Consider the following 112,226-nt stretch of genomic DNA (forward strand, 5'->3'; position numbering starts at 1 on the left):
TTAGGGTTAGATGCTGTACGTTAGGGTTAGGGTTAGATGCTGTACATTAGGGTTAGGGTTAGGGTTAGATGCTGTACTTTAGGGTTAGGGTTAGATGCTGTACTTTAGGGTTAAGGTTAGATGCTGTACGTTAGGGTTAGGGTTAGATGCTGTACGTTAGGGTTAGGGTTAGGGTTAGGGTTAGGGTTAGGGTTAGGGTTAGATGCTATACTTTAGGGTTAGGGTTAGGGTTAGGGTTAGGGTTAGGGTTAGGGTTAGGGTTAGATGCTATACTTTAGGGTTAGTGTTAGATGCTGTACGTTAGGGTTAGGGTTAGATGCTGTACGTTAGGGTTAGGGTTAGGGTTAGATGCTATACTTTAGGGTTAGTGTTAGATGCTGTACGTTAGGGTTAGGGTTAGATGCTGTACGTTAGGGTTAGGGTTAGATGCTGTACTTTAGGGTTAAGGTTAGATGCTGTACGTTCGGGTTAGGGTTAGGGTTAGGGTTAGATGCTGTACATTAGGGTTAGGGTTAGGGTTAGATGCTGTACTTTAGGGTTAGGGTTAGCGTTAGGGTTAGGGTTAGATGCTGTACTTTAGGGTTAGGGTTAGATGCTGTATGTTAGGGTTAGGGTTAGATGCTGTACTTTAGGGTTAGGATTAGATGCTGTACATTAGGGTTAGGGTTAGATGCTGTACGTTAGGGTTAGGGTTAGATGCTGTACTTTAGGGTTAGATGCTGTACTTTAGGGTTAGGGTGAGATGCTGTACGTTAGGGCTAGGGTTAGGGTTAGGGTTAGATGCTGTACTTTAGGGTTAGGGTTAGATGCTGTACGTTAGGGTTAGGGTTTGGGTTAGGGTTAGGGTTAGGGTTAGGGTTAGATGCTGTACATTAGGGTTAGGGTTAGATGCTGTACTTTAGGGTTAGGGTTAGCGTTAGGGTTAGGGTTAGATGCTGTACATTAGGGTTAGGGTTAGATGCTGTACATTAGGGTTAGGGTTAGGGTTAGATGCTGTACATTAGGGTTAGGGTTAGATGCTGTACGTTAGGGTTAGGGTTAGGGTTAGGGTTAGATGCTGTACATTAGGGTTAGGGCTAGATGCTGTATGTTAGGGTTAGGGTTAGATGCTGTACGTTCGGGTTAGGGTTAGATGCTGTACGTTAGGGTTAGGGTTAGGGTTAGGGTTAGGGTTAGGGTTAGGGTTAGGGTTAGATGCTGTACATTAGGGTTAGGGTTAGGGTTAGATGCTGTACTTTAGGGTTAGGGTTAGATGCTGTACGTTAGGGTTAGGGTTAGGGTTAGGGTTAGTGTTAGATGCTGTACATTAGGGTTAGTGTTAGATGCTGTACGTTAGGGTTAGATGCTGTACGTTAGGGTTAGATGCTGTACGTTAGGGTTAGGGTTAGGGTTAGGGTTAGTGTTAGATGCTGTACATTAGGGTTAGGATTAGATGCTGTACGTTAGGGTTAGGGTTAGGGTTAGATGCTGTACGTTCGGGTTAGGGTTAGGGTTAGATGCTGTACATTAGGGTTAGGGTTAGATGCTGTACGTTAGGGTTAGGGTTAGGGTTAGATGCTGTACGTTAGGGTTAGGGGTGGATGCTGTACGTTAGGGTTAGGGTTAGGGTTAGATGCTGTACGTTAGGGTTAGGGTTAGATGCTATACGTTAGGGATAGGGTTAGATGCTGTACGTTAGGGTTAGGGTTAGATGCTGTACGTTAGGGTTAGGGTTAGGGTTAGATGCTGTACGTTAGGGTTAGGGTTAGATGCTGTACGTTAGGGTTAGGGTTAGGGTTAGATGCTGTACGTTAGGGTTAGGGTTAGGGTTAGATGCTGTACGTTAGGGTTAGGGGTGGATGCTGTACGTTAGGGTTAGGGTTAGGGTTAGGGTTAGGGTTAGGACTAGGGTTAGGGTTAGATGCTATACGTTAGGGATAGGGTTAGATGCTGTACGTTAGGGTTAGGGTTAGATGCTGTACGTTAGGGTTAGGGTTAGATGCTGTACATTAGGGTTAGGGTTAGATGCTGTACGTTAGGGTTAGGGTTAGGGTTAGATGCTGTACATTAGGGTTAGGGGTGGATGCTGTACGTTAGGGTTAGGGTTAGGGTTAGGGTTAGGACTAGGGTTAGGGTTAGATGCTGTACTTTAGGGTTAGGGTTAGGGTTAGATGCTGTACGTTAGGGTTAACTTTAGGGTTAGGGTTAGATGCTGTACGTTAGGGTTAACTTTAGGGTTAGGGTTGGATGCTGTACGTTAGGGTTCGGGTTCGATGCTCACATTTAAAACTCACATTGTTCCTGAGTTGATTTCATCATCTGAGCCAGGAACACTGGACTTGTTTAAAAAACATTTCGATGATTTTCTGGGAGGCAAGATTAAAATTCCAGAAGGTTATCTGGGTCGCGGTCCATCTTCGGCCAAAACCAATCTTGTGACCTTGTCTGCCAGTTTAGAAACGATGGGCCAATCAGCCTCTTTCTGTGCTGCAAACTTTCTCTGAGACTTCCTGCATCTCCAAGATTCTCCTCTGAAGCATTCTGTCCCTCAAACTCTAACTGTGAATCTCTTACTGTTCTCACTCCCCGCCTTCCCACCCGCCCCCCCACCCCCACCCCCATATCTACAATCAACAGCTTTTTAAAAGCCAAGCTTGTTACTTCATCACTGCAGCTCAATTCACCTCGTTCTGTACCCCAATTCACCAACCCCCCACATCACCCAAACCCCAAACCCCACACCCCCCACCCCATCCATAACTCCCCTACCCACCCAACAACTAATCCAATCCCAACCCAACATCCCCAACCACTGGAAATAGTTTCCATCTATTTATCCTATCAATTCCCCTTAATATCTGAAAGCTTAATATGTAGTCACTATTGGGTTAGCCAGTTTGCACACAACACAATCCTGCAATCAGCTATGAAATAAACGTCTGGATAATCTGTTTTAGTAATGTTAAGGGATAAAAATTGGCCAGGACACGTGGGGTAACTCCCCCATTCTTCTGCAAAAAGTACAATGGGATCTTTTACACCCACCTGAGGGCACTTAGGGCCTCGGTTTATTGTCTCATCTGACAGTGTGGCACTCCCTCAGTACTGGGAGCATTGGCCTGGAGTTTTGCTCTGGTTTCTGGAGTGGGGCTCCTGACCCAGAGACGTGAACGCTTGTCAGGCGATTCCAGTTCAATGGCTGTCTTGACTTACTTCACTAACGATAGATAATCTGGACCTTTTCTTTCAATTTTTAACTCACTCACACACTCTGCACTGTAGTGCAAGTTAGTCTCAGCTACTGTGCCAAAACCTTACTCAATTCTACATAAAACTTACATTCTTCAAAAACTTCCCTCCAGTGTTACCTTCACTCATTCCATTGCTTATTCACAAGTCTAAGCTGCTTACACAGAGCTGAGCAGTTGATTTTTTGAAACTCTCTCTGCCTTTTCCCTGGAACAATGTATCCACTAACTTTACGACAGTGACTAACTTACATTCGCAGGTGATTCAGATGACTGAACTCTTTCATTGTTGCATTGCAACACTGTTTAGGATTTATTATTCATACCTTTGTTCCACTCATGATGTTGAATCATACATGTGTTCACATCATTCTCACTCACTGAGGTCACTCAAGGAACTGTCCCCAGCATTGCCAGTGGTCTCGTGAGGTCGATGAGTAGGATTATTAGTCGTTGCAAAATTACATAGCTCCCCTGGCAGGTGTCCAAACTGTACAAGGGTGACAGCCGTGAGTCAATGAGTGGCACCAGTGCCTGAGGCTGTAGGGTGTGGGTTCAAGACCCATTCCAGACACTTGATCACAAAATCCAGGCGGAAACTTCCAGTGCAGTACTGAGGGAGCGCTACACTATCAGACATGCGGTCTGCCCTTTCAGGTGGATATAGAGATCCCATGGCCACTATTTCAAAGAAGAGCAGAGGAGTTCTCCTGGTGTCTTGACCAAAACTTATCCTGAACCAACATCACTAAAATCAGATAAGCTGGTCATTATAACACTGCAGGTTGTGAGAACTTGCTTACACACGTTGGCACCCATGTTCCGCACATTACAGACATGACCACACTTCAAAGTATTTAATTGACTGTAGTGCTTTGGAATGTCCTGAGGTTGTGAAAGATGCTATAAAAATGCAAGTCCTTATTTTTAGATAATGAGTGGGTACCAGCTTGGTGGAGGGGTTTTGGGCCGGGGGAGTCATTAAAAAAGGGAATTCATATCAAGGTCCACACTTGTCCTTATAATATCCACACATGTACTTTCCAGTAGGGGGTCACTAGATCACAATCTAGGTCAGAGGCTGGGAATTCTGCAGTGAGTAACTCACCTCCTGACTCCACAAAGCCTGTCCACCATCTACAAGGCACAAGTCAGGAGTGTGATGGAATACTCTCCACTTGCCTGGATGGGTGCAGCTCCAACAACACTCAAGAAGCTCGACACCATCCAAGACAAAGCAGCCCACTTGATTGACACCCCATCTACAAACATTCACTCCCTTCACCACCGAAGCACAGTGGCAGTAGTGTGTACCATATACAAGATGCACTGCAGCAACTCACCATGTTTCCTTCAGCAGCACCTTCCAAACCCGCAACCTCTACCAACTAGAAGGACAAGGACAGCAGATGCATGGGAACACCACCACCTGCAAGTTCCCCTCCAAACCACACACCATCCTGACTTGGAACTATATCGCCGTTCCTTCACTGTCGCTGGGTCAAAATCCTGGAACTCTCTCTCTCTGCACTGTGGGTGTACCTACACCACATGGACTGCCGCGATTCAAGAAGGCAGCTCACCACCACCTTCTCAAGGGCAATTAGGGATAGGAATTAAATGCTGCTCCACATCCCAAGAATGAATTGTTATATTTTAAAAAATATATATCAGAAGTGAGAACTTGGGCTGATTTTGTTTCATCTTGCCCTAGTTCAGCAGTGCAGAGGGTAACTGTACCTCACTACCTGGACCAGGCAGAATCATCTAACTCAAGTACAGCCCAGGGACTGAAGCCAAGAACTCTCTGGTCAGTAACACACTGGGTAGACTATTTACTCACTGTGTCATTGGCACAGCTGCTAGTTTGTTGGCTGGAAACCAGAATGTTTCCACTCAAGGCAGTTGTTGGAAAGAGTAATATTATTGGAAGGTACAAGCCAGTAGATTGGGTTGCAAGTCAGTGAATGCAGACACAGTCATAGTTAATGACATAATAAGGATCGCTGGTTCAGAAACCCCTGATACCCTTCACGTGCGACTCATACCTCAGTGGGTTCATGCCCCACTTCAGTTTATCATTGAGCATGTTCAAGACAGAAAAATCAATGGACATCTGGATAATAACGACATCAAGGGATATAGGGATAGCACAGAAAGTGGCGTTGAGGTAGATGATCTAATTGAATGACAGAGCAGGCTGGACAGCTTGTTCCTATGTCAACGGTGCTGACCCTCATGAGACATTAAGCTGAGGTGCTGTCTGCACTCAGTTGGATGTAAAATGTCCCACAACTTCAAAAAGCAGGTCACAATGTGTCCCACAACCAGCACCAATAACAAATGGTCTGATCATTTACCTCATTGTTTGTGGGATCTTCCTGTGCACACATTGCTACATTAAAACAGTAACCATACTTTGAAATACTTCACCGGCTGTAAAGCATTTAGGCATGAAAGGTGTAGAAATGCAAGTTCTTTCTGCAAGGTTCATGTGCCTCAGCTACATTGCAGACTCTTGTTAGAACCACCACCTTTTTGGGGAATTTTGATGTGAATTAAACACAGCCTCACTGCCACAACAACAAAAAACAACTTTAAATTTAAAATGAGCAAGTTTGTTTTAAACATTTTATTTCATTCTGAAATATTGAATGATTTGTGCTAACATAGCTAAGGGTTGAACAGAAAGTGCTTTGTCAAAACAAACATTGAACATTCACGGTGCATCTCAAAGAAATACAAATCTGATTTGCGCAAAAAAACAGAAAACACCAAACGTGACGATACAAACCAATAATTTAAAATCCGGGAACACAAACTTCACACAAAACCCATGCTGATTTGAAATTACAATAATCTATATGAAAATATAATACAATCCAAACTGCATAAAGATTCGTTACATTATGATAGGCAGTGCGTTATCTGAAAATAAATTATAGACTAGCAGCGAAATATTGTGTAATTAAACAACCTATTGAGATACAGTATCGCAGAGATAGTCAGTGCTGCAACTGCACAATATCCTGGTAACGTGACTTATAGAAAGCTCTCATCCCCACCCAAAAGTACCAATGTTGCTGGGTGCAGATCCGCAGGTGTTGACTGCCCTCCAACAGCCAGTCCAGGAGGCTTTCATGCCCCAGGATAGCAAGTTGGGAGAAAAAGAGTCAATCACAGCCAAATCCCATTCTGCCTTCAACATAGGGAGCGAGAACCCCAACTGACCCAGCACACAAAGGAACTTAATCCTGGACATTCCCACCCATGGATCCAGAACCCTCAGAGTGCAGCTCATAGGTGCCACAAAGAATACCCCAACATGCCTTGGGTTCTATTCAGAGTCTTCACTTAGATGGCAAAGCAGAGGCAATGAACAGCATCTGTCATCAAGCCAACACAATGGCTTTTCAACACAGACAAAATCACCAAAGCATTTATACCCAGGCAACATATGCAGGATATAGAAAACCCGAGAGTACAGATACTTTTAATAAGTCTGAAATGTACTTGTATCCCATTGGAAATCTGAATAGTGAGGTCTTGATTATGTCATGCAGGCCCCCATCAGCCAAGCATAAGGCATATTAAATTCACCACATGGACATTAACAAATTGCCAGCTCTTGGCTGGAAAGACATTTGCATATTAACAGACAGTGCTTGGAAAGGACAAAGGACCATTCCCTGACACATTCAACCCACAATGGACTTTTGATCACCAGACGTGGAAAGTAGGGGAACTCGCATTCCAGGTTGACTGTTAAAATGGCCAAATACACAAACAGACATGGTCAAACCAGCTAGTCATATGACTAACCTGCTGAGCAACATGAATTTTTTTAATTTGTACAAACAGTTTGGGCAGAAAGCAGAATGCTCCTGGACTGAGAAGATCTCTCCTCTCTGCTCCCATCTCTTTCTCACAAGCCTCTGAATCCACTGAAGACACATGAATCCCAAGAGAGAAAAGTCTCCTACGGCAAACATAGTTTAAGAATACTGTGCCCCAACGAAAAGCAAGATCTACCTACAATCAAGGACTCTACAGTGAGCTTGAAGAACCATAACACAAAAAACCTCCTCCAATATCACCTCAAACTTTTCCACTTTATTTCTTGTTTCCTTTCTGTCTCTATCTGCATATATCGTGTATGCATGCTAGCGAGGATGCATCGTGTATCTGTAGACGTTAACCGAATTAGAGTTTAAGTTTTAATAAAATTTCACTTTCCTTCTTTAAACCTGAGAAAGCCTGTTTGTGCTGGTTTCTTTGCCTTATAATTGGAAAGCAGTGAAAAAGGATTCACAAGGGTGAGCTGAAAACAGTGTGTTTTAAAATTAAACCCTGTTACAGTAAGACCAGGTGAAGACTGAAAGGGAACCCCAGACTCTTTTCTCACCTGGCTGTAACAATTGGAAAACTTGAAACTCCCAAAAGGTGAACAGAAATGTGAAATTTCAAATGGAAAAATCATGATCAGACTTTGGTTTAAAACATGTATGAAGCTTGACTTTTGCTTTAAAAATGGCAATTACTTGTGTGTACAGTAGAAAAAAAAGTGAGCAGCAGGGATGCGAGACTGTTGATGCCCAATTAGGCAGGATGGTTGTGTAGGTGTACCCTCTGACCAAGTGAGGACTGACCAGGCCAGTGTACAATGATACTGAACCATAGGATAAGGCAACAAACGTTTTCCCAAATCATAGTCCACTGTCAGATTAATTCAAGAAATGTTTGGATTGTTCACCATCTCCTTCCTCATCCTCCCCTGCCTTGAAACCAAAGAATGCAGTCACGCAAATTAGACAAAGTCCTGGTAACTTGGGATTTTTACTGGTCCCAATGGTCACATTCATCTCAGGCAGAGATCAGAGGGAACCGGACATTCACTGTGAACACTCTTCCACTGACCCAACTCATACCACCATTGAGCATCGGCTAGCTGAGGTTTCACTTTGCACCTTCCATAAACAACTTATCCAAAACTCTTCTACCTGCATCCTAACTTGCACCGAGCTCCAGTCACCCATCACCGCTGTGTTCGCTGACCTACATTGGCTCCCAGTCCAGTAAATTCTCATCCTTATTTTTGAATCTCTCCATGGCCTTGCCCTTCCCTATCTCTAATCTCCAGCCCTACTACACTCTCAGGTCTCTGCGCTTCTACTGACGGCCGTGCCTTCAGCTGCCTGGGCCCGAAGCTCTGGAATTCCCTCTCTAAACCTCTCCCTTCTCCTCCTCGAAGACACTCCTTAAAATCTACTTTGACCAAGCTTTGTCACCTGTCCAAGTATCTCCTTATGTGACTCGGTGTCAAATTTTGTTTGATAACGCTCCCAAGTTGTTGGTTGATTTTGTCTGCCTTGTGTCAGAATGGTTTATTTTGCCCATGTTGATGTCTCCTCACCCTGGTCCTTTTCTCTAACCACCAAGGTAGGTAGGATACAGGTGGAGAAAAACCTGGGCAAACCAGACTATAGTAGGCCAAGACCTGGGTAGCGAAGTGATCATTTCATCTAAGGTATACTGGCTGACCTGAAGGATGCAGGGTTTCATTACATCTCCTGTACTGCACACGGTTTAACACCTCGGGATGAGGTCAGGTTTCTATTCTAGTGGCTGTATTACCCCAGATTATAAACTGGTTAACGCTGGTGTGTCCAAACAGATGAGTCTGTGGCTCCCAGGTAGCTCACTTGAGCCCTATTTGCCTTTTATTTCTCACTTGGTTCCTGCTGAATGTTGAGTGACGAGAGCAGTGGATAAATCTTAAATCAGGACACTCTGCTTGAGCTGGCAACAGCTGGAGATATGAAGGGGAAGATTTTGGTTTAAACATCCCTAAGGTGGAACCAGGGCTACAGCCAGCTCCCAAAGCAGCTCTTAAAATAACAGACAGTCAAGCAACTTCAGACACATTAAGCATACAGATTGGAATATTAAAACTCCAGATTTAACAAATTGCTGCAATGACTATTATTTGTAGGCCTCTGCTAGTTGAAGAATAAAACTAAGAGGCACTGAGGAAAAATAGCACAAGTTTTCACAGCAGGAACCTTGTAGGCACATACAGTGCACATTCCCAGCTCCTTGGCTTCACTTAAAAATAAGCTCTCCCCTTGTCCCCATTATCTTGACCTGTATCATCAAAATAAATGGGAGAAAGATCAGGAATCTGAGTCCCAGGAATGTTTTGACTGTCGCTCTGAACTTTTGGTAGAATGTTGGATTTAAAACCATTTTGCAAGTTTGCCTGAGTTTGCAAACTTTATTTGGAAGTCCTCTGCATCTGTTCAAATTTGCGTCTAAGCTGTTGCTGTTTTTTCTGAAGTTTCTCCCTCTCTGCATTCAGTTTCTGTTGCTCTGCCTTCAGCCTGTTAACATACTCTGTTGCTTTTCTCAAGATAACCACTTTTGAGGCCTTGTCATTCTTGGAAAGTTCTGGCACCTCGTCTCGAAGAGCCAACAGACAATGTTTCAACTCATTCCTCCTCTGTCTCTCCAGAACATTGTGTGTCCTTCGCCTCTCCTCATCCTCCGTGTCTGAAGGCCTGGGGCTCAAGGTCGAGGACTTGTTGGGGGAAGAGTACTTGGTCTCATGGAGATACCTGTCCATTCTGGCTCGTTTTGGTGCTGGCGGTTCTCTAGAGAGCAGAGGTGAGGGCGCGGCATAGTTGTGCTGTTGCTGGATTTCCAGACTGCACCGTTTGATGCTGGCCAGAGTCTGCGAGCGGGTTCCGGTCCTTGGAGATTTCCCCTGGGCAATGCTCCCCACTGCCAGCCTTTGCTTCTCAATGGTTACAACATCAATCTCTTCTTCTGAAAACACAAGGTAGCTTTAGTATTCGTGCTTTCAGCAGAACAAGCAAGATCTTATTCAATACAGTAAAGGCAGGAACATTAAGGAGGCCATTCAGCCCCTCGAGCTATTCAATTACATCATAGCTGACCTCCATTTAACCACCTTGCTGCCATATTCCTCAGTACCATAACCCAACAATCAATGGATTTGGATCGAGCTCTGCGAAGGGAAAGCTCCTCTCATGTTTTGAGATAATTTGCTGTTTGGGGTTGGCAGGGGAATATTTAACCTTTGAACTGGGGCGGCACAGTGGTTAGCACCGCAGCCTCACAGCTCCGGGGACCAGAGTTCAGTTCTGGGTACTGCCTGTGCGGAGTTTGCAAGTTCTCCCTGTGACCGCATGGGTTTTCGCCGAGTGCTCCGGTTTCCTCCCACAGCCAAAGACTTGCAGGTTGATAGGTAAATTGGCCATTATAAATTGCCCCTAGTATAGGTAGTTGATAGGGAATATGGGATTACCGTAGGGTTAGTATAAATGGGTGGCTGTTGGTCGGCACAGACTCGGTGGGCCGAAGGGCCTGTTTCAGTGCTGTAACAATTCTGCGATTCTGCTCATATCTTGCCTTTGCTAATGGAAATGTATTTTTTCTACTGGGGGTTGTGGAGGGGGAGGGGGGGTGGTGGGGAAGAGAGGGGATGGTCTATTCAAAGGTGCAATGCTGTGGAGGGTTACAAGATCCATGGAAACAAGGCAGTCCCAAATCTCTAAAGAGTAGGCACTCCCAACAGAGGCAGAGCTGCTCTGCTGCCGCTGACTTTCCTCTTCCATTGCACGTAACCCCTCCGAGGGGATTGATTCACCCACCCACACACCTCCCCCAAGGAGATCAGGCACACCTCCTTTCTCTCCCTCCGCCTCTCCCACCCACCCCACAGGGACTGATTCTGGCTGGAGTACAATTCCACAGGTTTCTACAGCATCCCGTTACCCACTGAGCCAATGACTCTCCTGCATTGGGAGAAAAAGGGTTTGACTCTTCGATTACATGCCCTTCATTTCACCAACAGGCACTCCTCATGGACTGGCATGAAGCTCTGTGCTGTGACTGCACCCTCAGGATAATTGGCACTTAAGGTCAAAAGTGAACCATGGACCACACCAGTCAAAAAGCCAGGCAAGACAATTGCTGTCTAGGCCCATACATGAAAACATCTATTTGAATGAGAAACTTAATATACGGGGAGTCTTTCCACAAATCCAGTTGGAAGCCAAGCTCAGAGTGTGGATTGGAGAAGCAAGACTACAATGCTGGAGTCCTACCCACTTCCCCAGGGAGCACAGCATTCACAATCGCTGAAGGATAGTTACAGGTGAGGGAATGATGAAAGAATCTGACTGTGGCCACCACCTCAAATCACTGGATAGCAAATCAGGAAAAGGATCCCCCTCCCCAATCACCTCCCCATCCCCATGACATGGGGATCAGCTGCAGACCTCAATACTGCCTGGACTGAGAACAGCCCCCACACTGAGCAAAGGAGCAAGCTTGGGATCTTCCTGTTCACTCTCCATTTGTACCTTGTGGGAAAATGCAAGTCTTTAGTCTCAGATAGGGTCCGTGGGTAGCAGGAGAAGGACTGCAGCCCTTTCAATCAGGAATTTACATAGAATTACATAAACTATACAATACAGAAACAGTCCATTTGGCCCAACTAGTCTGTACCTGAATCACTGCAGTGCGAAGAAACACTGCCTGTTGACAAAGAACTTTCATCGTCTGAATTTGGATCTTCATTCTCTTGCTGTGGTGCCTCGGAGAAGGGGCTGGTGCTCTCCAAAGCAGAGCCACTGAGGTCCTGGAAGAACTGTGATTCAATCTCAGACATGAGGGGGCTGGACACAGGGACTGCATCCAACTTCTCACCAACTTTGTCCAGCTCTGCTGTTGCCAGTAGGTTATTCCACATACAGTCCTGCTCCATCTTCAGGGAGGCTTCCAAGTCCCAAATGAAACCTGGGTCAATGAATTCCTCATCTTCCAGCAGGAACTCTGACATTAATTCCAACTGGTCTGACTTGGAAGGAATTAAAGTGGAAAGGGACTCACAGAGATTGGCCTTGGGGAGCGGTGATTGTGGTGGAGTTGGCAACATTTCAACCGTCTTCAGAAACTCCTCACAGGTCTGATAAAAATCTTCATCTTCTAGGAGTGATGAGAAGATGTCAAATTCATAGTTGATATTCCCACTTTGAGGCATTGTAAGAAAAGGCTGCAAATTAAACACAACAAAGCATTAACCCAAATTCGAATTAGGATTTGGAAAAATATTTAGAACATAGCATAACACACAGATAAAGTCTACACTGAATGATGGGGGGGGGGGCGGGGAGGGGTGGGTGGAGAAAGGAAGGGGGGTAAGCCTAATGGGGCAGGGTGATGGGGGGGGGGGGGGGGAAAGCATTGTTGACTCCAATGCGATGACCCAGACTGTTTATTTATTTTATTTATTTATTTTAGAGATACAGCACTGAAGCAGGCCCTTCGGCCCACCGAGTCTGTGCCGACCATCAACCACCCATTTATACTAATCCTACACTAATTCCATATTCCTACCCCATCCCCACCTTCCCTCAATTCCCCTACCGCCTACCTATACTAGGGGCAATTTACAATGGCCAATTTACCTATCGACCTGCGAGTCTTTGGCTGTGGGAGGAAACCGGAGCACCCGGCGGAAACCCATGCGGTCACAGGGAGAACCTGTTATGTTTCGATGATCAGCAGTGATGGAACCTTAGCCCCTCCTGGTCCATGTGCCTCAGTACCACACTGGATTGTGCATTTACAAACAGAGCTGTGATCTAAGGCACGCCTGTCTCACCATCTGTGATGTGTTTCATTCAACACAAAACCTGGAGTTGGCAACAGTTCCATGCTCTGCAGATTATTGAACTGTACAAGGGTGGACAACAGCCAATCCAGGCTTGGAAGGGTACGAAAGGACAGAACACCTGAGGAAGATGTGAACAGTCACGAGATGCCAAGCAGGAGCATCTACACTTAGTGTTAAAGAGAGAACAAGAGTTGGTCTTTGAGAGATCCCTGATCTGGTCCTCCAAGCACTGAACACAGTTGGACAGCAGACTGGAGATTGACAGCTTATCTCAGTATATTAAAACCCAATGGTAATCAGGAATAAAGTACACCACACTCAGACCCTGACTCAACTGTGTAGCCATGTTCCTATACTATCACCATCCCCTCGCGCCCCCACCCACCACCTCCACATGTCCTCTATTCCCCTCCAGAATGAGATGAAATTTCCATTGAAAAGCTGAAAGTGGCAAAGTCCCCGTTGCCAAAAGTACAGATAGTTTCAGCAATAGGAAGTCATTCATTCCTTCGAGTCTGTTCCAACGGCTGCTTTATTCACAATATCAGCAATTATCATCTACAGCTGCTCACAACTTCTGCTCGCCTTCCTTTACTCAGTGAGCTACCGGGTTACCGCCTTAACCCGGGACATCTGATCTCAAACTCCAGCAAACGGCCACCGTTAGTCAGAACTCCCTCAGGATCCTCCTGGAGCCCCAACACTTCCCAAACTCCAGGAATCTCATCGCAAAACCATTCCAACAGTTCAAACCTCGCAACGCCATCTCCAATTCTCAACCATTCCTACAATCAACTTCACCAGGAAAGCATTCCCGGGATGCGGTGGAATTACTGCAGCATATCGGCTGGACACAATATAATCCACCAGGGTAGGGTCTTCACTAGATACTCATTAACCTCACCATGAAGAGTCAAGCCCACTTTCTATCAGCCCAGTTGCCTTTGTTGCTCATCTAAATACTCGACAGCTTTTGGAAACACCCCCAGGATTTTTAACAGAGGTTATGTTCCATCACTTTCACCACTTTCGCTGCTATTAACCCATCCTGCAAACTTTCCAGACTAATTTAAGCCTCTTTCCACTTCGCGTCACCATTATATTAATAATTAAGTGGTTTACAAAATCCATCTATTTTAGTAAAACATTTGTCAATTTAACCAACTTGCATTCCAAACCCTCACAAGCAGTGAGTACAGGCTGACCACACTGATATCAAACAGAATCACAAACACTGCTGACATTTTAATTGCTTGTGTTTTATTGAACTGAAATGAGAGAAGGCGGATTGTAACAGGGAGGGAGCGGGTGGCGGAGACACTCTGAGCTGCTGCTTTCCCAGACTTCGCTGTTTTACATTTCAAACACTGGTTTCCTTTCCATCTGCTCCATGATCAAGGGATGGACAGAGAAGAGGGAGGGAGGGGGGAAGGAGGTGTGTAGAGGGAGGGGGAGACAGACAGACAGACAGAGGGACACACACACACACAAAGACCCATTCCTCATCAACAAAGCTGTTTAATATAAAATGCAGAGATTGTGCCGTTGTAATCCTCTCTCTCTCTGCCTACAACACTCATTCCCACAAATCCAAGACAGATGGAGGTAAACAAGGGATAAATCAGAATCCACAAACATATCCGGATAGATAGACAGAAGTGATGTCCGGGATTTTCGACTCGGCCGTAAATTACTTGTATTTCTAAAAAAGGAAGGACCAGGTTCCGCTGTAAAATGTTAAATTCTGAACACTCGAGGGAGCCCCTCCTAATTCCTCTTATTTACAGTATTTGTAGCGCTCAGGCAATGACAGTTTTTAAAAAATAAGCCGGTCAACTTAACCCTTTGAATTCCAACTATGCCTCAAAAATATAGTTTAAAAATCTCAAAGATGGCAAATCTGAGATAGATACAATGTTAAACTAAAGTTAGAAAACGGATTAATGTTCCAGAAACTGTTCAGAATTTCAGTTAAGCAATAGCTGACTTCGCCAGTTTTCATTGAAAACAATATCAAGAAACATAAAATCAATTGTTCAACTTAAACAACCTCAGGCAGGGTGAGAGGAGGCTTTGAAAACTGAAAAGGAAACACTGCTAACTCACAAACCAGCCTTCAAATAGAATAAATAAAGACATTTATAGTCATTCAAATAGGGAAGCCGTTCAGCCCATCGCTCTGGGCCAGTGCTAGCTCTCCTAATTGGGCCAGTCTACTCTGAACCCATTTCCCTGCCCTTTATTATTATTTTTTTTATAAACTCTTCGCCCGTTCCCTTTTTAATTATGTTACAATCTCTGTTTCAACAGCCGCTAGCGGGAAAACATTCCAGTAACTCCATTTGTGCAGCATATTTCTTCCAACTTCCCTCTTCCAGTAATAATCATCAATCTTTGCCTCCTTGTCACTGATTCTCCAACAGACTTTCAACATTATTTTAGATATATTGCAAACCCTCATTACTTTCCCTTCAACCTTCCCTCTTTCAGTGATTAAAAAGTTCCACTTTCTGAGCTTTTCCCTATTGGTCCCATTCTAGTGAATCTCCTTAGCCTTTTCCTAAACCAGGAGCCCAGATCTATACACACACCGAGTTCTGAGATTCAACAAATGCTGTACAATTTCTCCTGCTTTTAAATTCAGTGACTGTGCATTTCACCCAAACCCTCATTCTGTACCTGCTCCCTGCTCTGCCATCACTGTCTACTTCAAATCCCCTTGATCCATTTCACATTCCTCTCCATTGAACCAGATCAGACCTGGACTCACCCGTACCATCCCTCTTCAATGTTTATACCATCCCAGCAAACTTCAATATTCAAAGCATGTCAAAATCTTCAAAATATTTACAGGATATAATTTATTCCAGTTAAGATGTTCAGATGTAACTAAAACCAGAAAGTAGAGGAGTGGGTTTTCCCTGTAAATCTGTAAGGATTGCATCATTTCCTAATCACACTCTTCCCCCTCCCAACATCAATTCCCATTCGGAAAGTCAGACAAGGTGAAATTTCCAGATTCCACAGGATTCAATCCCGCAATCCTGCAACTGTCAGGAAAACCTTCAGGGATTCAAGTGTAGCATCGGGGAGGGCGGGGGCTCATAACACACACACACAGACCCCCCCAAAAACACAGACTGTCTCCCCCAAACACACACAGACCCCCCCAAAAACACACACAGACCCCCCCAAAAACACAGACTGTCTCCCCCAAACACACACAGACCCCCCCAAAAACACAGACAGACCCCCCCAAAAACACAGACAGACCCCCCCAAAAACACAGACAGACCCCCCCCCCAAAAACACAGACAGACCCCCCCCCCAAAAACACAGACTGACCCCCCCCCCAAAAACACAGACTGACCCCCCCCCCAAAAACACAGACTGTCTCCCCCAAACACAGACCCCCCCAAACACAGACCCCCCCCCCAAAAACACACACAGACCCCCCCCAAAAACACAGATTGTCTCCCCCAAACACAGACCCCCCCCCAAAAACACAGATTGTCTCCCCCAAACACAGACCCCCCCCAAAAACACAGATTGTCTCCCCCAAACACAGAACCCCCCCAAAAACACACACAGACCCCCCCCAAAAACACAGATTGTCTCCCCCAAACACAGACCCCGCCCCCGCCCGCCGCCAAAAAACACACTCCACTCCACTCCACTCCACTCCCCTCCCCTCCCCTCCCCGGGTATTATCAGAAGTCGGAGCGGCCTCCCCCCCTCTCTCTCTCTCTCTCTCTCTCTTACCGGTCGCTCTCTCTACTCCGAGGCGGCTCCGGCTTCTCTGTCCTCTCTCCCGGCCCCGCGCCTCCTATTTATACCGCTCCTCCTCTCCCGCCAAAACCCAGCTCAAACCCCGCCCCCGGAGCCAGGACCGCCCCAGCCGGGAAAGGAGGGGAGGTGATCGGGGGGGGGGGCTCGGGGACAGGGGAGGAGGGGGAGGGTCCGGGACATGGAGTGGGGGGGGGCGATCGGGGGGGGGGCTCCGGGACAGGGGAGGAGGGGGAGGGTCCGGGACATGGAGTGGGGGGGGGCGATCGGGGGGGGGGCTCCGGGACAGGGGAGGGAGATCCGGGACGGGAAGGTCCGGGACATGGGGAGGGGAGGGGAGGGGGGGGGGGGTGTCCAGGACAGGGGAGGGGTTCCGGGACATGGGGGGTCCGGGACATGGGGAGGGGTTCCGGGACATGGGGGGTCCGGGACATTGGGAGGGGGTCCGGGACATTGGGAGGGGGATAGAGCGGAGGGGGGGGGGGGGCGGTCCGGGACATGGGGAGGGGGTCGGGGACATGGGGGGTCCGGGACATGGGGGGTCCGGGACATGGGGAGGGGGTCGGGGACATGGGGAGGGGGTCCGGGACATGGGGGGGGGGCGGTCCGGGACATGGGGAGGGGGTCCGGGACATTGGGAGGGGGATAGAGCGGAGGGGGGGGGGGGCGGTCCGGGACATGGGGAGGGGGTCGGGGACATGGGGGGTCCGGGACATGGGGGGTCCGGGACATGGGGAGGGGGTCGGGGACATGGGGAGGGGGTCCGGGACATGGGGGGGGGGCGGTCCGGGACATGGGGAGGGGGTCCGGGACATGGGGGGTCCGGGACATGGGGAGGGGGTCGGGGACATGGGGGGTCCGGGACATGGGGGGGGGGCGGTCCGGGACATGGGGAGGGGGTCCGGGACATGGGGGGTCCGGGACATGGGGAGGGGGTCGGGGACATGGGGGGTCCGGGACATGGGAAGGGGGTCGGGGACATGGGGAGGGGGTCCGGGACATGGGGGGGGGGCGGTCCGGGACATGGGGGGGGGCGGTCCGGGACATGGGGAGGGGGTCCGGGATAAGTGGGACCGGGACCAGCCCCGGTTCACGGCTTCGCTCGGTAGTTTTTAAGGGTGGAATCACTGAAATTGAACCGGGTCGCTTGTTACTATTTAATTTCTTGAATATATTTTATAAATGTCAATTACCCCACAGTCAGCTGTAACATATTAACACAACAATAAGGGTAGCTTAATGTAACTGATTGTAAATTGTTCATGTAACTGACCCTGTTATAATTTGTTTCTATAATCTCAATGCAACAAAGTTATTGATTTAAACTTTTATCAATGGAAATTAGTCTCGGAACTGTAACTTATTAATGAAACAAACGATCAGGAAACAAAACAGAAGATCCGTTATAAAACAGAATTGTCAAAGGACTGTCAAAAATAAAATAAATGAACAGCTATTAAAGAAAGTTTAAGCTATCTTCACAGGAATATGCACAGCATCTGAAATAACATTGGGGGACTTGGCGAGTAAGCCCAGATAAGGTACAACTGAAATATGGCGACATCAAGAGCAGGAACTGCAACTAAATATTCCCGGTTAGAACATAATGAGAAAAGTTAGGGAAGAAGCGGGTTCTGATGAAAGGCCATGGACCTGAAATGTTGACTCTGTCCCTCTGTCCACAGGTGCTACCAGACCTGCTGAGAATTTGCAGCGCAATGCTATCGCTGTACCAATTAGAGATAATATAATGGCAGCAGGTAAAAGGGAGACAGTTAACAAACTGTTGGAATCGATATGGATTGTAATAAAAGGTCAATCACACTAATAGGGGTCTATCAGCAAGCACTTTCTAGGGGAAAGGAGGCAGAGGAAAATATGTAAACAAATATGTGAAATGATAAAGGACATAGAATAATCATATGGAAGATTTTAAACCGGCAAGAGAGATAGTGAAAGGGCTATAGGGAATAGAAGTTATACATTGTGCAGGACCCTTTTCTGAACCAGTTTGGAAAGAGCACAAGAGAGAGAGAGTACTGTAATGCGAAATGAACCAAAACAGAGAAGTAAGTGTACGGGACATTAGGCAATAGCAATCAGAACATAATAAGCTTTAAGATAAAGGTTGAGAAGGACATAAGTAAGACAAAGGCCAAAGTAATAAATTGGAAAACATCTGATTTTAAGGGGGTGAGATTGGAATTATGGAAAATCATGGAAAAATTACTATCAAAGAAATAGGACAGGTGTGTGAAATATTTAAAATGCTGATCAATGGAGTCCAGGAGAATATATATCCTACTAAAAAGCAAGAACACACTAACCAGTAATGACACATCATGGATGAATAAAGAAATGAGCAAAATTGAAACTAAAGAGAATGGCAGACATGAAATACACAGACAATAAAGAAGGATGACAAAAACGAATACAGAAAGATTAGCAAAGAAGTCAAGGAAAAACAATGAGAGAGGCAAAAATAAACTACAAAATTAAATTATCAAGGACTATTAAGAAATGTAAAGTATTCTACAGACACATAAATAACAGAAAAAAAGCAGGATAGGGGCAGGGCCACTAAAGGACACACAATCAGCTCACAGGTAATGACAGAAAAATTACATCACTATTTTGCCTCAGTATTAATGGTATTAGACTAACATGGTGCACATGACATTCGAAGAAGAAATCAAAAATATAAAGACAACTACAATAGAGAGGGGGGAAATAATTGATAAAATAATCAAACTTAGAAAAGATAAACTCCTGGTCTGAATGAAATGCATCAGTGCATATTAAAAGAAGTTAGGGAAGAGATATGATTCCTATATATAAAAAGGGAGATGGGATACGTCCAGGGAACTATAGACCAGTTAACTAATGTCAATGGTAGGAATGATAATGAAATCCTTAAAGATGAAATAGAAAAACATCTAGAAACTGAAAATATGTTAGAGTAGTCAGCATGGATTCCAAAAGGGAAGGTCAAGCTTGGCCAAGTTTATTGAATTCTTTGAAGAAGTAACAGAAAGGGTAGGTAAGGGTAATGCTATAGATGTAATATATTTGGATTTCCAAAAGACCTTCGATAAGGTACAAAGAACAAAGAACAAAGAAAATTACAGCACAGGAACAGCCCTTCGGCCCTCCAAGCCTGCGCCGATCCAGATCCTCTATCTAAACATGTCGCCTATTTTCTAAGGGTCTGTATCTCTTTGCTTCCTGCCCATTCATGTATCTGTCTAGATACATCTTAAAAGACGCTATCGTGCCCGCGTCTACCACCTCCGCTGGCAACGCATTCCAGGCACCCACCACCCTCTGCGTAAAGAACTTTCCACGCATATCCCCCCTAAACTTTTCCCCTCTCACTTTGAACTCGTGACCCCTAGTAATTGAATCCCCCACTCTGGGAAAAAGCTTCTTGCTATCCACCCTGTCTATACCTCTCATGATTTTGTACACCTCAATCAGGTCCCCCCTCAACCTCCGTCTTTCTAATGAAAATAATCCTAATCTGCTCAACCTCTCTTCATAGCTAGCGCCCTCCATACCAGGCAACATCCTGGTGAACCTCCTCTGCACCCTCTCCAAAGCATCTACATCCTTTTGGTAATGTGGCGACCAGAACTGCACGCAGTATTCCAAATGTGGCCGAACCAAAGTCTTATACAACTGTAACATGACCTGCCAACCCTTGTACTCAATACCCCGTCCGATGAAGGAAAGCATGCCGTATGCCTTCTTGACCACTCTATTGACCTGCGTTGCCACCTTCAGGGAAAAATGGACCTGAACACCCAAATCTGTCTGTACATCAATTTTCCCCAGGACTTTTCCATTTACTGTATAATTCACTCTTGAATTGGATCTTCCAAAATGCATCACCTCGCATTTGCCCTGATTGAACTTTTCTCCGGGTGCTCCGGTTTCCTCCCACAAGCCAAAAGACTTGCAGGTTGGTAGGTAAATTGGCCATTATAAATTGTCACTAGTATAGGTAGGTGGTAGGGAAATATGGGATTAGTGTAGGATTAGTATAAATGGGTGGTTGATGGTCGGCACAGACTCGGTGGGCCGAAGGGCCTGTTTCAGTGCTGTATCTCTAATCTAATCTAATCTAACTTCATCTGCCATTTCTCTGCCCAACTCTCCAATCTATTTAAATTCTGCTGTATTCTCTGACAGTCCCCTTCACTATCTGCTACTCCACCAATCTTAGTGTCATCTGCAAACTTGCTAATCAGACCACCTATACTTTCCTCCAAATCATTAATGTATATCACAAACAACAGTGGTCCCAGCACGGATCCCTGTGGAACACCACTGGTCACACGTCTCCATTTTGAGAAACTCCCTTCCACTGCTACTCTCTGTCTCCTGTTGCCCAGCCAGTTCTTTATCCATCTAGCTAGTACACCCTGGACCCCATGCGACTTCACTTTCTCCATCAGCCTACCATGGGGAACCTTATCAAAAGCCTTACTGAAGTCCATGTATATCTACAGCCCTTCCCTCATCAATCAACTTTGTCACTTCCTCAAAGAATTCTATTAGGTTGGTAAGACATGACCTTCCCTGCACAAAACCATGTTGCCTATCACTGATAAGCCCATTTTCTTCCAAATGGGAATAGATCCTATCCCTCAGTATCTTCTCCAGCAGCTTCCCTACCACTGACGTCAGGCTCACCGGTCTATAATTACCTGGATTTTCCCTGCTACCCTTCTTAAACAAGGGGACAACATTAGCAATTCTCCAGTCCTCCGGGACCTCAGCCGTGTTTAAGGATGCTGCAAAGATATCTGTTAAGGCCCCAGCTATTTCCTCTCTCGCTTCCCTCAGTAACCTGGGATAGATCCCATCCGGACCTGGGGACTTGTCCACCTTAATGCCTTTTAGAATACCCAACACTTCCTCCCTCCTTATGCCGACTTGACCTAGAGTAATCAAACATCTGTCCCTAACCTCAACTGCATAGTAGAACTCATGACTAAGGTCAGAACATGTAAAGTCGGGGGACAGTAGCAGAATGGATAGCAAGCTGGCTACAAAACAGAAAACAAACCGAAAGGATTAGAGGTAGTTACTCAGATTGGCAAATGGTGGGAAATGGTGTTCCACAGGGATTGGTGGTAGGACCACTAATGTTAACCATTCACATAAACAATTTGGACATGAGAATTGGAAGTACAATTTCAAAATTTATGGACAACACCATATTGGGGATGTAGTTAATATAGAGGAGGACTGTGATAAAATATAGGAAGACATTAATAAACCTGCAGAATGGGCATGGAGAGTGGAGCAAGATGGAGAGTGACGTAGTTGATTCTGAGACAAGGGTCCTGAATCTTAATAAAGGAAACTACGAAGGTATGAGGCATGAGTTGGCAATGACGGATTGGGAAACGTTACTTAAAGGGATGACGGTGGATAGGCAATGCAAACATTCAAAGAGTGCAAGGATGAACTGCGACAATTGTTTATTCCTGTCTGGCACAAAAGTAAAACGGGAAAGGTAGCCAAACCATGGCTCACAAGGGAAATTAGAGATAGCATTAGATCCAAGGAAGAGGCATACAAATTTGCCAGGAAAAACAACAGACCTGAGGATTGGGAGCAGTTTAGAATTCAGCAAAGGAGGACCAAGGGATTGATTAAGAAGGGGAAGATAGAGTACGAGAGCAAGCTTGTGGGGAACAGAAAAACTGACTGTGAAAGTTTCTATAGGTATGTGAAGAGAAAAAGATTGGTGAAGACAAATGTAGGTCCCTTACAGTCAGAAACAGGGGAATTTATTATGGGGAACAAAGAAATGGCTGACCAACTAAATGCATACTATGGTTCTGTCTTCTCAAAGGAGGACACAAATATCATACCAGAAATGTTGGGGAACACAGGGCTTAGTGAGAGAGAAGAACTGAAAGAAATCAGTATTAGTAGAGAAATGGTGTTGGGGAAATTGATGGGATTGAAGGCCGATAAATCCCCAGGGCCTGATGATATGCATCCCAGAGTACTTAAGGAAGTAGCCCGAGAAATAGTGGATGCATTGATGGTCATCTTCCAAGATTCTATAGACTCTGGAACAGTTCCTACAGATTGGAGGGTAGCTAATGTAACCCCACTATTTAAAAAGGGAGGTAGAGAGAAAACAGGGAATTATAGACCAGTCAGCCTGACGTCGGTAGTGGGGAAAATTCTAGAGTCCATTATCAAAGATTTTATAGCAGAGCACTTAGAGAACAGTGGTAGAATCAGGCAGAGTCAGCATGGATTTACGAAAGGGAAATCATGCTTGAGAAATCTACTAGAATTCTTCGATGATGTAACTAGTAGAGTTGATGAGGGGGAGCCAGTGGATGTGATTTATTTGGACTTTCAGAAGGCTTTCAACAAAGTCCCACATAAGAGATTAGCGTGTAAAATTAAAGCACATGGGATTGGGGGTAGTGTATTGCGATGGATAGAAAATTGATTGGCAGACAGGAAACAAAGAGTAGGAATAAATGAGTCTTTTTCTGAATGGCAGGCAGTGACTAGTGGGGTACCACAGGGATCGGTGCTAGGACCCCAGCTATTCACAATATATATTAATGATTTAGATGAGGGAACTAAATGTCATATCTCCAAATTAGCAGATGACACAAAACTGGATGGGAGGGTGAGTTGTGAAGAGGATGCAGAGAGGCTTCAGGGTGATTTGGACAAGTTGAGTGAGTGGGCAAATGCATGGCAGATGCAGTATAATGTGGATAAATGTGAGGTTATCCACTTTGGTAGCAAAAACAGGAAGGCAGATTATTATATGAACGGCTATAAACTGAGAGAGGGGAATATGCAGCGAGACCTGGGTGTTCTCGTACACCAGTCGCTGAAGGTAAGCATGCAGGTGCAACAGGCGGTATTTTTTATTTATTTAGAGATACAGCACTGAAACAGGCCCTTCGGCCCACCAAGTCTGTGCCGACCAAGAACCACTCATTTATACTAACCCTCCAGTAATCTCATATTTCCCTACCACCTACCTACACTAGGGGCAATTTACAATGGCCAATTTACCTAACACCTGCAAGTCTTTGGCAGTGGGAGGAAACTGGAGCACCCGGCGAAAACCCACGCGGTCACAGGGAGAACTTGCAAACTCCGCACAGGCAGTACCCAGAATTGAACCCGGGTCCCTGGAGCTATGAGGCTGCAGTGCTAACCACTGCGCCACTGTGCCACCCCCTAAAAAAAGCAAATGGTATGTTGGCCTTCATAGTGAGAGGATTCGAGTACAGGAGCAGGGATGTCTTGCTGCAATTATACAGGGCCTTGGTGAGGCTACACCTGGAATATTGTGTGCAGTTTTGGTCTCCTTATCTGAGGAAGGATGTTCTTGCTATAGAGGGAGTGCAGCGAATGTTTACCAGACTGATTCCTGGGCTGGTAGGACTGACGTATGAGGAGAGATTGAGTCGGTTAGGATTATATTCGCTGGAGTTCAGAAGAGTGAGGGGGGATCTCATAGAAACCTATAAAATTCTAGGTCTTGGGTCTAAAGGGATCAAGGGATATGGGGGGAAAGCAGGAACAGGTTACTGAGTTGGATGATCAGCCATGATCATAATGAATGGCGGAGCAGGCTTGAAGGGCCAAATGGCCTACTCCTGCTCCTATTTTCTACGTTTCTATGTGATTGCCAACTGGACTTCAATATAGATGAGTGAAGTGGTATGTTTTGGTTGGAAAAATAAGGAGGCCACATACTCCTTGGAAAATAAGTTTTAAATGGGGTAGAGGAACAGTGATCTGGGAGTACAAATACATAAATCACTAAAAGTAGCAATGCAGGTTAATAAGGTCATTAAAAGCCAACAAAACACAAAAACAAAGGGGTTCATTTCTAGAGGGATGGAATTGAAAAGCAAAGAAATGATGTTAAACTTGTATTGAACCTTTGTTAGACCACACCTGGAGCTCTGTGAACTGTTCTGACCTCCATATCACAAAAAGGATATAGAAGCACTGGAAAAAGTGCAAAATATTTTTACTAGCATGATACTAGAACTGAGAGATTATACCTAACCGGAAAGATTGATTAGGCTAGAAAATAGAAGGCTGAGAGGTAATCTGATATAGGTCTTTAAATTTATGAAAGTCTTTGATAGGGTAGACATAGAAAAGATATTTCCACTTTTGGGGAGATCAAAATAGGGGCCATAAATATAAGGTCAATAATAAATCCAATAGGGAATCCAGGAGAAACTTCTTTACCCAGAGAGTGGTGAGAATGTGGAACTTGCATTGATACATTTAAGGGGAATCTTGATAAACACATGAGGGAGAGAGGAATAGAAGGTTATGCTGATAGGCTGAGATGAAGAGGGATGGGAGGAGGCTCATGTGGAGAATAAACACCAGCATTGACCAGTTGGGCCGAATGGCCTGTTTCTGTGCTGTAAATACTATGTAACATATTATTGTGACTTATTAATGTACTTTATAATGAAAGTTATTAATATAACTTTAACTTATTAAGACAAGTTATTACTGCAACTTATTTTAACTAGTTAATGTAACTAATTTATAATGTTTTAATGTATTTGTAACTACTTGCTAACAAATTAATGTAAGTGTAAATGATTATTAATTAGTATTGTAACTACAACTGGTTATTGTTAATTCCAACCTATTAAAACAAAAAAAAGACTTGCATTTATATAGCACCTTTCACAACCACCAAATGTCTCAAAGTATTTTACAGCTACTGAACTACGTTTTGAAGTGTAGTCACTGTTGTAATGTAGGGACCGCAGCAGCCAGTTTGCACACAGCAAGATCCCACAAACAGCAATGTGATAACTCGCAGATAATCTGCTTTTTGTGATGTTGATTGAGGGATAAACATTGGTCAGGACACCAGGGAGAACTCCCCTGCTCTATTTTGAAATATTGCCAAGGGATCTTTTACATCCACCCAAACAAACAGATGGGGCCTCAGTTTAACATCTCATCAAAAAACAGCACCTTTAACTCCCTCAGTATTGACCCTCCGACAGTGCATTGCTCCCTCAGTACTGACCCTCAAACAGTGCATTGCTCCCTCAGTACTGATCCTCCGACAGTGCATTGCTCCCTCAGTACTGATCCTCCGACAGTGCAGTGCTCCCTCAGTACTGACCCTCCGACAGTGCGGCACTCCCTCAGTACTGACCCTCCGACAGTGCATTGCTCCCTCAGTACTGACCCTCCAACAGTGCATTGCTCCCTCAGTACTGATCCTCCGACAGTGCATTGCTCCCTCAGTACTGATCCTCCGACAGTGCAGTGCTCCCTCAGTACTGACCCTCCGACAGTGCGGCACTCCCTCAGTACTGATCCTCCGACAGTGCAGCACTCCCTCAGTACTGACCCTCCAACAGTGCATTGCTCCCTCAGTACTGATCCTCCGACAGTGCAGTGCTCCCTCAGTACTGACCCTCCGACAGTGCGGTGCTCCCTCAGTACTGACCCTCCGACAGTGCGGCACTCCCTCAGTACTGACCCTCCAACAGTGCATTGCTCCCTCAGTACTGATCCTCCGACAGTGCAGTGCTCCCTCAGTACTGACCCTCCGACAGTGCGGTGCTCCCTCAGTACTGACCCTCCGACAGTGCGGCACTCCCTCAGTACTGATCCTCCGACAGTGCAGCACTCCCTCAGTACTGACCCTCCGACAGTGCAGCACTCCCTCAGTACTGACCCTCCGACAGTGCAGCACTCCCTCAGTACTGATCCTCCGACAGTGCAGCACTCCCTCAGTACTGACCCTCCGACAGTGCAGCACTCCCTCAGTACTGACCCTCCGACAGTGCAGCACTCCCTCAGTACTGACACTCCGACAGTGCAGTGCTCCTTTAGTACTGGAGTGTCAGCCTTGAATTTTGTGCTCAAGCCCTAGCATGGAATGTGAACCTGGAACCATGTGACTCAGAGTCAAGAGTGCTCCCAACCCTGAGACCAACCCCCATATTTGACCGTGAGATGAGATTCCAACTACATGTTTACACCATCACGAAGACTGCCTATTTCCACCTCCAATCTCAACTCCACCCCTGCCTCAGCTCACCTGCTGCTGAACCCTAGTCCATGCCTTCGTTCCCTCTAGACTTGACTATTCCAATGTCCTCCTGACTGGTTTCCCACATTCTACCCTCTGTAAACTTGAGGTCATCCAAAACTCTGCTGCTCATGTCCTAACTCACACCAAGTCCCATTCACCTATCACCCTGTGCTCACTGACCTACACTGGCTCCCAGTGAGCAATGCCTCACTTTTAAAATTCTCATCCTTGTTTCAAATCTTTCCATGGCCTCACCCCTCCCTATCTCTGTAATCTCCTCCAGCCCCACAAACCCCCGAGATATCTGTGCCTATTTAATTCCTGCCTTTTGAGCATCCTCCATTTGAATTGATCCACCATTGGTGCCCCTGCGTTCAGATGTGTAGGTCCCAAGCTCTGGTATTACCTCTCTGCCTTGCTACACATCTTTCCTCCTTCAAGACACTCCTTCAACCTATCTCTTTGACCAAGCTTTTGGTCATCTGACCTAATATCTCCTTCTGTGGCTCAGTGTTAATTTTTTTATGTAATGCCTCTGTGAACTGCCTTTCAATGTTTTATTACATTAAAGCTGCTATATAACTACCAACTGCTGTAGTATTCAAAAATCTTCTACCGGCATGTAAACAGTAAGCAAGTAGTAAGAGTTGGGGTGGGTCCAATTAGGGACAAAGAGGGTGATAGATGCTTAGATGCACAGGACTGTGCTGGAATACTTAATGAGTACTTTGTATCAGTGTTTACTAAGGAAGAGGATGCTGACAAAATAGCGGTTAGAAGCGGAGATGTTAGAGGTAATGGATAGGGTGAAAATTGATAGGGAGGATGTACTGGAAAGGCTGGCTATGCTTATGGTGGATAAGTCACCTGGTCTGGATGGCTTGCATCCAGTGGAGATGGCAGAAGGGCCTGCCATAATCTTCCAATCTTCCATAGTTACGGGGGAGGTGCCAGAGGATTGAAGAGTGGCAAATGTGACTCCCTTATTCAAGAAATGGTGTAAGGGAATTCCTAGTAATTACAGGCCAGTCAGTTTAACATCAATGGTGGGTAAAGTTTTAGAAATAATCAGGCAAAGAGTAACTGGCACTTGGAGAGTTTGAGTTAATTAGGGAGAACCAGCAAGGATTTTGAAAGGCAGATTGTGCTTGACTAAGCCAAGTTGCACTGCAGCAACACACCAAGCCTCCTTAGACAGCACCTTCCAAACCCATGACCTCTACCAACTAGAAGGACAAGGGCAGCAGATGCATGGGAACACCATCAGCTGCAAGTTCCCCTCCAAGTCACACACCATCCTGACTTGGAACTATATCGCCATTCCTTCAATGTTGCTGGGTCAAAATCCTGGAACTCCCTTCCTAACAGCACTGTGGGTGTACCTACCCCACATGGACTGCAGCGGTTCAAGAAGTCAGCTCACCAGCACCTTCTCAAGGGCAATTAGGGATGGGCAATAAATGCTGGCCTGGCCAGTGATGCCCACATCCCATGAATGAATAAAATAAAAATTGATTTTAGCTACAAGGTTAGGTTGGAGAAATTGGGTTTGTTCTCCTTGGAGCAAAGGAGACTGAGGGGAGAATTGATAGTGGTGTACATGATTATGGCAGGTTTGGATAGCATAGATGAAGAAAAGCTGTTCCCATTAGCTGATGGTACAAGGACTAGTGGACACAGGTTTAAGGTTTTGGGCAAGAGATGCAGGGAGGAAATGAGGAAAAGTTTTTTTACACAGCGAGTGGTAATGATCTGGAACTCGCTGTCTACGAGGCTGGTGGAAGCGGAGACGATGAATGATTTCAAAAGGAAATTGGATGGGTACTTGAGGGAAATTAATTTACAGGGCTGCAGGGATAGAAAGGTGGAATGGGACTGATTGGATTGCTCTACAGAGAGATGGTATGGACTTGATGGGTCGAATGGCCTCCTTCTGTGCCTCTATGAAACTTATTTTGCTTTATTTGTAAATTAACTTCCTTAGTTTTCACTCCAATTTTCTATCCATTTTCTCTGAAGCTACTCTGTCCTATAAAAGGCCAGCTTTTCAATGAAATTAGTTTGACAATATGGGGAGATTCCTGTATTTTACTTCACAAAATGTTAGATAGATTGTGTGAAACCAATTTCAAGTGGTCAGAGCTATCTTGTCACTTGGGGAATCCCACAGCCTCTGATCAGAGCTATCAGTGTATTCAACAAGGACTATTTGTTCTGAATGCATAGTCTTTGTTTATGTCAATGTCTGCATTTAGACATTTATCATCAAAAGCTTACTTGGTGGCTTTGTTGAAAAAAACAAGTATCTATAGAATGAAGGACTTTCTGTTGTTTAAATCACAGCTGCTACTGCTCATCACTGGTTCTGGAAAGTTTTTATCATCGTGGGTGAACTGGAACTTCACATCAACATTACGTAGCGAATGGCAGTTTCACCCAAAAATCTTGACAAAGTGTGTGAGAAATGTGTTGTGAAAAGAGATTTTAAACTCCGTATGGATTGAATCTATTTTTGTTGTTTTTAAGTGTAGTTCTGGTTCAGTATTTTGCTGCCTCTGTGTATTCTTTCATTTGTTAATCTGACCATTCCTAGCTTTTAGCCTGTGTGGTACTTTCCATTTTTCAGAAGCGTCAAAAGAATATAATGGGCATTACACGTGATCTGTCCCACCAATGGGGGGGGGCATGTTAACTCATGCACAGTGTGTTGGAAGGACACAGGAAAGGTAGTTTGGAGGTGAGCTTGTACCCAACAAGAATCCAGTTTTATAAAAGCAAAATGCTGCGGATGCTGGAAATCTGAAACAAAAACAAGAAATGCTGGATTCACTCAGCAGGTCTGGCAGCATCTGTGGAAAGAGAAGCAGAGTTAACGTTTCGGGTCAGTGACCCTTCTTCGGAAGGGTTTTGTTCACTCAGCTTCCCTTGCTCTCATTCAGTAACACTGAGGCATACACTGCATATTATTGGCAGAACCCACATCTTACCCCTCTTTGAAGGCATATCATCTCCAAATGGCAACAACACATTACCATTTTCTTCTAGGATCTTCCCAAGATGAAGCTGATGGCAGCTGAACACAAGGACCTGTCAGGAGTTATGGTCACACCTTCCATTGACCCACAGATCCAAAAATTCCTGGGGAGGAAATACTGGGTGAAGCATTGCTCACAGGTTAGGACAAACAGGAGGAGGTGGCATTGGAGGATTTATAACCCCAACCTGTGGCATTGCTGTGCTGTATGAGCAGGGGTTTGGCATCCAACTGTACCAGCCTACAAGAAGGATATGATTGAAGTGCAAACTGTCATTATGACATCTGTTGAGACTGTGTGGAACACACTGCACAGGTAGTTGGAGTATGTGAATGAAGCACATCTCCTCTCAGCAGCAATGTGTAGGATTCCTACAACTGTCAGACACTCTGGGTGGGGTGGGACCCTCACAGGAAGCCTCTTGGACAGAAGGTAAATTTACAGAAAGGAAAAACAAGCACAGTTAAAACCTATGTCGGCTCTTTGAAAGAATTATCCAACTAATCCCACTCTCCTGTTCTTTCCCCATAGCCCTGCAAACTGTCTCTCCTTCAATTATTTATCCAATTCCCTTTTGAGTGTTATAATTGAATTTGCTTCCACCACCCATATTCAAAGAATCACAGAATTGTTACAGCGCAGGAGGAGGCCATTCAGCCCATCATGCCTGCACCGGCTCTCTGAAAGAGCAGTTCCATTCCCCCACCTTCTCCCTGTAACCCTGCACATTCTTCCTTTTCATATAACTGTCTAATTCCCTTTTGAATGCTTCAATTGAACCTGCCTCCACCACACTCTCAGGCAGCGCATTCCAGACCTTAACCACTCGCTGTGTGAAAAAGTTTTTCCTCATGTCACTTTTGCTTCTCTTACCAAATACTTTAAGTCTGTGCCCTCTCGTTCTCGATCCTCTCACAAGTGGGAACAGTTTCTCTCTATCTACTCTGTCCAGACCCGTCACGATTTTGAATACCTCTATCAAATCACCTCTCAGCCTTTTCTCCAAGGAAAACAGTCCTAACTTCTCCAATCTACCTTCATAACTGAACTTTCTCATCCCCGGAACCATTCTCGTGAATCTTTTCTGTACTCTCTCTAATGCCCTCATGTCTTTCCTCAAGTGCGGTGCCCAGATTTGGATGCAATACTCCAGCTGAGGCCAAACTAGTGTCTTATATAAATTCAACATAACTTCCTTGCTCTTGTACTCTATGTCCCTATTAATAAAACCCAGGATACTGTTTGCTTTATTAACCACTCTCTCAACCTGTCCTGCCACATTCAATGACTTATGTACATATACACCCAGGTCCCTCTGCTCCTGCACCCCAGTTAGAATTGTACCCTTTATTTTATATTGTCTCTCCATGTTCTTCCTACCAAAATGAATCACTTCACATTTCTCTGCATTGAACTTCATCTGCCGCCTATCCACCCATTCCACTAACTTGTCTATGTCCTTTAGAAGTTCTACACTATCCTCCTGACAGTTCACTATGCTTCCAAGTTTCATATCATCTGAAACTGTGCCCTGTACACCAAGGTCTAGGTCATTAATATATATCAGGAAAAGCAAGGGTCCCAACACTGATCCCTGGGAAACTCCACTACTGTTTTCTTCGCCGAAAGCACAGAACCACAACATAGCAAAAATATAGTAATGTTGCTCTGCAGTTGCATCGATAATGGCAGTGCACAGTTGTGTCATAGGGGCTGCTGGCTTGAGTTGAGTTATACTGGTGTAGTGAGGAAGGAGCCTTTACCCTGCTTCAACTATCAGAACAATCAATGTGGAATGTTGAGATGTGTGTGCAGAAATGGTCCGATCCTCTGCAGTGACATTACCAGCTTGGGTAAACTGAAAAAAAAAATTGCCTGCCTGCCCAAAAAACATTAAAAACATTGTGGTGTGGCCGCTGCACTCTCTCCACTCAGTCACAAGAGCTGTGGCCTGTGGTAAGATCACCACATTCAGTGTCTGTACTTCATAACATATTTTGTTTATATCACATCACATTCTTTTAATTCTGACATTAAAACAAATATTAATCACAAATAAAAATATTAAAAGACACATGTATCGACAGTATTTCACATTTATTGATAGAATGATGGATATAAATGACATACAGCAGTGCTTTTGTACACGGAGTATGTCCTGTCTTTGAAGGGTTTTTTTTGGAGTGTGCTTATAGAGTCAGAGTGTGATAGAGTTATACAACACAGAAACAGGTCCTTCGGCCCGTCGTGTCTGTGCCGGCAATCAAGCACCTACCTATTCTAATCCCATTTTCCAGCACTTTGCCTGTAGCCTTGTATGCTATGGCGTTTCAAGTGCTCATCTAAATACTTAAATGTTGTGAGGGTTCCTGCCTCTACCACCTCTTCAGGCAGTGAGTTCCAGATTCCAACCACCCTCTGGGTGAAAAAATGTTTCCTCAAATTCCCTCTAAACCTCCTGCCCCTTACCTTAAATCTATGTCCTCTGGTTATTGACCCTTCTGCTAAGGGAAAAAGTTTCTTCCTATCTAACCTATCTATGCCCCTCATAATCTTGTACACTTCAATCATGTACCCCCTCAGCCTTCTCTGCCCTCAGGAAAACAACCCCAGCCTTTTCAGTCTCTCTTCATAGCTGAAGTGCTCCAGCCCAGACAACATCCTGGTGAATCTCCTCTGCACCCTCTCCAGTGCAATCACATCCTTCCTATAGTGTGGTGCCCAGAACTGTACACAGTACTTCAGCTGTGGCCTAACCAGCGTTTTATACAGCTCCATCATAACCTCCCTGCTCTTATATTCTATGTCTCGGCTAATAAAGGCAAGTATCCCATATGCCTTCCTAACCACCTTATCTACCTGTGCTGCTGCCTTCAGTGATCTATGGACAAGTACACCAAGGTCCCTCTGACCTTCTGTACTTCCTAGGGTCCTACCATCCATTGTATATTCCCTTGCCTTGTTAGTCCTCCCAAAATGCATCACCTCCCACTTCTCAGGATTAAATTCCATTTGCCACTGCTCCGCCCATTTTACCAGCCCATCTATATCGTCCTGTAATCTGAGGCTTTCCTCTTCACTATTTACGACACCACCAATTTTCGTGTCACTTTGTGAACTTACTGATCATACCTCCTATATTCAAAGTCTAAATTATTAATGTACACTACAAACAGCAAGGGTCCCAGCACTGATTCCTGTGGTACACCACTGGTCACAGGCTTCCACTGGCAAAAACAACCCTCGACCATCACCCTCTGCCTCCTGCCACTAAGCCAATTTTGGATCCAGTTTGCCAAATTGCCCTGGATCCCGTGGGCTCTTCTTAACCAATCTCCCATGCAGGAACTTATCAAAAGCCTTACTGAAGTCCATGTAGACTACATCAACTGCTTTACCCTCATCTACACATCTAGTCACCTCCTCGAAAAATTCAATCAAGTTAGTTGGACATGATCTCCCCCTGACAAAGCCATGCTGACTATCCCTGATTATTCCCGGCCTCTCCAAGTGGCGATTAATCCTGTCCCTCAGAATTTTTTCCAATAGTTTCCCAACCACTGATGTTAGACTCACTGGCCTGTAATTACCTGGTTTATCCCTGCTACCCTTCTTGAATAATGGCACCACATTCGCTGTCCTCCAGTCCTCTGGTACCTCTCCTGTGGCCAGAGAGGATCTGAAAATTTGTGTTCGAGCCCCTGCTATCTCCTCCCTTGCCTCACATAACAGCCTGGGATACATCTCATCTGGGCCTGGGGATTTATCCACTTTTAAGCCCGCTAAAACATCTAATACTTCCTCCCTTTCAATGCTAATATGTTCAAGTATATCACAATCCCCCTCCCTGATCTCTACATCTACATCGTCCTTCTCCATAGTGAACACAGATTAAAAGTAATCATTTTAAACTCACCTATGTCCTCCGGCTCAACACACAGATTGTCACTTTGGTCCCTAATGGGCCCTACTCTTTCCCTGGTTATCCTTTTGCCCTAAATATACTTTAAAAACGCCTTAGGATTTTCCTTTATATTGACCACCAATGTTTTTTCATGTCCCCTCTTCGCTCTCCTAATTACTTTTTTTAAGTACCCCCCCCCCTACACTTTCTATACTCCTCTAGTGCCTCCGCTGTTTTCAGCGCTCCGAATCTGCCATAAACCTCCTTTTTTTTCCTGATCCAATACTCTAGATCCCTTGACATCCAGGGTTCCCTGGACTTGATGGTCCTACCTTTCACCTTAACGGGTACATGTTGGCTCTGAACCCTCACTATTTCCTCTTTGAATGACTCCCACTGGTCTGATGTAGACTTTCCTACAAGTAGCTGCTCCCAGTCCACTTTGGCCAGATCCTGCTTTATCATATTGAAATCAGCCTTCCCCCAATTCAGTACCTTTATTTCTGGCGCGTCTTTGTCCTTTTCCATAACTACCTTAAATCTTAGAGTTATGGTCACTATCCCCGAAATGCTCTCCCACTGATACTTCTACCACTTGTCCAGCTTCATTCCCCAGGATTAGGTCTAGTACTGCCCCTTCTCTTGTAGGACTTTCTACGTACTGGTTCAAAAACCTCTCCTGTATGCATTTTAAGAATTCCTCCCCCTTTAGGCCTTTTGCACTAAGACGATCCCAGTTGATATTAAGTAAATTGAAATCCCCTACTATTATTACCCTACTATTTTTACACCTCTCTGAGATTTGCCTCCATATCTGTTCATCTATCTCTTCCTGACCTTTTGGAGGCCTGTAGTACACTCCCAGCAAAGTGATTGCCTACCTTTTGTTTTTAAGTTCTACCCAAATGGCCTCATTTGAGGAACCTTCTAAGATATCATCCCTCCTTACTGCAGTAATTGACTCCTTGATCAACAGTGCAATACCACCTCCTCTTTTATCCCCTCCTCTCTCACGCCTGAAGATTCTATACCCTGGAATATTGAGCTGCCAGTCCTGCCCCTCCCTCAACCATGTCTTTGTGATAGCAATAATATCATAATCCCATGTGCTAATCAACACCCTCAATTCATCTGCCTTACTAGTAAGACTCCGTGCATTAAAATAGATGCAATCCGGCATTGCATTTTTCACTTGTGCCTTAACAAGTCTATATTTGCTCTGCCTTCCAGACTGACTCAGTTTCTCTTCTATATTTGACTGTGCCTCACCCACAACTGTACCTCCACTCTGTATCCCATCCCCCTGCCAAATTAGTTTAAACCCCCCCACCCCACCCCCCACCCCCCCTCAACAGCACTCGCAAACCTCCCAGCAAGGATGTTGGTCCCATTCCAGTTCAGGTGCAACCTGTCCAACTTGTACAGGTCCCACCTTTTCCAGAAACAGACCCAATGATCCAGGAACCTAAAGCCCTCCCTCCTGCACCATCTCCTCAGCCACACATTCATCTGCTCTATCCTCCTATGCCTATACTCACTAACACGTGGTACTGGGAGTAATCCAGAGGTCACAACCTTTGAGGTCCTGCTTTTTAATCTGCTACCTAGCTCCCTAAATTCTTGTTGCATGACCTCATCCCTCTTTCTACCCATGTCATTGGTACCAATGTGTATCACGACCTCTGGCTGCTCCCCCTCCCCCTTCAGAAAGTCCTGCAGCCGCTCCCAGACATCCTTGACCCTAGCACCAGGGAGGCAACATACCATCCTGGAGTCTCGTTTGTGGCCACAGAAACGCCTATCTGCATCCCTTACGATAGAATCCCCTATCACTAACTCTTCCACCCCTTTTCCTCCCCTGCTGTGCAGCAGAGCCCTCCGTGGTGCCACAGACTTGGCTGTTCCTGCTTTCCCCTGGGAGGTCATCCCCAACAGTATCCAAAGCAGTATATCTGTTTGAGAGGCGGATGGCCACAGGGGACTCCTGCACTACCTGCCTGCGCCTACTACTTCACCTGGTGGTCATCCATCCCTTTTCTGCCTGTGCAGCCATTACCTGCGGTGTGATCACCTCACTAAACGTGCTATCCACGACATCCTCAGCATCACGGACGCTCCACAGTGAATCCACCCACAGCTCCAGCTCCGTAATGCGGGTAGCCAGTAGCTGCAGATGGATACACTTCCTGCACACATGGTCGTCAAGGACACTGGAAGTGTCCCTGATTTCCCACATAGCACAGGAGGAGCAGATCACGGGGCTGAGCTCTCCTGTCATGACTTACTCTTAGATTAATTAGTTACTCCCTTAATTAAAAAATACTAATTACACTAGGGGCCCTGTTCTACCCACTACAATCTAAAATCCTTAATAAGTTGCACTGAAGTAAAAAAAAACACTTTAGTAGTACTCAACTTATCACCAGAGGTTTTTTTTCAACAAAAAAAACTTTCCCCTTATTTTTTAAGCTATTTAAATGCACTAACAGCTGCTACTCACCCAACCAATCACCTTGCAGATTTCCCATGATGTCACTGTTTTTTTTCCCGAGTCTCAGCGTGTGCCGAGAGAGAGAGTTTGCAAGGGTGGAGACTGTCAGTCTGGGGGGCTTGGAACACTTCATTATTTTGAACATTGTGCCCAATTTCTGTGTGGGGGTGATATTCAGTCCTGACTTATTAAGGAAAGACTTGCATTTATAAAGCGCCTTTCACGACCACTAGAGGTCCTAACTGGCTTTACAGCCAATGAACTACTTACGAAATGTAATCACTGTTGTAAAGAACCAACCTCAGACATGTGCTAATAGCACACAGTTTTCCTGGATCTTATATATTTGTATAATTATTCACAGTGTTACGACCAGGTGAGAAAGGTGTCTAGGGGTCTTTTACTGTCTTCATCTGGTCTTATTGTAACAGGATTTAATTTTAAACACACTGTGTTTTGAGCTCCCCCTTGGTGAATCCTTGTTTACAGTTTTCCAATTATAAGGCAAAGAAATGAGCACACCAGGTTTTCTTTAGGTTTAAAGAAGAAAAGTGAAATTCATTAAACCTTAAACTTAAACTCTAATACGATTAACGCCTGCGGATATACAACGCGCCCACGCTAGCATGCACACGCGATACACCCCTGCAAATATGGACAGAAAAGAGCAGACGAGAAATAAAATGGAGAGGTTTGAGGCAGTCTCTAAAAGGGAGTTTCTTGTTATTGTTTCTGTGTTTCCAGCTCGCCGTAGAGTCCTTAATTGTAGACAGCTCTTACTTTTCATTGGGGCCCAGTATTCTTCTTAAACCTTGTTCACTGTAGGAGACTTTTCTCTCTGGGGTTCCTATGTCTTCAATGGTTTCCGAAGTTGGTGAGAGCAAGATGAGAGCAGACAGGAGAGAGGTGTTCTCAGTCCAGGAGAAAACAACCTTCAGATTTCAAAATCCGTGTTGGAAGTTCAAATTCAAAAAACTCCAAGTCAGTCATGTGACTAAAACTGGTCTGACCACTTCTTCTGCGTATTGGGGAAGCAACGACTGGGTCCCCTTGTTCCAACACTGTTACTATGCAAATGTCTTTCCAGTCAGGGGCTTGCAATTTGGAGTTTTAATGTTCATGTGACAAAATAATGTGTGCCTCAGTCTTGGCAGGTGGGGGTTTGCCTGACAACAGCATCACTCAGTTCTGATGAACGGTCACTGACCTGAAATGTTAACTCTGTTTTTCTCTCTCCACAGGTGCTGCCACACCTGCTGAGTATTTCCAGCATTTTCTGTTTTTATCACTCTGTGAAGCCTTTTCCCAATGTAAACGAGCCAAATGCAAGACTGGAAAATTGTGCAGGTTCAATTTAAAGGGATCTGACAGCATGAGCAGGAGGGAATTTCTTTTGAAAAGTTACAGAAGGTGTGCTAATGGAGGAGACCATAAGTGTTCACCACAGGATTAAACTTTAGGAGAGAGTAGCAAAATAAGATAGAAATTTCAGATAAGCCAGTCACTGACAGGCTGCAGATTGAAGGAAGATAAGATACCGAGGACCACGGGGCTTTAAAGAAATGGACAAGGAAAGCAGTCACATCCTCATCTTTGGGGAAGTGTTAGAAACAGGAGCAGCACAGAGGATCAGAGTGTAGCATCAATCTATACAACAGGCAAAGAAAGACTTGCATTTATATAGCGTCTTTCATGACCTCAGGATGTCCCAATGTGCTTTACAGTCTATAAAGTATTTTTGTGCACAGCAAGCTCCCACAAACAGCAATGTGACAATGACCAGATAATCATTTGGTGATGTGGATTGAGTGATAAATATTGACCAGGCCATTGGGGGACTCCTCTAACTCTTCTTTAAGACAGTGCCATGGGATCTGAAACATCCACCTGAGAGGAACATAGGAGGAGTAGGCCATTCAGCCCATCAAGCCTTCCCCTGCCATTCAATATGATCATAGCTGATCATCCACTTCGATGCCTTTTTCCCCACACTATCCTCATATCTCTTTATATCATTGGTATTTAGAAATCGGTCAATCTCTACTTTAAACATACTCAATGACTGAGCTTCCACAGCTCTCTGGGGTAGAGAATTCCAAAGATTCACAACCCTCTGAGTAAAGACATTTCTCATCTCTGTCCTAAGTGGTTTCCCCCTTATTTTGAAATTGTGTCCCCTGGCTCTAGTCTCCCCAACCAGGGGAAACATCTTACCTGCATCTACCCTGTCTATCCCTTTAAGTATTTTGTAAGTTTCAATGAGATCACCTTTCATTCTTCAAAACTCTGGAGAATACAGGCCCAGTTTCCCCAACCTCTCTTCATAGGACAGTCCCACCATCCCGGGAACAAGTCTGGTGAACCTTCGTTGCACTCCCTCTATGGTAATAATATCCTAAAGTAAGGGGACCAAAACTGCACACAGTACTCCAGATGTGGTCTAACAAAGGTTCTATACAATTGAAGCAAGACATCACTACTTCTGTACTCAAATCCTCTTGTGATAAAGGCTAACATACCATTAGCCTTCTTAATTGCTTGCTGCACCTGCATGTTAGCTTTCAGTGACTTATTGACAAGGACTCCCAGGTCCCTTTGTACATTTACACTTTCTAATCTCTTACCATTTAAGAAATACTCTGCACATCTATTCCTCCTACCTTCATCTGCCACGTTCGTGTCCACTCACTAAGTCTTTCCAAATCCCCTTGAAGCCGCTTTGCATCTTCCTCACAACACACATTCTCACCTAGTTTTGTGTCATCTGCGAACTTGGAAATATTACATTTGGTCCCCACATCCAAATCATTGATATATATTGTGAACAGCTGGGGCCCAAGCACCGATCCCTGCGGTACCCCACTAGTCACAGCCTGCCAACGCGAGAATGACCCATTTATTTCTACTCTCTGTTTTCTGCCTGTTGACCAATCTTTGCTTAATCCATGCCAGTATATTACCTCCTATCCCTTGTGCTTTAATTTTGCTAACCTACCTCCTGTGGGGGACTTCATCAAAAGTCTTTTGAAAATCCAAGTATACTACATCCACAGACTCCCCTTTATCAATTCTGTTCGTAACATCCTCAAAAAACTCTAACAGGTGTGTCAAACATGACTTCCCATTCATAAATCCATGTTGACTATGTCCAATCAGATCATTATTATCCAAGTGTCCATTTATCATATCCTTTAAAATTGATTCTAGCATTTTCACTACTACCAGGCTGTAAGGCTACCAGGTCTGTAATTCCCTGTTTTCTCTCTCCCTCCCTTCTTAATTATTGGGGTGACATTTGCGACCTTCCAATCTGCAGGAACCAATCCAGAATCTATAGAATTTTGGAAGATGATCACCAATGCATCCACTATCTCCATAGCTACCTCTTTCAACACTCTGGGATGTAGAATATCAGGTCCTGCAGACTTATCAACCTTCAGCCCCATTAAGAGGCTCTGGGTTTAAACATCTCCTGCAAAAGTCAGCAGCTACAACAGCACAGTACTCCCTCAGCATATTGAGAGCATCAGCCTGGATTTCATGCTCAAGTCACAGGACTTGAACCCACAACCTTCTGACTCAAGGGTGAGAGTGCGACCCACCAAACCACAACTGACAGATAGAAACTATTTGGAAGATTAAGTGTGTTTGGGAGGAATGGGTTTAATCAGCTGCTTACTCTCCATTTCTTTTTCATGTTCTTGTCTCTCTCAGCCTTACTCCTGTTTATGAAATGGCGAGAAGGATTACACCTACATTACAAGTGTACACTGCAGAGCTCAATTTAAAGTAATTCATAGTTTATACATTGTAAAGGTATTATTCACATACACAAACATGACTCAGTATTGGAAATCCTGCCTTTTGATATTGATTTTAAAAAATGTCTCAATTTGGTGAGACTTTGTGAGCAGGATTCAGCATTGCAGATAGGAGCACAGGAACAGCAAGAGGCCCCTCGAGCTGTTCCACCATTCAATTAAATCATGGCTGGTCTATAACAACTCTGTTTACATGCCTTTGCATCATACTTCCCAACAAAATCTGTAGATCCCAGTCTTGAAATTTCCAATTGACTCCCAGCATCAACAGCTTTTTGGGGGAGAGAGTTCCAGATTTCCACTCCCACTTTGTGTGAAGTGCTTGATGACATCACCCCTGAACAGCCTAACTAATTTTAAGGTTATGCCCCCTTATTCTGGACCCCCCCCCACCCACCCACCAGAGGAAATAGATAGTGAGCACAGACCATAAAATAATTTCCTCAAATTCACAAAGTCAATGTGCAGATCACCCCATTTTACAAGAATTTGGGGGTTTTGTACATCAGACTGGGGTTAGGCGGTACCCACAGCAGCAGAGTGACTTAGAATGGGGAACGATGTTCTTTAATTCTTGCTGAAACCATCCCAGCTCTCCCCAAATCATTGTCCTTTCCCCAAAGCAAACCATTCTCCCTCTCATACCAACCCCCACCTCCCCAAACCATCCTCCCTCCCCAAACCTTCCCCCTCTCATACCATCTCACACCTCCCCAAACCATCCAACTCAATCTATGACATTGTTCTCTAATCTGAAGTATGTACCCCAACCTATTGCTAGCCCCCCAATCCAGGGGACCATACTCAATCCCTGAGATGGTATCTGACCCCAGGGACTGTACCATCACCCACCACCACCCCCCGCCCCAAAGAATCAGTATATTCAGGGTAGAAAATGGAGAATATTTATGTGCAGCCTATTGCCACCCCCAATGCCCCCCCCCCCCCCCCTCCTCCTAGTGTTCTGAAATCAGGCAGATGGGGGCAGAGACAATAACCGAATTCTGCAATGTTCCTGTTACAGGAAACGGTTAACAATGGGTCTGTACAAACTGTACCCAAGCAGCACAGCCTGTGGCAGGTTAGAAACTGCCTTTGGGCAGTGGGAAATCAGCTTCCTGGAATTCCCTGTCCAAATACGGCTCCGCCTGACTCGCCCCTCCCATTCCTCACATTCTTAAAGTGAAAAGGAGACTTGTACAGAGAGCATGTGAGAGAGAGAGAGAGAGGCAGGGAGAGAAGAAAGAGTCAGAGAAAGAGAGAGAGGAGAGGGAAAAGACAGACACAGAGAGAAAAGGTTAAAGGAGAAAGTGAGAAACAGAGAGAAAGAGAAGAAACAGAAGGGAAAGAGAGACAAAGAGAGATAAAAAGAAAAGGGAGAAATGGAGAGTGAATCAGAGAGACAGTTAAGGAGACGGGGAAGGAGAAACTGAATGAGAGAGAGAGAGACAGAGGAGTGGAATTGTAACTCTTCCCAGGAATGGAACGGATTCGTTCACACTCTGTTCCTATCACCGGTGTTGGTGGTGGACATGAAACCTTGTGTGTAAACCCTACCCGGGCCCTGGGTGGGGAAACGGCTGGGTTCATGGTCAGGGTGAAGCTGATCGACAGCTGGTGGGAGCAAGGAGATTCCTCTGTGTTAACAGCACATGAGTTCCCCCAGGCCCCACATTGAAGGCTGTGACCTCCCATGTCCCAGATACCCCCTGCCAAGTGATCCTCCTGAAAACCCTCCTCTCACTTTCCTGCACCGAGACACCCCTGGCAGTCACTCAGCTCCCTCCCAATGGGTAAAATACTCCGAGCCTGAAACTCAGGCAACAAACACTGGCTGTGCCAGCAATACCCATCCCATAAATGAATAAAAGTAGTGGCCGGAGAATAGGGATAACACTCGCCCACTCCCTCTCTCATCCCCACCAACTCCCCCTCCCCCCAAAACCCACAGGGTTAAAATCAATGCTAGAGTCAGCAAGAGAGAGACAGGGACAGAGAGAGACAGATGAAGAGTGAAATGGAGAGGGAGATAGTGAGAAGAGTGCAATGGAGAGACAGAGCACAATATAAAGATGTAAAGAGACAGAGTGGACAGATGTTAGCTGACTCTAGTCTTGCCCTGAGATATGGGTTGGAGAGATTGATGGGAGGAGACAGGTTTTCTGAGAAGTGCAGCCTGTCTGACAGAGAATTCATTGTTTCTAGTGTCGTTTACATTTCAACATTTCCTGATAAAAGCCAACCGTCGTTTAGGGCTGAACTGCCAATCTTCATTTGTTTGCATGATGACAAAGTTCTTTATCTTGAGGTTTATTTTTAGGGAAGGGCTTTTTTTTTTAACCAGTAATGCTCCATCCTGGCTCCTCCTTTCATAGCTGATAATGGCAGCAGATCTGCTGGTCATTACCCCGTCACTCGCTCCCCGTCACTCACTCCTCCGTCACTCGCTCCCCGTCACTCACTCCTCCGTCACTCGCTCCCCGTCACTCGCTCCTCCGTCACTCGCTCCCCGTCCCTCGCTCCTCCGTCACTCGCTCCCCGTCCCTCGCTCCTCCGTCCCTCGCTCCTCCGTCACTCGCTCCCCGTCACCTCCATCCCCGTCCCTCGCTCCTCAAGATAAAGAACTTTGTCATCATGCAAACAAATGGCGATTGGCAGTTCAGCCCTAAACGACGGTTGGCTTTTATCAGTGCAATCCCAAACTAATTTTGTGCAATTCATCATGGGGATGTGGGCATTGCTGGCTAGGCCAGCATTTATTGCCCATCCCTAATTACCCTTGAGAAGGTGGTGGTGAGCTTCCTTCTTGAACTGCTGCAGTCCATGTGGGGTAGGTATACCCACAGTGCTGTTAGGAAGGGAGTTCCATGATTTTGACCCAGCGACAGTGAAGGAACGGCGATATAGTTTCAAGTCAGGATAGCCTGTGCCTTCTAGGAACATAGGAGCAGGAGTAGGCCATTCAGCCCATCGAGCCTGCCCCACAATCCAATCCAATCATGGCTGATCATCCACTTCAATGCCTTTTTCCCACACTATCCACATATAGCTTTATATCATTGGTATTTAGAAATCTGTCAATCGCTGCTGTAAACATACTCAATGAATGAGCTTCCACAGCCCTCTGGGGTAGAGAATTCCAAAGATTCACAACCCTCTCAGTAAAGAAATTTCTCCTCATCTCTGGCCTCAGTGGCTTCCCCCTTATTTTGATATTTTGTCCCCTGCTTCGAGACTCCCCAACCAGGGGAAACATCTTGGAGGGGAACTTGCAGGTAGTGGTGTTCCCATGTGTCAACTGCCCTTATTCTTCTAGGTGGTAGAGTTTGCGGGTTTGGAAGGTGCTGTCAAAGGAGCCTTGGCAAGTTGCTGCAGTGCATCTTGTAGATCAGGGTTGTCCAACTTTTTCGGGCAGAAGGCCGCATTACGATTTGTGCTCTGCCCAGGGGGCTGGTAAGCAAATTTCAAAAGATAAAGGCATTAAAAATTTATCTTACTAATTTGTCATGCTAGGCTCCCACCTGCCAAGAATGAGGCACATTAATTTTGTCATAAACTGTTACTGGAGTGAAGAAATGACTTGTTAAAACAGATCAGCCATTGCTGGAAAAGACATTTGCATATTGGAAGGACAAAGGACCATTCCCTGACACATTCAACCCACAATGGACTTTTGATCACCAGACGTTGAAGGTGGGGGAGCTCGCATTCCAGGTTGACTGCTAAGATGGCCAAATACACAAACGGACATGGTCAAACCAGCTAGTCACATGACTAACCTGCTGGGCAACCGGAGTTTTTTGAGTTTGTACAAACAGTTTGGAGAGAAAGTCTGTTTGCTCCTGGACTGAGAAGATCTCTCCTGTCTGCTCCCATCTCTTTCTGAATCCACTGAAGACACATGAACAAGAGAGAAAAGTTTCCTACAGCGAACAAGGTTTAGGAAGAATACTGGGCCCCAAAAAAAAGCAAAATCTACCTACAATCAAGAACTCTACAGTGAGCTCGAAGAACCATAACAAAAACTCTTCAAACATTGCCTTAAACTTTTCCACTTTATTTTTCTTCGGCTCTTTTCTGTCTCTATTTGCATGTGTATATCGCATATGCATGCTAGCGTGGGCGTGTCGTGTATCCATAGGCTTTAACCGAATTAGAGTTTAAGTTCAAGTTTAATAAATTTCAACTTTTCTTCTTTAAACCTAAGAAAACCTGTTTGTGCTGGTTTCTTTGCCTTATAATTGGAAAGTGGTGAACAAGGATTCACCAAGGGGGAGCTCAAAACACAATGTGTTAAACAACAACAAATGTGCATTTTTGAAGAAGCTTTACATGAGAAGACTAATTTATTGACTTATGTGGCTGGTCCAGTTCAAGTTCTGGTCAATGGCGACTCCCCAGGATGTTGATAGTGGGGGATTCAGCAATGGCAATGCCATTGAATGTCAAGGGGAGATGGTTAGATTCTCTCTTGTTGGAGATGGGCATTGCCTGGCAATTGTGTGGCGCGAATGTTACTTGCCACTTATCAGCCCAAGCCCGGATATTGTCCAAGTCTTGCTGCATATAGACATGGGCTGCTTCAGTATCTGAGGAGTCGTGAATGGTGCTGAACTTTGTGCAATCATCAGCGAACATCCCCACTTCTGACCTTAATAGAAGGATGGTCATTGATGAAGCAGCTGAAGATGGTTGAGCCTAGGACACTACCCTGAGGAACTCCTGCAGTGATGTCCTGGAGCTCAGATGATTGACCTCCAACAACCACAACCATCTGCCTTTGTGCTAGGTATGACTCCAGCCAGCGGAGGGTTGTCCCCCTGATTCCCATTGACCTCAGTTTTGCGAGGGCTCCTTGATGCCATACTTAGTCAAATGCTGCCTTGATGTCTCACCTCACCTCTGGAGTTCAGCTCATGTTTGGACCAAGACTGTAATGAGATCAGGAGCTGAATGGCCCTGGCGGAACCCAAACCGAATGTCAATGAGCAGGTTATTGCTGAGCAAGTGCCGCTTGATAGCACCGTCGACGACCCCTTCCTCTGCTGCTGATCGAGGGTAGACTGATGGAGCGGTAATTGGCCGGGTTGGATTATCCTGTTTTTCATGGACAGGACATTCCTGGGCAAATTTCCACATTGCAGGGTAGATGCTGTACTGGAACAGCTTGGCTAAGGGTGCGGCCAGTTCTGGAGCTCAGGTCTTCAGTACTATTGCCGGAATGTTGTCAGGGCCCATAGACTTTGCAGTATCCAATGCCTTCAGTCATTTCTTGATGTCACACGGAGTGAATCAGATTGGCTGAAGTCTGGCATCTGTGGTGCTGGGGACTTCAGGAGGAGGCCGAGATGGATCATCAACTCAGCACTTCTAGCTGAAGATTGTTGTAAATGCTTCAGCCTTATCTTTCGCACTGATGTGCTGTGCTCCCCCATCATTGAGGATGGGGATATTTGTAGAGCCACCTCCTCCAGTTAGTTGCTTAATTGTCCACCACCATTCACGACTGGATGTGGCAGGACTGCAGAACTTAGATCTGATCTGCTGGTGAAGTGATCGCTTAGCTCTGTCTATCGCATGCTGCTTATGCAGTTTGACATGCAAGTAGTCCTGGGTTGTAGCTGCACCAGGTTGACACCTCATTTTGAGGTATGCCTGGTGCTTCTCCTGGCATGCCCTCCTGCACTCTTCATTGAACCAGGGTTGGTCTGCTGGCTTGATGGTAATGGTAGAGTGGGGGATATGCTGGGCCATGAGGTTACAGATTGTGGTTGAGTACAATTCTACTGCTGCTGATGGCCCACAGTGCCTCATGGATGCCCAGTTTTGCATTGCTAGATCTGTTCTAAATCTATCCCATTTAGCACGGTGATAGTGCCACACAACACGATGGATAGTATCCTCAATGTGAAGTCGAGTAATGCCATATTCCCACTTTCTCTTCATAGCCCTGTTTCAATCCCAAACTAATCCCACTGCCCTGTTTTCCTCACTGTGCAAGAGGGTGTGATAGTTCACAGGAATTGGAACATTTTAGCAAGAGTGAAAGGACACCTAGGAATGGTTTATCAGGAGCAGAGTCAGGGCAGCTCTCTGAGCTTTGTACAGGGACAGTGAGAGTCAGAACAACTTCACTTCAACATAAACACAATTCCCTTGTCAACAGATCTTCCAACAACCCAACCATGGCACCAACCCCTTCCCCCAATCCTCATCACTGCCACAGGGAAATGCATGGAGTGTCCAGCACAGCTGCTGGAGTGAGATGGAGGGACAGACACAGGAAATGACAGATTCAGACTCCACATTGAGTGCCAATTCCCCCTCAGCTGGAGCCTGTCGAACTCTCTCAGGTGCTGTGGCTGGGAGAGAAAAATGAGGTTCAGGATCCTTACAGCTGTTCATAAGCCAACTGCTCCATTACTCATTTATTATTCTTTACGGATCTTGGACCCTTTCTCTGGACCTTGCTGTGCTATTCCCACCTATGGACCAAGCCCAGGCCTCCTTGTCCTCATCCACTTTGATGCTCCCTGGCACCAGGGGACAGAATGGATCAGGGCTGGAAAGAGACATATGGAGGCAAGGCCAACTGTAAACACCAAACAACAGCTCACAAAACACTTATCCCCAAAGTGTTAAGTGTAACAGTGAGAGAGGAGACGGGTGGACAATAGACTTGTTGACCAGTGGAAGGAGGGAATCGTGTCTATCTGCTGCCCTCACATGGTCAGACATGGTAATTCAGCCACATTCACTTTGCCAACCAACAATAATGTCAATAACAAAGCACTTTACAGTTCAACAATTTCACATCATAACCTCGGCCTTTTTTCAGACAGCAGCTGTTGGTGATGATTCTGCTGTTGCCATTTACACCTCCTCTAGACCCATCTTTTGTTTCTTCACTTGTCCCACTGCCATCTCCTTTTGCCTATCAACATCATCCCTTTGTCATTTAATATCTCCTGCCTCACACCCGATCACAGACCTTCCCTTTGTTCTTTCCTCCCTGGTTTCAACTCCAATTCCTCTCGGTTCTGACAAAAGGTCACTGACCTGAAATGTTGTTCTCTTCGCAGATGCTGCCAGATCTGCTATTTTCAGTATTCTCTGATTTAATTTAAGATTTCCAGCATCCAGTATTTTACACTTTAAGAGGAGCACGAGCAGGCCATTTGGCCCCTTGTGCTTGCTCTGGCGCTCAATATGATTATGACTGATCTTCTGCCTCAACTCCACTTTCCCGCACGCTCACCAAATCCCTCGATTCTGAAAAGCCAAAAATCTGTCTGTCTCAGCCTTAAATATACTCAATGATGGAGCATTCACAAGCCTGAGTGAAAACGTTTCCACTCATCTCAGTCCTAAATGATTGACCCTCTTATCCTGAGATTGTGACCCCATGTTTTAGATTCCCCGGCCAGGGGAAACAACCTCTCAACGTCTACCCTGTCAAGCCCCTTCAGGATCTTGTATGTTTCAATGAGATCACCTCTTATGCTTCTAAAATCCAAAGAGTATCGGCCCAATTTACTCAGATTCTCATCATAGGACAAACCCCCCCATCTCAGGAACCAATCTGGTGAACCTTCGCTGTACTGCCTCCAATGCAAATATATCCTTCCTTCGATATGGAGACCAGAACTGTGCACAGTATTCCAAGTGTTGTCTCACCAAAGCCGGGCGGCACAGTGGCGCAGTGGTTAGCACCGCAGCCTCACAGCTCCAGCGACCCGGGTTCAATTCTGGGTACTGCCTGTGTGGAGTTTGCAAGTTCTCCCTGTGTCTGCGTGGGTTTCCTCCGGGTGCTCCGGTTTCCTCCCACATGCCAAAAGACTTGCAGGTTGATAGGTAAATTGGCCATTATAAATTGCCCCTAGTATAGGTAGGTGGTAGGGAAATATAGGGACAGGTGGGGATGTGCTAGGAATATGGAATTAGTGTAGGATTAGTATAAATGGGTGGTTGATGGTCGGCACAGACTCGGTGGGCCGAACGGCCTGTTTCAGTGCTGTATCTCTAACAAACTAACAATTGTAGCAAGACTTCTTTACTCTTGTACTCCAGCCCCCTTGCAATACCTACACCCCAAAGACCGCAGAGGTTCAAGAAGGCCACCGCCTTCTCAAGGGCAAATAGGAATGGACAATAAATGCTGGCCTGGCCAGCGATGCCCACATCCCATGAACAAATAAAAAAAATGGCCAACATGCCATTTGTCTTCCTAACTGCATGCTGTACCTGCACGCTAACTTTCTGTGTACACCCAAGTTTATCCGACATTTATCAGTTTCACGTCTTTTAAAATATATTCTGCTTTTCTATTCTTATGACCAAAGTGAATAACCTCTCACTTCCCCACATTATACTCCATCTGCCACCTTGTTGCCCACTCAATTAACCTGTCTATATATCTCTTTGCAGCCTCTGTGTCCTCCTCACAGCTTACATTCCGATCTAGCTTTGTATCATTAGCAAACATAGATACATTCCTTTTGGTCACTTCATCCAAGTCATTAATATAGACTGTAAATAGCTGAGGCCCCAGTACTAATCCTTGTGGCACTCCACTAGTCAGAGCCTGACAACTTGAAAAAGCCCCCTTTATCCCTACTTTCTGCTTCCTGTCCATTAACCAATCCTCTATCCACGCTAATATATTACCCCCAACTCCATGAGTCCCTATCTTGCCAATTAATCTTTTGTGTCAGACCTGGTCTGGCCTACATGTAACTCCAGACCCACAGCAATGTGGTCGACTCTTAATTGCCCTCTGAAATGGCCTAGCAATTAGGGATGGGCAATAAATGCTGGCAGGGGGATGGGAACCAGAGCTACGGATCAGTGGATGGGGTAGCTGTTGAACAGGCAGATACCGAGTGCAGAGAGTCTGTGAGGAAGGTTAGACAGTTGACAGGGCAAAGTTGCAGCCAGTATGATGGGTTGAAGTGTGTCTATTTTAACGTAAGAAGTGTCAGGAATAAGGGTGATGAACTTAGAGCATGGATCAGTACTTGGAGCTACGATGTTGTGGCCATTACGGAGACGTGGATATCACAGGGGCAGGAATGGATGTCGGATGTTCCGGGGTTTAGATGTTTCAAAAGGAATAGGGAGGGAGGTAAAAGAGGTGGGGGAGTGGCATTGTTAATCAGGGATAGTATCACAGCTGCAGAAAGGGAGGTCGTCGAGGAGGGTTTGTCGACTGAGTCATTATGGGTGGAAGTCAGAAACAGGAAAGGAGCAGTCACTTTGTTGGGAGTTTTCTATAGACCCCCCAATAGCAACAGAGACATGGAGGAACAGATCGGGAGGCAGATTTTGGAAAGGTGCAGAAGTAACAGGGTTGTTGTCATGGGTGACTTCAACTTCCCTAATATTGATTGGAACCTCCTTAGTGCAAATAGTTTGGATGGAGCCGTTTTTGTCAGGTGTGTCCAGGAAGGTTTCCTGACTCAGTATGGAGATAGGCCGACTAGAGGGGAGACTTTGTTGGACTTGGTGCTTGGCAACGGACCAGGCCAGGTGGCAGATCTCTCAGTGGGAGAGCATTTCGGTGATAATGATCACAACTCCCTGACCTTTACTATAGTCATGGAGAGGGACAAGAGCAGACGGGATGGGAAAATATTTAATTGGGGGAGGGGGAATTACAATGCTATTAGGCAGGAACTGGGGAGCATAAATTGGGAACAGATGTTCTCAGGGAAATGCACAACAGAAATGTGGAGGTCGTTTAGGGAGCACTTGCTGCGACTGCTGGATAGGTTTGTTCCGATGAGGCAGGGAAGGGATGGTAGGGTGAAGGAACCTTGGATGACAAGAGATGTGGAACAGCTAGTCAAGAGGAAGAAGGAAGCTTACTTAAGGTAGAGGAAGCAAGGATCAGACAGGGCTCTAGAGGGTTACAAGGTAGCCAGGAAGGAACTGAAGAATGGACTTAGGAGAGCTAGAAGGGGACATGAAAAAGTCTTGGCGGGTAGGATTAGGGAAAATCCCAAGGCGTTCTACACTTATGTGAGGAACAAGAGGATGGCCAGAGTGAGGGTAGGGCCGATCAGGGATAGTGGAGGGAAATTGTGCCTGGAGTTGGAGGAGGTAGGGGAGGTCCTAAATGAATACTTTGCTTCAGTATTCACTAGTGAGAGGGACCTGGACGTTTGTGAGGACAGCGTGGAACAGGCTGATATGCTCGAACAGGTAGAGGTTAAGAGGGAGGATGTGTTGGAAATTTTGAATGATATGAGGACAGATAAGTCCCCGGGGCCAGACGGGATATACCCAAGGATATTACGGGAAGCGAGGGAAGAGATTGCTGCGCCTTTGGTGATGATCTTTGCATCTTCACTGTCCACTGGAGTAGTACCGGATGATTGGAGGGTGGCAAATGTTGTTCCCTTGTTCAAGAAAGGGAATAGGGATAACCCTGGGAATTATAGACCAGTCAGTCTTACGTCGGTAGTGGGCAAAGTATTGGAGAGGATTCTGAGAGACAGGATTTATGATCATTTGGAAAAGCATGGTTTGATTAGAGACAGTCAGCATGGCTTTGTGAGGGGCAGGTCATGCCTCACAAGCCTTATTGAATTCTTTGAAGATGTGACAAAACACATTGATGAAGGAAGAGCAGTGGATGTGGTGTATATGGATTTTAGCAAGGCGTTTGATAAGGTTCCCATGGTAGGCTCATTCAGAAAGTAAGGAGGCATGGGATACAGGGAAAGTTGGCTGTCTGGATACAAAATTGGCTGGCCCATAGAAGTCAGAGGGTGGTAGTAGATGGAAAGTATTCAGCATGGAGCTCGGTGACCAGTGGTGTTCCACAAGGATCTGTTCTGGGACCTCTGCTCTTTGTGATTTTTATGAATGACTTGGATGAGGAAGTGGAAGGCTGGGTTAGCAAGTTTGCCGATGACACAAAGGTTGCTGGAGTTGTGGATAGTGTGAAAGGCTGTTGTAGGTTGCAACGGGACATTGACAGGATGCAGAGCTGGGCTGAGAAGTGGCAGATGGAGTTCAACCTGGAAAAGTGTGAAGTGATCCATTTTGGAAGGTCGAATTTGAATGCGGAATACAGGCTTAAAGACAGGATTCTTGGTAGTGTGGAGGAACAGAGGGATCTTGGGGTCCATGTCCATAGATCGCTCAAAGTTGCCACCCAAGTTGATAGGGTTGTTAAGAAGGCGTATGGTGTGTTGGCTTTCATTAACAGGGGGATTGAGTTTAAGAGCCGCGAGGTTATGCTGCAGCTCTATAAGGCCCTGGTACGACCACACTTGGAATATTGTGTTCAGTTCTGGTCGCCTCATTATAGGAAGGATGTGGAAGCTTTAGAGAGGGTGCAGAGGAGATTTACCAGGATGCTGCCTGGACTGGAGGGCATGTCCTACGAAGAAAGATTGAGGGAGCTAGGGCTTTTCTCACTGGAGCGAAGAAGGATGAGAGGTGACTTGATAGAGGGGTACAAGATGATGAGAGGCATAGATAGAGTGGATAGTCAGAGACTTTTTCCCAGGGTGGAAAGGGCTATCACCAGGGGGCATAATTTTAAGGTGATTGGAGGAAGGTTTCGGGGAGATGTCAGAGGTAGGTTCTTTACACAGAGAGTGGTGGGTGCGTGGAATGCACTGCCAGTGATGGTAGTAGAAGCAGACACATTAGGGACATTTAAGCGACTCTTGGATAGGTACATGGATGATAGTAGAATGAAAGGTAGGTAATTAGTTTGATCTTAGAGTAGGTTAAAGGTTTGGCACAACATCGTGGGCCGAAGGGCCTGTACTGTGCTGTACTGTTCTATGTTCTAAACCTTATCAAATGTCTTTTGGAAATCCAGGTATACTACATCTACTGGTTCCCCTTTATCTACCCGACTAGTTACATCCTCAAAAACTTTAATTTGTCAAACATGACTTCCCTTGTATCCCAATAATGTTGATTTTAAAAAAAATGTCATTTCACAGAAACCACATCAAAATCAATACTGGAGCAGGCTGTTTGCCAGCTAATTGGGTGGGGGTATGTGGGGCACAGCAGTCATTGAACACCAGCCGCGTCGTTGCTGCAAGGGTGGCCATTGCCGCCTGGGGGGGCGGGGGCTGTGTGGGCAATGGAGTGCCTGTGAAGGAGGGCTCCCCCTCCTGCTGAACCTGCTCGGAGGTTGCCAGGGTTTACCTGGTACTCTCACTACATGGTGGCAGCCCCTCCTGACGTGAACAAAACACCCGCAGAGGCGGCGAGTGGCCTATAATTGGCCACTTGAGTGGCTCAATTGGCCGCCCAGTGGGTAACTGAGCTACCAACTTTCCTGCCGCTGGCAATATGGCATGGCAGCGGGAAATCGTTGGGCTCCCCACTCCCAATGCCTCCCCCTGCCATTTTGCCAGACTTCCTGCCTCCTAGCCCATTGCCAAGGAGCTGGGAAAATTCAGCCCTCAGTATCACTTGAAATAATTGTCCACATTCACCTTTCCAATCCCATAATCCTGTATCCCTAACACTTAATTTAAGGCTTTCATGCATAACTTCTGTCAAAAGCCTTCTGGATATCTTGGTGTAACAAAGAGTTTATCATAGTCAATGGCTGCGAGTGCCTCACAAATATCCTCCCTTGTCTCCCTCAGTGCTGAGCCAGAATTACCTCTGGCTCCAAACTCCTTTAACCTGTCACATTTTTATACCAAAGTTACTAATATGGCCTCGCTATCTCTGTTACTCATCTCTTCTGTGAAAACTTGGGAGAACTAATCATTCAGAATATTATCTTATTCTTGGTTTTAAATGGATCAATAATTTCAAAACAAACAATACTTAAAAATAGATCTGATTTTTATTTTGGTTTAATTTTCCCCAAACAGACAAAAAATGATTTTTCTCCCATTTATTTTTACTTTCCCGCTGAGATCTAGGAACAGGATGTTGGCCACAGTGGCTGCTTCACGCTGGTACCAGTGACTGTTTCTCCACAACCCCTCAGTTACCAGGACTTTCCTCACAGCAGTCAGTGGACCCTATTATCCACCCCTCCATACTCTGCCTGCCCTCTCCACACTCTGCTTGTCCCTGCCCCACCACACCTCAACCACCCCCACTGCCTCTCCCTGCCCTCTCCACATACTGGCCCTTCCTACGCTCTGTCCCCTCCATGCCCAGCACCCTCCCCCACCCCAACACCTCATCCCAGCTCTGCTCCCTCAGGTTCTGCCCTTACCCCTCTCACCACACACCACCACTCCGTCACCCATCAGGTTCCTGCATCACAAATTGCTCATTTAACTCCTCATACAACCTGCTTTTCTACACAGAGAACACCTAAGGTCACAGACATGCAAATGGAAAAGTTTAGCAGAGAAACTGAAGAAATAAAAGTATAACCCTAATCATGGTGTCTAATCCCAGAAATCTGATCTCATTCCCAGAGTGAAGCCAACCCCATTATCCACTCTCATCACCTCATTATCACATCCAGAGTAATCCCGATTTTGATCATCTGCATACTCCTAATCCTAACAGTCCTAGATTAATCCTGACCTCAAGAACTGCTCCCACAGCAATCCTGATCCTGTTAGCAGCTTCCAATCTGGCTCAAACCCACACTCTACTTATGGCTGAACTCTTGAAACAGAACAATCTCCACGGACGATGTTTGTGACTGGACTTTGGATAATCACCCAGAAATATTTCTTTAGTTAAATAAATGAAATGTAGAGTAGCAAAGGCCTGAATACAAATATTTCTTTTAAAAAACACTGTTAAATAATACATTGCCAATTTTTAACTATTTGAGTTTTCAGTCCAGGAAATAATGAAGTCTTTTTTTAAATGTTACTTTTTTGGTTCAAATTCAGAGACTGGTGTCAGAAACACTTTCTATTGCACGTACCAGTGTCCCCAAACTTTCCCAGGCCAGGTACAGCACGGGGTTAGATACAGAGTAAAGCTCCCTCTACACTGTCCCCATCAAACACTCCCAGGACAGGTACAGAACGGGGTTACAGAGTAAAGCTCCCTCTACACTGTCCCCATCAAACACTCCCAGGACAGGTACAGCACGGGGTTAGATACAGAGTAAAGCTCCCTCTACACTGTCCCCATCAAACACTCCCAGGACAGGTACAGAACGGGGTTAGATACAGAGTAAAGCTCCCTCTACACTGTCCCCATCAAACACTCCCAGGACAGGTACAGAACGGGGTTACAGAGTAAAGCTCCCTCTACACTGTCCCCCATCAAACACTCCCAGGACAGGTACAGAACGGGGTTACAGAGTAAAGCTCCCTCTACACTGTCCCCCATCAAACACTCCCAGGACAGGTACAGAACGGGGTTAGATACAGAGTAAAGCTCCCTCTACACTGTCCCCATCAAACACTCCCAGGACAGGTACAGTACAGGGTTAGATACAGAGTAAAACTCCCTCTACTCCTTTAATATGAAGTTTCCCATTTCACACGCCAGTCACCCTCTGCCCTGCCTAGTATTAATTGTGCTTTGTGGCAACTCAGACTTGCATCCTATAATCTGTGCTGGATTGCAACCATGGGTTCCCAGAGTGAAAGTTCAAGGTTGAGCTTACCATACTCACTTTTTAAAAAAACAGGAGTTTAGGTGCAAACTCAGTGAGAGCAGGGCAGCTTGGGACTCCCTGGGAGTGTGTCTGGTTTGAACCACGAACTGTTCCCAATGAAAAAGCAATCTTTAAATGAATGACTGAGAGGACCAGAATTCCATTGCAAATGGGAAATTCAGGCAGAGAATGCCTGAAAAAACACATTCCTTTGAGGCTCTCTGTCTTCCTTTCTCTCTCTCTGTTTCTCTCCCTTTCACCCTCACTCCCTCCCTCCGTTTTTTTTGATGCACCACTGCGAGGCTGAACAATTAACCTGCTCCAGCGATGGTCCAGAGTTAGAATGGGAGAGCTGCAGTACCTGTCTGCCAGGAGAGACCACTGCACACAGGGTTTCCCCTCTCACCACCTACCTCAAATCTTCACCTCTCAAATTTATTTTCAGTGATAACATTTGGAAATGATAAATCTTCAGTCAGTCCAGGGGCTGTTAGCTCCCTGGTAGAATGGACTTGGTTTTAAATTCCACTCCCACTGTGTCCCCGTGCAGAACTATATCTGACCAAACCCATCACAGCCCCCGTCCCCCCCACCTTTCCCCACTTTTCTACTGGAGGGAGTGACTCAGATGAGGCTTCACTGGGCACAATAATCAGGTCTGGATCTAGGCAGCAAGTGCAGCAGGTAATGCAGCTGTGGGAGGCATCACAGCCAACCAGAAAATGAACTGCCCCAACTTTCTCACACTGCAGAATTTTGAGCTGTAATAAATTAGGGGTGGGATTGGGACAGTGGCCATCTCCCAATGCCCACCCTGCAATCCAGGCATGCTGTAGCTTGTTGTGCCTGTAGTCTACAGAATGTTATAGTCTGCGCTGTTCTAAAGTAACTAACTCAGTACAGGCCAGGCATTGAACATGGGACTTTCCTAATGGGATGGGGAGCAGATGGGTATAAGAGCGGGCAGGTCCTGACAAGTTGCACAGATGGAGCAGTGGGTCTGTTTCTCTCTCTACAGTGACCAAGGCTGGAACTAACTGTGTCTGAGAACAATCAGCCAATAACCAGTTCCATCTGCTTAACTGTGGCAGGAGCAGGGACAGCTCAGAGAGCAGAGGCAGGAGTGAAGAGAGCTGCCTGTGCTAAATCAACACTTCCTTCAAACAATGAATTGTATTGTTTAAGTGAAGATTAAGAGAGGTTAAGAGTGGGCAGGTGTAGGTCAGGAAACAAAAGGATTTACGGAGTGGGATTATCAGGATTCACCTTTAGATCACAAACATAAATAAACCTGCTCACCACATTTTATAAATTATATTCCCTTAGAAACATCCAAGTTCAGAATCAGGTATATGTCAGGCATTATTTCAGTGTAAACGGACTAATCTGAATGGTCTCAATGAAACTTGGCCCAGTTTATCCAACACTTGGCACAAGTAATCCTTCTTATACCGAGATGTCCACGGTGAGTCAGTGCAGTCCACCCCATCAATCACCAGCTGACTGTCCCGTGCACTACACAGCTTTTCCCAGCTCGATCTTCTTCTGTATGGCACGTGCAGAATGATAGATCAATGAGTCAATCAGGCTTGCCACTGCAAGAGAGACAGTGCGTTACAGGAAAGATAATCCTGTGTACATGAAAATAAACAGTGTTCGAAGGAACATGCATACAGTCTGTGTACTCATACACCTGTACGTGTGCGTGTATGTAACAGATTTTAAAAATTTATTCACAGGATATGTGCATCACTGGCAAGGCCAGCATTTATTACCTTTCCCTAACTGCCTCTGAATGGTGGTGATGGTCAGCCACCTTCTTGAACACAACTGAGTGGCTTGCTAGGCCATTTCAAAGGGCAGTTAAGAGTCAACCACATTGCTGTGGGTCTGGAGTCACATGTCGGCCAGACCAGGTAAGGACAGCAGATTTCTTTCCCTAAAGGACATTAGTGAACCAGATGGGTTTTTGATGAGAATCCAGTAGTCACCATTGGTGATATTAGCTTTTTATTCCAGATTTATTTAATTACTTGAATTTAACTTTCCCAGGTGCTGTGGTGAGATTTGAACACATGTTTTATGATCATTAGTCCAAGCCACTGGATTACTAGTACAGTAACATAATCACTATACTACTCTACCTGTAACAGTGTGTGAATGTGAATGTATATAAGTGAGTGAGGCTGTTGTGAGTGAATGTATGTATATGAGTATGTATGTGTGAAAGTATCTGTGATAGTGTGTGTATGTGAACATGTGTCAACGTGTGTGCTGTGTAACAGAGGGAGAGAGAGTATAGCTCAGACAAACACACTGTACACTCAGGCACAGAGAGATGTGTTTCCTTCTTCTTGGCGCTCCTGATGACAACGTCTGGCGCTACAGATATACTCTGGTAAATTACACAAGTGACTATTCTTTAAGTGTGAGCCTCGACAGTGCTAATAGGCTATTTTACTGTGTCACAGCCAAGTCCAATATTCACACGAGTCTTTCCCCTGGGGAGTTCCAACAGCAGGGACATTGGCCCAGGGCACTGAGGCCAACTTTAGCAGCTCTAATGTTAGCACAGCAGAGGCAATGAACCCAGAGACCTGGAAGGAGCTGCTCTGAATTGTTCAAAGTCACACTGGGCAGCTGACAAACCAGGGGACAGTCTGGGGCACATTAAGCTCACCGGATGTTGGGTGATTGTCACTAAAACTCACTGAAGAATTTGTGCAAAGGTTTAGAGGAGGTTTTCAGGATTGTTGGTGTTGCCTCAAATCTGAAGTGAGGGGAATTAATATGCATCATTTACAATGCCGCCTATCACCAAAAAACATCTCCACGTAATTCATGCACAATTAATTACTTTTGGAGTGCAGTTGACTTGTTACATAACTGTGACAGTAAATCTGTACCAGCATGTTGCACAGGGCTGACCTAATGCAGCAACCGCTCAAAACTGCACCGCACTAATGCAGCAACCCCCCAGAACTGCACCGCACTAATGCAGCAACCCCCCAGAACTGCACCGCACTAATGCAGCAACCGCTCAAAACTGCACCGCACTAATGCAGCAACCCCCCAGAACTGCACTCATGCAGCAACCCCCCAGAACTGCACCACACTAATGCAGCAACCGCTCAAAACTGCACCGCACTAATGCAGCAACCCCCCAGAACTGCACTCATGCAGCAACCCCCCCAGAACTGCACCACACTAATGCAGCAACCGCTCAAAACTGCACCGCACTAATGCAGCAACCCCCCAGAACTGCACCACACTAATGCAGCAACCCCCCAGAACTGCACCACACTAATGCAGCAACCGCTCAAAACTGCACCATACTAATGCAGCAACCCCCCAGAACTGCACCACACTAATGCAGCAACCCCCCAGAACTGCACCGCACTAATGCAGCAACCCCCCAAAACTGCACTCATGCAGCAATCCCCCCAGAACTGCACTCATGCAGCAACCCCCCAGAACTGCACTCATGCAGCAACCCCCCAGAACTGCACTCATGCAGCAACCCCCCAGAACTGCACTCATGCAGCAACCCCCCCAGAACTGCACCACACTAATGCAGCAACTGCTCAGAACTGCACCGCTATAATGCAGGGCTGCTGTGGAGCATATCATACCCCACTGTGAGATACACTCACAAGAACCTGAACACATGCTGTGTGATCCCAGACTGCTGCTCCACTAGCTGCCCAATTACGTAAGGATGAACACACACAGGATACACAGTAAATCCAGCAAACTCTCCCACTGTCATTACCTGTAAATACTCCTCCAATAATAGCGCAGACACCAGTGAGGAAGTGTGTGAACGATCTGTAACACAGCAATCACAAGCTGGGTGAGTGCGGCGCACAGAATGGTCAGCATTACTTAATTACATCCCTTGGGGACTTTAGTGCTGAACAAATCCAGTTCAGTATCAAACATTTCCAGTTCACATACCTAATCAAACTTCTCCAATATTCACTGCATATATTAAATGTACATTGGATATACAAGTGGTACAGGCTGAAACACTATACAATAAACATCAGGTGGGTTTGACATACCTGTGTTTTTCTGTAAATTTTACCATCATTGGAGACAACTCGTAAAGCACAAAGACCCCGGGGAGACCCTGGTCTCCAATCAGCCCGTTTGCAACCTTCTCATGTCGCGTGACCGAAAACTGGTTTGTCCTCACCACCTGGAACCAAAGAGCAGTGAGTGAGTCAGTGACGGTTCAGCACATCCTGGCCAGCCAGTGGCTCTCCACAGGATGCCTAACAGGACCGTAAACTGTCAGGGGTACAGTTAGTGATGTAGTTCTGTTATTGAAACAAAAGTACAAAGCCCACCAGGGCAGTTTGTGAGTTTGAATTCAGTTTTTAAAAATCGGGAGATAAAAAGCTGGTCTCAGTAAAAGCGACCATGAAGCTATCAGATTGTCATTAGAACCCAATGGCTGCCTAACGTCCTTACCCTGTCTGGACCTATATGTGTCTCCAATCCTTCAGCAATGTGGTTGATTCTTAACTAACAATTATAATCTGGTTCTGTTACAGTTGTACCAAACCTGGGCAATGCTGATCATGATAGTCATGCCCACATCCTGAGAATGAATTAAAAAGAGTCTAAACCCAGGTGCAGCTGGGCACAGGCACACAGCACGAACCTGTCTATAATTCAGCTCTGAAGTTATTGTCAGCCGTGGCTCAGTGGTACCACTCTCATCTCTCAGTCTGATGGTCACAGGTTCACATCCCATTCCAGACGCCTGCAATTTAGGCCGACAATCCCACTGCAGTGCTGAGGGAGTGCTGCACTATTGGAGGGTCAGTACCGAGGGAGTGCTGCACAATTGGAGGGTCAGTACTGAGAGAGCGTCACACTATCAGACGGTCAGTGCTGAGGGAGCGCCGCACTGTTGGTGGGTCAGTACTGAGGGAGTGCTGCACAATTGGAGGGTCAGTACTGAGAGAGCGTCACACTATCAGACGGTCAGTGCTGAGGGAGTGCCACACTGTTGGAGGGTCAGTACTGAGGGAGTGCTGCACTGTTGGTGGGTCAGTACTGAGGGAGTGCTGCACAATTGGAGGGTCAGTACTGAGAGAGCGTCACACTATCAGACGGTCATTGCTGAGGGAGCGCCACACTGTTGGAGGGTCAGTACTGAGGGAGTGCTGCACTATTGGAGGGTCAGTACTGAGGGAGTGCTGCACTATTGGAGGGTCAGTACTGAGGGAGCGTCACACTATCAGACGGTCAGTGCTGAGGGAGCGCCGCACTGTTGGAGGGTCAGTACTGAGAGAGCGTCACACTATCAGACGGTCAGTGCTGAGGGAGCGCCGCACTGTTGGAGGGTCAGTACTGAGGGAGTGCTGCACTATTGGAGGGTCAGTACTGAGGGAGTGCTGCACTGTTGGAGGGGTAGTATCGAGAGAGCGCCGCACTATCAGACGGTCAGTGCTGAGGGAGCGCCGCACTGTCAGAGGGTTAGTACCGAGGGAGTGCTGCACTGTTGGAGGGTCAGTACTGAGGGAGTGCTGCACTATTGGAGGAGTAGTATCGAGAGAGCGCCGCATTATCAGACGGTCAGTGCTGAGGGAGCGCTGCACTGTTGGAGGGTCAGTACTGAGGGAGTGCTGCACTATTGGAGGGTCAGTACTGAGGGAGCGCTGCACTGTTGGAGGGTCAGTACTGAGGGAGTGCTGCACTATTGGAGGAGTAGTATCGATACTGCAATTGGCACCATCTTTTAGATAAGATGTTAAACTGAGGCCTTGTCTGATATAAGATACAGAATGAGAGAATCTACCAGAGCTTACCTCACCGTCCAACTTCACATAAATTGTTGGGACTATTTTCACAAAGTACTGGAACATCATGGAAGCTGAAAGAGATGAAACAAAATTACTATGTTGCCCTACGATTGATAACTCGGTCTCTTTATTCCTGCGGTGGACCAAAAACATTCAATAACTCTCATATTTTGCTGTGGATTGTTTCATAAAAATTCATTTTGAAGTTTTTGGAAAATCCACCAATCCAGAAATACTGGCGTGAAGCTTCACTGATTCAGTCAAAAAGGAAACACTGGAGCTCTCGTCTGAGGATTCCTGGTTCACAACAAGCTGCTCATTGCCACAGAAATTAATACGAATTTAGGGCAGATCTCAATATTCTTGCTGTGGAGATTTCTCGGTGATAAAACGGACAGTCCTTTTCCTGAACCCTCTTCTAACATCACAGTGACCGACTCAGAGAGTTCAGAAAAGAGTGAAAATCCCCAATATCTTGGTTCAGAAATTCAGATGTTAATCTTGCCACTTCTAGATACATGATAACAAATAAAAATTCTCACAACAATAACTTGTATTAACATATCACCTTAATGTAAAAAAGGTTCCAAAAGCACTTCGCAAACATTCTGGTGGACGACGGGTCTGTCACTGTATAACACTGGGGTACAGTACTGGTGGGGACAGGTCTGTCACTGGACAACACTGGGGTACAGTACTGGCGGGTAAAGGTCTGTCTGTGAATAACACTGAGGTACAATACTGGTGGGGACAGGTCTGTCACTGTATAACACTGGGGTACAGTACTGGCGGGGACAGGTCTGTCAGTGTATAACACTGGGGTACAGTACTGGCGGGGACAGGTCTGTCTGTGAACAACACTGAGGTACAGTACTGGTGGGGACAGATCTGTCACTGTATAACACTGGGGTACAGTACTGGTGGGGACAGGTCTGTCTGTGAACAACACTGAGGTACAGTACTGGTGGGGACAGATCTGTCACTGTATAACACTGGGTCACAGTACTGGTGGGGACAGGTCTGTCTGTGAACAACACTGAGGTACAGTACTGGTGGGGACAGATCTGTCACTGTATAACACTGGGGTACAGTACTGGTGGGGACAGGTCTGTCTGTGAACAACACTGAGGTACAGTACTGGTGGGGACAGATCTGTCACTGTATAACACTGGGTCACAGTACTGGTGGGGACAGGTCTATCACTGTATAACACTGGGGTACAGTACTGGCGGGGACAGGTCTGTCTGTGAATAACACTGAGGTACAGTACTGGTGGGGACAGGTCTGTCACTGTATAACACTGGGGTACAGTACTGCTGGGGACAGGTCTGTCACTATAACACTGGGGTACAGTACTGCTGGGGACAGGTCTGTCAGTGAACAACACTGAGGTACAGTACTGGTGGGGACAGATCTGTCACTGTATAACACTGGGGTACAGTACTGTTGGGGACAGGTCAGTCACTGTATAACACTGGGGTACAGTACTGGTGGGGTACAGTACTGGTGCCCTTGCCACGTGCTAGCGAAGAGAGGAATAGGGAGAGAGAGGAGTTGAACACGTGGCTGCAGGGATGGTGTAGGTGGGAGGGTTTTGGTTTCCTGGATAATTGGGGCTCTTTCTGGGGTAGGTGGGACCTCTACAAACAGGATGGTCTTCACCTGAACCAGAGGGGTACCAATATCCTGGGGGGGAGATTTGTTAGTGCTCTTCGGGGGGGTTTAAACTAAATCAGCAGGGGATTGGGAACCTAAATTGTAGTTCCAGTGTACAGGCTGTTGAGAGTAGTGAGGTAGGGGATAAGGTTACAGGGACGCAAGAGGGCACTGGCAAGCAAGAACTTGGTTTAAAGTGTGTCTACTTCAACGCCAGGAGCATCCGGAATAAAGTGGGTGAGCTTGCAGCATGGGTTGGTACCTGGGATCCTGATGTTGTGGCCATTTCGGAGACATGGGTAGAGCAGGGACAGGAATGGATGTTGCAGGTTCCGGGATTTAGATGTTTCAGTAAGAACAGAGAAGAGGGTAAAAGAGGGGGGGGTGTGGCATTGTTAATCAAGGAAAGTATTACAGCGGCAGAAAAGACGTTTGAGGACTCGTCTACTGAGGTAGTATGGGCTGAGGTTAGAAACAGGAGAGGAGAGGTCACCCTGTTGGGAGTTTTCTATAGACCTCCGAATAGTTCCAGAGATGTAGAGGAAAGGATAGCGAAGATGATTCTCGACAGGAGCGAGAGTAACAGGGTAGTGGTTATGGGGGACTTTAACTTTCCAAATATTGACTGGAAATACTATAGTTCGAGTACTTTAGATGGGTCTGTTTTTGTCCAGTGTGTGCAGGAGGGTTTTCTGACACAGTATGTTGACAGGCCAACCAGGGGCGATGCCACATTGGTTTTGGTACTGGGTAATGAACCCGGCCAGGTGTTAGATTTAGATGTAGGTGAGCACTTTGGCGATAGTGATCACAATTCGGTTAGGTTTACCTTAGCGATGGGCAGGGACAGGTATATACCGCAGGGCAAGAATTATAGCTGGGGGAAAGGAAATTATGACGCGATTAGGCAAGATTTAGGATGTGTAGGATGGGGAAGGAAACTGCAGGGGATGGGCACAAACGAAATGTGGAGCTTATTCAAGGAGCAGCTAATGCGTGTCCTTGATAAGTAGGTACCTGTGAGGCAGGGAGGAAGTTGTCGAGCGAGGGAGCCGTGGTTTACTAAAGAAGTTGAAGCGCTTGTCAAGAGGAAGGCGGCGGCTTATATTAGGATGAGACGTGAAGGCTCAGTTAGGGCGCTTGAGAGTTACAAGCTAGCCAGGAAGGATCTAAAGGGAGGGCTAAGAAGAGCAAGGAGAGGACACGAGAAGTCATTGGCGGATTGGATCAAAGAAAACCCTAAGGCTTTCTATAGGTATATCAGGAATAAAAGAATGACTAGAGTTAGAACAGGGCCAATCAAGGATAGTAGTGGGAAGTTGTGTGTGGAATCAGAGGAGATAGGGGAAGCGTTAATGAATATTTTTCGTCAGTATTTACAGTAGAGAAAGAAAATGTTGTCGAGGAGATTACTGAGATACAGCCTACTGGCTAGATGGGATTGAGATTCACAAGGAGGAGGTGTTAGCAATTTTGGAAAGTGTGAAAATAGATAAGTCCCCTGGGCCAGATGGGATTTATCCTAGGATTCTCTGGGAAGCTAGGGAGGAGATTGCAGAGCCGTTGTTGTTGATCTTTATGTCGTCATTGTCGACAGGAGTAGTGCCGGAAGACTGGAGGATAGCAAATGTTGTCCCCTTGTTCAAGAAGGGGAGTAGAGACAGCCCTGGTAATTATAGACCTGTGAGCCTTACTTCGGTTGTGGGTAAAATGTTGGAAAAGGTTATAAGAGATAGGATTTATAATCATCTTGAAAAGAATAAGTTCATTTGCGATAGTCAGCACAGTTTTGTGAAAGGTAGGTCGTGCCTCACAAACCTTATTGAGTTTTTCGAGAAGGTGACCAAACAGGTGGATGAGGGTAAAGCCGTGGATGTGGTGTATATGGATTTCAGTAAGGCGTTTGATAAGGTTCCCCACGGTAGGCTATTGCAGAAAATACGGAAGTATGGGGTTGAAGGTGATTTAGAGCTTTGGATCAGAAATTGGCTAGCTGAAAGAAGACAGAGGGTGGTGGTTGATGGCAAATGTTCATCCTGGAGTTTAGTTACTAGTGGTGTACCGCAAGGTTCTGTTTTGGGGCCACTGCTGTTTGTCATTTTTATAAATGACCTGGATGAGGGTGTAGAAGGGTGGGTTAGTAAATTTGCGGATGACACGAAGGTCGGTGGAGTTGTGGATAGTGTCGAGGGGTGTTGTAGGGTACAGAGGGACATAGATAGGCTGCAGAGCTGGGCTGAGAGATGGCAAATGGAGTTTAATGCGGAGAAGTGTGACGTGATTCACTTTGGAAGGAGTAACAGCAATGCAGAGTACTGGGCTAATGGGAAGATTCTTGGTAGTGTAGATGAGCAGAGAGATCTTGGTGTCCAGGTAAACGAGTACTTTGCATCGGTATTCACCGAGGAGAGGGACATGACGGATGTTGAGGTTAGGAACAGATGTTTGATTACTCTAGGTCAAGTTGGCATAAGGAGGGAGGAAGTGTTGGGTATTCTAAAGGACATTAAGGTGGACAAGTCCCCAGGTCCGGATGGGATCTATCCCAGGTTACTGAGGGAAGCGAGAGAGGAAATAGCTGGGGCCTTAACAGATATCTTTGCAGCATCCTTAAACACGGGTGAGGTCCCGGAGGACTGGAGAATTGCTAATGTTGTCCCCTTGTTTAAGAAGGGTAGCAGGGATAATCCAGGTAATTATAGACCGGTGAGCCTGACGTCAGTGGTAGGGAAGCTGCTGGAGAAGATACTGAGGGATAGGATCTATTCCCATTTGGAAGAAAATGGGCTCATCAGTGATAGGCAACATGGTTTTGTGCAGGGAAGGTCATGTCTTACCAACTTAATAGAATTCTTTGAGGAAGTGACAAAGTTGATTGATGAGGGAAGGGCTGTCGATGTCATATACATGGACTTCAGTAAGGCGTTTGATAAGGTTCCCCATGGCAGGCTGATGGAGAAAGTGAAGGCGCTTGGGGTCCAAGGTGTACTAGCTAGATGGATAAAGAACTGGCTGGGCAACAGGAGACAGAGAGTAGCAGTAGAAGGGAGTTTCTCAAAATGGAGACATGTGACCAGTGGTGTTCCACAGGGATCCGTGCTGGGACCACTGTTGTTTGTGATATACATTAATGATTTGGAGGAAAGTATAGGTGGACTGATTAGCAAGTTTGCAGACGACACTAAGATTGGTGGAGTAGCAGATAGTGAAGGGGACTGTCAGAGAATACTGCAGAATATAGATAGATTAGAGAGTTGGGCAGAGAAATGGCAGATGGAGTTCAATCAGGGCAAATGCGAGGTGATGCATTTTGGAAGATCCAATTCAAGAGTGAACTATACAGTAAATGGAAAAGTCCTGGGGAAAATTGATGTCCAGAGAGATTTGGGTGTTCAGGTCCACTGTTCCCTGAAGGTGGCAACGCAGGTAAATAGAGTGGTCAAGAAGGCATACGGCATGCTTTCCTTCATCGGACGGGGCATTGAGTACAGGAGTTGGCAGGTCATGTTACAGTTGTATAGGACTTTGGTTCGGCCACATTTGGAATACTGCGTACAGTTCTGGTCGCCACATTATCAAAAGGATGTGGATGCTTTGGAGGGTGCAGAGGAGGTTCACCAGGATGTTGCCTGGTATGGAGGGCGCTAGCTATGAAGAGAGGTTGAGTAGATTAGGATTATTTTCATTAGAAAGACGGAGGTTGAGGGGGGACCTGATTGAGGTGTACAAAATCATGAGAGGTATAGACAGGGTGGATAGCAAGAGGCTTTTTCCCAGAGTGGGGGTTTCAATTACTCGAGGACACGAGTTCAAAGTGAAAGGGGAAATGTTTAGGGGGGATATGCGTGGAAAAATCTTTACGCAGAGGGTGGTGGGCACCTGGAATGCATTGCCAGCGGAGGTGGTAGATGCGGGCACGATGGAGTCTTTTAAGATGTATCTAGACAGATACATGAATGGGCAGGAAGAAAAGAGATACAGAACCTTAGAAAATAGGCGACATGTTTAGAGAGAGGATCTGGATCGGCGCAGGCTTGGAGGGCCGAAGGGCCTGTTCCTGTGCTGTAATTTTCTTTGTTCTTTGTTACATAAATCCCTGAAAGTTGCTACCCAGGTTAATAGGGCTGTTAAGAAGGCATATGGTGTGTTAGCTTTTATTAGTAGGGGAATCGAGTTTCGGAGCCACGAGGTCATGATGCAGCTGTACAAAACTCTGGTGAGGCCGCACCTTGAGTATTGCGTGCAGTTCTGGTCACCGCATTATAGGAAGGATGTGGAAGCTTTGGAAAGGGTGCAGAGGAGATTTACTAGGATGTTGCCTGGTATGGAGGGAAGGTCTTACGAGGAAAGGCTGAGGGACTTGGGGTTGTTTTCGTTAGAGAGAAGGAGGAGAGGTGACTTAATAGAGACATACAAGATAATCAGAGGGTTAGATAGGGTGGATAGTGAGAGTCTTTTTCCTCGGATGATGATGGAAAACACGAGGGGACATAGCTTTAAGTTGAGGGGTGAAAGATATAGGACAGATGTCAGAGGTAGTTTCTTTACGCAGAGAGTAGTAGGGGCATGGAACGCCCTGCCTGCAACAGTAGTAGACTCGCCAACTTTAAGGGCATTTAAGTGGTCATTGGATAGACATATGGATGAAAATGGAATAGTGTAGGTCAGATGGTTTCACAGGTCGGCGCAACATCGAGGGCCGAAGGGCCTGTACCGCGCTGTAATGTTCTAATATACATGTCTGTCACAGTATAACACTGGGGTACAGTACTGGTGGGGACAGGTCTGTCACTGTACAACACTGGGGTACAGTACTGGTGGGGACAGGTCTGTCAGTGTATAACACTGGGGTACAGTACTGGTGGGGACAGGTCTGTCACTGTATAACACTGGGGTACAGTACTGGTGGGGACAGGTCTGTCAGTGAATAACACTGGGGTACAGTACTGGTGGGGACGGGTCTGTCAGTGAATAACACTGGGGTACAGTACTGGTGGGGACAGGTCTGTCACTGTATAACACTGGGGTACAGTACTGGTGGGGACAGGTCTGTCACTGAATAACACTGGGGTGCAGTACTGGTGGGGACAGGTCTGTCACATGTATAACACTGGGGTACAGTACTGGTGGGGACCGGGCTGTCAGTGAATAACACTGGGGTACAGTACTGGTGGCGACAGGTCTGTCACTGTATAACACTGGGGGAAGAGTACTGGTGGGGACAGGTCTGTCACTGTTTATCACTGGGATACAGTACTGGTGGGGACAGGTCTGTCACTGTATAACACTGGGGTACAGTACTGGTGTGTACGGGTCTGTCACTGTATACCACTGGTGTACAGTACTGGTGGGGACAGGTCTGTCACTGTATAACACTGGGGTACAGTACTGGTGGGGACAGGTCTGTCACTGTATAACACTGGGGATACAGTACTGGTGGGGACAGGTATGTCAGTGTATAACACTGGGTACAGTACTGGTGGGGACAGGTCTGTCACTGTATAACACTGGGGTGCAGTACTGGTGGGTACAGATCTGTCACTGTATAACACTTGGGTACAGTACTGGTGGGGACAGGTCTGTCACTGTATAACACTGGGGATACAGTACTGGTGGGGACAGGTATGTCAGTGTATAACACTGGGTACAGTACTGGTGGGGACAGGTATGTCAGTGTATAACACTGAGGTACAGTACTGGTGGGGACAGGTATGTCAGTGTATAACACTGAGGTACAGTACTGGTGGGGACAGGTATGTCACTGTATAACACTGAGGTACAGTACTGGTGGGGACAGGTATGTCAGTGTATAACACTGGGTACAGTACTGGTGGGGACAGGTATGTCAGTGTATAACACTGAGGTACAGTACTGGTGGGGACAGGTATGTCACTGTATAACACTGAGGTACAGTACTGGTGGGGACAGGTATGTCAGTGTATAACACTGGGTACAGTACTGGTGGGGACAGGTATGTCAGTGTATAACACTGGGGTACAGTACTGGTGGGGACAGGTATGTCAGTGTATAACACTGGGTACAGTACTGGTGGGGACAGGTATGTCAGTGTATAACACTGGGGTACAGTACTGGTGGGGACAGGTATGTCAGTGTATAACACTGGGGTATAGTACTGGTGGGGACAGGTCTGTCACTGTATAACACTGGGTACAGTACTGGTGGGGACAGGTATGTCAGTGTATAACACTGAGGTACAGTACTGGTGGGGACAGGTATGTCACTGTATAACACTGAGGTACAGTACTGGTGGGGACAGGTATGTCAGTGTATAACACTGGGTACAGTACTGGTGGGGACAGGTATGTCAGTGTATAACACTGGGTACAGTACTGGTGGGGACAGGTATGTCAGTGTATAACACTGGGTACAGTACTGGTGGGGACAGGTATGTCAGTGTATAACACTGGGTACAGTACTGGTGGGGACAGGTATGTCAGTGTATAACACTGGGGTACAGTACTGGTGGGGACAGGTATGTCAGTGTATAACACTGGGGTATAGTACTGGTGGGGACAGGTATGTCAGTGTATAACACTGGGTACAGTACTGGTGGGGACAGGTATGTCAGTGTATAACACTGGGGTACAGTACTGGTGGGGACAGGTATGTCAGTGTATAACACTGGGGTATAGTACTGGTGGGGACAGGTCTGTCACTGTATAACACTGGGGTACAGTACTGGTGGGGACAGGTCTGTCACTGTATAACACTGGGTACAGTACTGGTGGGGACAGATCTGTCACTGTATAACACTGAGGTACAGTACTGGTGGGGACAGGTCTGTCACTGTATAACACTGGGGTACAGTACTGGTGGGTACAGATCTGTCACTGTGTAACACTTGGGTACAGTACTGGTGGGGACAGGTCTGTCACAGTATAACACTGAGGTACAGTACTGGTGGGGACAGGTCTGTCACTGTATAACACTGGGGTACAGTACTGGTGGGGACAGGTCTGTCACTGTATAACACTGGGTGCAGTACTGGTGGGGACAGGTCTGTCACAGTATAACACTGAGGTACAGTACTGGTGGGGACAGGTCTGTCACTGTATAACACTGGGGTACAGTACTGGTGGGGACAGATCTGTCACTGTATAACACTGGGTACAGTACTGGTGGGGACAGGTCTGTCACAGTATAACACTGAGGTACAGTACTGGTGGGGACAGGTCTGTCACTGTATAACACTGGGGTACAGTACTGGTGGGGACAGGTCTGTCACTGTATAACACTGGGGTACAGTACTGGTGGGGACAGGTCTGTCACTGTATAACACTGGGGTACAGTACTGGTGGGGACAGGTATGTCAGTGTATAACACTTGGGTACAGTACTGGTGGGGACAGGTCTGTCACTGTATAACACTGAGGTACAGTACTGGTGGGGACAGATCTGTCACTGTATAACATGGGTACAGTACTGGTGGGGACAGATCTGTCACTGTATAACACTGGGTACAGTACTGGTGGGGACAGGTCTGTCACTGTATAACACTGGGGTACAGTACTGGTGGGGCCAGGTCTGTCAGTGTATAACACTGGGGTACAGTACTGGTGGGGACAGGTCTGTCACTGTATAACACTTGGGTACAGTACTGGTGAGGACAGGTGTGTCACTGTATAACACTGGGGTAGAGCACTGGTGTGGACAGGTCTGTCACTGTGTAACACTGGGGTACAGTACTGGTGGAGACAGGTCTGTCAGTGTATAACACTTGGGTACAGTACTGGTGGGGACAGGTCTGTCACTGTATAACACTGAGGTACAGTACTGGTGGGGACAGATCTGTCACTGTATAACATGGGTACAGTACTGGTGGGGACAGATCTGTCACTGTATAACACTGGGTACAGTACTGGTGGGGACAGGTCTGTCACTGTATAACACTGGGGTACAGTACTGGTGGGGCCAGGTCTGTCAGTGTATAACACTGGGGTACAGTACTGGTGGGGACAGGTCTGTCACTGTATAACACTTGGGTACAGTACTGGTGAGGACAGGTGTGTCACTGTATAACACTGGGGTAGAGCACTGGTGTGGACAGGTCTGTCACTGTGTAACACTGGGGTACAGTACTGGTGGGGACAGGTCTGTCACTGTATAACACTTGGGTACAGTACTGGTGAGGACAGGTGTGTCACTGTATAACACTGGGGTACAGTACTGGTGGGTACACTTTTCATTGGGACTGAGATATTAAATGAAGTATATCATGACATTAAAGGCAGATTTCCCATATTGTGTTGGTACCGTCAAAGCAAACCAGTTAAATGTTGGTTCTGTCCATTTGTGTCGATTCTGTAATCTGTGCATTTATCACATGACCCTCCAAATTTAGTTTTCATCTGCAGTTTTGCCTTGTTTCTGATGTATTGGAGCAATTGGACGAGACTGAGTAGCTGTGTGTTGCTGTCTATTACACTGACTGCAGCTCTCTCATTCTCACCATCACCATGTCTTTAATATTGAAATTCCCAGCTTTGGGCAATGCTGCCAACCAGAACCAGTCTTTGTCCAATTGGAGCAAAGGGGGCGGGGTCTGTGGAGTGGGCGGGGCTGGAACACGTGACCGTATCCCCCCACTGCAGTCGCACATCCGCCGCAGTGACGTCACTTCCCGCGGGGTAAGATGGCGGCTTGAGGTAGAGAGACTGATACCGTGGGGCCGCGGTGAGTAAACCGGACACGGGGAGCGTGGGCTCCGGACACCAAGTCAGTGGCCGGCCTGGGATACGGAGCAGGAAGCAGCTCACCGCGCCCGGACAGTGTAACCAGGACCTCAGTCTCCGGGGGGAGGTTAGAGGAGCTGGTGCAACAGGAGCGATGGGGGGGGGAAATAAGACTTTTGATCTTCACATGATCTCCACCCAGTGTTTACCCTGGAATGTTGCAATCAGCAGTTAGACTCAAAACAATTGGAATTTATGACAAACCTAACTTTAACATAAAACGCTTGTAAATTGCTCACCAGAAACACACTGTGCATGTATCTAATAAGTACTGTACTATTCAGTGATTCCTCAAGTGACATGGGAATGGTCTGGAGGAATTAAAAGTTACCAGTTAGTCTGATATTCTAATGTAGATTAAAACCAGGCATAATTTAATACCATTGCAAAATTCTAGACAGCGTGCATGATATGTCTGTCAAAATAAAGGGGGCAGAACTGGCTCACATCAAGGTTAGACCTGAATTCACTCAGCAGGTCTGGCAGCATCTGTGGAAAGAGAAGCAGAGTTCCGAAGAAGGGTCACTGACCCGAAACGTTAACTCTGCTTCTCTTTCCACAGATGCTGCCAGACCTGCTGAGTGAATCCAGCATTTCTTGTTTTTGTTTCAGATTTCCAGCATCTGCAGTATTTTGCTTTTATTTTAAGGTTAGACCTGAGTTTATAGCATTAAACTTGTGATAATCGTCAAAATTAAGTTATTTCTGTTTCTGTGACCTTGCTGGGGAAATGACAGCTATCAGTGTGCTTGATCAGCAATAGTGTTTTTTAAAAATAAAAACATATGCGAATCCGAAAGCACAGGTGAATCCAGATTTAGTGGAATCCAAAAGTGGCAGAGTTGTGGGCAATGAATATCAGAATCCTCTGCAAGGCCCAGTGCCAATTTTTTAAGACAGGAATTGCTGTCACTGGCTGAGCTTTCACTGGCATATTGGCATTGGGGGGAGGAGATGGTGATTCTGGGTTAGCAATCAGTTATGGTGTTCTCTAACCACTCTGTCCCTCTCCTCTAGATGCCAGTCACAGTAGGACCGTATGGGCAGTCACAGCCCAGCTGCTTCGATAGGGTTAAAATGGGCTTCATGATGGGCTGCGCAGTTGGCATGGCGGCAGGTGCACTTTTCGGCAGCTTCTCGTGTCTCCGGTCAGTACAATCATCTTCTGTGCTTACATTTTGTTTCCTTTCAACACAAGTACAAATGGTATTTTTTAATCAGCCGACTGTCCCACACAAAGCTCCGCCCTGTTGCAGTACCACCAACGTTTGGGTCACTGTTGCCCAATTATTATTGCCTGGGCAGAGCAGAGGCCAGCTTGTCCTGTTCTTGCCAGACTGGTTTCCCTTCCAGAGAAGCAGCAAACTCAGCACCAGCTTCTCATGAAATGGGTTTGGTTGCCATAATTCAGATCCTACTGACATTGGTACAAAAACTGCCCTCAAGCACCAAATCGGCAAGCTCAGGCTATGGCATATTTTAGAGTCGGGGGGAGGGGCAGAAGCAGTACCTTTTGGGCTGCATATAGCCTGCGAATATTTGCTTACACTGGATGCACAATATGGAAAGTGTTTCCCTCCCCAGCACGTGAATCCCTAACTCCTAGTGGACATGGGAATGTGAGATAGCCCTAAAGGGACCATCTTGATCGATTTCAGTCAGCAGCAAAAACAGTTGGAATTAAATTTTAAACCAGCTGTAAACTGTTTTCTAAATTACTGAGTTTGGCCATGGCATATTTATCCTGAATATCTTAAGTTCAAAAGATTATCTAAAAGACAGTATCAAATCCTTTGTCCTTAGAAAAGATCAATAATCATCTTTATAAAAGCATTGGTTACAGGTGATCAGTATTGAGCAGTTGCAGCCTCTGACTGCACTTGTAATAAGTGTCACAGCTTTGCTCTAAATCCACTGCAGTTACCGTGAGAGGTTCTGAGTCGAGTTAGAAGATCAGCCATGATCGTACTGAATGTTGGAGCAGACTCGAGAGGCTGTATGACGTTCTCCTGTTCCTGGTGTTATTCTTAGATGAAGATGCTCCTTTGGATCACGTTCTTTCTAGTGCAACTCATGGACTGGGTGGGGGGGGCCTTGGTTTAATGTCTCATCGGACAGATAATCTAACAGTTCAGTGCTGGAGGACCCAGCTAAGTTTATATTTAGAACTCTGGCAACTGAGCCAGGCTGAAACTCCAAGTAGGTTTTTCCCTGCATTTACCAAACTTGACAAATTTTGACTCCATCTCTGTACTGTGTAAATGGTGGCAATATGTTAACTACTGGCAGTTAGCTGAGAGATTGAGCTTGGCCTGTGTTCTAGTAGAATATATCCGTCTCACTGAATTGGAGGGAAGGGGTGAGGTCAAGAATTTCTAGTGTATTAACCAGGTGTCAGGTGCCATTACTTGTATGTCGTTAGGCTCCAGCCATATCGGGTGTAACCCTACCTTTGCTCGGTTTCTAGGCTGGGGCTGAGAGGCCGAGACCTGCTGGGTGGTGTTGGGAAGACCATGATGCAGAGCGGAGGCACGTTTGGAACCTTCATGGCGATTGGAATGGGAATCAGATGTTAACAAGACCATCCTTTTATTTCTGCTGAAGCTTCAAGTGTTGCAGATAATGTCACCTGTCTGTCTGATTACCAGCTGTATAATAATGGAGATTAAAGTGTATGATTTACTGTTGCATCAAGTTCTGGAAATGAATTGGGGTGTTTCTCCAATAGTAGCTGAACTTTTAAAGGGTCCGTAATGGTAACTGAACGCAACAGGGTGACAAATATCACAGAAATGTCTTTAATAGGGAAAGTTTTTACTTAATAAATATTTAATGAGCACAGTAGCAGACTTCAGGAGGATACAGGCAGACTGGTGAAATGGGCAGATTAAATTTAATGAATAAATGTGAAGTGATGCATTTTGATAGGAAAAATGAGGGGCAATATTAAATAAATGGTACAATTTTAAACAGGGTTCAGGAATGAGACAGCCTGGGGTGTATGGATACAAATCCTTGAAGACACAAGACAAGTTGAAAGGCTGTTAAAAAGCATATGGAACCCTCTGCTTTATAAACAGAGGCATAGAGTACAAAAACAAGGAAGTGAGGTAAACTTTCTAAAACATAAGCCTCAATTGGAGTATTTTCAATTCCGGGAGTCAAGGTTTTGGAGAGGCTGCAGAGGAGATTTATCGGATGTGGAATTTCAGTTATGTGGAGAAGCTGGGGGTGGGGCTTCATCTTGGATCAGCAAAAATTCAAGGTGTTCAAAATCATGAAGTGTTTTGACGGTTTCCCCACATTTACTCTGTTTCCACTGGCAGGAGGGTCAGTCACCAGAGGACACAGATTTAAGGTAATTGGCAAAATAACTTGAAGCGACACGCAATTTGTTTTTTATATAGTTGAGTTGTGGTGAAAGATTCAAAATAACATGCATAAGGAAATTGGATAAATAAAGGGAAAGAGCAGAAGGGTGTAGGAATGTTCTTTCAAAGATCTGGCACAGGCCAGAAGTCCTGCTGTGCAGTATGATTCTGAGACAGGTGGGCTTGTTCCAGGTCCAGTTAGGGCTCATGGTTGGAATGATTTTGGCCTCAGAAGCACTGATTTACAATAAGTAAATAGTTTGTCTTTGAGCCATCCAGTCAAGGAGGATTTCTATCCTTGCCTACACTGAGTAAGGGCAGTTACAGGGGGTTACAATTGGCTGGTTTGCAGGTGGGTGGGGTAAGAATTGTTTATGATTTATGTTCCTGACCATTCTACAGTCACTGTTACTGCGAGCGGATGTGTGGACCCGGAGTAAGGACAGGAGCTGGCTTGGCTGTGGGGCCATCGACAGTCATTTATTAAGCGTTTACAAGAGTAACAGCTGCTTCAGAGTGTCAGTGGAGGACACACGTACCCATGTGATCCCTTCCTGGTGAGGGAGTCAACAACTTCAGATGATGATTGGGGAAATAGCACCCAGAGTCATCGGCATGTCCTGGCATCTATTTAAACTTTAGTAAACTGGATTGTCTCCAACGCTCAAAAATAAAGTACTTTGTGCGACGTCTTTTTTTGACTTGAGCCTGGACTCCAAACCTGCACACGGTGCTCTTTCTCTTCCACCTACATAATGTTTTCCTCTTTCTCTCAGTCTTGGACTGTTTTGCTTACCTTGTTGTGCTGTGATTTTGCTTCCATCCAAAGGATTGACTATTCCTGGATAATCACTCCCGAAGGAGAGATGTTTGATGTAGTGGGTCATGTTTATCTGGAGGAGAAAGAAGCAGATCATGTTACTCCAGAAATGTATTTCACAGCAGGATGTTTTTCTAGATCAGTGTAACCACTGAATGGCCCATTATTTTCATTCTTGATTGTAATCGCTCTACCAATGGTGGGTGTGTCTTCAGCTGCTTAAGCCCTAAGCTCTGGAATTCCCTCTCTAAACCTCTTCACCTCCCTCTCCTTCAAAATCTACCTCTTTGACCAAGTGTTTGGTCACCTGTCCTAATATCTCGTGGTTTGGTATCAAGTTTCGGTTGATAATCATTGCTGTGAAACACCCTGCTACATTTTACTTTGTTTATGGTGCTATATAAATGCAAGCTGTTGGAGGAGATTGAGTACACGCGGGTAACAAATGGTTTACATTCAGGAGGTGTTGAGCACATCACAGATGGTGGTGCTGAATTCCAGATAGACAGACAGTCTCAAGAGTCCAACACTACCATCAGAATTTGGATAGAACTAAATGTTAGATTTAAAGGAAAAGTTCAGAGGCAGTGGGTAATGTGTGAGAACCCCTCCTTAACCATTCCTGAAACTAACCCCATTACCCCTGAGGAGCATAGGAAGAGGCTAGTTAGATCTTGGCTGATATGCACCTTAACTCCATATCTCAACATCAATCTCAGTCTTGAAAGCTTCCACAACCTTTTGGTGAGTTGGGTGGAGTTCCAGATTTCCACTCCCCTTTGTGTGAAGAAATGCTTCCAGACATCACCCCTGAATGGCCTGGCTCAAATTTTAAAATTATGCCCCTCTGTTCTGGACTCCCCCCTGCAGAGGAAATAGTTTTTATCTATCTAGCCTTTTAAATCCTTTAACTATTTTAAACACCTCAATTAGGTCACCACTTAATCTTATATACTCAAAGGGAATACAAGCCTAGTCTGTGCAAGATGTCCTCATAATTTAATCCTTTTAGCCCCAGTATCATTCTGGCAAATCAGTTCCTACCTTCTCACTATTTAAAAAAAAAAATACTCTCATCTATCTATTTTGGATCCAAAGTGGATGATCTCTCACTTTTCCATATTGAACTTCATCTGCCACAGTTTTGCCTAGTCAATTGATCTATGTCCCTTTGCAATTTTCTGCTCTCGCCTGCACTACTTCCCGTCCCTCCTAACCCAATTTCATGTGTTCTTAAAAATATTTGATTTCAATGCAAAGCGCTTTTAAGGAAGATATTAGTCTGAGTTGTGTGATTTAACTGTTCAAGGTGCAACGTGAAATCAGCATTTAATAGATTAATAAAAACAATGTGCTCATGAGATTGCAGCTATACCTACATTGTCCAATCCGAAGGTCTGCAGGTCATGAACTGGGAGAGAAAAAAAGGAAGGAATTAAAAAATCGGAATTAACATTACTGGGCTCTTAATATATACTGGGAATGGTAGGATGGTGGTTATGTTATCAGACTACTAATCCAGAGGCATGAGTTCAAATCCCACCATGGCAGCTGGGGAATTTAAATTCAGTTAATTAAATAAATTTGGAATAAAAAGCTAGCATCAGTAATGCTGACCACGTAACTACTGATCTAGTTCATCTTTAGAGGAAGAAATCTGCTGTCATTACCCAGGCTGGCCTATATGTGATTCCAGATCCAATGTGGTTGACTTAACTGCCCTCTGAAACAGCTGAGCAAACCATGATTACAAAGTACAAGAATAAAACTGGATGAAATACCCAGTGTCCTTAGCACCGGACATGACAAATGCACACCCAGCCAACCCTACAGAGTCAGGAGACAAAGTCCTGTCATCACATTGAGGATATCCTCTATCGTGTTGTGTGGCACTACCACTGTGCTAAATGGGTTAGATTTCAAACAGATCTAGCAACTCAAAACTGGGCATCCATTAGGCACTGTGGGCCATCAGCAGCAGTAGAATTGTATTCAATCACAATCTGTAACCTCATGGGCTGGCATATCCCCCACTTTACCGTTACCATCAAGCTGAGGGACCAACCCTGGTTCAATGAAGAGTGCAGGAGAGCATGCCAGGAACAGCACCAGGCATACCTCAAAATGAGGTGTCGGCCTGGTGAAGCGACAACACAGGACTACTTGCATGCTAAACAGCAGATGGACTAAGCAATCCCACACCCAACGGATCAGATCAAAGTTCTGCAGTCCTGCCACATCCAGTCGCGAATGGTGGTGGACTATTAAACAATTGAAGAGGAGGCTCCAAAAAATCCCCATCCTCAATGATGGGCAAATCCAGCAAGTCAATGCAAAAGACAAGGCTGAAACACTTGCAACCATCTTCAGCCAGATGTGCCAAGTGGATGATCCAACTCTGCCTCCTCCTGACATCCCCACCACCTCAGCAGCCAGTCTTCAGCAAATTCGATTCACTCCATGTGATATCAATAAATAGCAGAAGGCACAGGATACAGCAAAGGCTATAGGCCCCAACAACATCCTGGCTGTAGTGAAGACCTGTGATCTAGAACTAGCCGCGCCCCTAGCCTAACTGTTCCAGTACAGCTACAAACACTGGCATCTACCCAACAATGTGAAAAATTGCCCAGGAATGTCCTGTCCACAAAAAGGAGAAATTCAAACCAGCCAATTACTGCCCATCAGTCTACTTTCAATCATCAGCAAAGCAATGCAAGGGGTCGTCGACAGTGTTAACTAATGGCATTTGCTCAGCGATAACCTGCTCACCAATGCTCAGTATGGGTTCAGGCAGGACCACTTGGCTGCAGACTTCATTACAGCCTTGGTCCAAACATGGACAAAAGAGCTGAATTCCGGATATAAGCGTGACTGTTGGGGAACACAGGGCTTAGTGAGAGAGAGGAACTGAAAAAAATCAGTATTAGTAGAGAAATGGTGTTGGGGAAATTGATGGGATTGAAGGCCGATAAAACCCCAGGGCCTGATGATATGCATCCCAGAGTACTTAAGGAAGTGTCCCTAGAAATAGTGGATGCATTGAATCTTTCAAGATTCTATAGACTCTGGAACAGTTCCTACAGATTGGAGAGTAGCTAATGTAACCCCACTATTTAAAATAGGAGGTAGAGAGAAAGCAGGGAATTATAGACCAGTCAGCCTGACGTCGGTAGTGGGGAAAATTCTAGAGTCCATTATCCAAGATTTTATAGCAGAGCACTTAGAGAACAGTGGTAGAATCAGACAGAGTCAGCATGGATTTACGAAAGGGAAATCATGCTTGACTAATCTTCTAGAATTCTTCGAGGATGTAACTAGTAGAGTTGATGAGGGGTAGCCAGTGGATGTGGTTTATTTGGACTTTCAGAAGGCTTTCGACAAAGTCCCACATAAGAGATTAGCATGTAAAATTAAAGCGCATGGGATTGGGGGTAGTGTATTGCGATGGATAGAAAATTGGTTGGCAGACAGGAAACAAAGAGTAGGGATAAATGGGTCTTTTTCTGAATGGCAGGCAGTGACCAGTGGGGTACCGCAGGGATCGGTGCTAGGACCCCAGCTATTCACAATATACATTAATGATTTAGATGAGGGAACTAAATGTAATATCTCCAAATTTGCAGATAACACAAAACTGGGTGGGAGGGCGAGTTGTGAGGAGGATGCAGAGAGGCTTCAGGGTGATTTGGACAAGTTGAGTGAGTGGGCAAATGCATGGCAGATGCAGTATAATGTGGATAAATGTGAGGTTATCCACTTTGGTAGCAAAAACAGGAAGGCAGATTATCTGAACGGCTATAAACTGAGGGAGGGGAATATGCAACGAGACCTGGGTGTTCTCATACACCAGTCGCTGAAGGTAAGCATGCAGGTGCAACAGGTGGTTAAAAAAGGCAAATGGTATGTTGGCCTTCATAGCGAGAGGATTAGAGTACAGGAGCAGGGATGTCTTGCTGCAATTATACAGGGCCTTGGTGAGGCCACACCTGGAATATTGTGTGCAGTTTTGGTCTCCTTATCTGAGGAAGGATGTTCTTGCTATAGAGGGAGTGCAGCAAAGGTTTACCAGACTGATTCCTGGGATGGTGGGACTGACGTATGAGGAGAGATTGAGTCGGTTAGGATTATATTCACTGGAGTTCGGAAGAGTGAGGGGGGGATCTCATAGAAACCTATACAATTCTAACAGGACTTGACAGGGTAGATGCAGGAAGGATGTTCCCGATGGTGGGGGAGTTCAGAACCAGGGGCCATAGTCTAAGGATACAGGGTAAACCTTTAAGGACTGAGATGAGGAGAAATTTCTTCACCCAGAGAGTGGTGAGCCTGTGGAATTCGCTACCACAGAAAGCAGTTGAGGCTAAAACATTGTATGTTTTCAAGAAGGAGTTAGATATAGCTCTTGGGTCTAAAGGGATCAAAGGGTATGGGGCGGAAGTGGGAACAGGTTACTGAGTTGGATGATCAGCCATGATCATAATGAATGGCGGAGCAGGCTCGAAGGGCCGAATGGCCTACTCCTGCTCCTATTTTCTATGCCCAAGGCAACATCTGATCGAATGTAACATCACGGAGCCCTAGCAAAATTGAAGTCAATAGGCATGAGGGAAACCTCTCCACTGGTTGGAGTCATACCTAGCACAGAGGACGATCGTTATGGTTGTTGAAGGCCAATTATCTCAGTCCCAGGACATCACTGCAGGAGTTCCTCAGGGTAGCGTCCTAGGCCCAACCATCTTCAACTGCTTCAGCAATGACCTTCTCCCCATCATAAGATCAGAAGTGGGGATTTTGCTAATGATTACAGTGTTTAGTTCCATTTGCAACTCATCAGATAATGATTGCATGCAGCAATGGACCAACATTCAGGCTTGTGCCTTTATGTGACGTGAATGTTACTTGCCACTTAAGTGTTAGGCAACGATCATCTCCAACAAGATGGAATCTAACCACTCACCCTTGACATTCTACGGCATCAACATCCTGTGTGGGAGTCACCGCTGATGAGAAACCTACTGGACCAGCCATATAAATACTTTGGCTGCAAGAGAGCTCCGAGGCTGGGTATTCTGTGACGAGTGAGTCATGTCCTGACTAATGTACCCTCTCATTTTTTTTGTAATACGCAGGCAATTTGTTTAAGTGTACAGGTCGTTAAATTTGTTTGCATGTCCAGCCTGCACAGGAATGTTTGGGTTGCTGCAAGGCCCTGCAGCATAGAGGAAACATTGGTCCTGACTCCCCAGTGCCTGTCACCATCTACCAGGCACAAGTCGGGAGTGTGATGGAATACTCTCCACTTACCTGGATGGGTGCAGCTCCAACAACACTCAAAAAGCTTAGCACCATCCAGGACAAAGCAGCCCACTTGATTGGCATCCCATCCACCAACGTCAACATTCATTCCCTCCCCCACTGACACATAGTGACAGCAGTGTGTACCATCTACAAGATGCACTCCAGCAACTCACCAAGGCTTCTTCAACAGCACCTTCCAAACTTGTGACCTTAACCACCTGGAAGGGCAAGGGCAGCAGATGGACAAAAACACCACCACCACCTGCAAGCTCCCCTCCTATCCATGACTTGGAAATATATTGCCACTCCTTCATCCTTGCCCTGGTGACCAGTACCCAATGATCATGAGGAAGTTTTTACTTTGTTTAATTATTGTACATAAGCAAGCTGGTTACTTTTGCAGCCATTCTGCGAGATATTTCACATCCATTAGTCTCTGCTGTTAATATCACTCAATCCATGCATGGATATTCCTGAAATTGGGGATCAGCAGCGAAAGCCACAAGCATTAGTAACAACTGGCAAAACAGTTTTATAAAATAAGAGTTTAAAACTGATTTCAGATCCTTCCCTGACCCTCTCACAGATACAGCAGCCTAGTGGTTATTGATGATCAGTGACTGAAACTGAACTCGATAAATCTGATCAGTTGGCTTGTTCCAGACAATAACTTCAAGATGCTGATTGTGGTGAAAGCCCAAATGGTTAATTAATAGCCTGCAGGAAAGTGAACCAGAGACTCCAACCCAGCCTGAAATTCTGTGAGCGAGTCCAACGTGCCATTCAATTGGACAAAAACTAGTTCTGGTTGGCAGCATTGCCCACATCCTGGGAATTTCAATATTAAAGACATGGTGATTGTGGTAATGGAATGGAGAGAGAAAATTGGAAAGCAAAATAAACAGACACTGATCAAGGGGGAGCGACCAGCACAGTCAGTGTAATACAGAGTAACACACGGCTACTCAGTCTCTTCAATTTGCTCCAATACATCAGAATCAAGGCATATTTGCAGATGAAAACCAAACTCGGGGGCGGGGGGGGGGCGTCATGCGATAAATGCAGAGATTACAGAATAGACGCAAATGGACAGAAGCAACATTTAACTGGTTTGCTTTGACGGTACCAACACAATATGGGAAATCTGCCTTTAATGTCATGATATACTTCATTTAATATCTCAGTCCCAATGAAAACTGTACCCGCCAGTATTGTACCCCAGTGTTATTCAGTGACAGACCTGTCCCCACCAGTACTGTACCCCAGTGTTATTCAGTGACAGACCTGTCCCCACCACTGTACCCCAGTGTGATATTGAAAGGCCTGTCCCCACCAGTACTGTATCCCAGTGTGATAGTGAAAGGCCTGTCCCCACCAGTACTGTACCCCAGTGTTATTCAGTGACAGACCTGTCCCCACCAGTACTGTACCCCAGTGTGATAGTGAAAGGCCTGTCCCCACCAGTACTGTACCCCAGTGTTATACAGTGACAGACCTGTCCCCACCAGTACTGTACCCCAGTGTTATACAGTGACAGACCTGTCCCCACCAGTACTGTACCCCAGTGTTATTCAGTGACAGACCTGTCCCCACCAGTACTGTACCCCAGTGTTATACAGTGACAGACCTGTCCCCACCGGTACTGTACCCCAGTGTTATACAGTGACAGACCTGTCCCCACCGGTACTGTACCCGTGTTATACAGTGACAGACCTGTCCCCACCAGTACTGTACCCCAGTGTTATACAATGACAGACCTGTACCCAGCAGTACCGTACCCCCATGTTATACAGTGACAGACCTGTCCCCACCAGTACTGTACCTGTGTTATACAGTGACAGACCTGTCCCCACCAGTACTGTACCCATGTTATACAGTGACAGACCTGTCCCCACCAGTACTGTACCTGTGTTATACAGTGACGGACTTGTTCCCACCAGTACCGTACCCCCATGTTATACAGTGACAGACCTGTCCCCACCAGTACTGTACCTGTGTTATACAGTGACGGACCTGTTCCCACCAGTACCGTACCCCCATGTTATACAGTGACAGACCTGTCCCCACCAGTACCGTACCCCCATGTTATACAGTGACAGACCTGTGCCCCACCAGTACCGTACAAGAGAAAATATGATTAATGACCTGTGTCCATCATTTTTGTATCCCAATGTTATGGTGACAGACATGTACCCTACTCCCCAGTGGTTCTATGGTGACTGACATGTACCCATCAATTTTGTACCCTAGTGTTATAGAGACAGACCTGTACCCCCAGTGTTAGTTAATCTTCTCTCTCCAGACACAACTCAAGTTTGCAGTGCAGAATCACTAATTTTCCTGCAGGTGATCATCATGTCAGTGGCACTGAATGTAAATTCACCCGCTTATTCTGTTTATTGACTTCCCATTACACCGTATACATCCTTGCAACACTGCCCCGGTTAACACAAATCATAGGCAAGAACTCGACAGAATAAATAGGCTTTAGCAAAAGAGGGTGTTTCACAGGCATTCCAGCAAATTAGGTTTTACTAGCTGTAGAGAACTATTAAAGGCACATAGAGGGGAACAGAATCAAGAATTAGTCACTTACTCTCAACAGCATGGACTGCAAGGAAGAAAAGAAACAATTTTTAAAAGTAGAGAAGCATCATAGGGCAAACATAGAAAATTCGACTATATCTTGGAGAATAAAGCGGATTCACACAGGTGTAAAAATATTGGAAAACATCCAGTTTCAGACATAGAGTTTGGAGCTTTTTTTGCTAAGCTCATATTTAATAGGCATCACATATAAGGGCATTTCTCTCCGGAGGATGCATCATTCTCCATCTTCCCCCTTCTAACCCTACTTCCTTCTTTGTCCATCCCTGGAAAAAATACTCTTCCCTAGTCACTTTCAAACTCCCACACCCAGCCTTTGGGCCTCGATTTGACAATATTTCTACAGCTGTCGATCTGCTCAATCTCAACTTCACCTCCACCATTGATGCTTTGATGCTCTTGTTGCCAGTAAAACCTTTACTCTCTGCACTGGAGTGCTGACTTGGGGCTGCATTAGAGTGCTAAAGTGGGAGTTTTGTGACTGATGGAGTTTGGTGAGGAGGGCGCGAGGAGCTCCTTTCATTTCCTACCTGTCCTCAAAGAGCGTGAGGGGAGCCGAGAGTTTCCAAAGAGCACAGCTGACTGGTGAGTAAGTCTTGGTGGGTATTTTTCAAACTGGATTGAATTGTAAGTCATTGTTTTAGCAAGACTTAGGTGATTTTTTTTTTTATTATAATAGTCTTCCAAAGTTTTAAATTTAAAGGGTTTAGTCATGGCAGGAGAGCTTAAAGCCGTGGTTTGCTCCTCTTGCTGCATGTGGGAATCCGGAAACATTTCCAGTCCCGGGACCAGCATGTGTGCAGGAAGTGTGTTCAGCTGCAGCTCTTGGAAGCTCGGGTTTCAGAGCTGGAACGACGCTGGAAACACTGTGGAGCATCCGCGAGTCTGAGAGCTTCATGGATAGCACATTTAGAGAGGTGGTCACACTGCAGCTGAAAGGACTTGAGGAAGGAAGGGAATTGGTGACCACCGGCAGTCCAAGAGAAACAAGCAGGTAGTTCAGGAGTCCCCTGGGGTCCCGCTTGCAAATCGGTATTCCATTTTGGAGGCTGGTTCCTCCAGGGAGTGCGGACAGAGCCAAGCTTCTGGCACCACAAGCAGCCTGTCTGCACAGGAAGGGGGAAAGAGAGGAAGAGCAATAGTAATAGGGGATTCTATAGTTAGGGGAACAGATAGGCGCTACTGTGGCCGTCAATGTGACTCCAGGATGGTGTGTTGCCTCCCTGGTGCCAGGGTCCGGGATGTCACTGAACGGCTGCACGGCATCCTGAAGGGGGAGGGTGATAAGGCAGAGGTCATGGTACATTTTGGTACCAATGACATAGGTAGAAAGAGGGATGAGGTCTTGCATCAAGAATTCAGGGAGTTAGGCAGTAGACTAAAAAGCAGGACCTCTCGGATTGTAATCTCTGGATTACTCCCAGTGCCACGTGCTAGCGAGTATAGAAATAGGGGAATAGCACAGATGAATGCGTGGCTTAAGAGTTGGTGCAGGAGGGAGGGTTTTAGATTCCTGGACCACTGGGACCGTTTCTGGGGAAGGTGGGGCCTGTACAAGCGGGACGGTCTACATCTGAACCAGAGGGGGACTAACATCCTTGTTGGCGGGTTTGCTAGTGTTGTTGGGAGGAGTTTAAACTAATTTGGCAGGGGGAGGGGACGCAGACTCCTAGCAGAGTCGAGACACAGCTAAACACAGGAAAACAAACAAGTCAGAGGGAATAAAGCAGAAGTAAGTTTCAAGGGAGTAAGACCAGGATGGATGACCTCTACTTTAATGCTAGGAGTATTACAGGTAAACGGATGAGTTAAAGGCAAGGATTGACACGTGGAATTGTGATACAGTAGCCATTACGGAGACATGGTTGAGGGAGGGGCAGGATTGGCAGCTCAATATCCCAGGATATAGAATCTTCAGGCGAGACAGAGGAGGGGGTAAAAGAGGAGGGGGCATTGCAATATTAGTAAGAGGCAGTTACTGCAGTAAGGAGAGATGATATCTTGGAGGGGGCATCAAATGAAGCTTTATGGGTAGAGTTTAGGAATAAAAAAGGGACAGCCACATTGCTAGGTGTTTATTATAGACTCCCAGATAGTCAGCGGGAAATTGAGGAGCAAATATGTGTGCAATTTGCAGAGGTGTGTAAAAATAATAGGGTAATTATATTAGGTGATTTCAACTTTTCCAACATTAATTGGGATAGTCATCATGTTAAGGGCTTAGATGGAGTGGAGTTCTTAAAATGTATACAGGAGAACCTTTTAGCTCAATATGTAGAGGATCCAACAAGAGAGGGTGCAGTGCTGGACCTAATTCTGGGGAATGAAGCCGGACAGGTGGTTGATGTGTTGGTGGGAGAGCATTTTGGTGATAGCGACCACAACATGGTACAATTTAAGCTTGTTATGGAGAAAGAAATAGACAAGTTGCAAAAAAAGGTTTTGGATTGGGGGAGAGCGAATTTTAGTAAAATAAGGAAGGATCTGGCCAAGGTAGACTGGAAAGAGTTACTTGTCGGGAAATGTACAGAAGAGCAGTGGGGAGCATTCAAAAAGGAAATGGGGAGGGTACAGGTCCAACATGTTCCCTCTAGGGTAATAGGTAGGAGCAACAAGCCCAGAGAACCATGGATGACCAGAAACATTCAGGGTACGATGAGAAGGAAAAGAGAGGCTTTTAGCAAATACAAGGAGAGCAAATCAACGGAAGCATTGGTGGAGTACAGAAAGTGTAGGATGGAGCTTAAGAAAGCAATTAGGAGAGCAAAGAGGGGATACGAGAAAGCTCTGGCTAGTAAAAGTCGGGAAAATCCCAAGATATTCTATAAGTATATCAACGGGAAGAGGATAACCAGGGAAAGAGTAGGACACATTAGGGACCAAGGGGGAAATCTGTGGGTGGAGCCAGAGGACATTGGTAGGGTGTTGAACGAATACTTCACATCTGTCTTCATCCAAGAGGATGAGGATGTAGATATGGAGCTCAGAGAGAGACTGTGAGGTTCTTGAGCAAATTGTCATAGGGAGTGACAAGGTATTGGAGGTTTTGGCAGGCTTAAAAGTGGACAAATCTCCAGGCCCGAACGATTTGTGTCCCAGGATGCTGTGGGAGGTGAGGGTGGAGATTGCAGGGGCTCTGACCCTAATTTTTAATTCCTCTCTGGCCAAGGGGGAGGTGCCAGAGGACTGGAGAACAGCTAATGTGGTCCCACTATTTAAGAAAGGTTGTAGAGATAAGCCAAGGAACTACAGACCAGTGAGTCTCACGTCAGTGGAAGGGAAACTATTGGAGAAAATTCTGAAGGAGAGAATCTATCTCCACTTGGAGAGGCAAAATTTAATTAGGAACAGTCAGCATGGCTTTGTCAGAGGGAGGTCATGCCTAACAAATTTGATTGCATTTTTTGAGCATGTGACCAGGTGTGTAGATGAGGGTAGTGCAGTTGATGTAGTTTACATGGATTTCAGCAAAGCCTTTGACAAGGTCCCACATGGGAGACTTATCAAGAAAGCAAATGCACATGGGATACAGGGTAACTTGATAAGGTGGATTCAAAATTGGCTCAGCTGTAGGAGAGAGTGATGACAGACGGCTGTTTTAGTGACTGGAAGCCAGTGTCCAGTGGCGTACCACAGGGATCTGTGCTGGGTCCCCTATTGTTTGTCATTTATATAAACGACATAGATGACTATGTGGGGGGTAGGATAAGTAAGTTCGCGGATGACAAAAAGATTGGCCGAGTGGTTAACAGTGAGGTGGAGTGACTTGGGTTACAGGAAGATATAGACGGGATGGTCAAATGGGCAGAAAAGTGGCAGATGGAATTTAACGCTGAAAAGCGTGAGGTGATACACTTTGGAAGGAGTAATGTGACACGGAAGTATTCAATGAATGGCCTGACACTGGGAAGTTCCGAGGAACAAAGGGACCTTGGCGTGTTTGTCCATAGATCTCTGAAGGCAGAAGGGCAGGTTAATAGGGTGGTGAAAAAGGCATATGGGACACTTGCCTTTATCAATCGAGGCATAGATTATAAAAGCAGGGAGGTCAGGTTGGAGTTGTATAGAACTTTGGTAAGGCCACAGCTGGAGTACTGTGTGCAATTCTGGTCGCCACATGACAGGAAGGATGTGATTGCACTGGAGGGGGTGCAGAGGCAATTCACCAGGATGTTGCCTAGGATGGAACATTTAAGCTATGAAGAGAGGTTGGATAGGCTTGGGTTGTTTTCACTGGAGCAGAGAAGACTGAGGGGTGACCTGATCAAGGTGTACAAGATTATGAGGGGCATGGACAGGGTGGCTAGAGAGCAGCTGTTCCCCTTAGTTGAAGGGTCAGTTACGAGGGGACACAAGTTTAAAGTGAGTGACAGGAGGTTTAAGGGGGATTTGAGGAAGAACCTTTTTACCCAGAGGGTGATGACGGTCTGGAATGCACTGCCTGGGAGGGTGGTAGTGGCGGGTTGCCTCACATCCTTTAAGTACCTGGATGAGCACTTGGCACGTCATAACATTCAAGGCTATGGGCCAAGTGCTGGCAAATGGGATTAGGTAGACAGGTCAGGTGTCTTTAATGCATCGGTGCAGACTCGATGGGCCGAAAGGCCTCTTCTGCACTGTATTATTCTGTGATTCTTTCCAAATCTGCTCACTCCCCCACCACTGCCCACATCTCTGCTCCCTTAAGTTCAAGGGTCGCAGAATTGAAAAGATATGGCGGAGGACAACTGGTTTAGCCATTCAGCTAAAACTGCTCACTTTTTTTAAAAAAGAGATACAGCACTGAAACAAGCCCTTCGGCCCACCGAGTCTGTGCCGACCAACAACCACCCATTTATACTAACCCTGCAGTAATCCCATATTCCCTATCACCTACCTACACTAGGGGCAATTGACAATGGCCAATTTACCTATCACCTGCAAGTCTTTGGCTGTGGGAGGAAACCGGAGCACCCAGCGAAAACTCACGCGGTCACAGGGAGAACTTGCAAACTCCGCACAGGCAGTACCCAGAATCAAACTCGGGTCCCAGGAGCTGTGAGGCTGCGGTGCTAACCACTGCGCCTGGATCATCCTCCTGCTTTTCTTCACTACAATCCATCTTCGTAAACCCCTAACCCTTTCTCCTTCACACCCTCTTCTCCAACAAGTGTGAGGAGCTCATGGACATCTTGGTCACTTGCAGACCATCAGATCAGCTGCCTCTGCTGCTTCCCTCCTTTCCATGAGCCCAATGGCACAAACTTCCCTCAGGTTACCCTGCCCTAGCCCTGAACTCGCATCTTTGTCTAGTTTCTTCTCCCTCTCCGAGCTCATCTTGTCCATGAGACCTACCCCTTGCTCTCTCGATCCTATTGCCACCAAATTGTTTACCACCCAACTTCTCCCCCTGGTCCCCATGTCAGCCAATATTGTCAACAGTTCCCTATCCTCAGGTACTGTCCCCTCCTTCAAATCTGCAATCATCCCGCTCTTCAAAAAATTCATCCCTGTCCCCTCAGTCGTTGCAAACTACCACTCCATCTCCAAATTCCCTTACCTCTCCACAATCTTTAAATGTGCTGTCGCCTCCCAAATCCATACCCACCTTTCCTGGAACTCCATGTTCTAATCTACCCTGCCACATTACCGAAACCAGCCCTGATCAAAGTCACAAATGACATCCTACGTCAATGTGACAAAGCTGAACTATTCTCCTTGTCCTTCTTGACCTGTCTGCAGCCTTTGACATGGTTGACCACACCATCCTCCTCCAATCACTCCACCATTGTCCAGCTGGGTGGGAATGCTCTCACCTGGTTCCATTCCTCTTTGCAATGTCCTGCAATAGCTTCTCTTCCCGCTCCTGCATCGTTACCTCCAGAGTCAACCAAGAATCTGTCCTTGGCCCCCTCCTATCTCATCTACATGCTGTTCCACAGCAACACCAACCAAAAACACGTCAGGTTACACACATACGCTGACAACATGCACATTGACAACACCCAGCTCTACCTCACATCACCTCTCCTGGCTCCTCCTCGGTCTCATTTGTCACTCTGTTTGACATCCAGAACTGGATGAGACAAAAATTCCTAATTAAGTATTGAGCAGGCTGAAGCTATTGTCTTCGAACCCCAACACAAACTCCGTTCCCTAGCTACTGATTCCATCCCTCATCCTGACTGAGGCTGAACCAGATCATTTGCAACCTCAATGATCTACCTGGCTGAATTGAGCTTCCAAACGCATATGCACGTCATCAGCAAGATTTCAATCTCCGTACATCACCCGTCTCCACCCGCCTCAGCCCATCTGTTGCTAAATCCACGCCTTTGTTACCTTTAGACTTAAGCCTATCCAAACTCTGTGGCCTCTATTCTAGCTCGCACCAAGTCCCGTTCACCCATCCCCTCTGTGCTTGCTGACCTACATTGGCTCCTGGTCCGGTAACTTCTCCATTTGAAAATTCTCATCCGTGTGTTCAAATCCATCCACAGCCTTGCCACTCCTGATCTCTCTAACTTCCTCCGGCCCTACAATGCTCCGAGACCTGTGCACTTCTCTAATTCTGGCCTCTTGCACATTCCCAATTTTAATCGCCCCACCAATGGCAGCCGTGCCTTCAGTTGCCAAGGACCGAGGCTCTGAAATTCCCTCCCTAATCCCCTCCCCAACTCTCTCCTCTTTCAAGACCTGCCATAAAACCTGCCTCTTTGACTATGCTTCTGCTGCTCCTATCTTATCCTTTGGCTCAGCGTCGATTTTCATGCATTACGATGTTGTAAAGCACCTTATGACAGTTTCCTATGGCAGTCTATAAATATGAGTTGTACCTTCCTCGAACAATTGGCCCAAGTGCCCACCTCTCCCCCACCCGTGACAGGCATGTTCACCTACATTCGCCCACCCAGACAAAGCTTGGGAGATGCTTGCTCTTACCATGGACGTGTGATTGCTGAAAACTTTTCCCAGGAGCAAAATGGAAATTCCCAGCCACCTGATCAATAAAAAATGAAAACAAAGGAGTCAAGTTTAAAAAAAAACTGACATCTAACAACACACACGGCAAACACCATCCCAACAACTGACATCTACCACAGACACAACCAGAATCACCATAGACTCATTATGGCACAGAAGGAGGCAATTCGGCCCATCAATTCCATGCTGGCTCTCTGTAGAGCAATCCAATCAGTCCCATTCCCACACTCTATCCCCGTGGCCCTGCAGGTTTATTTCCTTCAAGTGCCCATTCAGTTCCCTTTTGAAATCATTCAGCATCTCCACTTCCACCACCCTCGTAGGCAGCGAGTTCCAGGTCATTACCAATCACTGCGTAAAAAAGCTCTTCCTCATATCCCCCTGCATCTCGGGCCCAAAACCTTAAATCCGTGTCCCCTAGTTCTTATACCATTAGTTAATGAGAACAGTTTTTCTTTGTCTACCATATCTAAACCAGTCAGAATCTGGTACACCTCTATCAAATCTCCCCTCAATCTCCTTTGCTCCAAACAGAACAACCACTGGTAAATCTCCTCGGCACCCTCTCAAGGATCCTCACATCCTTCCTAAAGTGTGGTATTAGAACTGGACACATTACTCCAGTTGTGGCCTAACCAGAGTTTTATAAAGGTTCAGCATAACCTCTCTGCTTTTGTACTCAATGAAGCCCAAGATCCCATAATGCTTTGCTAATCACTCTCAATATGTCCTGCCACCCTCAAAGCTTGATGCACATGAACCCCCAGGTCCCTCTGTCCCTGTACACTCTTAGAACTGCACCATTATGTCTCCATTGCCTCTCCCTATCCCTTCTGTGAAAAAGCATCATCTTACACTTCTCTATATTAAATTCCCTCTGCCAATTATCTGCCCATTCTGCTAGCCTATGTCCTGTTGCAGTCAATTTGTATCATCCTCACTGCCATACCTCCAAGTTTGGTGTCATCGGCAAATTTTGAAATTTTACTCTGTATTCCACAATATCCAAGTCATTTATATATATGACTAAACGCAGTGATCCTAGCTCTGAACCTTGGGGAACACCACTGTCGACCATCCTCCAGTCTGAAAAATAACCATTTACCACGACTTGCTGTTTTCTGTCCTTAAGTCAACTTTTTATCCAAGTTGACACTGAACCTCCTATTCCATGAGCCTCAATTTTATTAACCAGCCTTTTATGTGGTACTTTGTCAAAAACTCTTAAAATCCATATATACAACATCCACTGCATTCCCTTCATCAACCTTCTCTGTTACTTCATCAAAAAATTGTGTTAGTCAAGCACAATCTGCCTTTTACAAATCTGTGCTTGCTCTCCCTAATTAACTCAAACCTCTCCAAGTGCCTCTCTATTTTTTTCCCCGATATTGTTTCTAAAACCTTACCCACCACTGATGTTAAACTAACTGACCTGTAGTTGCTATGACTGTCCTTACACCCTTTATTGAATAAGGGTGTCATATTTGTCACTCTCCAATCCTCTGGCACCTCCCCCGTATCTAGAGAAGATTGGAAGTTTATGGCAAGCCCTTCCGCTATTTCCACTCCCACTTCCTTTAGCAACCTGGGATGCAAGCCATCTGGACCAGGTGACTTATCTACTCTTAAGCACAGCCAGCCTTTCCAGTAACTCCTGCATATCAATTTTCACCCGATCCATTACCACTATCAACTCTGCTTCTACCAATATTTTATTAATATCCTCTTCCTTAGTAGTACCAATACAAAGCACTCATTAAGTATTCTTGCCTTGCCCTGCGCCTCTAAGCATATATCATACTCTTTGTGCCAGATAGACCCAGCTCACTTCTTACTACCCGCTGACTATTGATATGTCAGATGATGATTTTTGTGTTCCCTTTAATGTTAACTGCCATTCTATTCTTCTATTCTCTTTCCCAGTCTTATTTTCCTCTTCGCTTCCCCTCTCAACTTACTGTATTTGGCCTGGTTCTCACTTGAAGAATTCACCCGACATGCATCATACACACTCTTTTTTTGTTTCCTTATATTCTCTATCTCCCTTGTCATCCAAGGAGCCCTGGCTTTGGTTCCTTTACCTTTCACCCTTGTTGGAATGGACCTAGCCTGAACCGGAAACATCTCCTCCTCAAAGATCACCCACTGTTCCATTACTGTTTTTCCTGTCAGTCTTTGGTTCCATTTCACCCTGGCTAGATCCCTCTCATCTCACTGAAGTTAGCCCTCTTTCAATTTAGAAAATCTACTTTAGATTGTTCCTTGTCCTTCTCCACTATTAGTCGAAACCTTATAAAACAATAATCACTCTTACCCAAGTGTTCCCCCACAGACACTTGGCCCACCTAATTTCCTTGCACCAGATCCAGCAATGCCTCCTTCCTAGTTGGACCAAGAACATATTGCTCAAAGAAGTTCTCCTGAACACATTTCAGAAATTCCTCCCCCTCCTTTCCCTTTACTCTTAACATTATCCCAATCGATATTTTAGTATTTAAAGTCTCCCAATATCACCACTCTACAGTTCTTGCACATCTCTGGTTTCCCTGCAGATTTGCTCCTCTATCTCTATCACCATATGGAGACATACAGAATATCCCGAGTAGCGTGATATTATCTTTCTTTGTTCTCATGTCTAATCAAATGGATTCTGTCTTTGCCCCCTTAAGGACAACCTCTCTTGACAACACTACAATATCATCCCTAATCAGTACTGCCACCCTACCTCCCTTTTGTCCTTCCCTATCTTTTCTGAACACTTTGTATCCTTGAATATTAAGCACATTAATAATATTAGGGGCGGCACAATGCCGCAGTGGTTAGCACAGCAGCCTCACAGCTCCAGCGACCCGGGTTCGGTTCTGGGTACTGCCTATGCGGAGTTTGCAAGTTCTCCGTGACTGCGTGGGTTTCCTCCGGGTGCTCCGGTTTCCTCCCACAGCCAAAGACTTGCAGGTTGATAGGTAAATTGGCCATTGTAAATTGCCCCTAGTGTAGGTAAGTGGTAGGAGAATGGTGGGGATGTGGTAGGGAGTATGGGATTAATGTAGGATTAGTATAAATGGGTGGTTGTTGGTCGGCACAGACTCGGTGGGCTGAAGGGCCTGTTTCAGTGCTGTATCTCTCTATGACACCCAGTCCTCACCATTTTTAAGCCACGTTTTTCATACTATATCGTGCCTCTATCATATTCCCACATGGCTATTTGTGCTTGTAGCTCACCAACCTTATTCACCATATTTTGTGCGTGTACACGCATCCATTCTAAACCTGTCCTTGTATTCCTCATAGTCCTTCTTAGTCTGCTCCTATCTAACATAGTACTACTTCCTTCCCTAGTACTATCTAACACTCTCACTCCTTTATGCACCTTATTCCTCTTTTCTACTTCTATATGCTGGTACCTAGCTCCCCCTGCCAATTTTTGTTTAAATTGTTTAAAATTTTCTACAGCAGTAGGTTTCCAGTCCAACGAGAAAGGAGGCATTGCTAGACCTGGTTCTTAGGAATGAGGTGGGCCAAGTGGATCAAGTGTCAATAGGGGAACATTTAGGGGACAGCGATCATTGTATTATAAGGTTTAGGTTGGCTATGGAAAGGGACAAGGAACAATCTACAGTAGGAATAATTAACTGGGGGAAAGCCAACTTCAATGAGGTAAGAATGGATCTGGACAAATAAATTGGAATCAAAGTTTGGCAGGCAAAACGGTAGCTCAACAATGGGCTGCCTTTAAAGAGGAGATGGTTCGGGTACATTCCCACAAAGGGGAATGGTAGGGGAAATAAATCCAGAGCTCTAACAAAAGAGATAGAGATTAAGAAAAAGTGTGCATATGACAGATGCCAGGTGGATAGTACAACTGAAAACTAGGCTGAATTTAGAAGGTTCAGTGGGGAAATGAAAAAGCAAATAAGAGAAGCAAAGAGGAAGTATGAAAAGAAACTGGCAGCTGACATGAAAGGGAATCCAAAAGTTTCCTATAGGCATATGAATAGTAAACGGTGGTAAAAAGGGGAGTGTGGCAGGGGATGGCTGAGGTATTAAATGAATATTTTGCATCTGTCTTTAACAAGGATGATGCTGTGCAGGTCATGGTGAAAGAAGAGATAGTTCAGACACTTGAAGAACTTAAAATTGATAATGAGGTGTTATTGGATAGGCTAGCTGTACTTAAAGTTGATAAGGCACCAGGACCGGGTGAGATGCATCCAAGGATACTGAGGGAAGCGAGAGTGGAAATTGCGGAGGAACTGGCCAACTGGAGGAACTTTTCCACAGCAAGTGGTTAAGGTCTAGAATTCACTGCCTGACAGCGTGGTGGAGGTAGGTTCAACTGAGGCATTCAAGAGGGAATTGGATCGTTAACTGAAAAGGAAGCATGTGTAGGGCTACAGGGAAAAGGCAGGGGATGGCACTAGGTAAATTTCTCTCTGTACTGTAACAATTCTGTAATTCTGTGACCCCCCCCAACCACACTAGTGAACCTCCCAGCGAGGACATTGGTCCCAGTCCTGTTGAGGTACAACCTGACATCTAACGACAGACAGACACCATAATCACCAGTAACCAACATCTAACTACAGACTCACCTTGTTGACCTCCAGGAATCCATAGACCTGGCAGCCCTCATTCTTCTGCTCCTGCAATTTCTGGGTGAATCCTTCTCTCATGCACTGCTCAATGGTGTCTGCATTTTTGAACGCCCAGCCTTTCCGTCTGTAGGCTTCGCGCACATCAGCACATGTGTTACAGCACCTGCATAGATCAATCAGCATGTGTTACAGCACCTACACGGACCAATAAGCACGTGTTACAGTACCTGCAGGGACCAATCAGCGCGAGTTACAGCACCTGCAGGGACCAATCAGCACGAGTTACAGCACCTGCATGGACCAATCAGCACGAGTTACAGCACCTGCACGGACCAATCAGCACGAGTTGTTGCAGGTACATGTTATGTACAGACAGCAGACTGCACAGGAAAGTATAAAACTATTTATAGTGACACATGGGCCCTCTGCAGGCAGTGTCTGCAGATCAGCAGTTGTCAGCTGGAAAGGGGCAATTTATCCCTCCAATCCCCTTGGAGCTCACTCCGGAACCTCACTCGGAGGATCACTTTGCATCTGTCTTCCCTGAAGAAGTAACAGAGGGGATTGGTGAAGTTAGGGAGGTACATGTTTGTTTATATATATATATATATATATATATATATATATTATACTTTCAAAAGGAATTTGATAAAGTAATACATAACTTGACTTATTCAGAATGTTATGAACACCGGACTTTGTAACATGATTGATTTTTAAAACAGTGATTTTTAAAAGTCGAAGGTGGAGTAGGAGAAGTCAGGCGACCTCACCAATTCTGCTTAAAGAAAAGACAGAAATCTTAGTTACCAGGACAACAAAAAACACAGATCAAAGACATCTTTTGAAAAACAGACTGCAGGGGTATAACACCTGAAGAACAATGGGTTTCACCCTCCCAGACTTTTAGATCGCAAACAAGGAGTCAACAATTCTGACAACACAAATGTGCATGGCAGCTGCTAACACCTGGAACAATGGAAGGCCCAGGTGGCACTGCTGAAACCAGACTTCTGGACTTTGCAAATTGGATAAGGACAGTGAGCTATTTACTTTTGATTCCAGATAAATTTAACAGATTTTCTAAAGGCAGACAGGCTGTAAGGAAGCCTCAAGGGAGGGAGAGAGTGCGAGAGAGAGGAACACCTGCTCTCAGGAAAATACTGATGCAGCGAAAAGCTGTGAAGGCTTGAACCTGTTTTGAAAGTTGAAGTTTTCGGAGAAGTAGAAGACCAACAGGACCACCAGGAATTGCCTTATTCGTGGACATCCAGGATGAAAGTGCTCGGAGAAATGAACGAAGAGGACATCGACTTTGAGAAAGGTCTAGGAGATCCAACCCATTGCAACTGGGAGGAATTTGGGACTTTTAACCACAAAGATTTTTCCATCAAAGAGGACTGTGCAAAGTACAAGTGTGATGTGAGCTTTTCAAGTGTTTTTAATAAGTAAAGAAAATACATTTCTTTGTAATTTGGGGTATCAGCTGCTTACAAAGTACTATTTAGTTAATGGGGATTTCTTTTAGTTGAGTTATAATAAAAGTCTTAAAACGTGAAATCTTGTGTAATTCTTTAAATTGGTCTGGGGGGGGGGGGGTGTGATTCATATCTCATATTTTACTGTCAATGGTCTCACTGAGGTCGTAACAGGTAGATAGAAACACATGGGACTAAACGGACAATGGTAACTTGGAACAAAATTGGCTAAGGGATAGGAGACAGAGAGTAGTGGTGAACAAATATTTTTCTGACTGGAGAAAATTATGTAGTGGGATCCAGGGGTCAGTATTACGACCACCATTTTTCTGTTATATATAAGTGACCTGAACTTGGGTATAGGGAGTACAATTTCAAAGTTTGTGGACAATACAAAACTTTACAACATAGTAAATAGTGAGGAGGATAGAAGCAGACTTCAGGGGGACCTAGATAGGCTGATGAAATGGGCAGAGATGTGGCAGATGCAAATTAATGTTGATAAGTGTGACGTGATGCACTGTGGGAGAAACAACAAGGAGAGGCAGAATAATCTAAATGGTACTTTATGAGGCGGCGTATAAGAATAGAGGAACCTGGGAGTGCATATTCACAAATCTTTGTAGGTGGCAGGGCAAGTTGATGAAGCAATTAAGAAAGTGTACGGGATACTTGGCTTTGTAAATAGCAGCATTAAATACAAAATCAACAAAATCTTGCTAAACCTTTACAAATCACTGGTTAGGCCTCAGCTAGAATATTGTGTCCAATTCTGTACCACACTTTCGGAAGAACATCAAGGCCTTGGAGAGGGTTCAGAGCAGGCTTACCAAGATGATTCCAGGGATGAGGGACTTCAGTTCTACAGAGGGATTGGAGAAATTGAGAATTTTCTTAGAGCAGAGGTGGTTAAGAGGAAGGGATTAAAAAATTACAACTGGTTTGATGGAGCAAGTAGGGAGAAACTATTTCCTCTGGCAAGTGGTTCAGCAATCATAGATCATAAGGTTAAAATAATTGGCAAAAGAATGTGAAGGGAAAAGGAAGAGACTTTTTATCACCCAGGTTGTTAACGTCTGGAATGCACTATCCGAGACAAGACTGACATTTGGAAAAATATGGGTTAACTAACAAATCTCTGCTGGCTTTTATTTAAGTCAAATCGTGTTTGACTAACGATCAAGTTCTTTGGTGAAGTAATGTCGAGGGTTGATGAAGGGAGTACAGTTGATGTTCTGTGTATGGACTTTCAGAAGATTTTTGATCAAGTACCAAATAACAGACTTGTTGGCAAAACTGAAGCTGATGGGATTGAAGAGACAGTGGCTGAGTGGATACAAAATTAAGGACAGAAAGGGGAGAGTAGCGGTGAATAACTGTTTTTAGACTGGAGGGAAGTATAGTGGTTTCCCCCAGGGTCAATGTTGGGACTACCGCTCTTTTTGATATATATTAATAACCTGTTCTTGGGTAGACAGGACATAAGATTTATCAAAATGGTACCAGGGATGAAAGAGTTCAGTTGTATGGAGAAAGGGAGAGCGAAAAGTGGGGCTGGGGTTGTTCTCCTTAAAGCAGAGAAGATTAATGGAGATTTAATAGAGGTGTTTAAAATTCTGAGGGGCTTTGATAGAGTAGATAGGAAGAAACTGTTTCCACAGGGGAGGCGGTGGCATAGTGGTATTGTTGCTGAACTAGTAACCCAGAGACCCAGGGTATTTCTATGGGGACATGGGTTCAAATCCCACCACAGCAGAAGGTGGAATTTGAATTCAATTAACAAATCTGGAATTAAAAGCTAGTCTAATGGCCATAAACCATTGTCAATTGTTGTAAAAACCCATCTGGTTCACAAATGTCCTTTAGGGAAGGAAATCTGCTGTCCTTACCTGATCTGGCCTATGTGACTCCAGACCCACAGTAATGTGGGCGACTCTTAAATGCCCTCTGAAATGGCCTAGCAAGCTACTCAGTTTTATCTAACCGCTACAAAGTCAATAAAACAGAATGAAACCGGACATACCACCAGGCATAGAATCATAGAACGTTTAAGGCACAGAAAGAGGCCACTTAGCCCATTGTGTCTGTGCTGGCCGAAAAACAATCCATCTATTCTAATCCCACCTTCCAGCATTTGGTCCGTAGCCCTGCAGCTTACGGCACTTGAGGTACATATCCAGACTCCTTTTGAATGAGTTGAGGCAGTGAGTTCCAGACCATCACCACCCTCTGGGTGAAAGTTTTTCCTCATCTCCCCTCTAATTTTTCTACCAATCACTTTAAATCTATGCCCCTTCGTCACTGACCTCTCTGCTAAGGTGAATAGACTCTTCACCTCCACTCTATCCAGGCCCCTCAAACTTTTATACATTTCATTCAAATCTCCCCTCAGCCTTCTCTGTTCCAAGGAGAACAACCCCAGCCTATCCAATCTTTCCTCATAGCTGCATTTTTCCAGTCCTGGCAACATCCTCGTGAATCTCCTCTGTACCTTCTCTAAGGTTACCTCTAAGAGGTAATCCATTTTGGTAGGAAGAATAAAAAGGCAGATTATTTAGATGGAGAAAGACTACAAAATACTGCAGTACAGAGGGATCTGGGCGTTCTTGTGCTTGAAACACAAAAAGTCAGCATGCAGGTGCAGCAAGTAATTAGGAAGGCAAATGGAATTTTGGCCTTTATTGCTAGGGGGGTTAGAGTTTAAAAATAGGGAAGTCTTGTTACAACTGTACAGGGTGCTGGTAAGGCCACACCTGGAGTACTGCGTACAGTTTTGCTCCCCGTATTTAAAGAAGGATATACTAGCAGTGGAGGCAGTTCAGAAAAGGTTCACTAGGCTGATTCCTGGGATGAAGGGGTTGTCTTATCAAAAACTGCTAAACAGGTTAGGTCTTTATTGATTGGAGTTTAGAAGAATGAGAGGTGATCTTATCGAAACATAAGATTTTAAGGGGGCTTGACATGTTGAGAAGATGTTTCCACTAGTGGGGGAATCTCGAACTAGGGGGACATAGTTACAGAATAAGGGGACACACATTTAAAACTGAGATGTGAAGGAATTTCTTCTCTCAGAGGGTGGTGAATCTCTGGAATTCCCTGCCTCAGAGAGTTGTGGAGGCTCGATCACTAAATGTATTTGAGGAGGTAGATAGATTTTTGAAATCTCGGGGAGTCGAGGGTTAGGCAGAGCAGGCCCGAAAGAGGAGTTGAGGCCTGGAACAGATCAGCCATGATCTTATTGAATGGCGGGACAGGATTGAGGGGCTGAATGGCCTACTCCTGCTCCTATTGCATCCTTTCTGTAATGAGGTGACCAGAACTGCACACAGTACTCAAGTTGTGGCCTAACCAATGAGTTACACAGTTTCAACATAACCTCCCTGCTCTTGCATTCTATACCTCAGCTAATAAAGGAAAGGATTCCATATGCTTCTTAACCACCTTAACCACCTGCTACCTTCAGGGATCTGTGGACATTCACTCCAAGGCCCCTCACTTCCTCTACACTTCTCAGTATTTTCCCATTAATCGTGTATTCCTTTCCCTTGTTTGACCTCCCCAAATGCATCACCTCACACTTCTCTGGGTTGAATTCCATTTGCCACTTTTCTGCCCATCCAACCAGAACAACAATATCTTCCTGCAGCCTACAGCTATCCTCCTCGCTATCGACCACACGGCCAATCTTTGTGTCGTCTGCAAACTTCTTGATCATGCCCCCTACATTTACATCCAAATCGTTAATACACACCACAAAAAGGCATCAACCTAGGCACCGGAAACGACAACGGCAAACCCAGCCCTGTTGACCCTGCAAAGTCCTCCTTACTAACATCTGGGGGCTTGTGCTAAAATTGGGAGAGCTGTCCCACGGACTAGTCAAGCAACAGCCTGACATAATCATACTCACGGAATCAGACCATACAATGTCGCAGACACTGCCATCACCATCCCCGGGTACATCCTGTCCCACCGGCAGGACAGACCCAGCAGGGAAGGCAGCACAGTGGTATACAGTCAGGAGCGAGTTGCCCTGGAGTCCTCAATATCGACTCCGGACCCCATGAAGTCTCATGGCATCAGGTCAAACAAGAGCAAGGAAACCTCCTGATTACCACCTACCACCCTCCCTTAGCTGATGAATCAGTACTCTTCCATGTTAATCATCACTTGGAGGAAGCAGAGGGTGGCAAGGGCGCAGAATGTACTCTGGGTGGGGGACTTCAATGCCCTTCATCAAGAGTGGTTTGGTAGCACCACGACTGACTGAGCCCTAATGGACATAGCTGCTAGACTGGATCTGCGGCAGGTGGTGAGGGAACCAAGAGGAAAAAACTTGATCTCCTCCTGACCAATCTGCCTACCACAGATTCATCTGTCCACGACAGTATTGGTAGGAGTGACCACTGCACAGTCCTTGCGGAGACGAAGTCCCGCCTTCACATTGTGGCACTACCACAGTGCTAAATGGGATAGATTCGAACAGATCTAGCAATGCAAAACTAGGCATCCATGAGGCGCTGTGGGCCATAAGCAGCAGCAGAATTGTACTCAACCACAATCTGTAACCTCATGGTCCAGCATATTCCCTACTCTCAAGCCAGGAGACCAATGCTGGTTCAATGAAGAGTGCAGGAGGGCATGCCAGGAATAGCACCAGGCATACCTCAAAATGAGGTGTCAACCTGGTGAAGCTACAACACAGGACTATCTGCATGCCAAACTGCGTAAGCAACATGCGATAGACAGAGCTAAGCGATCCCGTAACCAACGGATTAGATCTAAGCTCTGCAGTCCTGCCACATCCAGCTGTGAATGGTGGTGGACAATTAAACAACTAACTGGAGGAGGTGGCGCCACAAATATCCCCATCCTCAATGATGGGGGAGCCCAGCACATCAGTGCGAAGGATAAGGCTGAAGCATTTGCAACAATCTTCAGCCAGAAGCGCCGAGTTGATGATCCATCTCGCCCTCCTCCTGAAGTCCCCAGCCAGACTTCAGCCAATTCAATTCACTCCGCGTGATATCAAGAAATGACTAAAGGCACTGGATACTGCAAAGGCTATGGGCCTTGACAATAATCCGCCAATAGTACTGAAGACCTGTGCTCCAGAACTTGCCGTGTCCCTAGCCAAGCTGTTCCAGTACAGCTACAACACTGGCATCTACCCTGCAATGTGGAAAATTGCCCAGGTATGTCCTGTGCATAAAAAGCAGGACAATTACTGCCCCATCAGTCTACTCGCAACCATCAGTAAAGTGATGGAAGGTGTCATTGACAGTGCTATCAAGCAGCACTTGCTGAGCAATAACCTGCTCAGTGACACTCAGTTTGGGTTCTGCCAGGGCCACTCAGCTCCAGACCTCATTACAGACTTGGTTCAAACATGGACAAAACAGCTGAACTCAAGAGCTGAGGTGAGAGTGACTGCCCTTGACATCAAGGTAGCATTTGACTGAGTATGGCATCAAGGAGCCCCAGCAAAACTGAAGTCAATGGGAATCAGGAGGAAAACACTCCACTGGTTGGAATCATACCTAGTGCAAAGGAAGATGGTTGTGGTTGTTGGAGGTCAATCATCTGAGCTCCAGGACATCACAGCAAGAGTTCCTCAGGGAAGTGTCCGAGGCTCAACCATCTTCAGCTGCTTCATCAATGACATTCCTGCATCATAAGGTCAGAAGTGGGGATGTTCACTGATGATTGCACAATGTTCAGCACCATTCACAACTCCTCAGATATTGAAGCAGTCCGTGTAGAAATACAGCAAGACCTGGACAATATCCAGGCTTGGGCTGATAAGTGGCAAGTAACATTCGTGCTACACAAGTGCCAGGCAATGACCATCTCCAACAAGACTGAATCTAACTATCTCCCCTTGGCATTCAGTGGCATTGCGATCGCCGAGTCCCCCATTATCAACATCCTTGGAGTTACCATTGACCAGAAACTGAACTGAAGTCGCCATATAAATACAGTGGCTACAAGAGCAGGTCAAAGGCTTGGAATCCTGTGGCGAGTAACTCACCTCCTAACTCCCGAAAGCCTGTCCACCATCTACAGAGCACAAGTCAGGAGTGTGATGGAATACTCTCCACTTGCCTGGACGGGTGCAGCTCCAACAACACTCAAGAAGCTCGACACCACGCAGGACAAAGCAGCCCGTTGGATTGACACCCCATCTACAAACATTCACTCCCTCCACCACCGACGCACAGTGGCAGCAGTGTGTACCATCTACAAGATGCACTACAGCAACACACCAAGGCTCCTTAGACAGCACCTTCCAAACCCGCGACCTCTACCAACTAGAAGGACAAGGGCAGCAGATGCATGGGAACATCACCACCTGCCAGTTCCCCTCCAAGCCACACACCATCCTGACTTGAAACTATGTCGCCGTTCCTTCACTGTCACTGGGTCAAAATCCTGGAACTCCCTTCCTAACAGCACTGTTGGTGTACTTACACCCCAAGGACTGCAGCGGTTCAAGAAGGCAGTTCACCATCACCTCCGCAAGGGCAATTAGGGATGGGCAATAAATGCTGGCCTGGCCAGCGACACCCACATCCCATGAATGAATAAAAAAATGTTTTAATTGGCTGCAGGGTCTATAACCAGAGGACACGGATTTAATATAATCAGCAAAAGAACCAGAGCGAAGATGAGAATTTTTTTTTTTTACACAGCGAGTTGTTGTGATCTGGAATGTACTGCCTGAAAGGGCAGTGGAAGCAGATTCAATAATAACTTTCAAAAAGGAAAATTTGCAGTGCTTGGGGAAAGAGCAGGGACATGGGTCTAATTGGATAGTTTTTTCAAAGAGCCGGCACAGGCACAATGGGCCTCATGTTGTGTTGTAAGATTCTAACTTGACAGGCAATGTCTGCAGAATATTCGACTGTAGAAATCAGAGACAAGCCCTGTCCTTGTCTGACAACAGGCTTTGCAGGATGATAATCAGGAATGGGACAGTTGGTCTGTTATTACCCAGCCTGGGTGTACTGTAGTGTACTTGGGCTTCAGGGACTGGACATCAGATCCTCCTGGACCCCAGCTTGAGGAGGCTTTCTTCTGCCACGTTATCCCTCAAATCCCAAGAACTGATCAGTGACACTCACTTCATGTCCTCGGACTCTGCCCCATAACAACTCTCGCACCGGTCTGGGTCCAGCTTTGTGGAATTGAGCATCTCCTCCTGCTTTCCCAACTCTGAAAGAGAGAGAAACAATACATGGAGCATGGACCAGAGAAACAACACACAGAACACAGACCCAGAGAGGGAGAGAGGGAGAAAGCACACACAGAACACAGACCCAGAGACTGAGAGAGGGAGAAACAACACACAGAACACAGACCCAGAGAGTGAGAGAGGGAGAAACAACACACAGAACACAAACCCAGAGACTGAGAGAGGGAGAAACAACACACAGAACACAGACCCAGAGACTGAGAGAGGGAGAAACAACACAAAGAACACAAACCCAGAGACTGAGAGAGGGAGAAACAACACACAGAACACAGACCCAGATAGGGAGAAACACACAGAACACAGACCCAGAGAGTGAGAGAGGGAGAAACAACACACAGAACACAGACCCAGAGAGGGAGAGAAGGAGAAACAACACACAGAACACAGACCCAGAGAGGGAGAAACAACACACAGAACACAGACCCAGAGAGGGAGAAACAACACACAGAACACAGACCCAGAGAGGGAGAAACAACACACAGAACACAGACCCAGAGAGGGAGAAACAACACACAGAACACAGACCCAGAGAGGGAGAAACAACACACAGAACACAGACCCAGAGAGGGAGAATCAACACACAGAACACAGACCCAGAGAGGGAGAATCAACACACAGAACACAGACCCAGAGAGGGAGAATCAACACACAGAACACAGACCCAGAGAGGGAGAATCAACACACAGAACACAGACCCAGAGAGGGAGAAGCAACACACAGAACACAGACCCAGAGAGGGAGAAACAACAGACAGAACACAGGCCCAGAGAGTGAGAGAGGGAGAAACAACACACAGAACACAGACCCAGAGAGAGAGGGAGAAACAACACACAGAACACAGACCCAGAGAGGGAGAAACAACACACAGAACACAGACCCAGAGAGGGAGAAACAACACACAGAACACAGGCCCAGAGAGTGAGAGAGGGAGAAACAACACACAGAACACAGACCCAGAGAGAGAGGGAGAAACAACACACAGAACACAGGCCCAGAGAGTGAGAGAGGGAGAAACAACACACAGAACACAGACCCAGAGAGTGAGAGAGGGAGAAACAACACACAGAACACAGACCCAGAGAGTGAGAGAGGGAGAAACAACACACAGAACACAGACCCAGAGAGTGAGAGAGGGAGAAACAACACACAGAACACAGACCCAGAGAGGGAGAAACAACACACAGAACACAGACCCAGAGAGGGAGAAACAACACACAGAACACAGACCCAGAGAGGGAGAAACAACATACAGAACACAGACCCAGAGAGGGAGAAACAACACACAGAACACAGACCCAGAGAGGGAGAAACAACACACAGAACACAGACCCAGAGAGGGAGAAACAACACACAGAACACAGACCCAGAGAGGGAGAAACAACACACAGAACACAGACCCAGAGAGGGAGAAACAACACACAGAACACAGACCCAGAGAGGGAGAAACAACACACAGAACACAGACCCAGAGAGGGAGAATCAACACACTGAACACAGACCCAGAGAGGGAGAATCAACACACAGAACACAGACCCAGAGAGGGAGAAACAACACACAGAACACAGACCCAGAGAGGGAGAAACAACACACACAACACAGACCCAGAGAGGGAGAAACAACACACAGAACACAGACCCAGAGAGGGAGAAACAACACACAGAACACAGACCCAGAGAGTGAGAAACAACACACAGAACACAGGCCCGGAGAGGGAGAAACAACACACAGAACACAGACCCAGAGAGTGAGAGAGGGAGAAACAACACACAGAACACAGACCCAGAGAGGGAGAAACAACACACAGAACACAGGCCCAGAGAGTGAGAGAGGGAGAAACAACACACAGAACACAGACCCAGAGAGTGAGAGAGGGAGAAACAACACACAGAACACAGACCCAGAGAGTGAGAGAGGGAGAAACAACACACAGAACACAGACCCAGAGAGGGAGAAACAACACACAGAACACAGGCCCAGAGAGTGAGAGAGGGAGAAACAACACACAGAACACAGACCCAGAGAGAGAGGGAGAAACAACACACAGAACACAGACCCAGAGAGGGAGAAACAACACACAGAACACAGACCCAGAGAGGGAGAAACAACACACAGAACACAGACCCAGAAAGGGAGAAACAACACACAGAACACAGGCCCAGAGAGTGAGAGAGGGAGAAACAACACACAGAACACAGGCCCAGAGAGTGAGAGAGGGAGAAACAACACACAGAACACAGACCCAGAGAGGGAGAAACAACACACAGAACACAGACCCAGAGGGGGAGAAACAACACACAGAACACAGGCCCAGAGAGTGAGAGAGGAACAACACACAGAACACAGACCCAGAGAGTGAGAAACAACACACAGAACACAGACCCGGAGAGGGAGAAACAACACACAGAACACAGACCCAGAGAGTGAGAGAGGGAGAAACAACACACAGAACACAGACCCAGAGAGGGAGAAACAACACACAGAACACAGACCCAGAGAGAGAGAGGGAGAAACAACACACAGAACACAGACCCAGAGAGTGAGAAACAACACACAGAACACAGACCCAGAGAGGGAGAAACAACACACAGAACACAGACCCAGAGAGAGAGAAACACACAGACCCAGAGAGGGAGAAACAAAACACAGACTCAGAAAGGGAGAGAAACACACAAAACACAGACCCAGAGAGAGAGAGAAACACACAGAACACAAACCCAGAGAGAGTGAGAGTGAGAGAGAGAACAACACACAGAACACAGACCCAGAGAGTGAGAGACAGAGAAAGAACACACAGAACACAGACCCAGAGAGAGAGAAACACACAGACCCAGAGAGGGAGAAACAAAACACAGACTCAGAAAGGGAGAGAAACACACAAAACACAGACCCAGAGAGAGAGAGAAACACACAGAACACAAACCCAGAGAGAGTGAGAGAGAGAGAGAGAACAACACACAGAACACAGACCCAGAGAGTGAGAGACAGAGAAAGAACACACAGAACACAGGTCCAGAGAGGGAGGAACACACAGATCATGGACCCAGGGAGAGAAACAACCCACAGAGCACAGATATAAAGAGAATAAGAAACAGGAGCAGGAATAGGCCATTCAGCCCCTCTACATTACTCTGCCATTCAATAAGATTATGGCTAATCTTACACCATCCTGTACTGTCCTCCTATCCCTATATCTCCTTTGTACCCAAATATCGATCTCTGACTTTAATATACTAATGGAGAGAAACATGGAACATGGACTCAGCCAGAGAAACAACACATGGAAGATGGGGAGGCAGCACACGGATACAGACGCACCCACCCCAATCAATGCTAAATTACCACCCCAGATTAACCAGCCGTCTTTTAAGAATAAGTCAGAATCGTGTGGATTAAAAACAGAACTCAACAGAATAAAACAGAAAATGCACAGCGTTCCGTTATCCCAATGGCTCGGAGAGTAAAGCTAAGGAGATCCTGAGGTAGACAGACCAGAACATTCCAGATTCAATTTGTGCTCCAAATCGAGTTAGCTGACCACAGTCAGGGCAACAGCAGATTGATTTTAAATTGTCCCCAGCACCAGGATAGCCAATGCCTCCAACTAGAGGACAAGTGTGTATGAGCATGGACAGAGGGCGGCGCTGGGCTCGACTATGACACCTAATCCTCAAAGAACAGCCGACAACGAAAATGCCGAGTTCACAAGTGTAGATAAATCACTTGGGGGGTTACCATGAGGCATTGGGTGCTGCAGACAGTACTTCAGTATAAAGTGCCATGGGACACTGGCTCCCGAGGAATCATCCTGGGACTTTGACAAAGCATAAAAACAGCTGCAGTTTTGCTTTGATAGCCTAGATCATCTTGGGACTCCCCGCCCAATCATATCAACAACAATGTACATTTACATAGTGCCTGTAATAGAGAGAAGTGTTCAGTCTTCTTGCTCCGAGACCCCTATCCATTATTCCACCTGAACAGTTATGTTGTATAGCCCAGTTTAAAAGGTGTGTATCTATGGGTACAGGAGATGGTCATCCCCTTCCCCCATCAGTTCTTACCATGTTTTTCAACCTCCAGAGTGACTACATTTCCCACCAGGTCCAGTCTCTTTTTGAACAAGTTGTGTTCCACATCGAGCTGCTGCTCCCCGGCCACATCCATTGCATCGATACTTAGATCTGTCAGTGGACACGGAGCATCCTCATTAACACTAATGCTGCCAATGAAATATACCACATGGGGACAATGTGCAACAGCAGTTTCCTTATTATACTCAGGCACAAGTATCCTTTTTGTGTGACCTGAGCTTGGATTCTCAGTTTGGACAAGGGAAGAAATCACCTTGCGCCCAGAGCTCGTCCAGTGTTGCCTTACCCCTCTCACGTCACTGCACCCAGCGACAACAGGCAGATTTTCTTCTGGAGGTGTCCTGGGCTCAGTACGGCCTGTTGCACCATTAACCATATAACAAATGCAGAAAGCAACAATTTGCTGAATAGAGTCTTCAGAAAGATGTCCCATGGCATTTTACAAAGGCATGAGAAACAAAAATGTACAGAAAACCAGAGAATGAGGTAGAAGGGGGGAGGGGAAATAGTGATAAAAGCTTGGCAGTGGAGATGGATTTCGGGAGTCACTTCCAGAGTGTGGAGCCGAGGCTGCTGAAGGCATGGCACCAAGAGTGAGCGATGGGGGACTAATGGTCAGGGGGGAGAATGCGCGGGGAGGGGCGGGGGGGAGAATGCGCGGGGAGGGGCGGGGGGGAGAATGCGCGGGGAGGGGCGGGGGGGAGAATGCGCGGGGAGGGGCGGGGGGGAAGAATGCGCGGGGAGGGGCGGGGGGGAGAATGCGCGGGGAGGGGCGGGGGGGAGAATGCGCGGGGAGGGGCGGGGGGGAGAATGCGCGGGGAGGGGCGGGGGGGGAGAATGCGCGGGGAGGGGCGGGGGGGGAGAATGCGCGGGGAGGGGCGGGGGGGAGAATGCGCGGGGAGGGGCGGGGGGGAATGCGCGGGGAGGGGCGGGGGGGGAATGCGCGGGGAGGGGCGGGGGGGGAATGCGCGGGGAGGGGCGGGGGGGGGAATGCGCGGGGAGGGGCGGGGGGGGAATGCGCGGGGGGGGAATGCGCGGGGAGGGGCGGGGGGGGAATGCGCGGGGAGGGGCGGGGGGGGAATGCGCGGGGAGGGGCGGGGGGGGAATGCGCGGGGAGGGGCGGGGGGGGAATGCGCGGGGAGGGGCGGGGGGGAATGCGCGGGGAGGGGCGGGGGGGAATGCGCGGGGAGGGGCGGGGGGGGGGAATGCGCGGGGAGGGGCGGGGGGGGAATGCGCGGGGAGGGGCGGGGGGGGGAATGCGCGGGGAGGGGCGGGGGGGGGAATGCGCGGGGAGGGGCGGGGGGGGAATGCGCGGGGAGGGGCGGGGGGGGAATGCGCGGGGAGGGGCGGGGGGGGAATGCGCGGGGAGGGGCGGGGGGGAATGCGCGGGGAGGGGCGGGGGGGAATGCGCGGGGAGGGGCGGGGGGGGGAATGCGCGGGGAGGGGCGGGGGGGGGAATGCGCGGGGAGGGGCGGGGGGGGGAATGCGCGGGGAGGGGCGGGGGGGGGAATGCGCGGGGAGGGGCGGGGGGGGGAATGCGCGGGGAGGGGCGGGGGGGGAATGCGCGGGGAGGGGCGGGGGGGGGAATGCGCGGGGAGGGGCGGGGGGGGGAATGCGCGGGGAGGGGCGGGGGGGGAATGCGCGGGGAGGGGCGGGGGGGGGAATGCGCGGGGAGGGGCGGGGGGGGAATGCGCGGGGAGGGGGAATGCGCGGGGAGGGGCGGGGGGGGAATGCGCGGGGAGGGGCGGGGGGGAATGCGCGGGGAGGGGCGGGGGGGGGAATGCGCGGGGAGGGGCGGGGGGGGGAATGCGCGGGGAGGGGCGGGGGGGGGAATGCGCGGGGAGGGGCGGGGGGGGAATGCGCGGGGAGGGGCGGGGGGGGAATGCGCGGGGAGGGGCGGGGGGGGAATGCGCGGGGAGGGGCGGGGGGGGAATGCGCGGGGAGGGGCGGGGGGGGAATGCGCGGGGAGGGGCGGGGGGGGAATGCGCGGGGAGGGGCGGGGGGGGAATGCGCGGGGAGGGGCGGGGGGGGAATGCGCGGGGAGGGGCGGGGAGGGAATGCGCGGGGAGGGAATGCGCGGGGAGGGAATGCGCGGGGAGGGAATGCGCGGGGAGGGGCGGGGAGGGAATGCGCGGGGAGGGGCGGGGGGGAATGCGCGGGGAGGGGCGGGGGGGAATGCGCGGGGAGGGGCGGGGGGGAATGCGCGGGGAGGGGTGGGGGGGGGAATGCGCTGGGAGGGGTGGGGGGGGAATGCGCTGGGAGGGGTGGGGGGGGGAATGCGCGGGGAGGGGTGGGGGGGGAATGCGCGGGGAGGGGTGGGGGGGGAATGCGCGGGGAGGGGTGGGGGGGAATGCGCGGGGAGGGGTGGGGGGGAATGCGCGGGGTGGGGTGGGGGGGAATGCGCGGGGTGGGGTGGGGGGGAATGCGCGGGGTGGGGTGGGGGGGAATGCGCGGGGAGGGGCGGGGGGAATGCGCAGGGAGCGGTGGGGGGGGGAGAATGCGCGGGGAGGGGTGGGGGGGAATGCGCGGGGAGGGGTGGGGGGGGAATGCGCGGGGAGGGGTGGGGGGGGAATGCGCGGGGAGGGGTGGGGGGGGAATGCGCGGGCAGCGGAATGGGGAGGGTGGCAGAAGAAAATGGGGAACGGGAGGAGGAAAGGGGAAGAAGGACAGGAGCTGCAGAGAGGAAAGGAGGGATGTGGAAGGTGTATACTCACAGGCACATGGCATGTGTGGAAAAATGGTATCAATATTGATTTTTAGCTTTTCACCTCGTGAAGTATCTACATAGAGTTCTGGATGCACCTGGAAAAACAAAGGAAAACATCAGCAACATCTCCACATAAGAAGGGGGAGGGGAAAGGGGTTATAATTGGAGAATAGAAACTTTACATCGCCCTTTCACGAGATTACCTGCAGCTGGATTCCGTACATTCAAAGGCAGTGCCTGCATACGTGAAACACCAGATAAGATGCTGCATGGAATGGTGGGAGTGTCAGGGTGAGCAGCTACACAACCAGAAAGCTTCAAAGCCTCTCCCTTAAAGCAAGCAAAGTGGACCCCGGACTGGGGAGCTTCTCTGTCTGGGAGAGCTGCCTAGTGATCGGTCATTGGCCTGACAGGGTCACTGGACAGTGGACACATGCGACTGTGCCTCCTCTGAGCAATTATCACTCCAGACTGTCTGTTTGTCCAGCAGCAAGCTTCAATCGTCAAGATATCACAGGTACTTAGGAATCAGGAATTCTGATTCCCATTTTCTTTGTAGTTTGAGCTGTAAAAGAAAAAGTTGCAGGTCTGGGCAAGGGAACAAGTGGCACACTGTGGTCAGCTCCAAAAACCACCGCTATAATCAAAGAAGGACGATGTAGGTGTAGAGATCAGGGAAGGGGATTGAGATATACTTGAACATATTAGCTTTGAAAGGGAGGAGGTATTAGCAGTTTTAGCGGGCTTAAAAGTGGATATTAGCCTTTATCAGCCGCGGCATAGAATATAAGAGCAGGGAGGTTATGATGGAGCTGTATAAAATACTAGTTAGGCCACAGCTGGCGTACGGTGTACACTATGGGAAGGATGTGACTGCACTGGAGAGGGGGCAGAGGAGATTCACCAGGATATCGCCTGGGCTGGAATGTTTCAGCTATGAAGAGAGACAAAGCTACGGGCCAAGTGCTGGAAAATGGAATTAGAATAGATAGGTGCTTGATGCCCAGCACGGACACGATAGGCCGAAGGGCCTGATCCTGTGCTGTATAATTCTAGGACTCTAATGCTCTGCCACACGCACTGGTCCCACATCTCTCAGTTCAATATTGGAAATGTTTCAATAACTCTCCAACACAGTGCCAGAGCTGCCAGTAACACAGCATCTCCCACTCCTGGGAGCAGATGCACCATGTACTTAATCTGATTGATGTATGAGGAGAGATTGGGTCGACTAGACCTACATTCACTAGAATTTAAAAGAATAAGAGGGGATCTCATAGAAACCTATAAAATTCTAACAGGACTAGACAGGCTCAATGCAGACAGGATGTTCTACCACAGAAGGCAGTGGAGGCCAAGTCATGAAATATATTCAAGATGATACATATATTTCTTAATGCCAAAGGGATCAAGGGATATGTGGAGAAAGTGGGAACAGGATACTGAATTAGACCATCAGCCATGATCTTTTTTGAATGGCGGAGCAGGCCGAAGGGCTGAATGGCCTACTCCTGCTCCTATTGTCTGTGGATCATAGAAACATACTCAGCACAATGGCCTCATGCCCACCTAAAATAATCAGAAAATACTCAATCCATAATCTTACAGTAAATAATTGCTAATAAACGTCATATCAAGAAACTGACAGAGGAGCCTGGGGAAATGTATCAGGTGACACTCACCTCCTTTGTGAGGTAATACTGAAGCTCGGAGAAAAACAGGAGCAGCATAATCAGACTGCTGACCACTGTCACTGGGAAGCAAAGGGAAACAACATGACTGGCTGTGCCAATCACCCACAGCCAGAATCCAAGATGAATCACCTCCCTCCCACTCTCATCACACCCCCCCCTCCCTCCCACTCTCTCTCTCTCTCACCACTCCCCCTCCCACTCTCACCACTCCCCCTCCCTCCCTCTCTCTCTCCCTCTCTCACCATTCTCCCTCCCTCTCTCTCTCCCTCACCACTCCCCTCCCTCCCACTCTCTCCCTCACCACTCCCCTCCCTCCCACTCTCATCACACCCCCCCCTCCCTCCCACTCTCTCTTTATCACCACTCCCCCTCCCACTCTCACCACTCCCCCTCCCTCCCTCTCTCTCAACCCCCTCTCTCTCTCTCTCTCTCTCTCTCTCTCTCAACCCCCCCCTCTCTCTCTCAACCCCCCCCCCTCTCTCTCTCTA

At 46.7% G+C, this 112,226-nt stretch overlaps 3 protein-coding genes across 5 annotated transcripts; 1 reads left to right on the top strand and 2 right to left on the bottom strand.

Annotated features, from left to right (window-relative positions):
* Nucleotides 1-5,844: 5,844 nt before the first annotated feature.
* Nucleotides 5,845-16,781, bottom strand: mych (myelocytomatosis oncogene homolog). 3 transcript variants are annotated; one of them, XM_068048719.1, is made up of 3 exons: nucleotides 16,693-16,781; nucleotides 11,760-12,306; nucleotides 5,845-10,052 (listed from the first exon to the last, which is right to left on the bottom strand). In XM_068048719.1, exons 2-3 carry the CDS (start codon nucleotides 12,292-12,294, stop codon nucleotides 9,502-9,504), a joined length of 1,086 nt encoding a protein of 361 aa, XP_067904820.1. In that variant the 5' UTR covers nucleotides 12,295-12,306; nucleotides 16,693-16,781; the 3' UTR covers nucleotides 5,845-9,501. The 3 variants fall into 3 exon arrangements, with proteins under 3 accessions (XP_067904820.1, XP_067904819.1, XP_067904821.1); XM_068048718.1 differs by lacking the exon at nucleotides 16,693-16,781 and adding an exon at nucleotides 13,835-13,942; XM_068048720.1 differs by lacking the exon at nucleotides 16,693-16,781 and adding an exon at nucleotides 13,684-13,821.
* A 36,092-nt stretch (nucleotides 16,782-52,873) lies between these two features.
* On the bottom strand, nucleotides 52,874-111,793 carry ergic3 (ERGIC and golgi 3). Its single transcript, XM_068048721.1, has 12 exons — nucleotides 111,727-111,793; nucleotides 110,052-110,139; nucleotides 107,308-107,427; nucleotides 103,116-103,206; nucleotides 94,511-94,676; nucleotides 89,874-89,931; nucleotides 76,424-76,455; nucleotides 75,021-75,117; nucleotides 60,452-60,516; nucleotides 58,694-58,830; nucleotides 58,402-58,457; nucleotides 52,874-56,224 (listed from the first exon to the last, which is right to left on the bottom strand). Exons 1-12 carry the CDS (start codon nucleotides 111,772-111,774, stop codon nucleotides 56,145-56,147), a joined length of 1,038 nt encoding a protein of 345 aa, XP_067904822.1. The 5' UTR covers nucleotides 111,775-111,793; the 3' UTR covers nucleotides 52,874-56,144.
* On the top strand, nucleotides 70,714-73,548 carry romo1 (reactive oxygen species modulator 1). The gene is made up of 3 exons (XM_068048722.1): nucleotides 70,714-70,794; nucleotides 71,871-72,001; nucleotides 73,321-73,548. The coding sequence occupies exons 2-3, from the start codon at nucleotides 71,871-71,873 to the stop codon at nucleotides 73,427-73,429; spliced, it is 240 nt and encodes a 79-aa protein (XP_067904823.1). The 5' UTR covers nucleotides 70,714-70,794; the 3' UTR covers nucleotides 73,430-73,548.
* Nucleotides 111,794-112,226: the final 433 nt, after the last annotated feature.

This window comes from Heterodontus francisci, chromosome 16, assembly GCF_036365525.1.
Source record: "Heterodontus francisci isolate sHetFra1 chromosome 16, sHetFra1.hap1, whole genome shotgun sequence".
In the NCBI taxonomy this organism is placed as follows: domain Eukaryota; kingdom Metazoa; phylum Chordata; class Chondrichthyes; order Heterodontiformes; family Heterodontidae; genus Heterodontus; species Heterodontus francisci.

What these genes read in the sequence shown, in the direction of transcription:
- ergic3 (XM_068048721.1), bottom strand. Translation starts at nt 111,774, where the DNA reads ATGCTGCTCCTGTTTTTCTCCGAGCTTCAGTATTACCTCACAAAGGAG. An exon ending in AGTATTACCTCACAAAGGAG is followed by an intron (nt 110,140 to 111,726) that starts GTGAGTGTCACC and finishes TTGTTTTTCCAG; the next exon opens with GTGCATCCAGAACTCTATGT. An exon ending in TATTGGAGGAGTATTTACAG is followed by an intron (nt 56,225 to 58,401) that starts GTAATGACAGTG and finishes TCTCTCTTGCAG; the next exon opens with TGGCAAGCCTGATTGACTCA.
- romo1 (XM_068048722.1), top strand. Translation starts at nt 71,871, where the DNA reads ATGCCAGTCACAGTAGGACCGTATGGGCAGTCACAGCCCAGCTGCTTC. An exon ending in GGCAGCTTCTCGTGTCTCCG is followed by an intron (nt 72,002 to 73,320) that starts GTCAGTACAATC and finishes CTCGGTTTCTAG; the next exon opens with GCTGGGGCTGAGAGGCCGAG.
- mych (XM_068048720.1), bottom strand. Translation starts at nt 13,713, where the DNA reads ATGGTTGAGAATTGGAGATGGCGTTGCGAG. An exon ending in ATTGGAGATGGCGTTGCGAG is followed by an intron (nt 12,307 to 13,683) that starts GTTTGAACTGTT and finishes TTTAATTTGCAG; the next exon opens with CCTTTTCTTACAATGCCTCA. An exon ending in TTCGCACTGCAGTGATTCAG is followed by an intron (nt 10,053 to 11,759) that starts GTACAGACTAGT and finishes TTGTGTTTTCAG; the next exon opens with AAGAAGAGATTGATGTTGTA.